The 140,875-nt window shown below is 35.4% G+C and overlaps 18 protein-coding genes and 1 long non-coding RNA gene across 25 annotated transcripts; 15 read left to right on the forward strand and 4 right to left on the reverse strand.

Annotated features, from left to right (window-relative positions):
* The first annotated feature begins 5,311 nt into the window (after positions 1-5,311).
* Positions 5,312-13,785, forward strand: LOC135141981 (probable cytochrome P450 6a23). Of its 6 annotated transcripts, none has more exons than XR_010282452.1 (6): positions 5,312-6,502; positions 6,548-6,799; positions 6,849-7,008; positions 9,462-11,467; positions 11,515-12,705; positions 13,474-13,785. XR_010282452.1 is itself a non-coding variant. In XM_064073611.1 (4 exons), the coding sequence occupies exons 1-4, from the start codon at positions 5,440-5,442 to the stop codon at positions 9,544-9,546; spliced, it is 1,560 nt and encodes a 519-aa protein (XP_063929681.1). In that variant the 5' UTR covers positions 5,312-5,439; the 3' UTR covers positions 9,547-13,785. The 6 variants fall into 6 exon arrangements, 1 of the variants encoding a protein (XP_063929681.1); XR_010282453.1 differs by having other exon boundaries at positions 13,505-13,785; XR_010282450.1 differs by having other exon boundaries at positions 9,462-10,229; positions 11,302-11,467; positions 11,515-13,785.
* LOC135141983 (farnesol dehydrogenase-like) lies at positions 7,013-8,121 on the reverse strand. Its single transcript, XM_064073612.1, has 4 exons — positions 7,952-8,121; positions 7,439-7,900; positions 7,200-7,355; positions 7,013-7,142 (listed from the first exon to the last, which is right to left on the reverse strand). The coding sequence occupies exons 1-4, from the start codon at positions 8,066-8,068 to the stop codon at positions 7,113-7,115; spliced, it is 765 nt and encodes a 254-aa protein (XP_063929682.1). The 5' UTR covers positions 8,069-8,121; the 3' UTR covers positions 7,013-7,112.
* Positions 13,786-23,912: 10,127 nt separating the features above from the next.
* LOC135142041 (uncharacterized) lies at positions 23,913-24,396 on the reverse strand. Its single transcript, XR_010282458.1, has 3 exons — positions 24,366-24,396; positions 24,111-24,266; positions 23,913-24,050 (listed from the first exon to the last, which is right to left on the reverse strand). It is a non-coding gene; the product is annotated as an uncharacterized LOC135142041 (long non-coding RNA).
* LOC135142145 (farnesol dehydrogenase-like) lies at positions 24,395-26,137 on the reverse strand. The gene is made up of 4 exons (XM_064073816.1): positions 26,019-26,137; positions 25,687-25,965; positions 24,463-24,500; positions 24,395-24,401 (listed from the first exon to the last, which is right to left on the reverse strand). The coding sequence occupies exons 1-4, from the start codon at positions 26,124-26,126 to the stop codon at positions 24,395-24,397; spliced, it is 432 nt and encodes a 143-aa protein (XP_063929886.1). The 5' UTR covers positions 26,127-26,137.
* A 1,490-nt stretch (positions 26,138-27,627) lies between these two features.
* On the forward strand, positions 27,628-28,720 carry LOC135142079 (farnesol dehydrogenase-like). The gene is made up of 4 exons (XM_064073739.1): positions 27,628-27,806; positions 27,857-28,315; positions 28,364-28,519; positions 28,567-28,720. The coding sequence occupies exons 1-4, from the start codon at positions 27,699-27,701 to the stop codon at positions 28,606-28,608; spliced, it is 765 nt and encodes a 254-aa protein (XP_063929809.1). The 5' UTR covers positions 27,628-27,698; the 3' UTR covers positions 28,609-28,720.
* Positions 28,721-55,597: 26,877 nt separating this feature from the next.
* Positions 55,598-58,577, forward strand: LOC135142146 (uncharacterized protein K02A2.6-like). The gene is made up of 5 exons (XM_064073817.1): positions 55,598-56,130; positions 56,214-56,389; positions 56,475-56,659; positions 58,250-58,378; positions 58,533-58,577. Exons 1-5 carry the CDS (start codon positions 55,598-55,600, stop codon positions 58,575-58,577), a joined length of 1,068 nt encoding a protein of 355 aa, XP_063929887.1.
* Positions 58,578-59,772: 1,195 nt separating this feature from the next.
* Positions 59,773-61,606, forward strand: LOC135141991 (farnesol dehydrogenase-like). Its single transcript, XM_064073621.1, has 4 exons — positions 59,773-60,693; positions 60,743-61,204; positions 61,253-61,408; positions 61,457-61,606. Exons 1-4 carry the CDS (start codon positions 60,586-60,588, stop codon positions 61,496-61,498), a joined length of 768 nt encoding a protein of 255 aa, XP_063929691.1. The 5' UTR covers positions 59,773-60,585; the 3' UTR covers positions 61,499-61,606.
* A 6,518-nt stretch (positions 61,607-68,124) lies between these two features.
* Positions 68,125-69,232, forward strand: LOC135142265 (farnesol dehydrogenase-like). Its single transcript, XM_064073949.1, has 4 exons — positions 68,125-68,285; positions 68,335-68,796; positions 68,845-69,000; positions 69,049-69,232. The coding sequence occupies exons 1-4, from the start codon at positions 68,178-68,180 to the stop codon at positions 69,088-69,090; spliced, it is 768 nt and encodes a 255-aa protein (XP_063930019.1). The 5' UTR covers positions 68,125-68,177; the 3' UTR covers positions 69,091-69,232.
* Positions 69,233-73,384: 4,152 nt separating this feature from the next.
* LOC135142147 (uncharacterized) lies at positions 73,385-74,327 on the reverse strand. Its single transcript, XM_064073818.1, has 3 exons — positions 74,187-74,327; positions 73,696-74,143; positions 73,385-73,497 (listed from the first exon to the last, which is right to left on the reverse strand). The coding sequence occupies exons 1-3, from the start codon at positions 74,325-74,327 to the stop codon at positions 73,385-73,387; spliced, it is 702 nt and encodes a 233-aa protein (XP_063929888.1).
* Positions 74,328-76,710: 2,383 nt separating this feature from the next.
* LOC135142266 (farnesol dehydrogenase-like) lies at positions 76,711-77,759 on the forward strand. The gene is made up of 4 exons (XM_064073950.1): positions 76,711-76,880; positions 76,931-77,392; positions 77,441-77,596; positions 77,644-77,759. Exons 1-4 carry the CDS (start codon positions 76,773-76,775, stop codon positions 77,683-77,685), a joined length of 768 nt encoding a protein of 255 aa, XP_063930020.1. The 5' UTR covers positions 76,711-76,772; the 3' UTR covers positions 77,686-77,759.
* A 518-nt stretch (positions 77,760-78,277) lies between these two features.
* Positions 78,278-79,260, forward strand: LOC135142335 (farnesol dehydrogenase-like). Its single transcript, XM_064074021.1, has 4 exons — positions 78,278-78,411; positions 78,463-78,924; positions 78,973-79,128; positions 79,176-79,260. The coding sequence occupies exons 1-4, from the start codon at positions 78,304-78,306 to the stop codon at positions 79,203-79,205; spliced, it is 756 nt and encodes a 251-aa protein (XP_063930091.1). The 5' UTR covers positions 78,278-78,303; the 3' UTR covers positions 79,206-79,260.
* A 2,968-nt stretch (positions 79,261-82,228) lies between these two features.
* LOC135142210 (farnesol dehydrogenase-like) lies at positions 82,229-83,353 on the forward strand. The gene is made up of 4 exons (XM_064073882.1): positions 82,229-82,434; positions 82,485-82,946; positions 82,996-83,151; positions 83,199-83,353. The coding sequence occupies exons 1-4, from the start codon at positions 82,327-82,329 to the stop codon at positions 83,226-83,228; spliced, it is 756 nt and encodes a 251-aa protein (XP_063929952.1). The 5' UTR covers positions 82,229-82,326; the 3' UTR covers positions 83,229-83,353.
* A 12,041-nt stretch (positions 83,354-95,394) lies between these two features.
* LOC135142003 (farnesol dehydrogenase-like) lies at positions 95,395-96,576 on the forward strand. The gene is made up of 4 exons (XM_064073632.1): positions 95,395-95,671; positions 95,722-96,183; positions 96,232-96,384; positions 96,432-96,576. The coding sequence occupies exons 1-4, from the start codon at positions 95,564-95,566 to the stop codon at positions 96,459-96,461; spliced, it is 753 nt and encodes a 250-aa protein (XP_063929702.1). The 5' UTR covers positions 95,395-95,563; the 3' UTR covers positions 96,462-96,576.
* A 215-nt stretch (positions 96,577-96,791) lies between these two features.
* On the forward strand, positions 96,792-97,987 carry LOC135142002 (farnesol dehydrogenase-like). Its single transcript, XM_064073631.1, has 4 exons — positions 96,792-97,044; positions 97,095-97,556; positions 97,609-97,764; positions 97,813-97,987. The coding sequence occupies exons 1-4, from the start codon at positions 96,820-96,822 to the stop codon at positions 97,852-97,854; spliced, it is 885 nt and encodes a 294-aa protein (XP_063929701.1). The 5' UTR covers positions 96,792-96,819; the 3' UTR covers positions 97,855-97,987.
* Positions 97,988-105,842: 7,855 nt separating this feature from the next.
* Positions 105,843-107,019, forward strand: LOC135142076 (farnesol dehydrogenase-like). Its single transcript, XM_064073736.1, has 4 exons — positions 105,843-106,085; positions 106,139-106,600; positions 106,649-106,804; positions 106,854-107,019. Exons 1-4 carry the CDS (start codon positions 105,978-105,980, stop codon positions 106,893-106,895), a joined length of 768 nt encoding a protein of 255 aa, XP_063929806.1. The 5' UTR covers positions 105,843-105,977; the 3' UTR covers positions 106,896-107,019.
* A 1,698-nt stretch (positions 107,020-108,717) lies between these two features.
* Positions 108,718-109,790, forward strand: LOC135142225 (farnesol dehydrogenase-like). The gene is made up of 4 exons (XM_064073901.1): positions 108,718-108,850; positions 108,904-109,365; positions 109,414-109,569; positions 109,621-109,790. Exons 1-4 carry the CDS (start codon positions 108,743-108,745, stop codon positions 109,660-109,662), a joined length of 768 nt encoding a protein of 255 aa, XP_063929971.1. The 5' UTR covers positions 108,718-108,742; the 3' UTR covers positions 109,663-109,790.
* Positions 109,791-112,999: 3,209 nt separating this feature from the next.
* Positions 113,000-114,132, forward strand: LOC135142310 (farnesol dehydrogenase-like). 2 transcript variants are annotated; one of them, XM_064073996.1, is made up of 4 exons: positions 113,000-113,197; positions 113,249-113,710; positions 113,759-113,914; positions 113,962-114,132. In XM_064073996.1, the coding sequence occupies exons 1-4, from the start codon at positions 113,090-113,092 to the stop codon at positions 114,013-114,015; spliced, it is 780 nt and encodes a 259-aa protein (XP_063930066.1). In that variant the 5' UTR covers positions 113,000-113,089; the 3' UTR covers positions 114,016-114,132. The 2 variants fall into 2 exon arrangements, with proteins under 2 accessions (XP_063930066.1, XP_063930067.1); XM_064073997.1 differs by having other exon boundaries at positions 113,000-113,113.
* An 8,839-nt stretch (positions 114,133-122,971) lies between these two features.
* Positions 122,972-123,947, forward strand: LOC135142077 (farnesol dehydrogenase-like). The gene is made up of 4 exons (XM_064073737.1): positions 122,972-123,099; positions 123,150-123,611; positions 123,660-123,815; positions 123,864-123,947. Exons 1-4 carry the CDS (start codon positions 122,992-122,994, stop codon positions 123,903-123,905), a joined length of 768 nt encoding a protein of 255 aa, XP_063929807.1. The 5' UTR covers positions 122,972-122,991; the 3' UTR covers positions 123,906-123,947.
* An 11,396-nt stretch (positions 123,948-135,343) lies between these two features.
* On the forward strand, positions 135,344-136,782 carry LOC135142287 (farnesol dehydrogenase-like). Its single transcript, XM_064073974.1, has 4 exons — positions 135,344-135,458; positions 135,509-135,970; positions 136,019-136,174; positions 136,222-136,782. Exons 1-4 carry the CDS (start codon positions 135,351-135,353, stop codon positions 136,261-136,263), a joined length of 768 nt encoding a protein of 255 aa, XP_063930044.1. The 5' UTR covers positions 135,344-135,350; the 3' UTR covers positions 136,264-136,782.
* The last annotated feature ends 4,093 nt before the right edge of the window (positions 136,783-140,875 follow it).

Consider the following 140,875-nt stretch of genomic DNA (forward strand, 5'->3'; position numbering starts at 1 on the left):
GCAGTTATTAGGTTTTCAAATTACTGCCCATTCACAATGGACATAAGACATAAGAACAAGCGCATAACATAATTTACGTTTTTGGTCTGTCTGGCTTATGCTTATCTACGTTCACAGTGGACAGAGTGAACTCTGTAAGAATTGTTAAACTGCGCAAACGCAGAACGGAATAACTCCCGGCCAAACATAGAAACGGCTAACCTCAAACTGAGTCAAAAAAAATATCTAACCTACAATTTCATACGATATTCGAACTTAACAACTCGCAGTACAGAACAGACTCGCAGTGTGAAGCTTTGATTATAATTTATATAATATAATCAAAGGTGTGAAGTGCCAAGTACCAACTGTCAAAGGGAATTCAATAGCAGCATTCAAAAGTCCCTAGATTTTAACATAATTTTGACATAATTCGTGCACAAAGTTGAACGTTCATAAGCATAAGAATTACGTTCGTCCACTGTGAACAGGGGTACACGTTTTCCATCGTTTCAACTTTACGTATTTATGTAAGCTTTATGTACTTGTTATGCCTTATGTCCATTGTGAATGGGCAGTTAGTGACCACATGACCTGGACCGGAGCTTAGGTTTTTGGGTGACAATATGCTAGAAAAATTACTCCTATCTAAAATTATTTATACAAAACTTCACAATTTTTGTATGTATGTATCTGTGAGGTGGTGAAAAATGACATTATTTTAAGAATTTCACAAAAATTGAATATATCGTTTTTGATACAGTAAAAAAAAATGGTTGAAGGTTATTTCGACAGAACTTTCCTGGTCGTTGAAGTATAGTCCGACAACTCCCGCTCCATTAAAAAATTATAAAATTGATGTTGCGACGTTAGTTTCGTGCAGTGGTTGGAAGTAATAAGTAATGAGTAATTGTAATGCACTACTTTTCAAAAAATGTAACGAGTAATTGTACCGAATTACTTTTTTTTGAGTAATTCAGTCACTTCTACAATTACCCAAATACTTACCCAAATACTCAAAAATATTGTTTTGTTTTTCTCTGCGAATCATTTACTTAACCTGCTGGGTTTATTATACCTAGTTCGTCCCCACAAACAGAAGATTAACCCAGTAGGGAGTTAAAATCTAAAAGGAGTTTAGCCATAATATACATAAGCTCTTCATCATTTTAAGGGTGAGCTAAAACATACTGCAGCATAAGGAAATTCATATAAAGATCTGCCCAAGTTTTTGCCAAAAGTATACGTCCGATTGTAATAAACTTAACACCGTTGAAATGTGCGTAAAAAACCCTACCCAGAGTACTTTCCGTTTTTTAAATTTTGTAGTAAAAAAAAAACTACAACGCATTCAAATTGTGGGGAATATGAGATTATCTGGTTTTCGCTATTTATGGATCAATTTTAAATTTTCAAAAAAGTACATTAGTAGAAATTGTATTAAAAAATCCATTGCGCTTTACAGAAATAAAATATCTTAATAAACAAAAGTAAACAGGGGCAGAATATTTAAAAATTGTGGTCAAACAAACTTTAGGCAATTTTTCTGGTCCACTCAAATCTATAAGAAGTAACCGATAGAGCCCCTCCTTTTAAACCCTTCATAGTCCGACCATAATATTTTATGAGGGTGTCCACCCTCTAAGGTTTTCTAAATTTTATCTGTAAGTCACAACTCCAAGAGGCAATTAAAGACATACTTTTAAGTTTACATTATCTTGTAGCCCCCTTCTAAGTACTTGGGAACATCCTTTTTGTTAAAGATTGGTGGACTAATATTTACGATACATTTACAAGCCAATAAGATATTTTGAAATCTCCCACCAATGCAAATTTTTGTTTAAAAGTTGTTACAGTTGGCATCGAACTTTTATTGGTAGCTAGAGTGGAATGAAATTAGGCGCAAAAAAATTGGCTCTTCAATTTTTTAGTAAAATATGTAACATGTTGCCCCACAACAGTTCCATCTAGCGCCGCAGTGGAAAGGATGTTTAGTGTTGGTGCAGTGTGTTTTTAAGACAAAACGTCATGCCTTAGATGACGGAAATTTTGAATATCAGTTATTATTGAATTTAAATTATGAATATAGTCTTCTTACATGAAGTAGTTATTTGTTTTATTTTATTTACTGCAACAAATGCGTTAGTAAAATAAATCATTCACTCCCTTTTTCATCCTAACACGTTTTTTCTTGACCCTTTGGAACCATACAACAAACATCTAAAATAGTGTCGATCAAAATTTTCAAAGTGCAAAAAGTAATTGTTAAAGTAATGCATTACTTTTTAAAAGTAATTGTTCCAATCACTGGTTTCGTGATAACCTCTATAAAGTAAAAACCAGTGGCGTAATTAACATTCCGCAGTCCCTGCATCGCAGATAATCAACAGGAAAAAATGTAGATATTCTCAATTTCTCAGTACATGCTTACTCTCCACTGCTTATGTAATTAGACGACTAAAAAGTTTAGATTACAAGCGTCAGCTGTTAAAAGAAAATTAAACTGATTTTTTTCACCTCAAAGCAGAAGAGAGGACTGATTAATAAATTAATCACATTCAGTTTTTTCCCAAAAACACTTATAAATTTGAAGAACATTTATCCTGCAAGACTATAATATGATGGACAAAGTTTTATTGACGATTAACATGCTTTCAATAAACTTAAGATATTTGCAAGATTTCACAGCATTCAGGTTTTACAATTTAATTTGTAAAATATTTTTACATAATTTTGAGTTTTTTTCAAAAATCTGGGTAAATCAAGGGTAAAAACACGGATTCATAAATGACACATGCAGGTGCATGTCATTTTATATAATTTTAAAACATTTATTCGGCAGAATTGTATGATATAGCATCATGATTTTCGGAGAGGTCGTAAATACGTAAATTTTGAGTAATCATTTATCTTCAGAGGATTCGGTTTTGCAATTTCAAAGTTAAATTGTAAAATACAATTTTTAATTTTTTCCCAAAAAATCTGGATCTCTAGCGTAAAAAGTCAACACGGATTCTTCAATTATACATGCAGGAGTATGTCTGTCTGCTGTCCCGATTTTTATTAGACAGATCATCTCCGAAAGTACTGGGCCGATTGTTGTCAAATTTTGTATTTACATTAGGAAGATCATGTGGATGGTAAAGCGTTAACCAAAATTTATCTAATCATCCCCACTAATTATGTGATGATATCACTTCCAAATTGTACATAGCAAATGGGTTTTAAATTGTATTAAATAACAAAATGGTTTATGAAGCCGTGCTGAGTTTTTACCCGAAACGTCCGTCAGAATTATAAAACAACATTTTGGAATTTAATTTTGAATTTGCAAAACCGAATGCTTTGAAATCTTGCAGCTGTTTTAAAGTTATGATAAGCATACTACATTTTTAATCAAAATACACTTGCTTATCCCCCCAAAAAATTCCTGACGTCGGCTCAAAATTTTTCCGAATAAATTCTATCTAAAATGTCCAAATATGATGAGTCTACATATACTTGTGATTTATCGTTTCATTCATATTTTTTGAATTTACTTATACAGGCTAACTCAAAAAAATCAATGAATGATCAACAGCATGGTAATTTTTTTATCAAAATGTATTTGCTCATCCCCCTAAAAAATGTATATCGTCACCTCAAAATATTGTTGAATAAATTCTGTCTTACATATGCAAAATATGATAAGTCTATACTTGTGATTTATCATTGCATGAATATTTTTTAGATTTGCTTATAAGGGGTGTCTCAAGAAAATTAATGACTGAGTCAATTTTCTTATTGATTAATTCGAGAATTGTAAAACTGAATACTGAACTGAATGAGACGTTTTAAATTTATTGTAAGTAATGATACATTGTTAATCAAAATATATCTGTTTATTTCTCTCAAAAAATTGATGATATCATCTCAAAATTTTGTCGAATAAATTCTACCTAAAATGTGCAAAATATGATGAGTTTTTACTTGTGATTTATCATTGTATTCATATATTTTAATTTTACTTAAAGAGGTGGGTCAAAAGAATTAATGAATGAGTCAACTTATTTTATTAATTGCATCAGGAACGGCTCACTCCATTTTCTCAGAAAATTTTGGTAATTCAATACTGTTTTTTTTTTTAGTATTACATTGCACCGATCCAAATTGATATATGTCTCGTTGTTTTTTCTTGCACTGGTAAATACGCTGTGACTACTTTTTTTTGTGCTGTGACTAGTATTATCCATGTTGATGATTTCATTAAAAATTTTTATTGCTCAAATTAAGAACCAGTCATCCCATTTTCTGGAAAATTTGAAAAACACGTCTTTATAATAATAATAATGTTAAAATAAGAATTATATTATACAATCAGAGCATTTTGTTCGATTGTGTTTTAAATAATAATTTTAGCCTTTGTTTTAAGAAAATAAACTCATTCAAATCAAACTAATTTCTATGTGACATTCTTTCGATGTATAAGCATATTATAAACACTTGAGCATCAGATTGCTATTACCTAGTGTTGGAGGACAAGTGTTGTTAGAGATGGATTATTTTAAGTTCAATATGGTGAGTCATCAGAATCTAACAACAGACTGTCAGTCAGTAGCGTAACATGCACAATTCAGAAAAGGGGTGATTTTTAAATTTATGTTTTTAAATCGCAAACAACACCTGGGAACATAAATTTAAGTGAACTGCTTAACACGCTAGCACGAGTGCGGATGAATCGATTAGGCACTAATCTAAACAGGTAAAAACTCATCCCAGGTAGAAAACTTCACAATGATTAGGATTTGCTTATCAAATTTTTATGCCAGCATTCGACAATTGTCAACAATAGTCTCTTACGGAATTTTACTTTTTAATACTAATAATAACAATATTCGTGCAAATTCCCTCTTAACTTATGGTGCCAAAATATACTAAATTTACGATAAGTGGGTACGAAGCACCTAAGGTGTTGTAATAGGTATGTTTGTTTGAAAGAACACAAAAAAGTGGCAACAACGCAAGGTGCCACAAAAGCATTGATTGTCTCAATTTACATACAGATGGGTGCCTTATTACTGTTGATTTTGATTGTGCCGCTTTTACATTATTTATCAAATCGGTATATACACCGGGCGTCACAATTACATTCATCCTACAGGGTGCCACTTAATACAAAACTTATGTATATATATATATATATATATATTTTTTTTTTTTTGATAAAATATTGTTTTGACAATGTGAAACACCACAAGATACTACTCTCCCCTACATTACAACCGAGACAGATCTGAAAATAAATAACTTTGACCTTGTCCACGCAATAGTAAACAGATGTTCATTCTTTACTCAAGCGCGATTTACGACAAGCATTAAAGCAGTTAAATTAATTACGATAATTCAGATAAAAGTACAGTTTCAAACATATCACATATTAAATTCTCCAGAAGGTTCCTGTGTGCTTATAAAGTGCTAAAAATGTTTTTTGCGGACTCACCTACCGGTGATTTCATCATCATAGTTATAACTCTATCAGTTATAATTGTCAGTGTATACAACTGGTTTTATCTACATTGGAACCGAAGAAATGTACCCTGCCTGCAAACAGATTTTTCTAGTTTGAACGAACACCTTGGCATCAAATTCAAACATGTCTATAATCTAATGAAACAAAACCAATGGAAACATGGAGGAGTTTTTATCCAAGTGACACCAATTTACGTTGTCAGGGATCTACATCTACTCAAAAACATCATGACTAAAGATTTCCAATACTTTCCACACCGTGGACTGTACTACAACGAAAAAGACGATCCTCTGAGTTGCCACATTTTCAACACCAGTGGCCCAAAATGGCGTCGTATGAGAACAAACCTCAGTCAGATCTTCACTCCCGGCAAACTAAAATCAATATTTCCGCTTCTTCTAAGCTGTAAAGAAATTCTGATCAAAAAGATTGAAACTGAAATAAACAGAAAAATACCCTTTGAAGCTAAAACAATTGCGGATAGTTTCATTGGTGATGTTATCGAGTCCTGCGTTTTTGGTCTAGACTGGCAAAATTTTTCCGAGCAATCACCCATACAACAATTCGGGAGAAAAATTTTCAGGCGATCACGTACCAGAAGAGTGAAGGGTTTCATAGTTGACAATTTTCCAAAACTTGGAAGAATTTTAAACATTGCTTTGATACCAAAAGACGCATCTACGTTCTTTCTGAAGATAGTTGAAGAGGCAATCGATTACAGGAAAAAGCAACACATTGTAAGACACGACTTTCTTCAAGTACTCACCGAACTGAGAAACGAAGATGGAAGCTATTTGAAAATTGAAGAAATAGCAGCTCAGTGTTTTATTTTCTTTCTGGCAGGGATGTCCACGTCACCGACTGCCATCAGTTTTGCTCTGTACGAGCTTGCGAAAAACGAAGATATACAAGAGAGTGTTCGAGAAGAGGTCGGAAAAGTTTTGGAGAAGTACCAAAACGTGATTACGTATGAGGCCATCCAAGAAATGAAATATTTAGAGCAAGTGTTAGATGGTGAGTTTGTCATGTCGAAGAGTTGAAGGTAAAAAGATATTTTAGAAACTTTAAGAAAGTACCCGCCGGCAGCATATTTAAATCGGAAGTGTGTAAAAGACTACAAAGTTTTTGGTACTGATGTGGTGATTGAGAAAGGTACTACAGTTGTGATTCCGGTTCTTGGTATTCACCATAATGAGGAATTTTATCCTGAGCCTGAGAAATTTGATCCTGAACGTTTTAATGACACAAATAAGGGTTTAAGAGAAAGTTATGCGTTTATTCCGTTTGGAGAAGGACCTAGAATTTGTATAGGTAAGAAAAAAAATTGTTGTTAAATGAGATCTATACGGTAAGGTTTTAGGTATGCGTTTTGGGCAGATACAATCAAAATTGGCATTAATTTCTTTGTTAAGAAATTTTAAGTTTACTATTAATAACAGAACACAAGAACCTTTGAAGATGAAAAAAAGTACTTTAGTACTGACTGCGGAAAGTGGAATTTGGTTGAATGCCAATAAATTGTAATTAACTTTACGGGTTTTTGTTTTATTCTATAAGCTTATCAATTGTCAATGTTTATAATGATGTTGGCTATATTTAACATCATTTTGAAATTTCTCTGTTCCTAAAACGGCCTTATCGTTAGTTCATGAACCTAGCATAAAAATAATTTATATTAATTAATAGTTAACACTCCACATTCTAAACTCACTTGAACATGTCCTGGCGTTGACAGAACGTAGACAACGCCATCAGCGATATCTTCAGCTTGCAAAATAGGTCGTTTATGAAATTCTTCTCTAACGTCTGATGGTAACTTTGTACCTAATGTGGTTAACTCTGTGGCTACCAGCCCAGGACTAATACTCTACAACAAGATACAGTCTATAGTCATATTTTTATAAGAATTATTATAATATAATGTATTTATTTAACACTACTTCCACTCACCGTAACTCTGATTTTAGTACCAAGACTGTTCAACTCCTGCCTCAACGTTTCAGTTAAAGCAGTAACAGCAAATTTAGAAGCCGGGTAGACATTGAACTGAGGAGAAAAAACTCGATGACCTGCCGCACTATTGATATGAATAATATGACCATCATCAATCTTGTGTTTCTTCATTGAACTTATTGCTTCTCTTGTAGCTATACACAAACCCAAAACATTCAGATCGAAAACTTTCCTCCAGTCTTCAGTGCTGGTATTTGTCAGTCCACCTCCAGTACCCGTTCCCGCATTGTTGATAAGAATGTGTACTGGTCCTAAATTATCGTCAACCCATTTGAAAGCACCCTGAATGTCTTCCTCTTTTCTTAAATCTGTTTTAATTGCGTAGAGTTTCCCTTTTTTGTTGCTGAGAGTCTTAGCATGCTCTTCGATTAATTCTGGGCGACGTGCAAGTCCAACAACCTGTGAAAAGTGCGTTTAAATTCAAAAAAGTCTTTCAGATTTATCACTTACAATTAGGCCGTTTTCAACAAGTTGGTCAGCGATGGCAGCACCGATTCCAGCACTAGCTCCGGTTACAATGGCTACTTTGCCTACCCATCTATGACATCTATCCATAGAAATTACCATTGTCGCAGTTTGTCTGTCATGTACTGACGAGATTTGTCGTTTTACTACTCAACGTTGATAACTGTGTTTTAAAAATGTATAGGTTATCAGGTTCTGTAAACTCGAGATAACAGCCTATATAGTATTTTGTGTAAACAAGAATTTTTCATTTAGAATTTGGAAGATCTGACGAATTTTTACTTCTCGAGCGTAAGCCAAGAAAGTATTGCAATCGAGTCCATCAACTGACTTTCTATTTTTACGTTTTCTCGACCACTGATGACCCCCTAAATTATAAAACAACATTTTCAAGAAGGCAAGGCCGTGTATGGTCAAGGCAGCACACTGTAATTTCTATATCTATACCTTGAAACCGAAATTGGATCATATATACATACAGGTTGTTATTGAAAGGTACGTACAACAAAATTGACAGTCCTTCGCGAAGTCTAAGAAGTCTGAAAAACTTATGTTGTGTTATCAAAATTATAAGGGGAAAATTAACCTTTATCCAACCTTTTTAGACGCTACTGAACGATAAATAAGTAAAATTAATTTAATTTAGTAAATCCTAGCAACTGTAACAATAAAACTTTTGTCAAGACTAAATGTTGCAATAGAAACGAGAGATGATTTTTTTGACCAGAGGCGTACAACGAATTTGGACATAAATTTTAATAATTTTTATCTCGAAAAGGAGAACACTTTTACTTGAACTTTTTTTAACTTTTAGCACCCATACTTCGAGACCAATTCCCGATTTTATTTTGTACGTACCTTTCAATAACACGCTGTATATATATTTAACTTAAACTTTTTACCAAATCTTTATCTCCATTTTTAACAACGCGGTTTTTTAATTTTTGGATGCCAGAAAAAGGTTTTATATGTAGCCTTTTGGTGAGACAATTCTTTTGTAATCAAATAGTATAAGAAAGGAGATGATTTGTCTTTAATAATCGCGACGTCATCAACAGTTTTATTTTGATTATGTAAAAATGAAATTTTACCAAATTTATGGCAAAAACATTGAGCTATGCCCCGACTCATTCTTACATCCTCGGCGACTCAGAGTGCCAGAGAATATGTATTTAGTAATAAAAAATGTCTTGACACTTTTCGCTAATTTTGACCGTTTGGTGAAAATGCTTGTTGTCAAACATCACTGCAGAATCGGAGTAATGCAACTGGTGTTGTATTTTGTGCTCACTGTGACAGTTTGACTACCGCTATTTAAGTGTCCAATAAATTTCAATGTGTCGTTAATAATAATTGCTCTTAACATGCAATGATGGAGTATTTAATATATGTATTTGAATTGCTATTTCTTGACTTAATTTGTTCCGACTGAAAATTAGCAATGTGTATGAGTTGTGAGTGAATTCCGCTCAAATGTAACTACATTATTTTTCAGGTATCTAAAGAATTGCTTTGCACATAAGAGGGTAATCAAATTTTTTGACAACAACGGCCCTGCACTTAGTTTGCATTTGTCCTAATTATATTATTTTGTATATTAGCCATACCTAATATTGGGATTAGATGGTTTCCTGGTGTATTTAAAATAAAAAGGGTGAAATTTTGACAAATGGAACCATATTTAAAGAAATAACATTTATACCAGCACCTTGGTCTAAACTTATGAGCGTTCGTTTGTTAATAACATCAACGCAAATACATAAGAGAGATTTGGATCTCCCATAATTGCCCATTTGGGGTGAAACGGTTCTACAAGTTGCAACGAAGCGAATTTTCGCGGACCGGAAACTGCGACAAGTACCGAGAACCAGGGGTAAATCCGCGATTGTCCCGCCAACGTGGCCAGAAAACGGGAATTCTTTTTCGAACCTTCACTTAGCTTGGAAGTGTTCTGCCCCGTGCTGTGGCGGTGGAAGCGGAAATGTCTTTTTGGAAGTGAAAACCGACCACCGCAGCGTAAATACCGTTTTCCGGTAATCGTTTATTAATGCATGCTTTTAGGCAACCAGATATACCCCTCCCTATCTGAAATATTATATTTCTAAATGTCAAAAATTTACTGAATCAATTCAAAATGGACAATTAATTGTATAGAAATGGATTCTTTAACGCCTCCTTCACTAAATTTACTTCCCGGATAAGGCAATGGGCTTTACCAAAAACCTATGATGAGTTTGTTGTATGGCGCGCCGGAAAGCAGGTGGTAAGTTGTATTTTTGCATCCTTCTCCGAAATTTCCCAAAAAGCAAGCTTGTGGCCAAAGTATTCTATGCTTCCGTCCACTTTAAGCATTCATCATGATTTGGAGATATCCAAATTTAATAAACCACGGTGGTAGAAGTAAGGTGTGGAAACCTCATTCATAACTTTCCTCAAAATCATTGGTAGAAAACACAAATCGCGTGGTTTGGACTATATGTCATTAGCTGTCCACACCACAGCGACGTCTAGAGAGATCAGTTGAAATTAAGTAATAGAAAACTGCATTAAATCTTTGACATTTATGCCAATGTCATTTATTACCCAATCCCAAATGTCGAATCATCCACCAATCACACGATTCACACCAAAGACCAACCACAAACCGTAGTGCTGTGATTTATTTTCCCTCCAACGAATCTGTCACTTAATTCATTCATAAATACACTGACAAGTTGAAATGTTAATACATAGATGGACATACTGTGCTGCATACTATTTCGTAGTAAATAAGCCTACTGGGATGCGTGTTTTATTCAATAAATTGGAGCGGCTTGTTTCCACACCTTACTTCTACCACCGTGTAATAAACTAATAGGAGTAATATTTACAGTAAACTCACTTGACATACACCTTGTAAAATTTTTATGACTTGAGCGGCTTAAGCCAAACCACCCTTATGAGTCAAACTGGCTATTGTAAGCTTTATGGTCCCGAACCGCAAGGATTATCCATTGTTGCCATAATGGAGCTGTGAAGTGAGTAAGTTATACAACAGCCAGTTTGACTTATAAGGGTGCTTTAGCTTAAGCCGCTTAAGTCATAAAAGTTTTAAAAGGTGTACATCAAATAAGTTTACTGTATTAAAAAACATGTTCACTTATGTGTTTGGTTGCATAACTCATATTTTGAATTTTCAGTAATTTAATAAAATTGCGATTACCGGAAAAGTATTGTAAACTAACTCGACTGTTAATTGGCGATTAATAATCTCAAATATTAACGCGCAAGGAACGAGCTCGCTAAAATATTTCGATTATTAATCGCCTTTATTAACAAACTTTTTGGTTAAATAGTGTAACGATTTTTAAATCTAAGCGCGCTCGGTGAGCAAGGTATCGGAAGAGTGGAGTCGGTTTTTACGGGCGGCGAGAAAAAGAGGAGGTGAAGAGCGTTTTTTGAGCGAATTGAAATGCGGTGAAAAGCGAGATTTTGGCAAAATAAGGAACCAATAACAGCTAGGTGAGTGCCTATTTGGCCTAGAATATTTAAATAACAGGAGGAACTAGGTTCTATGTACGGGTGGCGTCGATTCGTGATTGGTTGCCGTCTCCGTCTTCACTGTCCCATACCCATCGATTCGTGGTTGGTTGCCGTCTCCATCGTTGCTGTCCCATACTATGGTAACATCTCCTAGGGGAGCTTTGAACAAAAGAGGATCGCTCCGAAGTACTTCACCAGGAAAGAGCTTATGTAAATTTGCGGAAAGTAGCATGTAAGATCGTAAAATAAGTCTGTAGTCCGTTCGTCAATTCCCCTTCCTTGTTGGGTTAACTACCCAGCTGGCGCCGAAAGGACCCCCCAACAAAAAAGGCCGGAGAACGTCAAAATCGCCACAATAGCTATTTGGGTTTTCCTGCCTATTTGCAGACCATTTTTTTAATCGCCGCCGCCGTTGAGCACATTGCGTTTTCCGCCGCCGCGCTCCCCTCCCGGGTCGCCATACCAACCCGGCGCGATTTCCCGTTCTAGGGTCGCCGCCCCTAGCGCCAGGAGGAGCCCGTCTCGAAGGAAGTTGACGTCCAGGAGGGAATGACCGTGCCGGACATTTTGTTCCTTTTTTTCTTGTTTTGGTAAAACCGTATTTTTTTTTAAGATTAACGTAAGATTATTTTAGCCGTGTAGCTGGTGGCAAGGAATAAAATCCCGATTGTTGTTAGTAAAATTCCTCCGTTTTACTTCTTGTTTCCGCGGGCGCTCACCAGACCACTAGGAGAACTGTGACTCCGGCTTTAGAGCCATCCCGGTGCCCGAGTACCACCGCTCCTGACTGAAGGCGCCTCCCACCTGTTACTTTCTCAGCGGCTTGGCACACCACCCCCATACGATATCGGCGAAATTCCAGACCGTCACCGGGAGTTTCGTGGCACAATCGTCGCAGCCGATATGGAGATGGACCTGGAGGAGTTGGTCACGTCTCTCCCGACCGTCATCAATGAGATCGTAGACACCGTCGTCGTATCGACCTCTACCGCCTCCATATCGACGCCGACGTTTGGGTACGTGGTGGCGAAGTCGGCTGCAGCGATTTTGGTGACCTGGAACTTTTCGCTAACCAGGCCTGTCATCCCACGCCCGTAATTTCGCGTCCGGTGATGCCAGCGCCGTTCCCATGGCCAGCCTCCACCAGCGCTACGCCCCATTGTAACTTGTTCGTCCCGCCTCTGGTGAGGTCCTCAACAGCCGAATCGACGAGCCAAGTACGTAGATGTATATATATAGTACAGGAACCCGCCCCGTCTTTGACTGTCGCCCCAACCGACAGCTACGAGACCAATCGCGCCGTCTCCGATTCACGAATTTCAACCGCCACCGCCCAAGCGTCCGCCTCTCGTGCAGCCACTTGCACCGACACCACCCTACTTGAATCGGGACACGGTCCAGGCGTGCTATGTACGCCCACGGGACACCCGTTGGGAAGCCCTAGACCTGGAGCGCAACAACCGTGTCCTTTTTTTTGCCGACGAAAGAGGGGAATAATTTTTTTGCGCCATAACTTCAATCATCATCATCCAGATATCATTGCAAAAAAATAAGACTTTATTAACGCAAATTAAATTAACAAATTTTCTAACTGTTCTAATTCATACGATGGATTATCTGAGTTAAATGAGTTTTCTTAAATGCTTCAGTTTCTTTGGTTGCCGGAATCATCAGTTGGTATCTGAATTTTCAGTCGAACTATGGTCCTCGGATCTTTTAATAGGTGGCAATAGGGACTTAAAGACTTCGGCTTGTTCTTCACCATGAAACTTTAAAATACATTTTTCCTACATATAATCCTCTTGTAACTGTAAAGTAACCATCGCCTTCATCATGCTGCAACTTATTATTTCCTCGCATGGGACGATCAGATATCTCTTGCGATCACAGTGTAGTTCAACGTGAAATTCAATTTCAATTTTCACAAGGGTTACAGTCCCATTACGAGTATATATTTTGCAGAAATTTGCATTACTTAATCATAGATGCTTCAGGTGACGGTCCGGAATTTCACAGATATCGCATGAGGGTGGAAGCCTCAGTGCCCAGTCCTGGGCCGACTAATGCCGCTGAAAAGAAACACGTCTGGGCGGCCTAGGCTATGAGATCACCTTCACACCATATAATGAATGCATTTTTGAATAGAGCTTCTTTTTCTGAATTCATTGATATTTTGTATAGAATAATTTATAACTTTGTGTTAAGTTTAAAATATTTTATTATATTTTTCATTTCTTATTATCTAGATGTACCTCTGTAAATTGTGTAATTGTAATAACACTGTATCTACGTATGACTGTCGTCGTTTGAACTTCCTAGCCATGTCCTTTGTATACCTAATAAATAAATCAATCATAATTACGCTTTTGATTTTTAATTTATGTAAATAAAATATTTAAGCGAATTCTAACGGTTAACGGCTTCTAGATTCACCACCCGTAACGTTAAATTCTAGTGTGTGGCTCTAGACTTTGTAAGAAATAAAGTTGTTTGAATTTTTGACAGGGGGGCGCAGGGCTGATGTTCGCAGCCAGGGCTGATGTTCGCAGCCCGGGGCAGGGTATGTTTAAGGCGGTCCTGCATCGATTCTTGTATTTTACACTAGAGAAAATTACATATCGTACAAAAATCATCAGGAATATGAAGGAAGTCAAAAACAATACAACAAAGTTGATAGAAGCAAGAAGAAATGTAGGTCTTGTAATAAATCAGAAGAAGAGTTAATGTAATACAACAAGGAGATGTTAAATTTGAAGTCAGAAAAGGGGAAAATGGAATTTGCAGAATTAACTGAATTTATAAATGGAAAGAAAAGATAGAGGCAAAAATGCTAAAAGCTTTCAAATGCGTAGAGTTAGGGTGAATAAACCACTTAATAAGAGCAAAGGACCTGTCGGGAAATACCAGGTTAAGATTATACGCATTAAACATTCTTACTGCCCAAGGAGCTATACGGCTGTGAAACATGGACAATGAACAAGAAGACTAGAAGATGATTAGGAGAATAGTAATGGGAACAAACCGAAGAAGGCTATATCAGAAGAACAAACCACGAAATTTATGAGATATATCAAGAAAGCAAAATTGTTGATATGTAGAATACGATAAAAAAGATTTCAGTGAGTTGGTCATATCGAAAGGATGGTACTGGACACGGTTCTGATACCACTGTCTGGTAATGACCTTTCGTCAGCTAGCTTTTTGAAAGCAACCACAAAATGAATGTTCCCGAAATATCCTCTCAAACGGACAACCCCTTGAAAGTAACTACTTTTAAGTTTTTGAGAGAGTTATTCTCAAATGGACAGGTTAATGTTAATTATATGACGAACTTGAGAAAAAAAAGTGGTGTCACATATTTTTTTTATTTCATGTACCTAGACCTCGATGGTAATATTATTAGAGTAACAGTCAGTGGCAGATGAACTGTAATTGCCCTAATTACAAGCTTATAGGTACTACTTATGTCCGTTGATTTTATGGGTCTTCACCATCTTGAGGTATAGACCCTTTCCCAGGTTTGTCCTGATAAAAATTTAATAAACTTAATGTTAACAGACGAAAAGATGCGGTGTATGCTGCTCACAGTTTATCCTCAGAAGCTGACCAGATTGATCTGAGATATACTCCTCAAAAACATGAGTAAAACATTTGTTTATATGATCGTTACTTACTAAAATGTTATCGAGACAAGAAGTAATTCTAGTAGGTTGTTTAATTAAATAAGCCATGTTATAATATAACTGTTCAAGATATCCAGCAGGTATTTAAGGCTTCTGTCCTCGTCTTTTTCAAAGTGTATGTTAAAATCTCCCAGTACAATTCGAGATTTATTTCTTACCTGAGAATAATGGCTCAATATAAGATCAAGTGTCTCAAAAAAGATGTTCAAGTTAACATAGTCTACATGAGGTGGTCTAAATAGACCCAATACAATAAAATTGAAATCTGACAATTCAATAGCAATATGTAAACACAATCACCTTTAGTGTTAATCAGTGTCATGATAGCAATATTAAATAAAATTGTTGAACACTATAAAGGCGTCACGTTCACGAAAAACCTTGTAAAATGGTTCACTCAATGGCTGAATGGATGGATAAAGTAGCAGTAGCAACGGGTGCTAATGCTCGAATTGGTGCTTCAATAGTAGAGGCTCTGCTAGAAAAAGGAGTGATTGTAATTACAAACTACTTCAAACACTAGTTCCCATAACCAATTCTATTTCAGGTAGTAGCAATTGCTTGCCGAACCGAATTAATCGAAAAACGCGCCAAAAATTTAACAAAGAAGCAAAAACTCTACGCTATTAAAGCAGACTTAAGTGAAGAAGACGATTTTAAGTGTTCTGAAATGGCTTGAAGATAACGCAGGTCTTTTCCCATTCTTATTAACAATGCTGGAACCACCTCAATGGGTGGCCTTCTCGACACTTCGACCGAAAATATGAAGAAAGTCCTCGATTTGAATATTCTGGCACTGTCTATAATAACAAGAGGAATAGTGAAGATATGTCAATGCTGCTTATAATATTTTTAGCACTACGTTAAATACTCTATTTCAGGAACCTTTCCCATTTAACAAAGTATGGTCTACTTATAAAACTAAAGGTGACTTTACTCATGTACCACCGGTATTAAGTAGAGATGAGCGATACCGTGATTTTGCGATCACGGTGATCACGGCGACCGCTCCTTTTGAATCACGGTGATTTTAAACGGTGATTTTGTCATGGTGATCAAGGAACGGCGAACGACGAAAGTAGCGATTTAATATTAGGATCACGGCGCCGGCGTGAACCGCGACTTTTCACGGTTCTTTCTTGTCACCGTGACTTGGACGGTGATCACAGGAACGGTTTCAATATTCTCTCGCGGAGGAACGGTGATCGCAGGAACGGTGATCGTAGGAACGGTTTCAATATTTTTTCGCGGGGGAACGGTGAAACGGTGTGCCATGTGAACAGCAGAAAATTCCGATATATCGATGAATGAATAAACAGTAATTCTTGGGAACAAATAAATAACAACAAATCATATAGTAAATGTAAATTCATTGGCACATAAAAACATTATGCATAAAATGCATAATTAATTAAAGAAAAACTACCTCCAAATAACTAGATGTCGCCTCAGATTTTATAGCAAACTGTATGAAAAGAAAATAATAGCAAAATTTACCATTCACTGTTTCGTATTACCGGAATCAATTTTAAAAGGGAAAATCACGGTCGCCGTTACTTGCCGATACCAGTCACGGTTACCAACAGTGACAAACAGATCAAGGTGAAATAATCACCGGTAGTGAAATATCGCTCATCTCTAGTATTAAGAGACTTACGGGAGCAAGTCTCGGTTCTTGGTGAATTAGCTAAAAAATACGATGTGTTCAAGGGTATCTTTTCTCTTATAAATAGTAAATATCAAAATAAACTTAGTGGGGTAAAACAGGCTATCAATGGTGAACGTGTTAAAAAAGCCAACAACAAAAACAAAGAAATATGGCGCATAATAAAAAACTGTACAAATAAGTCTGACCGGGGTCCCTCTCAGTTACTGGATAACGGTGTAGCTCTAAGTTCGGCTGAAAGTGCATATATAAATTCCGTCGCCTGCGTTGACAGTTGCGCTGATAAAGCCTGCCGAATAGCCACCTTTGACAGATAATCCAGTAGTTACTTTCGACGCCATTTTCCTTCTGAGGGCGCTAGTTATCCTTGAATGACAGTTCAAATTTGAATTTGACACATTTGTTTGTATATGTAATTTTCGTAATTTTGAACTAATAAAATACGATTAAAAATGCATTGTTGTATACCATCCTGTTCAAACAGTGATTCAAATGTTACCTACCACTAGTTTCCAACGCAGAAGCAGAGGTTTTCTGCGTGGATAAAAAGTATCACTCTTGAGGAAAATTTGAAAGGTTTGCATCCTTTAACTATTAAAAAACAAATAAAATTCTTGATATAACGTAATAATGAACGTTAATTTCATTTAAGAAAACTTTGAACCTCCTTCGGAGAGGCCAAAAGTCTGTATTCTTCATTTTAATAAAAAAAATTTTTTCTACGATTCTGTGGGTAGATGCAGGCTAAAAAGCCATGCAGTTCCCCAGTTTCACAAAGGTGTAAGAGAGAGGTGTAAGAAGGTGTGTAACTGATTAACCGAAACCATTTTCATCAATCAATAATAATCAATGAAAAACTTCACCAACAATCCTAAACCTACACGGAACATCATAAACCAACAATTTCTTTTGTACATTCAAATTGGTCAACTGTCAACGAAGGATAACTAGCGCCCTCAGCAAAATGTGTCCAAATTTTGCATATCGTCCAATTTCGCTATTCGGCAGGCTTTATCAGCGCAACTGTCAACGCAGGCGACGATAAATTCAATAGCTACTTTGCTGACGCTGCAGCTAAAGCAGTGAGTTCGTTAACAGATACAATTGACTTTGACTTTATTTATAGTGTTATTCCTCTGCACTCTAATTCGTTCTTCTTTTATACAGTAACTGTTGTCGATATACATCATGCTATTGAAAAGTTAAAAAAGACCAACTCTGCAGGCGACGACGGCATCTCCAATAACTTTCTGAAAAGTATCGTTGACTATGTAGCTTTCCTACTTGTTCATATCATTAACTTGTCTTTTGAAAGGGGCGAATACCCTGAAGCCCTCAAGACAGCTCTAGTTTTACCATTATTTAAAAAAGGAGATCCTAACTTAGCAGAAAACTACAGACCTATTAGTTTATTATCAAGCATAGGGAAAGTATTTGAAATTATTGTAAATGATAAGATATTACGTTACTTCGAAAAACATAACCTGCTTAACCTACAGCACCATGGTTTTAGGAAAAATTTAGGTGTGGACACAGCCCTAAGTAAATTTATTGACACCATCCACTTGTCCATGGATAACAAATTGGTTACCCTAGGTCTATTCATTGACTACTCAAAGGCATTTGACACTATGTCGCATCAAATTTTACTCCAGAAACTGAAAAGGCTCGGTTTCCATGGCGTGGTCCTTCAATGGTTTACCTCTTACCTTTCCAATCGGACACACAAGGTATTATATGATAATTCATCTGTAGCTGACTCAAGAACGGTCAATATCGGTGTCCCGCAAGGGTCCATTTTGGGACCTACTCTTTTTATTTTATTCACGAATGATCTGGCACGATATATAGAAACAGGCTGTAAAGCACTGCAGGTGTACTATGCGGATGATGCTAATTACTTAATAACCGGGTCGGATTTCGTCACAGTTATTAGTACACTTCAAACTTTATATGAAAGAGTTCTTTTCTGGTCGGTAAAAAGTAAGCTAATTTTAAACAACGATAAAACTGCATGTGTTTGTTTGATAAGAGTAGCCATAGTACAATGTTGATCGATGATGCACTCAAATCTATTAATCATAATCTTCAAGCACAAGCCTCTACAAAATACTTGGTGTTTACATTGATTACAAACTTTCCTGGGCACCTCATATTGATATCATCTGTGGAAAGCTCTCTCATGTTTGCTATATGTTAAAAAATGCAGTAAAGAAATCTTAAAATCCTTCTACTTTGGTTGTTTTCAGAGTATCATTATGTATGAAGTAGAATACTGGTTTAGATCTTCAGAAGCCGAAACAGTCAGAGTATTTAAGCTTCAAAAATGGGCAATAAGATTTCTAGTTAATATAAGGAAACGAGACTCCTGCCGACATCATTTTAAAAATCAGAAAAATTTTGACGCTTCCTAGTCTGTAAAGTGTTGTGCTTTGCTTTTAAAAATAAAAGCCTTTTTACTACGTGTGGGGATCACCACTACTACGAAACACGTAACAGAGATCGTTTATTACCAAAGAAACACTTTACTGCATTGTATCAGAAAAATTTGCATTATAACACCTGTAAGTTCTTTAATGCATTGCCTCAGGTAATTAAGGATGTAAATAATGTGCACACCTATAAGAGAAATGTAAAGCAATTACTATTTGAAAAAAACTGCTACTGTTTATCTGACTACTTTTTGTAATGTGTGTAACTACACGTAAATCGTCTTTCTTTTTTCGTTATTCTGTATTGTATTGTCTTGACGCATATTAACATATATATCTGTTGTATGTTTTTTATTAAATATATATATATTTTCTTGTATGGTTATTGTTGGGTAGGTACATTTTATTGAAGGTACAACAGTTTCGATTTTTATATATATCGCTGATTTACGAAGATGCTGTTAACTAGTTTATTTAAAATGCAACTAATTACAAAATAATCCAAAAAGTGTTCCCTTATTTAAACTTAATGAAATGTTTAGCATGAAAACTAGCGAAAATAGTTTGACCGTACCCATAAACGATGTCTAATTACCAAACATTTTTTCACATTATTTGCAAATTTTTTCTGTTCTATTTACAGTATCTGTTAGACGTGAATTGCTCTTATCAGTTTATTAGATCATTTTTTTTACATTTATAACTTAATGTTAATCGGTATATCTCCAAGAAGTTACAGTTTTAACAACAATTCTTCTTTCAATTAGAAAAAAACCTCTTTTCAAACACCGATTGAAATATTGTATATCTGCGTTGCTACAAAAAATTCACCAATAAAAATGACAAATTTTCTGAAAAAAAAAAATGATATCGTGTAGATAGTAAAACGCTAATCAAAACTTGCCTACTAAATGTCATTTAAATTTCATAAAACACATACTTCTATGCTTGTGGTTTATAAATCCGCCTTTAATATTACATTAAATAAAAAAATAAAATAATTAAATTTAATGTTAGCAGGGTGAACGAAAGCCAAACTTTACAAACGATGGACCATAGGAAGTGTATTTATTTGAAAAGTAAATTGTATTTTTTGATTTTGCATGAATTGTGGCAAAAGCCTTAAAGTTTTTAGAGTTGTTTTTATTTTTAATTTCCATTTTTGGAATATAATTTACTTTTAATAGATATTATTATCGTTACAGGATAAATCCATGGACCGGTTAGGTATCAGTCAGCCGCGACTCTTGAATATGCGCACATAATGCAGATAATTGGTAGAATTATTGTCACTGTGCATTATTATATATAGGTAGTTAGTAGTTGTGTATTTATCGTGTTAGGTAATAATAAATTTCATTTGATTTATTGACGAAAAGCATGTCCTTTACAATATATTATACAAAGTCGAGTTGGATATATTGAAATTATCACAAAAAAAAAATCACTACACACTAAATTGCAAGTTGACAGAAAATTATTCACCGAACAACGCAATGCATAGTTGCTTGAATAAAAATCAACAGAGCAAAGGAACTGATCTGACTGTATACTGTGGGACATTTAAATAAACAGAGAAGGTCGCATTTTAAACATGGAACAAATTTTGACGAATTCACGAATTATGTGTTCGTATTTTAATAACAAATCGCTACAAAATATACAGTTCAATTTAAAAATACAAAGCTGACCACTGTCTGCAAAAAACTAAACGTCATTTTTTTAGTAGATCACCATATTTTATATCTTTACACGTAAAACTAATGTATATGTACTAGTACCTCTGAATGAATCATACGTTTGATGATTTGTAATTTTGAATGTAAAGCAGAATAAACTACATAAATATATAAGCGATAAAATAGATCAAAACCTTCTCGGTGGAATAAAAAAAAAATACAATATAGACTAAAGAACTGAGGAGTTTAACCAGGTTTCGATGAGTTGAAACTAGTCACTGATTAGTTATAATTTTTTTTTATAAAATACCGACGCTTCATGAGTAATGCCGAGCCACAGTAGAGATAACAATCAGTAGAGACAGCTCGTGTCGGCGCCTTTGTTCTTTCTGACCCGAATTTTAAGCCGTCATGGGTGGTCGTTCCCTAAACTATTCCTAGATGTCGCCACCCAATTTAAAAAGTATCACTTAATTTACAATTTCAAAAATTGATTCGTGTACGCAATTTATTGCAAACTGTGTAGTTTGCTCAAATCGTATAAGCGTGAATCGCAATAAGAAAAAAGAAAAGTCGATATTTAATTTATAAACACGATGATTTGTTACAGTTTTTATTTTATTACTTACACAATTTGACAATTCGCACATTCTTTCCCCGAATACTTGAGGTTTAATTATCATTGTAAAAATAATGTAATAAATTCATCTAAAAAGAAAGAGGTTTATTTAAGAAAAAATAAATAAAATAAAAATTAAATTACAAAAAGGAAAAAAGTTAATGCTGCCAAATTATTTTCTTTCTATTAATTTTTTCACCTTTGGCATTTGTAAATTTAAAGCTAGCATTTACAAATTTTAGTGCATAAAATAATCTCATCCTAGCATACAAAGCAAGCAAATAATCGTATGGAAAGTTTTGGCATGGATGAAGAAATGTAGCTTGCTTATATAAATTTAAAAATTTCAACAAAGTAGTTGTTTGTAAAATTATATTTTCAAAATTTTCACTAAAAATTTGCTCTAATTCACAAATGTAAAAAAAAGAAATTATCGTTTGGCATATATAATTTACCAAATAACTCGCAATTCTTCGTTTGGTAGGCTCTGAAATGTGAATATATGCTTCTGTTGTCTAAACTTTTATGTTTATTTGCATATTTTTCACATTCACTACAACTGTGTACTAATAAACATTCCGAATTAGGTAGCCACAGATATATCTAATTGCGTTTTGTTCAGCTGTGTGAAAGTGATAATCACAATCTTTTAAGGTGGTCTTCTGCATCGTGGTGACTGATTCTTCTTCATTAAAACGACGACCTACATTTAACTTTAAAATTTCTTCCATATCAGGCTCGCAGTTTTGATTACCTGTGTTCGTTTCATCAAAATAATCTTGTATGATTAATTTTCTAAAAGCCATTTGAAATTGATTAGATGTGGGGTTAATAGAATTTCCATTTTGTTTCCTAATCCATCCAAAACAGTTTTCTAGTGCGTCTGTCTTGGCAAAGGCGTCTTATTAATATATAGTCAAACCCATTTTACCTAAGAACTTAACCCGTAAGCGTAATATCATATAAAGTAAAATTTTTATTAAAAAAAAATTATTAAAAAAAAAATGCATATTTGTCGGCTCACATAAAGTGCAGGTAATTGGTATGGGTCGACGCAAGTAAGAATAATTGAGGAATTCATGAAACCGGAAGTCCATAGGGATTAAGCGAAAAAGAATATTTGACAAAATGTACGGCTTGAGTCATTTTTATCCACGCGCGACTGCTTATGGGTTAAGCAACGTTTCAAAATAAAACTCAAGATTGTGTAGGTCAAAAAATATATATTGTACATGATGAATAAAAAAATTGTTTATTGAGAGAAGGTCTGCTTATATAATTTTTTGTTACGTGTAGTTTGTTTCTTATTATTTTTAGGGATCTTGTATGAAAATTCATCGGACAAAGATTTTACCTTTTATTGTGAAAATTACATTTTTACACTATTTGTACAATTCTACCGGAAAAGCAGTCTTAAACAAGCAAAACCGGCAAAAATATTGTAACAAAACTGCCAAATTTCAAATATTTTAGACGTCAGTTGGGCGCCCTCATTCGGTCATAATGCGAACGACCACCCACGAAAACGGGTCACGAAAAACGGCGAGCTGTCTCTACTGATTGTTATCTCTACTGTGGCCGAGCCTTACAAACTTTAAATGCAACCAGTAAAACATGTTGCACTGCTACTAAGATATTTTTTGTGCAAAGGCGGACTAAGTTTTATACGTAGGTAATTTTTGTTGTTGTCAACATCAATGATGCCTCTGAAAATGTATTGTGTGTTGCATTTCCAATCCTGTAAGGTACAGTTTCAATCATAACACATGTGGCGAGCAAGTTGCCTGCGCTATAGGCAACCAACCGTACGCCTGCAAAGAACACCGCTAATTGGCTGGCGTACCACGCAGAAGCGAAAACGAGAAGCGAGACTAGAAAAGGCCTGATGGAAGCACAACTCGCTCTCTCCGCCATCGTCCACAGAAGCAGCAAGATCACAAGAACACCGCGCTCCTCGTCGCCGCAGAGTTCCAACACAACCACGTTGCTTAAATGTCATTCGTTGTAAATATGTGTACATAAATAAATCCATACCCAAAACATCCACACACATTAAATTCTCCAAAAGGTTCCTGCGGAAAAATTTTGAAGAAGTACCAAAACGTGATTACGTATGAGGCCATCCAAGAAATAAAATAGGTATGCGTTTTGGGGAAATGCAATCAAAATTGGTATTGGTACTAATTTCTATGATAAGAAATTTTAAATTTATTATTAATAACAGCACACAACGCCTTTAATGATGAAAAAAAGTACTTTGGTACAGACTGAGGAAAGTGGAATTTGGTTGAATGCAAATAAATTGTAATTATGTTTACCGGTTTATATTTTATTTTATAAGGTTACCAATTGTCAATATTTTCTATGGCGTTAGCTATTGATAAGAGAACGACTATCTATGCAGTTATACAATACCGAAGGTAAACTAACATAATGTTTGGAGGTTTTTGCTGCTAAAACGGTTTTATCGTTAGTTCGTGAACCTAGCAAAAAATAATTTGTATTAAGTAATTAATAGTTAAGCCCACAGACCCTAGACTCACTTGAACATGCCCTGGCGTTGACAAAACGTATACAACGCCGTCAGCAATATCTTCGCCTTTCATAATAGCTCGTTTATTAAATTCCTCTCTAACGTCTGATGGTAACTTTGTACCTAAAGTAGTTAGCTCTGTAGCTACCAATCCAGGACTGATACTCTACAATGAAATACAATCTAAAGTTATATTTTTATATGGATATTGCCAGTAGATACTTATTATAATGTAGTGTATTTATGTAACACTACTTCCACTCACCGTAACTCTGATTTTAGTACCAAGACCGTTCAACTCCTGCCTCAACGTTTCAGTCAAAGCAGTAACAGCAAATTTAGAAGCCGGATAGACATTAAACTGAGGAGTATAAACTCGATGACCACCCACACTGTTGATCTGAATAATATGACCGTCATCAATCATGTATTTCAGGGGCGGCTCATGACTTGAAAAGTTGATGAGGCAAAGCACAATACGCTCCAAAATATAAATAAATCAAGATTACTTAAATATTTTCTACTTAGTCAAATAAACAAATTTGTAAACTCATTTAACTGTCCACCAAGAACCAACGTGAAGGTGTAAGGAACTCTTGTAAGGAAAGGATGGGAATGACAGGACAAAAGGAAAGGGAAACGTGGTCAGAAAAAACTAATATAACTTAAAAAAAAAACAAAACTTTAAAGAAAACGTATCGAAAAAAATCAAATACAACATAAAATAAACCTATTTGATTTATAACAAAAAACAAAACGAAAAACATATAAAACATAAATACTCTGGATTTATTTTAATCTTTTTTATAGATCAATAATTAACGATTTACTCAAATAAGGAACCGGCCGTTTTAATTCCTTAACTACATACAATTTATCATCATACGTGAAAGTAGAAAAAACAGAACTGCTATTGTCATTTAACGTTAGAGAAAAATTCCGATTTACTATAATCTTAAATAACGATTACCGAAATCAAATTATGACAAGCACAAAGCACTAACGCGACACACACAAACGTAGGCACTCTTAAGACAAAATTCTGTTACCGAAATTTTGAATCAATTTATACACACACAGATTTGTGGCAAAACAATCAACGGCCTAATTTTGAATACTTCTGCAAATGCAGACTGCATTGGAATCGCACGATCTCCGCGCGCAAATATTGTTGTCCATCTCTTTTGCAAGCACGGAAATGAGGCTAGCCTCAATTTTGTCTTTTTTCAACTCATACTGCTTATGAGTGTATTGCAGGTTGCTTGCCTATTAACGATATGATTTCTATATCCGCTGTAGAGGCAAGCTCCGAGTTTGCCTCATTCGCGTCACAAAATACATGTTGTGTCGAGTGTTTCAGCGCGCTGTTTAATTAAGGGAGCAACGAGTACCTACTGAGATAAAAATAAGAATATAATTTTCCATATTTATTTTTAAAATTTTAGAAAAAAGACACAAATTATTGGCCGAAATGTGTCGTTAAAAATAGTAAAAATCCTAATAAGGCGTAAAATTCATTGGTGAGGCACTGCCTCACCTGCCTCATAGGACAAGCCGCCCCTGATGTATTTCTTCATTGAACTTACTGCTTCTCTTGTAGTTATACACAAACCCAAAACATTTAGATCGAAAACTTTCCTCCAGTCTTCAGTACTGGTATTTGTCAGTCCACCTTCAGTAGCCGTTCCAGCATTGTTGATAAGAACGTGTACTGGTCCTAAATTATCTTCAACCCATTTGAAAGCACACTGAATATCTTCCTCTTTTCTTAAATCTGTTTTAATTGCGTAGAGTTTCCCTTTTTTGTTGTTGAAAGTCTTAGCAGGTTCTTGGATTAATTCTGGGCAACGTGCTAGTCCAACAACCTGTGAAAAGTGTGTTTAAATTTAAAAAAGTCGTTTTGGATTTCATGATTTACAATTAGGCCGTTTTCAACAAGTTGGTCAGCGATGGCAGCACCGATTCCAGCACTAGCTCCGGTTACAATGGCTACTTTGCCTACCCATCTATCCATTGAATTTACCATTGTCGTAGGCTGCTCGTTATGTAGTGACCAGGTTGGTCTTTTTATTACTCAACGTTGACAAAACTGTTTTAAAGGTGTATAGATATAGGTGAGAGCTCGTCGATTAACCCCCACTACATGCACTTCATAGGCGTCCGTAAGACGGCAACGGAGACTACATAGCTATCGTTTCGGCCGCACGCCTCTGCTGACTAGTGGTGGGAGTAAAAAAACTTTAAACCGACTAACGTTGGTATCACGTTCTGTAAACTTGAGTAAACAGCTTAGTATTTTGAGTAAACAAGAATTTTTCTTTTAGAATTTGGAGGATCTGGCAATTTTTTAAAACAGTTGTTTGCTTTAAGTTTTTAGGGTTGTAAGTTGCAATAGTCAAACGAAACTAATGCGCTTATTAAGAGAACAGAGATAAACAAACAAAGAACGTGCAAAAATGATGATGTAAAAGTGTTTAAAAATACGAAGAGTGTTATTTCTGACGCAAACAAAAATTGAAGGTCTGATAAAAATAATGAAGAAGCCAAAGATAGAAATAAAGGATAAGAAGAGCAAATAGAGCGAATAACTGGATTATGTACAAGAAGTTATGTAAGAAAGCTAGATGATAATTATGGAAAAATAAAGTTATTATTTGAAAACGCAAGTAAGCATGGGATATTTGGTAAAGGAATATTGAGAAAAGAAAAAAAAGAACAAACTCATGGCTTCTTAAAGTCTAAAAAGATGTTTAATATAATATAAACGCTGCTTTGGAGTTTTGAAAAATCGAAAATAACAAATAAAAAAACATGAAAGAACAGATGGATATAAAAATAAAAATTATACAGAACAAGTATACGAGGACACTGGGGACAATCAAAGATAATTAAATTGAATAAAAAAATTATTTACCAAATTATATATAATTAACAACGGGAAACATAGGTAATAACCATTCTGATGGAACCAGCTTTAGCATAAAAAGTGGAATTTAAATCGGTTCATCCCCTTGAGAGCTACGGTGTCGCAATGAAACACACACAAACACAAAGGGGTCAAAACTACTACACCCCTATTTTTCTATCGGGGGTTAATAAACACATGTAACCACGAATTTTTGGGAAATGGATTTTGGATTGCGTTGCCAATTCTGTTGGGCTCGTTATTACTTCTGAGTAATCCTGTAGACATTTGTCGGACTTATGTTTTTGTGTACAGGTTTTTTTACAATCGCTGCCTAAAAATTCGTTCGTCAAGCAATTTAAAATTCATCGAGTCTCTCTCGGATATAATATAACTGTACAAGTTTAAACAAGTGTTATGCAACTTAATACTAAAAAAATATAATCACATTGAATTAATTGAGATTTATCTTAATCAAAATCCAAAATTTGCTTAAAATATTTGCAACACTTTAAATTATATAAGTTGATTTCATCATTTACAGTCAAATATGAATAGCAAAATTAAAAACCTTGCTGTATCACGATAAAAATTGTTTACAATGATATAATCGCGGGTTTCTATTTAAGCGGACACGTTGCACGTTTAAATTAGTTTCAACGAACAGCACTCACTGACAACATCGTATTAAAAATGGTTCTCTCCATGGACAGATGGGTGGGCAAAGTTGCCGTTGTTACTGGTGCTAGTTCTGGAATCGGAGCCGCTATTGCAGATGCTCTCGTAGAACAAGGCTTAATCGTAAGACCACCTTTCATCTCAACTAATAAATTCCTTAAACATTATTTTAGGTACTAGGTGTGGCTCGTCGCTCTGAACGTATAGAACAACGTGCCAAGCAACTCTCAGGCAAAAAAGGTAAACTCCATGCCATCAAAGCTGACTTAACCAAAGAGGAAGATATTCTGAAAATTTTTAAATGGTCGAAAGAAAATTTGGGACCCGTTCATATTCTTGTCAACAATGCCGGAAAAACGGCTTCAACAAACCTAACAGAAGGCAAAACTGAAGACTGGAAATCAGTTTTTGATCTAAACGTCATAGCACTGAGCATTGCCACACGAGAAGCAGTCAAAATCATGAAAGAGAACAAAATTAATGGCCACATCGTACACGTTAACAGCGTTTTGGGACATCAAGTGTTGTATCCAGGACTAAGCATGTACCCTCCGTCGAAATTTGCTGTCACCGCTCTGACTGAAAGTTTGAGACAAGAATTGAATCAGCAAGGTCTTAAAATAAAAATTACTGTAAGTTTCGTGATTGATATGATTTGTTGTTGATTTCGTCGTTTGCAGAGTGTTAGTCCTGGATTGGTTGAAAGCGAATTGAGTACTTTAAATCCGAATCTTACTCCCGAGAGAAGAGCTGCTATGGAACAGATGCCTATATTGAAAAGTGAGGATATTGCTGATGGTATTGTGTACGCACTCTCGACGCCGGAGCATGTTCAAGTAGGTTAAAAATTTTGTTGTTGTGTGCCTATTTCAGATTGTTTTAGATCCACGAACTTACTATTAAGCCTCTTGGTGAAAAGGTCTAAAAAAACTGGTCAATGAAATACAGACTGCAAGAAATGTTGGAGCTTTATATTTAATTCTAAAGAACGTGTTATGTAAACGGTTAAAAAATAAATTGTTTGTTGAAACCTAAAATCCAAAGCGATAATTAACAGCAGCTAACTCTGCTGCTACCTGCATCAAAGGAAGAGTTTTGATGATTAAAACGCTGATAGTCACAGTTGTAGTGGTAAATAACCGTAGTTTACTTTTTGTAAATTCCAGTAACAAAGAAGGCGACGAAGTCAAAAGAAATAACGGGAGAATTTGGTAACTTAGTGAAGTTTTCGTTTTGTATTGATTTGTAAATTAATCAAACTCTTATATTGGAAAGTGAAACGCCTGAAGTAGTGCCCCTGGATATTCAAGAAGGTGCTCAACGAGCGAGTAAAAATTATTACCCCCAAAATCGAGACTGTACAAAATCGCCTACAACAAAGTTTTAGACTGAGATGCAACATCAAAACGTTGCAAGCAAATTCATAAAAGACAATATTATTGTATTAGCATATTTTGAAAAAAGTCCCATATCTGGAAATCTTCCACTCTTTGGGCTCATTTTCCAGTGATAAAGTCATCTCTTCATATTAAACGAAACATAGGCATTGGAAAATGTTATAAGGTGTTTGCGTTTTTAAAACGTAAATCTGAAAGCTACGAGTACAGGCATTCTAACTAGGGACCAGATCGAAATATTCTTAAATACAGTCCCAGATGCACAGTTCTTAATGATGAAAGTGGCTGCAATTATAGAACTGTTTGGGGCATCTCGTCGTGAAGAACTTTACAAATTGAGTGTAGACAGTATTAAACATCTGGAAAATATGGTGTTAGTAGAAGTTCCAGACACTAAAACAAAAATTAAACGCATCTTCACCATAATTGGAAAATACATATAGGTACATCTGTTAAAACTTTTATGACTTAAGTAGCTTAAGCCAAATCACCCTTATAAGTCAAATTGGCTATTGTAAGCTTTATGGACCCGAACTGCAAGATTATTAATGTCCATTGTTTGCATAATATAGCTGTGAACTGAGTTAAGTAATACAATAGCCAGTTTGACTTATAAGAGTGGTTTGGCTTAAGCCGCTTAAGTCATAAATGTTTTAACAGGTGTATGTCAAATGAGGTTACTTTACAGAAAATACGTTTCTCTGAGACCTTCTAATGTCAGCCACCGTCAACTATTTTTCAGGTTTAGAAACAACAAATATCGATCTATTAGGTCATTATAATTTTGTTTCCAGGTATTCAAACAACAGATGCACTGTTCAGTCGATTGGTAAGGTACGAGACAACACAAAACTGAACGAAATTTATAAGTAAATTAATAAGTAATTTTGTTAACAGACTTATTGTGACAAATTCTTATCACGCTTAAAAGGGAAATAACTATCTAACTAAATGAAAACTAATTTAATACCCAATGTATTTTCTACCTGCTTCTATGAGATTGTAGACGCGTTGCTTCATAGAATTGACCAAATGGATAAAGTAATTGACGTCCAGATTCTCCCAAGCCGTCAAGATCCCATCTTTCAATTCATTAAAACTGTTGCGTACTGCTTCCTATCTTTATAAACCTCTCGTACAAGAGAATCCCATACATTCTTAATAGGGTTGAGATCCGGGCTTTCCGCAGGCCATGGTAGCAAAGCTATATTTTGTCGTTGAAACCACGTTTTCGATGAACTAGACACATGAATCGAAGCATCATCTTGCTGAAAAATCACTTTACTGTCTTGAAATAGGTTCAAATGTGGTTTGAGGTGCACTGCCAACACATCTTGGTAATCCAGAGAGTCCATTCGATTTGAAATAAATGCTAAGTTAGTACCTTAGATCATATAATAAATAGATACCAATACTCGAACTGAAAGGTGTGACTAGACATGAAGCTATCTGTTGTCGTTTTCTACGTCAAAGGGAGTAGTATAATGCTATCCTTGTGTGATCACCACATCTTCATCTTTGTTATATGCATTTCATCTGTATATGTCTATTTCACTTCCATCCTTGTACCGCACCAGCGCAACAAATCGCTTTTGACAGATGTTTCTTCTAACCTCTCATTCGTGTTCTTGTACGAAAAACAATTTTAGAATTTAGAACAAAGATGCTATTTTAAGTGATGTAATCATAAAGGATCACAATCCCTGCCCAATAATTTACTATTCCTTTCGTTATCTACTGTGAATTATGTTATTAGTTATTCGTTATCCTAAACATGTCGCAATCGCAACATGCTCGAGACATCGATCCAGGTGGAAATGTCGAAAAAGTGTGTAGAAAGTGCAAAGAAAAAGTCCAAGTTGTGTTTACTAAATGTGCAAAGTGTGACAAGTATTATCATAAAAGTTGTATGCAGCAACTCATAAATAGAGGTAAACAATTTACAACAATTACGGATAAAGTCATGTTATGCGAAGATCATTGCCGTGACATCAGTACAATTGAAGCAACTTTTCAAGATGCGATCCAAACACTTAAAATTGCAAATAACACCCTTAAGAAGGAAAATGACGACTTAAAAAAAAAACTAGAATTAACACAACTTCAATTGAAAAATGACCCACAAAACATTATCAGCCAGGTGAAAGCGGAATTCTCTGATTATTTCTTATCTATGAAAAAAGAAATCAATGATACTATAAATGGGAAGTTCATTGAACTTCAAAATTCGATGGTAATACCCGAAATTCAAGTCAACCAGGAGCAGAGTCTTCCTCCCAAAAAATCATACAGTGAAACAGTCAAACGTGAGAAAGACGTTGTTATATTAAGACCAAAAAAAACACAAGAGACATCAGCTACATTTGAAACACTGAAACAGAAAATCAAACCTGAACAAATTGAAGTTGGAATTACGAAAATTAAACCTTTAAAAGACGGCGGAATCGCCGTAACATGCAACAATCAAGAAGAGACTAGAAAACTAGAAGAGGTAGCAAAAGTTAACCTGGGTGATAATTTCCACATAAAAAAAATAGAATTGCGAAACCCCAAAATTAAAATTGTTGGACTCTTGATGTGGAAGACTTAAAAGAATGTCTCATTAAGCAAAACGCCGAACTTAAAGATATAACGGGTATTTTCAAACTCGTAACTTGCAAGAAAATGATCAAAAAATATTTAGCCATTATTGAAGTTGATCCAAACACTTTCTCCAAATTTATGGCCTTAAAAACAGTTTTTATACAATGGAGTGAGTGCGCCCTGTATGAACATGTTAACACTCTTAGATGTTTCAAATGTGGTGGCTTTAACCATATGGCTGAGAAATGTAAAGAAAATCATCCGAAATGTCTGAATTGTGGAAACGATGATCATTCTGAAAAAGAGTGTGAACAGGAACCCATATGTATAAACTGCGTGAAAGTCAACAAGAAATTAAATTTGCAGTTAAATATTGAACACTCTCGTTTTGATTGTAACTGTGAGGTATACAAAAGACAAGTGGAAATTAATAAAAATAAAATTAACTACATTGCATAGCAACCAACTGATAAAGAAGAAAACTTTAAGGTGCTTTTTCTAAACGTACAATGTTTGAGGAACAAAGTTAATATTATGGACGCATTGTTGCAAACTTATAAATTTGACGTTTTGTGCTTAAGTGAACACTGGCTCACCACCACTGAAACAGAATTTGTCTTCTTCGAAAAATTTATAACAGCAGCAGCTTATGCAAGAATGCAACATTCCCATGGAGGCGTTATCCAACTCGTTGATTACAATAAAAACTTCAGATCTTTAATTAATGTTACGAATTTATCAGTTGAAAAAGATTGTGAAATGGTAGGTACGTACTTCCTTGCATTTTATCTGTATATTGTTGTCATTTATAGATCACCTTCCGGAGACTTTAAAAATTTCATTGACAAAATAACACAAGTGTTTAACTGTTTAGACTTTAAAAATAGGAATATATTACTTGGTGGTGATTTTAATCTACATTTTGAGAAAAAGGATGATAAAACTGTTAAAGTTTTAACTGACTTAATGACAAGTTTCGGCATGAAACATTTAGTAAATTTTCCAACGAGAGGATTATCTCGCTTAGATAATGTTTACACTAATGTTACACCAGATTGTTGTAAAGTTATGCCGTTTAAGGATGATGTATCTGATCACACTGGTGTAGTGATATCGTTACAAAATATAATAGGTCTTAAAATATGCAAAGAAGACAAACAAGAAATTAAAATTGTAAAACCTATAACACAATATGGAAAATTTATCTTCTTCACTATACTTAGTAAAGCCGAGTGGGATTTCATAAATTCGGATATTGATATAGAAAATAAATTTACCATGTTTTTAAATACAATGTGCTACTACTTTGACTTAGCTTTTCCATCTAAAACAGTTGTTTCTTATAGACATAATTCTAATAATTGTAAATGGTTTACTAGTGACTTATATAAAATGAGAGGAACCTTAGAATTGATTAAAGATGCATATAAGTTACACGGTACTACAGAATTAAAAACACTCCTAGATTCGTATAAAAAGCGGTATAAATTATCTATTAAAAAAGCAAAAATCAACGCAGCAGAAAAATTTGTTTTTGATAACAAAAATAAGCCAAGAGCATTGTGGACCATTGTCAATAATCACAAAGCTAAGAAAAAACAAATTAATTGTAACATAACTCCTGATCAATTTAATCAACATTTTTCGACAATAGCACAATGTATTGTCAATAAGTTGCCTACTGCAAGTCGTGATCCAATATCTATTATGACAAACACCAGTATTATGCATAATTGTGTCTTTCTATTTAAAAAGGTATCCTGTGTCCAGGTAAGAGATGCTATAAATAGTTTACATAATAGCAACGCCAAAGATATATATGGTTTTTCTGTCCCATTAATAAAATATGTAAAAAATTTACTAATTTCTGAGATCACGAAATTGTGTAATTATTGTATAGAAGAAAATATCTTCCCTTCTTGTTTGAAAGTGGCCTTAGTTGTGCCTATACATAAAAAAGGAGACTCTGATGAATTAAACAATTACCGGCCTATTTCTCTTCTCCCTGTTTTGTCCAAGATATTAGAGAAACTACTGCTTAATCAAATTTTAGATTATTTACAAGCAAATGATGTCTTATCGCAGTGCCAATATGGATTTTCCAAAGGTCGCTCTACCATATCAGCAATTTTAGATTTTATTAATAATGTTTTTCAATCTTTTGAATCTAAAAAATTTTACTCCACATCTTTTTTGGACCTCAGCAAAGCGTTTGATTGTGTTTCCCATGACATTCTAATAAGAAAACTATTTTATTATAATTTTCATCCTAGTGCTACGAAGCTACTATTGTCTTATCTTAGTACCCGAAGTCAATGTGTTAAAATAGATGGAAAACTATCAAGCAAATTGAATGTTGAATATGGTGTGCCCCAAGGGTCTATATTGGGACCGGTACTTTTCTTACTATATATAAATGATCTACCAAACCTTCTTAATCAGACTGACATAATTTTGTATGCTGATGATACAACTATAAGTACATCAGATTTATCTTTAGATAACCTTACTACCAAGAAGAAGCAACTTAATACCTTAGCTGAAGAATGGTTTGTAATCAACAGATTGTCCTTAAATAAAGACAAAACTGTCCAGATGTTATTCACCTTAAAACATACTGTTTCAGACAATACCTATTCAACCTTTACAAAATTTCTTGGTTTACATATCGATTGTCAATTGAACTGGCACAAACATGGAGAACAAATCTCAAATAAAATTTCCAAAGGTATATATTTTCTAAGATTCATGTCTAACAGTCTCTCACAAACTTTTCTTAAAACAGTATATTTTGCTCTAATACATTCTCATCTTCAGTATGGTATCTTGGTTTGGGGTCACTCGTCCTCACTTCAAAGTGTGTTTAAACTACAACGAAGAGCTGTCAGAGTCATAGCTAACATTGGATATAGAGACGACTGCAGGCAGTATTTTAGGGAACTGAATATTATCACATTACCCTCTTTATTTATTTATAAATGTTTAGAATATATTGTCAGTAATCTTACATCCTTCCCGTTACTTAATGAAAGTCATCAATATTATACAAGAACGGAGATGGTTGCATATAATACATTAAGGTTGACTAAAACTAGAGATGGAACGCATTATTTAGCTATTAAATATTATAATATTATTCCCACATTAATTAAAAAACTTCCACCAAAAATCCTTTTACATAAAATAAAAAAATATCTCGTGAAAAAAACTTTCTACAATTGTGATGAATTTTTAAGAAATAATTTTAGTGATTTAGTTGCAGAAGCTGTGTAATATAATTTAATTTAATATTTAAGTAGATAATTTTATTTTATGTTTTATATATATATAACAAATTAATTCTTTATTTTATTATAAGAAAAATGTAACGATGAATGTAATTTTATTTTGACGTGTGTAAATACTTGTATTCTAACACAAAATATACTATCTATCTATCTATCTATCTATCTATGTATAAAATCAAGCTGTCAACATCTTTCGTACGAAGTTAGTTCAGACACACTTCCAAAAATTTAGGCGCGCAAAATTCAAATAGTGATCAGGCAAGGATAGCTTCATTGTAATCCCTCCATGCACGAGAGAGATGTGTGACAGGAGGATGTCGTCACAGGCTCTTCTAGGGAAAGAACACGGCGTGGTGGTATCTATTTATTATATGATCTAAGGTTAGTACCTATTTCCTAAGCTACTGAAGGCACCCCAGACCATAACACTGCCACCTCCTTGGACTCGTTTCGACAAGTATTTAGGTTCTTTCCGTAAATCGTGCCAATAATATCTAAAACCATCAGGACCATCAAGATTAAATTTCTTTTCATCTGAAAAAAACTGTCTGGAACCATTCGTCATTTTTCGTCTGCATTTCTCTGGCCCAATCACGACGTTTTTGAATATGTTCTTTTGTTAACATTGGTTGTTTCTTATATTTGGCATATTTAACATTTTTGTCATTAGCCTGTTCTTTTGTGAACAGGAAGTTCTAGAGTCGTCTTTATTCTTTGGGACGACATGTTATCCTTTGTAGCCAGAATCACAATGGATCTTTTGGCACGTGCAGTGAGTTTTTCTTCTCTTCCACAATTTTGTCGACCATTTTCACTGTATTTCTTCTTTACAAGCTTGGAGATTATGGTCCCATCTCTTCCAATCTTTCTTCCTATTTCCCCAGAAGTCAAACCTTGGTCATCGTATGCCTCAATCTGTCCTTTTTCACGTTCTCTTAGATCGTTTTCTTTGCCCATGACGAAAGACAATTATTGTTGCTCAGCGGATGTTTTACCTAAGTGACCACGTAGCGAACATCGGGTGGTTTCCATGGACAGGCAGTTTTACAAGCAAACTCTTTAGGTATACAATGAAATTGACGACAGGGCTATAAAACGAATTAACTTTAGGAGTCCATAAAATTCATATAATTCTAGACAAACTTTACGGTTAAATGTATTTATGTCCGACTGCTCTGTAAACGTTACTTTATTTTATAATTTAGCGGCCGTAATGTGGTACTTTATGGTACTAGTACAATAAAGACAACTTTTTGTCCACTGGTTTTTATTAAAGTTTTCATGAATACAATTAAACTTACTAATAAAAACAATCTAGGCATGATTGCAATGTATAATATTTACAACATAACTACTACCAAAATACTAATACCCTGTACCACTTGATACAATCTGAATTTAAAATGGCGAACACATGGAACACGGGTAGTTATGCCACTGTAGAGCGCGCTTGGTCAGCTAATGGTTTTAATGTTTCTTTCATACAATACAGGCTGATTCAGCGTACATGACGAATTTGACTTGTCCCAATAGGCACTTCAAAATACATTTTTCTTCTGTTCCTTGATTTATAGTAGAATTTAAAAAATATCATGAATCCAAGTTCGTCAATTTTGAGCAGTGTCAAAAAATGTTGTAGTGGCGACCAGAAATATCCTGAACGCAGACATCCAACAGATACAATTTTCAGAAGACTTAAATTACGAAGCGTTTGGCCTGTGAATAAAGGGAAAAGCGTTTTAATCGCTACACACTTGGACAACGAGATTTGCGTTTTGGAGACTGTTTGTTTTTCATATTAGACAATGGGCGACTGCGAGAGAAATTGACGTACCTAAGTCTAGTTCCATCCGTTGCAGGTAGTTCATGAACTACGAGAGAGAGATTTTTTATGAAGATTAGCATTTTGCAATACTGTTCGGGGACAGCTGCTAAATCTCAGATTTATCAGGAATATTTTATTTCGTCATGAGTCTAAATTTTCCAACAATGGGACTGTAAACAAATACAATTACCTTACGCACAAGAAAATCCATGATGGATTCGTGAAACTCATTTTCAGAGAATTATTTCCATCAACTTTTATTTGAAACATCATATTGTTTTGACGTTTTTAAAACCACAGACTTCGCGGATTTGTGATATTTTTGGGATTCTAGTATCAATCAAGGAATCAATGTATTTCGGGTTGCCGCTAAACACAAATTAAATTCCTCATTTAGGCCGAATCACCCTGTATGTTAATGTGTCGTCGACTAAATTGTTATTAAAAGTGCTTACCTTACAGAAAGTCATTTTTTTCAAATAACCATCCTTTATCGTTTTTTCGTCCTTAATTACCAACAAAGGTAACATAATAATATAAGTGATGGTGGTTTCGATTATTACAATATCTCCCTAACGATATTACGCTTATGACATAAAAAGATCTCATGCCAGGTATAGTTTTCGATCATTTACTGACTTTAGGCAACGAGTTAATTACTTCAACGACTTATAAATCAATACGAAATGCCATTATTATTTTATCGGTTATTCATGTTGTTCTGATACTATTTCAAATTTCTACTTAATTATCTACAGTAGCATAAATTTCAATGTGAAGATATTTATTAAACCTATTGCTTTCCATTGGTCGTAAAAACTTACATTATCTGCTCTTTTCTGGCAATAATTTGGTAAAGATACTTAAAAATTCTTCATGAAGTATCCTTATCCTTGCCCAAGACTCGCAAGAAAAGAGTGTTTTTCAAAACACTTTGACTACACTTTTTATCCTTGTATTTAAATCGTTAACATAAATCCGTATTTGTATTTACCAATATTACTTAGTTATTAGCTTATGCTATAACCACCTGTAGATAATTAAGTAGAAAGTAAGGAGTATTAGAACAACATGAATAACCGATAAAATAATCATGGCATTTCGTATTGATTTATAAATCGTTAAAATAATTAACTCGTTGCCTAAAATCAGTAAATAATGGAAATCTATACCGGGCATAAGGTTTTCTGTCATAAGAAGATGTTGTAACGACTGAAACTACCATCGCTTCTATTGTTATGTTACCTTTGTTGGTAACTAAGGACGAAAAACCGATAAAGTAAATCAGGTCATTTACGAAAAATGATTCTCTGTAAGGTAAGCACTTTTAATAATATTTTAATCGATGGCACATTAGTCTATTGTATGAAAGACCTGAGCTGACCTGACCTGACCTGACCTGACCTGACCTGACCTCACCAAGCTTACTCTAATACGCTTTTTCTTTCAGTGTTGTAAGATTCAAATGTTACGAAGAAGAAAAAGACAATTTGCATTCTTGAAATTGTAACATCGATCTTTAATGTTCAATGTTCAAACGAAAAGGAAGTGAAGAACTCCGAAGAATTTTTTTTATGCGTAAATAAAGAGGGGGGGGGTGATGTGAATCTTCATCTACCAATGGCGAGGCTGCTTTCTCGACCACGTAGTCAGAGTTGGAAAAAATATCTTCACATTTAACCCATCAAACAAATTGTGTCCCCCCATTTCAAAAAGTCACGAGCGGCCACTGGTTACTACTACGATATTAATACATATAACCGTAATTTTGTTACTTTAAGTACCTAATTGAACACCGTGCTCTTAACGACAAATTACATTTATTCGCAGTGTTATTAACTTATTTGATCCTCCTTCTATTGACAAGTGTTAATAAAAGAATGCTACATTCAGGAAAAAAATCTATAAGTGAAAACGAACATATTCAAATTTTCGGCACTAAACGACGGAAATCCGATCCTTTAAAGCTGTCTTTATGGATATCCATTTAAATATCTTGAATATTTGCGGAAAGTAAACATTTTTCACATTACATTAACCACTAGAAACCGTGAGAAAATGTGGCTTCCTTAAAGAGTCACAAATTCTAGACTCTCATAAGATGTGGATTAATGTCCGTTACTGAAGAAAATGGCGAAAGTGTCGATTTCAAACTTTAACGTTCGGAAAATAGACAATATTGAGTTTTATATGTATTTAAAACAACTACGTTAAATGAAATGCTAGTCTTATTAAAGAATTCTGTCGAATTTAGAATGTCTTAGAAAACAGTACCAAACTACAAAAATAATCTGGCCGTTTTTCATTCAAGCGAAGGCCCAGTGGATATTCATGTCCCTAGTAGCCAAGTAATTTGTTATAGTAACCAGTGACGAAGAATCAACTGTTGATTCTCACAGCTATTATGTAGTCAGTACCGAAGGCGAAATAACACGACTTTCAACCATCAATTTATTGGGAAGAAAAACATTTAAAATTTACAAACTTGAAAAGATTTAGTATGTTGTCAGTACATGGCTAATAGTCTTTCTTATAAAATTATAACAATATAATTTCTTAAATTTTGTGGCTCAAACAAAAAACTGCCAAAACTTTGGAGATTCTTATCGAAGACTATATAAAAGTGTCACAACTGAATAAGACGATCTAAAAAACTACCAAAAACTATGATAATTACTCCTAAAATATTTTTATATTTAATACTTACTTTAATAAAGATAGAATAACCAAGAGGTCCAACACCGTACAAACTCACAGTTAAAGGTTCAATGCAATTGATCATAACAATTAACAAACTTCGTCTATTTCTACTGTTCCACGCATACCACGAACATCCAAAAATACTTTTAAAGATACCAGTCGTCTAAAACCGTCGTCCATTAAAACAGAAAAATTTCAAAAGTAATTTAAACCATGTCTTGTAATTCCTGTCCCCAGATGAAACTTAAAAAGGTTATGTAAAGATTCCAAATTATAGTGCAGATCATGGTAAGCATATCCAAATAAGCCTCTGGTTTCTGAAAAAGTTCCATTATAAGATATATTACCCATATTTTAACAAACTTTGAAAGAAGTGAAAAAGACTACAATATTACAAATCATGTACAGGAATCCTGACAGTTGCGCCCAATTTACTAATTCGTCGCCCACGTCCCTCAAAAATCTGTAAAATAGTTTAACAACACATCAAAACTACACTCTAATATACACACTTTAACAGACAAACATGCTGCTTGACGAAAGATCGAAGCTTCAAACTTATCATGTCTTGATCGTCGGTACTAAGAATTTTTGGTTCTCGAATTTTTGGTAAGCTAGAAAGCTGCAACTTTAAAATAGAAAACTGAATTTTAACTTTGAAAATGAATAAATGCAAGAGAAGAACAATGAAGAAATAACAGAAAAACACCCATGGACTTGTGCCGTAGACCGCAACTAGTGAACACCTTGTCCAGAAAGGAGAAAGATATTCTTCTATCAACGTAAGCACAAAGAAGACGTCGTTTCGATAATACGTTATATTAATAAGTATATACAGAAACGCCGCCAGTGACAAAAATACAGCCAGAAAGAGATGTAGCGTAAGTGTTCTGAAAGATGATAAAAATTTTTGTCTGCTAGTTTTGGGCACTGGCATCGATATTTTTTTTAAAGATTGAAAATATTTTTGTATGTTTACTTCCAATTTTACAACAGCAACCAGAACCATTCCCACCTAAAATCAATTAATAAGTCACAACTACTTAATCCACTTGAAACAATACCAACTTACTGTAGCCGAAATGCAAACTGAAGGAAATATAACTACAAGAAAACTGGTACCACGAGAAATTATTACGTACACTTCAAAAAATATCAAAGAAAATTGCACAAGCAACGTGATAAAAATTGCCTTTCGCATTAGTTTATGATTCGCCACACTAATTAATTTTTCGTCTAAGGTTAGCAAATAGTCGAAGATTATGGCCTCCATCACGAGTAATCACTGGGGTAAGAATGAATGCCAGTAGCGCAGTTTCGTTACTAGCACTACGCTAATACGTCTGCGTCGTGGGTTATTACCTTATTACGAAGAAAAATCAAATAAATGGTTGTTTCGTTCAACGATGTTAGCTAATGCTGTAAATACACCCATTTGACGCAAGATACTAAGAAAAATTGACAACCACTGATTTTTTTTTTAAATAGGTTGCCCGTTTCCATCTATCTGTCTGCCGCCTGTTATGTGGCTTTGTTGATTTTTATTAGACAAATAATCTCCGGAACTACTGAGCCGATTGCTGTTAAGTTTTATAAGAACGTTAGGAATATTATGAAGATACGTCTACTTTAAATAGGAACCGTTTTATAAAATATAAAAAAGGTCGAGATTGTTGACGAAGTTTTATGACTTTTTTGTGGGAGAACATTCCATCCAGTAGTTAATAAAATAGCAAAATAGCATTTGAATACTAGTACGTATACTTCAGAAATGTTTAAATAATTTCTTTCAGATGCACACACAACATCAAGAGCTTATAAATTGGGCACAGCTGTGTACCTAGTTTTTTATATTATGTTTTTTTTTTACTTCTTTCAAAATGTGTTATTGCAATAGTACTTCACTTTATACAACAACATGTTTAAGAAACCAGATGGTGTTTGCGAAATATTTTTAACTTTTAATACATAACCTAAAATTCATTAGCACGAACAATAAACGCGTTGTCGATATAACTTTTCAAATATTAAATTCTAGGCTAGTTTCTTCTCGATCACATGGTTGCTGGCTTTTGTACAATTCATTTCAAAGATAGTCACGGATTTTTGAAGATTTGTCTTGGCAGATTACCGTCAATTTGAAAGTTTGAGTTGAAAATAGAAGCATCAAAGACAAACTTTCAGAAATCCATGGCTGCCTTCGATCTTATTTTTATTGCTCTCTGGTTAGTTAATGCAGCATCAGTTGCGTAACAGTTTTGGGGTTATTACCTTATCAGGGTTTTGTTATTTCAGTTTCACTGTGTCATACTAACATTGCAGGTATATTTTATAATTATAATGCGTAACTACAGTATCAAATTTCTTGTGAATGTGTGAATTTTGTTACATTAAAGTGTACTTATATTTATTACTATATTATGCATGTACTTATATTATTATTATTATTATTAATATTATTATTATTAAGTAGTAAGTTGACCAACAGGTCAAAGCCCAATTACAGGTCAACTATAATACGCCTTAACATGAAGAAAGGAAGAAATACTGCAGCTACAATTACTGGAGTTCTTAGATAAGAGTTCAGCATGCCAAGGCGACATCAAAACTGAATTAAATATGTAAATAAAATAGTAAAAAAAAAATAAATAAAAAAAATAAGGAACTAATACTAGACAAAGTTATCTAAAGATATCAAAGACATTCGGATCTAAGTTATACTGGTGACACATTTCATAAACTGGAGAGTGTTTTTCGATATTTAGACGAGGAGTTGGAAGATAAAAGCACTCGAGATGACATTCTAGGTACCAAGATGAATATCTTACCAAGAAGATCAGTGCAATCAACGTGAAAATTTATCACATTACGAAGAAATTTTAACGAGGCGATACACCGTCTAGTACTTAAGGCTTCTACTTTAAATCGTTCTAACAAGACAGAGTGAGGAATACCTCTGACTGGATAAACACCATCCTCCTTAAATGCTGTGTATTTTAAAAAACGTCGTTGTATGTTTTCCAGATGGTTAATACGATTTTGTGTGAAAGGAGCCCAAACAATACATGCATACTCGAGCTTTGAGCGAACGTAAGCAAAGTACAGCAGTCGCAAGCTATCAACCTGTGTAAAATCTCTACCACACCTTATAATAAAACCAAGTCACCTGAAAGCACTATTACATATATGTTCCACATCATTAGCAAAACTGAGCTTACAATCAAAAATGACACCTAGATCTTTAAATGTATCCACTCTAGCAAGACTCATGTTGTTTAATTTATAGTCGAATTGAATTTGTGTGCACTTATTGGTAATGGTCATTATGTGACATTTCTTATAGTTCACTGGGAGTAAGTTAGACAAACTAAATTCATGAAACCTATTTAAATCATTTTGCAACAAGATGCAGTCCTCTATGGTTGAGACGTCTTTATAAATCTTAAGATCGTCAGCATATATTAAAACGTTAGATTTTATGTTCTTAACAATGTCGTTAATGTAAACAATAAACAGAAGAGGGCCCAGCACGGAGCCCTGAGGCACCCCCGAGGGAACAGGTCTTTTTATCGACTCGTGTCCATAATATGTAACGCACTGTAACCTATTAGATAGATATGATTCAATTAAATTAACTAATGAAACAGAGAGACCAATATTACTTAATTTTGCCAATAAAATTACATGATTTAATTTATCAAATGCCTTAGAATAATCAGTGTATACTACATCTACCTGGAGCTTGGAATCAAGCGAGTCAGCTGCGAATTGAGTAAATGTGCATAAATTTGTAACCGTGGATCGACCGTTGACAAACCCATGTTGATATTCACTAATTACATTTCTGAAATTAAAAAGAAGATGCTTGTGTAATATTATTTCAAAAACTTTAGAAAAATTACAAATTAATGATATGGGCCTGTAATTTTCAATTACATTTCTTTCGCCAGTTTTAAAAATTGGAGATACTATTGATAGTTTCCATATTTCAGGAAATTTACAGGTAGAATTAAATTAAAAAGAATTGTTAGAGGTGGAGTTAGTATACAGGCACAATCTGTCAGAATAAAGCCTGGAATATTGTCATGCCCTGAACACATATTAGGTTTGATCTTTTTCAAAGCGTTTAGAACATCTGATTCCGAGATAGTGTTTAGATTTATTATTGGGTTTAACATTTGATAATCAGCAAAATCGTCAGCGTTATTCACGGTGCAATTATTATAATTACTGGAAAAATATTCTGCAAATGCATTGACAATATCATCAGGTTTGTTAAGAAGTTTATTTGAGTAGCTCAGCTGAGAGTATAGATATATAACTCAGCACCACCTAAGTAGCGATTTTTGGATTATTTATAGAAAACGGCTGGTGATTAAGGCTTCCTTTACTCGTTATTGTTTTCAGAGATTGGGGCTGGTTTTTTAATACTGATGATCGATTCGTTCTGTTTAAGCTACGTGGGTACAAGAAAATAACCAGTCTGATTAAAAATCGAATACAACTTTTATTAGGTACATACCGCATATTACATATATGTATTAATGCATGAGAGTATTTAATCGATATTGAATTTATTTTTCTACATAGGGCATGTTTTATGAAAACTTACAAAAATCATCCATGTAGATAACAAACCTGTAGTTGGAGACAACTTTTATCATAAACAGTGTCAGCACCATGATACAAGAAGACGTGGTATGATATTTCACATTTTATGTGAGGTTAATGTGGATTTCATGACCGCCAACTTTAAATTCTGGCTTGTTACATGTTCATATTATCACTTTCAACGAATGATACCGAATTTTCTTTTTTACACATTAATATTTTATTTCTATCATTTCTTACAACGCTTATAACTTAGATAATACATGTTTTGACTTAAACTACTCATTTACAAATTAAAACTATGTCGTTGTATTCTATTACTTAATTAACTAGCTATTTTATTGACTAACTAGTTACTTACTTGAAAAATATTATTATCCATACGGAGTGTGCACTTGTGCAGGTCTTTCTCGAAAAGAAGTTGAATGTATTCGTAGCACTTCAAAAGTAATCCATTTTTATTGTGCAAAATGTGACATCCTTTCTTCAATTAATATCTTAAAAGATGAAATCGATAATTTAAAAAGCGAACTGGATCATCTGAAAAGTAAGCAAAACAATGTGGTTGAACCTGACCCAAAAAGGGCTGTCTTATGAAGAAATTATCGAGGAAATCGACAAAAGAAATCACCGCTCAAATAATTTAATTTTGTTTAACATGCCGGAATCCAATGCAACTTCTTCTGAACAACGTAAGAATGATGATGTATTAAGATGCTTAAATACCATTCTACCCGACACCAATAAGGGTAATTCTCCAGTACTCTCGTGTGTAAGGTTGGGTACATACAACAACGCAAAAGTTCGTCCAGTGAAAATTATGTTTACGTCACCACAAAAAGCTTTGGAAAGCATTAAGGCTTATAGGCGAGTAGGTAACCTGTATTTGGATCGTGATCTAAGACCTCGTCAGCAAAATATGTCCTATTTGGTTCGCTTTGAATTCAAAACTCGCAAGGAAAAGGGTGAAAATGATATCGTGTTAAAATATAGAAGGGGGGTTCCTGAAATAGTAAAGAAGGAAACAAAAAATGCATAAATATCCAACATACTCAGACTGTGCACTTATTTAATTTAGAACTATACTGTTACAATGTGAGAGGATTAAACACTAGAGTGAACACTTTTTATCCAAATGTTATTGCTAATGATTTTGACGTAATTGCCTTAACCGAGACCTGGCTAAATGAAGATGTTCTTATCAGTGAATATTTTAGTCCTAACCATAATGTACATAGATTCAATAAGTTAGGAAGAGGTCATGGTATATTACTTGCTTATAAGTCTAAGTTCATGTCTAAGCAACTACCGATTTCATCTCCAGTAGCACAAGTTGACCTCATTGGCATTTCCTTGTGCCTTAATAATTATACTAGGGTAAACATTTAATTTATACATTCCATCGGAGTCACCATGTGCTCTGTATGAAACAATTTTTGAGTATCTTGAAAATCAGTGTTCTTTGTCTATGGGTTCCATAATATATAGTGGGTGACTTCAACATACCACAGTATTACCATGGGATGGTAAAGAATAATAACACATTACAACTAACTGGGCAGTGTACTTGCTTACGAGATTTTGTGAATATTGTGGTGACTGAATTTAAATCAAAATGTTTGCGCTGAAATTAATTAACAACGGCACGAAATCACACTTGAATAATTTGACTTTGAAAAAAATTCAATCACAAAAAAAAATTGTTAAACATATGCAACCTGGTGCAGGGAAACGCTTGCTTGGTAGTCGGACAATTAATAGCGCTTAGGGGTTAATTTTGCATGATTATTGAGTTAGATGTCGGCTTGGTATCGCTAGGGGATTCTAGTTAGAGGGTTGGTAGAGACAAACTGCTTGGCGGAGTGTCAGTCTGAATGTGGTTGTGTGAGTGTAAACAAGTGGGCGGAAAAATGCAGTCTTCTGTTCAAAGCGAAACACGTGCTGTAAATTTGTTTTATTGTTTGAAAATTCACCGATCAAGTTAGTTTTTCTTAATCGTCAGCTAGTGCAAACACAATTTAACATTCAGGATTATTTAAATAAACCACGTGCTAGAAGATTTCAGGAAATTCACTTGGTCAGGAAAACACTTTGTTGTTTAATTACGAATAAGTTTCTGGGTGCATATGCGTAAGTGTTACATTATAACACTTCTTAATTCTTCACACAAGATTGCTAAAGTTTATTTACGGCAGTTAAACAAGTTCATTATACCGCGAACTGGCGAGGGTTATGATAATTTCTTCCCTTAGGTGGTTATCATCGTTATCATGATTAATTCATCGAGGCATGCTTTCACAACGCTACAGATTGATTAATTCATCGAGGCAAGCCCTCACAACGCTACAGACTGATTAATTCATCGAGGGTTTTTCCTCGCAACGCTAGAGATTAATAACATCACCGAGACGCTTTTTCCTCGCAACGATTTTAAAATTTACATCACCGAGACGCTTTTTCCCTCGGAGCGATGATTAGATATTTTTGTGTTTGTTTATTATGTGTTTTGTTGGGGTAACCAGTTCGCGGTATTTTAAACTCCCAAAGTAAATTGTTTTTTTTGAAGTAACCAATCACTTAAATGATGATATAATTTGACATAATGGAAACTCTTTGTTTGAACCGTTGATAAAGTGTGGCAAATATTACTCTCATGTAAATTTTGTTAACTTTGCTGCAAATTTTCACCTCATTCAATATTTCTCAATCTCACAGTTTTAACTTCAGTAATTTTATTTGTTGTATAATTTTAATTGAACGTAAATTTCATGTTCTACAGTTTTAATCTCACATAATATTTCTATTTGTACAAGTTCATTTCACACCAGATCTTTTGTTTCATAAATCCTTGCTGAGTTTGTTTTGTAAATACTTTGTTGATGAATGTTTCTATCATATAAATTATTTGATGTCCAATTTTAATCTCACATAAGAATTATTTGTTGTTCAAAATTTCACAAGATTGTATGGCGAATTTAAATGTTGTTTATTGCTCGTTGAAACTTTAACACTTATTCAGTTGTTGTTAATATTAGAATTATAAGAGATTGAATATGTATTTAAAAATGGAATTGAGGTTAAATAACACAGAAAACGTGGCATAAGCGAAGTTCGGTTCCTAGTCGAGTTGGCGAGATTTATCGTGTCACCTGTACAAGTCCACAGGTTTAGATAGATTCAGCGGCGGCCGCCGACGTTGTAAAGTTCTCGGCTTCTGTCCATGCCGAGATCCACTTGCGGGTTTGGCGACCGTGATGGCCTAGTTTCGCACACCATGATCGTAATAGGGGTGCGTGTGTGTAGGCTTTGCGATAGATAGAATCACCGTCATCGGGGGAGAACAGCTTCAGACCGGTAGCCCCAAACCCCGCTTGTGCTAGCACGCCCCAGGGGTACTTTTGTTGTGCTCCTGTTAACTGTCGTAACCTTAAAATCTGCTGCCACACGCCCGTAATAACTTGTGTATTTGCATCCAGTTACTTAATTCAGATTTTGCTTTGTTTTTATTAAATTTGTGATATTCAAATACTTGCATTGATTCCAAACAGATGTATAGAATTTTGTGTTTGTTCGTTTTTCATATGTGTATATCTGCCAATTCGCGAGTGTCTTTTTTTCATATATCTTAAGGTGTTTGAAATGTAATATGTCCGTGAATAAAACAAGGGGGTTTTTGCGCTGAGGAGTAAATCTTCGGAGCTCTTTCCTCCTGCGAGGGAGTGCCGTGGTAGCCCCTCCAGAACAATTTTGTCTATTATTTCTTGTGCTCTCGAATTACACGCAGTGTATGCACTTGTATGAAAGAACGTCTTCCCGCCACTTAAAAAAAACAACACACACAACGTAGGTTCCCATTTCTCAGACGATCACAGCCAAGGCCAAATTTTGAATTTTTGAATTTTTCGCGGGCCTTTCAAACTTTTTCAAGGTCAATTTAAAGGGGGGAAGTTTGGGTTATCACAATATAAATAATCTCAAGCCAAATAATTTCATAATTAATGGTATCTCTAGAATTTTAGATCTGATACTGACGTCTAATGATATATCCAGCACGGTCATCCATAGTAAAAATACACTTGTACCCGAAGATCCACACTACCCTTCTCTGTGTGGATTCGTTGAAATTACATTATCTTCTTCCAGAGAATCAAAATTTACCACATCTGATGTAATTTTGAAGTATAATTTTCGAAATGGAAACTATGTTGAATTATTATAAGCAGCATTGTGTGCAAAAGATTGGACTCTCCTGTTAGATCTTTGGCCTACTGGACAGATTTATCCCTAAATGATTTTTGAACCCATCTTAGCCAATGTTTTATACAGTCACGTATCATGTATGATTAATGGGAGGCAACATGTTTTTATTCGTAGAAAATCTACAACCACCAATCTATGTGAATACTTACAGTTTATATCCAATGCGTTAGATCGTAGACTGCACGTTGATGTGGTTTATACAGAAATAACAAAGGCGTATGGTGTGGTGAATCATAATATTCTAATTAATAAACTTGCTGCTTTTGGTCTATGTAATAGATTAATCAGTCTGTTTAATAAATCTTTGGGGTTTGTCATGAGAACTTCAAAATTTTTCAACAACATTGACGTAATTAAATCCCTCTTCTTTGCATATGTTCTTTCGAAATTAGAGTATGCCTCACTAATATGGTATCCCATATATACAGGGTGACTGGGGTATATTGTGCCAGATTTTAAAGGGTTACAATATGCATTATTTTGATTCTAAAAGCCTAATAACATTTTGGTCTAAAACGTATGGTTAAGTCAGAATTTTATGTGTCTCCACCGTTTGAGAACCACTGTACTATGTAATATTAAATTTTACTAAGTAGAAAAAATTAAATACTACTGTTAGTAATTTTATTTATTTTTAAACACCTTATTAAAGCAAATGCTCAAAATGAGCTCCATTCATTCTTACACGAGCATTGGCACGACGAATCCATTGCTCCTGCACTCGTTGGAGCATTTCCGGGTCCCCGCGAATGATATTGGTGGCTTCATGGATTCGTTGTCTGAGGTGATCTTCTGTTCTGATCTCTTCTGTATAAACCAACGACTTCATGTGGCCCCAAAAGAAAAAATCTAGTGGATTCAAATCAGGAGATCTGGCAGGCCAATGCTGAGCCCCGCCTCGCCCGATCCATCTTTCAGGGAATTGAACATTTAAAAACTGTCGTACCAGACGGCTAAAATGAGGTGGCGCCCCATCATGTAGAAACCACATACTTTCCCGGATATGTAGCGGCACTTTTTCCAACAATTCCTGTAAATTTCTTCTTAAAAATCGCCAATAAATGGCACCCGTTAACCGCGGGGGTAGTTCAAAAGGTCCTATAAGATAATTGTTTACAATACCGGCCCATAGATTAATTGAAAACTCCTGCTGAAAACGGGTTTGTCTTATGGCATGCGGATTTTCATCTGCCCAAACGTGAACGTTGTGATAATTAAAAATTCCCCGACGCGTAAATCCTGCCTCGTCTGATGCCAAAATAATACGAGGAAAGTTTGGATTTTCTTCTACCTTTCGTAGAAACCAACTACAAAATGCAAAACGGGGTTGATAATCAGCTGGAGATAGAGCTTGTACACGCTGAACATGGTATGGATATAATAACTGTTCTCGTAGTGTTCTCCAAATGGTCCATTGAGACACATTAAATCGTTTGGCAAGGCATCTTGTACTAATTCCAGGATCATCATGTACAACATCCAACACCTCTTCTTCAATGTTGACAATTCGCTGAGGGTGTTGTGGGCCTCGTTCGACTCTTCTAGGTAACAAGGAACCCGTTTCTTGGAGTCGCTGGTGCAAGTCTTGAAACATTCTTCTTGAGGGTAACCGTCGGTGAGGGAAACGAGTGCCATACAAACGCGCTGCCACACGGGCTACTCCGCGTGCCTCTCCATAAATTAAATGAATGTCCGCTAATTCTCTAAGTGAATACCCATTGACATCCATCTTAAATTTATTAAAACATGTTCACAGATACTTTGACAAATTGTCAAACAGAAGTATTATTTTATTATTGAATTTATTGTCATGGTTTCTAATAAAACAACTGTAAAAATTTCAATATATCAGGTGAATTCCAGCGGTTTTCAACCGGGGGGCTATGAAATTTGTGTATTCTATAACTCTTTTGGAATAAGTCTGAGCAGTAAATGTTATTAAGGTTTTTTACTCAAAATAATGCAAACTATCACCCCTTAAAATCTGTCACAATAAACCCCAGTCAGGCTGTATGTGTCAGCACATGCTTCTTGATAAAGTGCACAGGAAATTTTTGAAATTCCTTTCCTTCAAAATTGATGGTAATTATACGGCCAGAGGTATTGAGATGGAAAGTCTTCTCCAACGACACAAGATGTCCTCTTTGATGATTCGAAGGGATCTACATGCGGCTAACTTCTTGTGTAAGCTTATTCACAACAAAATTGATTGCCCATATTTATTATCACAGATTAGATTTAATGTCCCTCGGCCAGCATCGAGATATGTTAACACCTTTCATATCTCCACTGCTCGAACTAATATCCTTCGTCGTTCGCCAATTACTACAATGTGTCGATGTGCAGATAGATATGTAGCTGATATATTTTATTCAAATTAGTTTATACTTGCAATTATGTTTTTGTTATTGTTATAATTTTTGTATTGGTTATTCATGTAAGTACGCATTCACTTAGGGATACTTTTTGTTTTCCTAATTTTGTTAATATTACACCAATTAATTCGTAGTTATATATGATCGTTTTCCGGGTTGGGACCGTGGCAATTAAGTTTTTGGGCTCGACGTTTTGCACACTTTCGTAAGTGGCATCTTCAGAAGCAGGGTTGAGAAATTAGGAAGAAGCCAAAAGAGCACGGTAACTCAGTATGTCAAGCATACCAGAGGCGAAACTCTTCTGGCGCAAGCACTCAATTGACACCGTTCCAAGCTGAAAAACCATCATATAAGAATTATAATAATAATATTAATATTCAGAACATTCTGTTCCACTGTGGCTTAAGTAATAATTTTAGTCCTCTGTTTTCAGGCGACAAACTCATTCAAATCAAATAAGTTTCTACGTGACATTCTTTCGATGTATAAACAAAAACACTTGACGCTAAAGCTTATTATTGCTGAGAAACCATTTTTCCCGCCTGAAAGCGGAACTCGAAATATCTAGAAAGGAGCGCGTGGTTCTCTAAATAAAACCCACCTCCGGGGACCGGCAACCGACTTCAGTCAATGAGAGAATCCGAGTCTAGTTAAATCCATTCCAGTCGATAAATGAGTACGAGTTAATTTGAATCGGAATTATTCTGTACACAATCGATATATAGTTAGTCGTGTAAATTAGTATAGCTGAGAAATAAATTGTTGAGTTTTATTCACGCCGATTTTAAATATCCGAAAATAGTAACAATCGTAAGTAAATTCTTATTTTCGCACTCTTCTGTTAAAAAGTTGAAAATAATTTCTAGATAACTTTCCCTTATTTAATAAATGTGCGCTCTAACAAACTAAAAAATTATTAATGATTATTGCCGCCTGTATTTACCGAAAATATAGCACAGAATTGGTTTTTAATAACGGTGATTATTTTCTACTAGCTACGTGGCTTGAACGTTAAGAAATAAAAACATAATCAGTTGTCATTATTCTTAATAATGCATGATAGGACAAGTAAAATTTCCAGCGATTACGAATAAAGTCTAAAAAATGTGTTCGTTCTGCGTCAGATATAAAAATCGATAGAATTAAGTGTTGCTCAATATGAAAGTAATTAGTAGGTACAGACAAAGTCTTTGACATTAACCTGCCGTTACTTTACTGGGAAAGTATTGCTTCCAACTGAATCTGAAATAACGAAGCGTGTTGCCGATTTCTAAAATCTGAAGACACATTTACATTTGAAAAATTCTCGAAGATCCATGGTGTTCTGTTTATATAACTGTTTATCTTTTTATATATCTTGTTATTTCTGTGGTGGATACTTTCTTCCTGAGTGCGTTTAGTCGGTCTTTAAAAATACCCTAAGCCCGTTTGAGTTGAACCAGGTGTTTTTACCACAGTATAATCTAATAATAATTTCGTTTGTACGTAAACGGTGATTAGAAGAATTATATTATGATACTTTCATTAGGAGTCGGTAATGAAAACGCCAATACTTTGATCGGTTTCTTTGGAGAAGTTATATTTTAGTATTAACGTAGTAGCATTAAGTTATTTAGGACTTTTCATTTGTTATCAATCAAATGCGTGTGTTGCACGTTGCCAATCAAAGCGGAACGGACTTTAGACGAGGACTATTTCAGAAAAGTTATATTATTATTAATAAGAATCTTAGCTGAAGAATATTTCACGCATGGAACATGGATGGGCAAATTTCCTGATAGGTACATATTTTTGGGCCACTGCTCCATGGGTAACATTTTGTTTTTTCAGCATTTATTTTGTGTTTTAATTGGTTCTTGAATTGTGATAACAAACATGTAATTTCGAATTTTAAGTGAAATACTTGCAGCAATGTCAGAAAGAGAAGAATTAAGGTTATATTTATTATTACGGCACTAAATAATAAATATTATCCATTCACGATCTGTATACATATAGTAAAGTAGGCTTGGATATTTTTTCTTTAAGTTGGATAAACTGATTTGATGATTTAGTTTTTTGTCTGTCAGTAGTCTGATTGACATTTGCTTTGAGCTGGATTGCCACTTTTCTACTTCATTTATGAGATCAGAATTATTAGACGCAATTTTTTAGTCGAGCAAACAAATGGTTTAATTTTGTCAGAATAGACAATTTGTCATTGTGACAGATTCACAGATCATTGCGACATTATTTGAAAAGAAAATGCCTAAAATAGTTCTACTACAACAAAAAATTGCAATAGAAAGATGTTTTTTGCAGTTTCTAAAAGACAGGCCCGATCTTTCTTTCGAAGGAAGTAACTATGAGGGTCTCGAACATATTTTCTGTAATGTAAAAATACACTGCAATTTTTTTTTTTTTGTCATAGGTGGGAACATCAACTGAAGCGAAAATTTTATCAACACGGGACCAAAATTTAAACACATCACTATCTGGCAAGCGAAAGCCAACGGATTTACTTACAAATTATATGTTTCGGAAAGACCTGCAAAGACAAATTTGGCAACTTGATGAAAAAAAAAACAATATTTCACTGTGAATACTCTTTTGACACATTCTAGGCAACAGTTGGAATTTAAAGGGGGGCGAACCACATTATACAAAAGTCAATGGGTTATAAACACAGGGAAGTAAATGATCGCATAATTCTATGTGAACAAAAACATGCCGTTGCAGCCAAAATTACTTTCTTGAGAACATATTTACAGTGTCTAAATTCTTGTGAAAATTTGACTTTCGTGTATTTGGATGAAACATGGATCTATCAAAATGGTTCGTCCATTCGTCGATCGGAGCACGATACTGATCTAAAAAGCAATTCCCACCAAAATTAAAAGTAAAGGATCAAGGTTTAATATTCTCCATGCGGGTTGTTCAACGGGGTTCTTGGATGGTTGTTACAATTTTTTAAATTCAAAAAATAGCGATAGAGACTATCATAAAACGATGGACGATTACGACTTTAAAAATTTTCTTTCTTGATAACAAAATGATTTTTGCTATTCACATGCCTATCTTCAACCCTACGACCTTCGACCTATATCACCTCTGTCCCACCCCTCAGAAAAACTCCACTATAATACCTCAAAAACCGTACTTGATGCTCAGCACTCACAATCATTAGTATATGAAAAGTAAATGCGAGGCCCTAGAAGATATCTACATTTGCGACGTCGAATCAGTCCCTAATGGAGAAGATTGCGTAATATCTTTAATATAACGTGTTAACGCCAGTGGTTGCCCATCAACCCCCGTAGTCATCGGTTCGAGTATCTACGAGCAAATCAGCGATAACCATGCCTTAATCATTCCCGGAAAAGAGCCCGTGTAAATAAAGAAGTATTGCGCCAACACAGGATTTGCAGCTTGGGTATCCAGGCTTAGTCAAGATTCCCCATCGATGTCAAAGCAGCAACGGAAAATTCAGATTTATCGGCGAAGAAGACACGCTGAAAGGCGAGCCGTTCGTCCTACCAGATGTCAATGCTAACATCATTCCAATGAACATGAACCACCTGCAGTTAGAAACAGTCAACCTGGACGAAATCACCAAAATTCAAAAAGATGTCTCCAGTTTGAACACACCTGTTGTCTTCGAGCATCACATACCTATAACTTTATATGTTACAGCCTTTACCTCCATTCTTGTTATCGTTTCCATAACGATAATATTGGCCTTTTGGTACAGACGACAACATGAAGGAAGATCACCCCAGGAAAATAGTCCTTCGGTCCTACTTTCCGACTTAAGGAGGGAGGAGTTATGTTAGCAAGCAACCCAAAGTCCATGAGATAGTCGAGTCCACATGAACTCTGTAATCTTAGCAATACAAGTAGTCCAACTGTATAACAAATAATCCAACTGTATATAATAGTTATTTACGTGGCAAGCTTAGTAAATTAGCCTTTACGGGCGAGCCGGAATGTTTGCAGGGCGAGCGACGTAGGAGCGAGTCCTGTAATCCGGTGAGCCCCAGTAAAGGCTAGTTGCAAGCGAGCCGCGTACAACGTTTTACTTCCTCTTGCTGAAAATCCTGAAAATGAACAACTTTGGCATCTCTAGAAATTTTACTTGAAGTTACAGTCATAGAAATTATAGTCATTTTTCATAGTTTGCTCCGGTAACTATGGAAAATTGAATTGTTTGAAAATAACGGGACTGTCAATTTGTAAATTCGATTAATAATTTAAATAGTTTAATTTTGTTTGTGAGCTCTGTTAATTGTGGAATTCGATGAAGATGAAGAGTTTGAAGGTGATTTTAACGTTAGTATTAGCACAGCATTAGTGAGATTAAGAAAAAGGCCGACGCAGCGAATGTGTGTTTGATTCCGGTGCTGTCATGACAACGTTTTACAGGCACGGTGCCTGTAAAGCTGCCACGGTAACGCTTTACAGGCAGGGTGCTTGTAAAGGCTAATTTACCGAGTTAGTTCAGACGACAGTAAACGAGCTTTAACAAGACAAGAGGAAGTAAACCAAATTTTAAATGTAATATTATTTAATAATAAACTTGTTACGCTATAAGTTGGTACTTCTGAATAAATTTATTTGAGACAATAAATAATCCACAAATGTGTAATGTATTAATTAAGGCGTAGATTAAGTGTACAGTAGGTTAAGTAGGAAGTAGGTTAATAATAAGATGTTATGGAATGCGACTGCGCATAGCGTAGGTACTGATGTTTCTTGCAAGGACTCGTCCTCTTCGAGACAGACACTCGAATAGGTAAGACATGAATTTGTGAGTGGCTTAATAAACAAAAATCAATACGTGCTCGTTTTATTAATACTTATCACTGGCGACGAGATAACCTGCGAACAAGGATGTCTGATGTGGGGCTACAGAGTAATTGTGCCCAGGAAGCTGCAGCGCCACCTGTTAGAGGAACTACACAGCAGTCACCTGGGTATTGTCAAAATGAAATCAATAGTCAGAGCTTATTTTTGGTGGCCGAATTTGGACAAGGACATTGAGAACATAGCTCGTAGCTGCATTCCATGCAATAAAGTCGCAAGGGAACCTCAGAAAGCGATCCCAATTCCGTGGAATAGACCAACGCGTCCGTGGCAAAGAGTGCACATCGATTTCTTTGGACCAATTAATAACAGCCACTACCTCATTATGTTGGATGCTTATAGTAAATGGCCTGAAATTTTTAAAATGAACTCAATCACGTCCGCTGCAACAATTAGCAAAATCAGGGAAACATGTGCAAGATGGGGGGGAATTCCAGAGACTTTGGTATCAGACAACGGTACACAGCTTACATCAGAGGAGTTTTCAGTTTTCTTAAAAAGAAATGGAATAAGGCACGTTACCGGACCGCCGTACAACCAGAGACAAATGGAGCAGCAGAAAATGCAGTAAGGAGTTTTAAGAAAGGCTTCAAAGCAGCGCTTTTAGACCAAAGAAACCGACACGTTTCGACAAACACTCTTGTCAGCAGGTATTTATTCTGGTATAGAAATTCTACGCACTGTCAAACGAATGAAGCGCCAGCGAAATTGATGCTGGGTAGACATCTCCACACGACGCTCAACTTAATGAGACCTGACACAAACCGAGACACAGAAAGGCAATTTAACCATAAAGGTCGAGATTCTCCAACGTTTGAGAAGGGAAGTATAGTTTGGATTCACCAAAACTTGGCAGGAAGCAAAGGTCATCGACATACTGGGACCACGAAACTACACGTGCGAGTTACCAGATGGACAAAAATGGAGGAGACACGTTGACCAAATGAGAAAAAGAATTGTACAGCCAGCGAATACAAACCAAGAAGTACCACAAAGGAAGATGCCTGGGGAACCAACAATGCCATCAGCCACACCGCCACCACTAGAACAAACACCATCTCTCGAACCGCAACCCAACCCTATTCCAGTTATTCCGGTACGCGATAGGCCAAAGCGTTCTTGTAACATCCCAGCACGTTACAGAGATTAGGAATTAATATTAGGCGCATTCAGGTTTTTTTAAATGTATTAATCTTAAATGGGGGGATATGTAATGTATTAATTAAGGCGTAGATTAAGTGTACAGTAGGTTAAGTAGGAAGTAGGTAATAATAAGATGTTATGGAATGCGACTGATGTTTCTTGCAAGGACTCGTCCTCTTCGAGACAGACAGTCGAATAGGTAAGACATGAATTTGTGAGTGGCTTAATAAACAAAAATCAACACGTGCTCGTTTTATTAATACTTATCAAAATGGAATATTATTGTAGCATCAAGGTTCAGTTAAATACAGCTATCTCACTGGTCAAATTTATATACGCCGATTTGTTGAAACTATAACGATCGAAGACACTTTCAAAAGTACATGATTCTCTATGATTGTGTTTTTAGTGTGTCGGTAGTTAACTCAGCACCAGTTGAGTAGCCGTTTTTGGAATACTATTATTGATTAGAGTTTTCCTTATTCTTAAATGTTTTCATTCATTGTGGTTGGTTCTTAATATTGATGATGGTCAATTTGTTCAATTCAATTTACGTATCTACAAGAAAATATCATTTTTTTTTATATTTATTATCGATCACAGGTTTTAATCTTTTATTAAGTACCTAGTAGAATTCAATCGATGTCAATTTTATTTCCATACACTGCGCATATTTCATGGAACCACGATATTAGTACGAAACTTGTATTTGAAGGTACACATTTCTCTGGCCCCAGGTCAAAACGATTTGTTACGTACCTCTTTAAACATAAATCGTTAGTTTTGAAAACAATGTTTTTGCGAAACTTACTAACGATCAACGAAAAAGTTATCAGTTTCTTTTATCACAAACTAAATAAAAGGATCATGGTTCTGCTGCTTCAGTTTCACAGTGTCATGCTAACACTGCAGGTATATTTTATTGCGCGCAATTACAGCATCAAATTTCTTGTGCACATGTTTTCATCACTTTGTTTATCGATTGATGTAATTAAAACGATAAAGTGCTAAACCAAAAATAATGAGGTTAATTCCAGTCACTCTTCATTCTTACCGCTTTAATAAAATTAGAAGCATATGTTCGCAAATATGAAGGTTTTTGAAAGGACATCGCACTGCTAGTTGCAAGTTATAGATACTTTCCTATAAAAATATATTTGTATATTAAAGATTTTGGAAACCTATAATTTACAAACTTAACAAATCCTACTTATTCGTTCTAATCAGTATGTTGTTATTCTTTCCTCAATATAATTTTGCCGAGCCTCTATATCTTTCCTAAGAATTTTGTTGTGATTTTTTGCTGTGGTCATTTTAAGATATGCTATTGCTTGTTAATTAAATAACTAAAGCACTTATCAAAGATTATTTTAAACCATGAAATTAATTCAACCTTGCTGGCAGAAAGTCGACACTCGGTTCACCTAATTTTAGAAGAAAAACATTTAATAACACATAGGGGAGAACAATTTTTATTAATTCATGGTAATGTCAGTGATACAATCGCATTTTCATCTAAATCAAATCTAGATTTTGTATGTAGTGCAAATTACGTAAGAGGTATATGGACGGTAGTTTCCAGTTCTGTGCAAAGTTCTTTTATCAATTTTTACAATTCATGCCTATAAAAATGGTCAGTACGTTCATTAATGCATTGGTTGCTGCTAAAACGGTAGAAACATATATGTCAGGTTATTACAACTTTTTCAAGAAAAATTACAAGAACTTCAATTAGCTTAACCAAGTAACGTTGTCACTGATTTCCAAGTGGCAATTTATACTGCAGTCACCACAATGTCGGCCAGTACTAAGGTTATAGATTATAGGTTTCACAAATTTCAAGATATTCGAGTCTGCAGGTGCAAAAGTAAATTGAAAAATGTTGCTATACGATTTTGGTTTTTTTTTCCAAAAATCTGGATGGCTTAGGTAAAAACTCAACACGTATTAATAAACTACACTATGGACAATTTTGAGATGACGTCTTCACAGTGTTGATGGGGATGATTAGATAGAGTTTAGTTAGCGCTTTACCATCTACATGATATTCGTAATGCACATATAAAATTTGACAATAATCGATCCAGTAGTTCCGGATATTATTTGTCTAACAAAAACTCACACGGACAGCCAACAGATAAACAGATGGAAACCGGAGACCTATTTTTTTGTACTCTGGAGGTCACGACTTATCGAGAAAATAGGAAAGTAGCCAGTCGCCCGACGGACTTGATTACAATACTTCCTTAGCTTACGGGAATTATAAGGAAAGGGCCATATTGCATTGCTCATAAAAAGGCTATTTTACAATCTGATTTTTTTTCGAAAATTTGGATGCTGAAGGGAAAAGCTCAAAACGCATTCATACACCACAAGTGTAGGAGCATACTACTGTATAACATTTAAATAATTTTAGTGCAGTAATTTTTGATGTCATCAAAATGATGGTGGGGATGATTAATCAAATTTTGGTTGACGTTTTATCTTCAACTTGATATTCCTAATATACAACGCTTTTTTAAAAAATACTAAATTCGATCCTTCGTGCTATTAAAAAAATAAAAAAAGCCATAACATTTGAATAATGTTTCGGACGATAGGGTTCAAATACTTGTGTACTAAATTTCAATGAGTTCTGATAAACTGTTCTGGAAATATTTAGCTGTATCCATACTTTCTAGCAACCTTGAATGTAAAAACTTGACAATCTGTCCATTCGTTTCGGAGATTATCTATTTAATAAAAATCGACACAGACGACAGACAGACAGACAGACAGACAGACGATACATGATATACCTACAGACGAAGACGTACTCTAGGGGTCACGAAACGTCTAGAAAACATTAAAGCAACCTTGTTTTCTTAGCCCACGCTCGGGAATAAAAAGAGGAGCACAATTAGAAGAAGCTCAGCTAGATGTCTACCCTTTGACTGTGAAAAACATACTAATGCAGAAAAGTAAGCTGCTTTCATTTAAAAATTACGCTGCGTAATCTTTTGCCACTCTATATTAAATAAACTGCAGCGTCATGCTGATCATCACTCTATCAGTCGACCACAAACATTCTCCGTGTAAACACGTTACTAGTTTCATATTCATTCATAAATTTATGTATAACGGTGTTACGTTTTTAAAAAATGTTCGAAGGCTTGAAGTACAGTATGAGTGTTTACTTAAAAAATGAAGCTCTTAAGTTGGACGAAGTTCTAGGAAACATAAAAATTATGGTTAATCGATTGAACAGTAGTAAACTCTGTATTCACGCGAAACACTGATTCAATCGTTTTTTATGAATTTTGTGAAGGGGTGGATCCGGTACCAGTGCAGCCATGTTTTAATTGTGCCCTGGTAACGAACTGGTTCTTAGAGGAAAATCTCGGAACGTTTAGTTATTGTTTATGTAAAAGACAGATTTTGATGTCCAGTGTTAGTCGTTACTTCAGTGGATCAATTCTTTCTGAAAATGTATTGAAAACTCAACAAGGGCCAAAGGTTTTTTTTACAAACGCTGCCTAAAAACACAAGTCACGAAATTTAAACTTGTGTACACTCGACGAGACTACCTCGCGATTTAAGATGACCGTGCAAGTTTATTCGTGTGTTATGTAAGCTAAATAAAAAAAAATATATTATATTGAATTTATTTAGAGTTATCTTAACCAAAATTCAAAATTTGTTTCATATATTTGCAGCATTTTAACTTCTATAAGGCAATTTCGACATTTCCACTCAAACATGAATAGGAAAATAAAAACCTGTTGTATCACGATAAAAATTATTTACAATGAGATAATCGCGGGTTCCTATTTAAGGCGGTCCGTTGCACGTTTAAATTAGTTTCAACGAGTAGCACACACCGAAAACATCGCATTAAAAATGGTTCTTTCTATGGAGAGATGGGTGGGCAAAGTTGCCATTGTTACTGGTGCTAGTTCCGGAATCGGTGCCGCTGTTGCAGATGCTCTTGTCGAAAAAGGCTTAATCGTAAGACCATTTGTTACCTCGTTTAATAAATTCCTTAAACATAATTTAGGTACTCGGTGTGGCTCGCCGCTCTGAACGAATAGAACAACGTGCCAAACAACTCTCAGGCAAGAAAGGAAAACTCCATGCCATCAAAGCTGACTTAACCAAAGAGGAAGATATTGTGAAAGTTTTTAAATGGTCTAAAGAAAATTTGGGACCCGTTCATATTCTAGTCAATAATGCCGGAAAAACGGCTTCTGCAAACCTCACAGAAGGCAAAACTGAAGACTGGAAATCAGTTTTTGATCTAAATGTCATAGCACTGAGCATAGCCACACGAGAAGCAGTCAAAATCATGAAAGAGAACAAAATCAACGGCCACATCGTACACGTGAATAGCGTTTTGGGACATCAAGTGTTGAATTTTCCAGGTCTAAACGTATACCCTGCATCGAAATTTGCTGTAACCGCTCTGACTGAAACTTTGAGACAAGAATTAAATCACCAAGGTCTTAAAATTAAAATTACTGTAAGTTCCGTCATATGAATAATTTATTACTGATTTTGTCTTTTGCAGAGTGTTAGTCCTGGTCTGGTTGAAAGCGAAATGAGCACTTTAAATCCAAAACTAACTCCTGAGAGAAAAGCTATAATGGAACACATGCCTATATTGAAAAGCGAAGATATTGCTGATGCTATTGTGTACACCCTGTCTACGCCGGAGCATGTTCAAGTATGTTAAAAAATTGTGTTTGTTGTGTAGCTATTCAGTTTATTCTAGGTCCATGAGCTTACTATTAAGCCTGCTGGTGAAAAGGCCTAAGAAAAATTGTCTATCGAAATCCAGGTTGCAAGAAATGTTTGAGCTTTATATTCAAGTGAAAGCAAAGCTGAATGTAAATTGATTAAAAAATAAAATGCAAAACCTCTATAGTGTGCTTATTTATTGATACGTGTTGATAAAATGGAGCACGTGTCAATGTTTTGTATTATGTCAACAAAACGTCTTACCCAGTCAACAATTCTATATCGAGAGGGAGTTCCTACTACAGATCCCGTTATCCAGAGATATGTAACATATCTCTGCCGTTATCACAATTTCTAGCATGCGCGCAGTGACATTTCAGAAACACCTAGTCTACTGCGAATTTAATCTACTGTATAGTTTGGGAAATAAAAATATACGCTATAAAATTTTATTGCCAATAACGGGACTGACAATAGTACAATTGCAAGAAATATTTACAACTCAAAGTTGTTGCAAAGTAGTCACCAGATGTTAGAAAGTAGAACAATTCAGATCCGGACTGGAGCCATCTTTACTAACCCCCGAAATTTTATGTATAAAATGAAAACAACCATCTATGCGGGGTTAAGGTTTACATATGTAAGTACCTACGTTATACCAGTAAAATATCCAACGTTTTTATTTCTAATGATACAAACAGGTATGTACAAACAAAATATACAAAATAATAAATAAATGCAGACATATACAGGATTATGATAAAGTAATGCACAAAATTCATAGAAAGCCCAGTATCTGGTTTTGAAAAAAATGCAAAACCAAGTCAAGCTTTCTATTTTACTCTCCATTTTTTGGCATACGTTAAAAACTTTTACGTGAAATTTGTAAACGTTATGACGTCATCAATGATTTTTTTAAATAGGAGGGTATAATTTTGATTGCATTGTTTGATAAAGCTTATTTATCTGCATATGAAAATGTCGTTTGATCTAGGGGTTGCATAACAAAAAAATTGAGAAAATTAACAACCAATACAATAAAGTTTATTTTAATGATGAATACAGGGTGTTATTGAAAGGTACGTACAACAAAATTGCCAGTTATTCGCGACGTCTGAAAAACTTATTTTGTGTTATCAAAATTATAAGGGGAAAATTAACCCTTATCCAACCTTTTTAGACGCTACTGAAGGATAAATAGGTAAAATTAATTTATTTTAGTAACTCCTAGCAACTGTAACAATAAAACCATGGCCGACTAGTATAAAGATTATGGCCTGTCCAAAGGAATGCCAAAGGTACCATACGTGCTGCCATCTATTAATAATTCAAAAACGACAAAAGAATTATTAACACCTTTTGAAAGGCACAAAGGCATTCATACCGAAACAAACCACCATTACACGTTTTGAAGTCCCATAATGTCAAGTCAAATTAAAATTTTGCTAAATTATTAAGTGTAATTATTAATAGATGGCAACACGTATCGTACCTCTTGGACAGGCCATAATCTTTATACTAGTCGGCCATGAATAAAACTTTTGTCAAGAGTAAATGTTGCTATAGAAACGAAAGATGATCTTTTTATCAGAGGCGTACAACGAATTTGGACATCAATTTTAATAATTTTTATCTCTAAAAGGAGAACACTTTTACCTGAACTTTTTTTAACGTACGTACCTTTCAATAACACGCTGTATTAAATAAACAGGACAATACGTTGAAATAAAAATTTATGATATAGAAATTGTTCAAACTGTTCCCTGTTCCTATCTGACACAAACTCAAACGACGGTAGATCTGACTGACGGAATTTTCAATACTATGGGGATTACGAGTCATTTCATCCCGAATTCATGTTTTCAAGTCGTCTAAATTATCAGGTCTGTTCATGTAAACACGAACTTTTGAATGTCCCCACAAAAAATCAAGAGATGTCAAATTCGGAGATCTAGGTGGCCATTCTATCGATTCACGTCTTCCAATCCACCTTCTATCAAATTGATTATGTAAACAACTCTTACATTTACGCCGTAAAGTGGTGGTCCTCCATACTGTTGGAACCAAATCCTGCGATCTAAATTTTGTCATTATCTGGATCAGGAAACGTAGCAATTATATATATCTGGAAGCACTGTGATTCTAAGATGATCTAAATATCGATCTGCTGTTAAATTTCCGTTAAAACAGTACGGGTCAATGAATCTTCTGTTTATTATTCCCATCCAAACATTAATTTTTTGGGGATATTTGGTCTGTGCCACTTGAACCCAGTGAAGTTGTTCTCGAGCCCAGTAACGACAACTGTGTCGATTTACGGTACCATTGAATTAAAATATTGGTTCATCCGAAAATATGACATTTTTAAATAATTGGAATTGTCGTCACAATGTCTCATGAAGCTTTTACAAAATTCCAATCGTCTGTCAGGATCATCTTCTGATCTTCTTATCAAATAATCCGATCAAAATTAAAGCGTCTCATTTAAAAAATCATTTATGACGTCATAACTTTTACAAATTTGTCGTAAAATTTCTTTGATATATGTCAAAAGATAGAGGATAAAATGAAAGGCTTGAAGCGTTTTTACATTTTTTTCAAAAACAAATGCTGGGCTTTTTATGAATTTTGTGTATTACTTTATAATAAGCCTGTATAATATACAATAGTATACATAAACAAATGTCAGTCTTACTCCAATTCAGATGAAATCTCATTATTTACTGAAATAATAATTTCTTATGGTGAAATTTTGATTCGATTATTAAACTGACTTGTTTCCGTATTACATTTAGCACATCTGCGGAACTGTTTATAAAATCACACGCTTTAACAACTTCTAAATGTTGTTATTTTGATTTAACGTTCGAAAGTCAATTTTTTGTTTCCAAAAATTTGCACCTATTTATCATCACAAAATTTTGAGGAAAAACTCATTTGAAGTACACACACAGCATGCTTCTAATTTTCGAAGAATCTGTAGTTGTTCGTTAGTACTTTAAGGCCAAGGGAAGTTTTGTCTAAATACTTTTAGATCAATTATTTTACGTGAAGTGAACGACTATCTATGCAATTATAGTAATAATTTACGATATAAATCTGAAAAGATATACTTTGCATTACGAATAACATATATCAGAGCGAGGCGATCGAACGAAGCCGATATTAAAATGAATAGGTGCTGCTGTAAAAAAGGTTCCCGGTTCTAGGACGTAACAGATTTTATTTCATACTGTGACCAATTTTATTAACGCAAAATTTTGGAATTAAATATTTTGACAATTCTTACCTATCTGAAAAATTTAAGTCTTGCCATTTCTTGTGGCTCTAATAGCAAATGTTGAGCAATGTATTTCTGTAAATAATAGGAGCACATTATTATGTAGTCATAGCAACACTTCACAGGATTCGTGCGTTATTTGCGTTTTCCCCGCCTGGAAGAGTTCACGTAAATAATCAAAATTTGGCACAGTGTGAAATAAAAAATTGAAGTTAAGTAGATTTATTTCAATTAGTTGCCTGGAATTTACAAACATTATTAGTCTTTTTGTCAAAAACTACAATTCAAAAATTAACATAATTTTTGGAATTTCCTTGCTGCTAAAACGATGTTATCGTAAGTTCATGAACCTAGCGTAAAAATAAATTATATTATATAATAAATAGTTAAGATCACAGATACTAAACTTGATCATGTCTTAGCAGTGACAAAACGTATATGTATAAAATGCCATCAGCAATGTCTTTGTTTTCAAAATAGGTCGTTTTTGTAATTCCTGTCTAGTAACTTAGGAAAACTTTTTACCCAATGTCGTTAAGTCTGTAGCTAGTCTAGTCCAGGTCTAATACTATAGAACAAAATAAAATCCACTTATAAAATATTACTCAAATTCATATGTGTACTGTCAGTACCTATAATACAGTGTTCATACAGGGTGGTTTTAAATTGCAAAAAAACTTTTTTAATAGTAATTGGTCATGGTTTATTGATTATGTGCGGGCAAGGTTTAGAAACTCCTTGGAAGCCTGATGTTTGTACTGTACATTTTCTGTTTTATCTTTAATCTAGCAACAATAGAATTTGTATAATAAATTGATACCAGTAATGGACACAAGTCGTCACTCTTTTATTGCTAGAGATTTGAAGTCATAATTTCCCAATGGAGTTTTCAATGTCTAAATAGGGATTCAATTTTTCTTAAAGATTTACTAAGTCTACAAAGTTTTATTCAACTTTTTAGAATACTTAAATTCACCAGATTTTTTTCTTTACATGTAGTTCAAAAGCACCCTATATAGATATGTAAGATAATGGTAAAAATCTGGGTTTGTGATAAATGTGTTTGGGTTGTAGTTGGAACGTCCTGTATTAGTAGCATCACACTTCCTTGCAAAAAAAATAGATGTGATGAAAATAATGAAAGAACTGAGCATAAAGGAATAATTGGTAAAGGAAAATTAGTCTTTACCTTTACCAAGAAAAAATAATAAAAAACAGCTTAGAAGATAATTTGGTGTTTAAAAACATAAAGCCATTCACAAACTTGCTAAAGTTGAAGAAAGCAAGAAGAAGAAATCTATTATCGATTATTCTCTAACAAAGTAAAGATGGATCTGAAAGGAAAAAAAAGCATAGTTGGCCATGGATTTCAAAAATTCCGCTTTGCTGAAATTATGCCCCATTAGGACAGTTCTCACTTGTCGTTAATATCATTTGTAACCTGTCATTTAAAGGTATCGCTTTTATTGTTTTAACGTTTTTCAAGTGTGAATTACAGTTATTCTCGTTGATACAAGCTGAAAACAACAAAACAGTCGTTGTTTTGTGAAAATGGTTTATTCTGTTGAACAAGACACCATCATTCTTATGTCTTATTATCGCTATAGGACCTTCGTAAATGGAGAGTGAGTGTATTCTGTAACCGCTTGTAGTAAGCAAGAATATGTAGCCAAATACCCTAACTTGCAAATTTAAGAAACATCGTTAGAATAGAGTTATAACCAACAGGTTTGTTCGAACTACCAGTGTTAACAAAGGGAGATCTCCTGGAACACCTTCAGTATCTGAGGAAGTTTTTAATGATTTGAGACGACTCGAGCAGAATCCGAACATCAGTAGTCAGAAGTTCCTGAAGCAACATGAAATTGAACAATAGATTCAAAGCATTGACGGATGGATATTACAGAAAATTTTTGAAATCAAAAAGAGACTGAACATGTGTCTTGAACAAAATAATGAACATTTTGAACATTTACTGTGATATTTAACCATAATAAATTTGTGAAGTGTGGCAAAGTGAGCAGTTCGACCCTCCGACCACCGTAAGTACTTTTCGGGTCGACTGCCTGTGTTACTACCGGTTTTCGAATAGCCGCCCGCGAGCGAGAAACCGTGTCACCGTCACCGGTTTTTTTTTGTCACCGTCAAAAGTCGAAACCGTCGTGCACACGTCGTTAGCGTCACCGCGCTCCCCTCCCGGGTCGCCGAGCCGTCTTCGCGCGATTTCCAGGTTCAAGGTCGCCGCCCCCAGAGCCAGGAGGAGCCCGTCCTGAGGGAAGTCGCCGCCCAAGAAGAACGACCGTGTCGGGCATTTAATTCTTTTTGCTTGTTTAAACTTGTAGTTAATTAAGACTTAGCAGTAAGACAATTATTTTAGACCGTGTAGCTGGTGGCAGGGAATAAACTCTATTTATTGTAAAATATCTCTTGCTGTTTTATTTTCTTTATTCTCGTGTTTTCCCAAAGGCTCCTGAATTCCGTGTCTCCGGATTTAGAGCACCCCGGCGCTCCGTCCCCCGGAGAGGGAGCTGGCGCCCGAGCGACCGCCGCTCCTGACCGAAGGCGCCACCCCCGGCGGCGTGAGGGTCGCCGCATAAGCTTGGTCGACCAGACGTGTTTCTGACATCAGGGATACTAGTCGACCCAAAGCTTGGCACCCAAGTACCCCGCTACCATACGTTATCGGCGAGATTCCGGACCGTCACCGGACCGTCCGTCCCATCCGGAATTTCGTCGCAGTACAAAACAAATCGACAAAAATGTTTTCCTTGCGATTTACAGATTTTTGTAAACTGATGAAGACATTGCTGATAACTGCGTTCCTAAATTTAGTTCAAAATTATTGAAATTTTGACATTTAAACATACGTGATGAAAAATTTTGCATTACATAGAGAAAATTGGGGACACGTCATATTTAAAATTTGAGTACTTGAAAACCCCGTAAGAATCACAGTAACGACTGGCCTTAATTAAATAAATCTTTATTGTAAAGTTTAAAAATGCTGATTTTGTCAAAATGATAATGGTTAGGATAAATATGTAAATAGCTACATCTATAAATCTTTTGACATGTATTCCAGGTTGCGTTTCTCTCACGTTCGCCCTGCCTAAACACACGTATAGCATGAAATTTAAAATTATGCACACTCACCCAGTTTACTTTACGATACAATATGGCTGCACAAGTTTATGCATTATTTATGTAAATCAAATATAAAATAAAAACTAATTAGACTGACTTATTTGAGATTTATCACAATCTATTTAAAATATTTGCAACATTTTAACTTCTACAAGTTAACTTCAACAATTAAGGTCAAACATGAATAGGAAAATAAAAATCTGCTGCATCACCATAAAGATTTTGTACGATTAGATAATAATCGCTGGCCTATATTTAAGAGCGTCCTTTACACGTTTGATTAGTTTCAACAAAAAATACGCACCTACAACATCGTACTAAGTAAGTAAAAATGGTTCTTTCTATGGATAGATGGGCGGGCAAACTGGCCATAGTAACTGGCGCTAGTTCTGGAATCGGTGCCGCTGTTGCAGATGCTCTCGTCGAAAAAGGGTTAATCGTAAGACCACTTTTACCTCATTTAATAAATCTCGGCAACATCATTTTAGGTACTCGGTGTAGCCCGTCGCTCTGAACGTATAGAACAACGTGCCAAGCAACTCTCAGGTAAAAAAGGAAAACTCCATGCCATCAAAGCTGACTTGACCAAAGAGGAAGACATCCTGAAAGTTTTTAAATGGTCTAAAGACAATTTGGGACCGGTTCATATTCTAGTCAACAATGCCGGAAGAGTTGCTCATACAAACCTAACAGAAGGCAAAACTGAAGACTGGAAATCAGTTTTTGATTTAAACGTCTTAGGGTTGTGCATTGCTACACGAGAAGCTGTCAAAATCATGAAAGAAAACAAAATCAACGGCCATATCGTACACGTTAACAGCATTGTGGGACACCAAGTGGTGAACTATCCAGGTCTGAACGTTTACCCTGCGTCGAAATTTGCTGTAACCGCTCTGACTGAAACTTTGAGACAAGAATTAAACCACCAAGGTCTTAAAATCAAAATTACTGTAAGTTTCGTAAGTCGGGTGATTTGTTGTTGATTTTGTCTTTTGCAGAGTGTTAGTCCTGGTGCAGTTGAAAGCGAAATGAGTACTTTAAATCCGAATCTAACTCCGGAGAGAAAAGCTGCTCTGGAGAAGATGCCTATACTGAAATGTGAAGATATCGCTGATGGTATTGTGTACGCCCTGTCCACGCCGGAACATGTTCAAGTATGTTATAGAATGTGTTTGTTGTGCAGCTGTTTCAGTTTGTTTTAGGTCCATGAGCTTACTATTAAGCCTGTTGGTGAAAAGGTCTAAGAAAAATTGTTCTTCGAAACAGACCGACTTCAAGAAATGTTTGAACTTTAGGTATATTCAAACCAAAAGGACGTGTTTGTAAAATGATTAAAAAAATGGTCGAAGGTTTTTTCGACAGAACAAATACAGCTTCAATAAATTATATATTTTTTTTCTTTATGAGGACCCTTATAAGCTAAAATTAATAGATGTACGATTTGTTAAAATACAGGTAAAGAAGCATCCTATCGTATGCGTGTTTCTAGTGAATTTTTCCACACATTTTTTTTATGACGTCATCATCATTTTAGTAAGGACACGTACAGTCATGCGCACATAAATCCTGTACAAATGTCAATCTGAATTTGTATCCATGCTATTAATTTTGTATTGACTTTGACACTGCGTAAAAGTGAGGTTGTACGGGATTTATGTAAACATGACTGTATATCAATTTGAATTCGTGGAGGAGTACGTCATTTTATGAAATTTAAATAACATTTACTATTGTAAATTTTGAAGATAAGTAGGTAGGGATGATTAGCCAAAATTTGGTTAGCGTTATCTGCACGATATTTCTAATATACTTACATACAAAATTTGACAACAACTACCAGAGTGGTAGTTTTAGAGATTATCGATCTAATAAAAATCGATACAAATGCGACCAGATGGCAGACAACAGACGTCAGACGCCAGACAGACGGGAACGAGAGACCTATTTTTTCGTACTCTAGGGGTCTTGATAAGTCGAGAAAACATGGAAGTAGATAGTCGCCCGACGCACTCGATTACACTCAGGAAGTAACAATGGAAAGTCAGTGAAAAATTTTACAATTGTAAAATCTGAGGCAGAATAGGAAGTGATACATTTTAAGATAGGGAAACAATTAACACGCATGACATGGCATTATAAGTTATATATGTATTTAAAAGAGAAAGAAAATTAAAAGAAGAGGCAGAAGAAAATAGTCAAGAAAGGGAGATTTAGCTTACGCTCAGGAAGTAAAAAGTGGGGTGGATTAATATAGAATTAGAACCACTGTGACTGACGATTGTAACTTTGGCAATGGTACTGTTGATCTTGCTCTTGGTCATAATCTACTGTCTTCTAGTGCAAAGAATGACAACGAAAAATTTGTCGTCAACCGTCAGTCGTCGAAATGTTGACACAGGTCATTTGTTGAATAGTTTAAAGAATATCAGGCATAAAACTTGTTCATGTACCTAGTTTTGCCGATGTTGACATAATTAATGAAGCATTGAAGAGAGAAGAGTAGATAAGTCGCTGTGACACGGGGTTCTCGTTTTTGCTAAGTTTGGTCGGGTTGTTCTTGGCTTATATTTTTGAATTCAGTGCCATTTTGTGTGTTTTTGACCAATCATTTCAGTGGTATAAGTGACTCTTTCAACAATTTAGTTATTTTCGAGTAATTGAACTAAATAGTTTATTCGGCGTTTTTTTCTGGTGCTTGCTTCGTTTTTGTGTGCGCGATACACAGAAGTGTGCGGTGTGCACGCGTATTGTGTGAGTACTCCTACTATTTTGATAATTAATAATTATACACATTACTGCGATACAATAAATAAATAAATAAATAAATAAATAAATAAATAAATAAATAAATAAATAAATAAATAAATAAATAAATAAATAAATAAATAAATAAATAAATAAATAAATAAATAAATAAATAAATAAATAAATAAATAAATAAATAAATAAATAAATAAATAAATAAACAACACTACACATAAATAAATGTTTATTATCCAACAGACCGTGGCCCAATTATAGGATAATATGTACCTGACCGAATATAATTCTAAATAAAATACTATTTGACATTACAGTGGTAGTTATAGATAATTTCACATATAAATGAATAAACGATAACTCATAAATTACATAAATTAAAAAAAGAAATCTAAAGAAAAAAAGAAATATTCAAAAGCATAATTTACTATTGGAAATTAGCCATCGACTTTAAACAAATGATACTTCTGATGCATCTTTGGCTATCGTAGAATATATCGCAGCTTTTCCCGTATTTGTTGAAGGTTGAACACATCAGATATATAGGTGATTTCTTCAATAATTTTGTTCTGGCTGTAGGCAAATAGAACGTATCTGTACTTCTGAGCTGAAGTTGTGGCACGCGAAATTTTATAACTTCCAATATTTCTGGTGTATCGATATAACCATTGACGACCTTATATAGGAATGATACAGCAAGGATATTTCTTCTTATCTCTAGAGCTGGAATACTGAATCTTTCAAGTAGCCGGTTCTCTGGAAATTTGCGTGGAGGGTATATATTGTCGCTTTTAAAGGCTAGATACTTCAGGAGCCGTCTCTGTATCTTCTCCAACGACATCTTGTGGCATTGATCTATAGGTGACCACACAGTAGAGCAATAATCGAGTAGAGATCTTGCGTAGCAAAAATACAATTTCTTAACGCATTCAGTATTAAACGATTTTGAATTACGTATAATAAATCCCGTAATTTTGGACGCCTTACCTGCAATGTATCTGTAGTGTTCAGCAAACTGTAATTTTACATCAAAAATTACACCCAGGTCTTTAATAACGACATCTCTCTTAATGCTTACATTACTTAAGAAATAATACACATGTGAAAAACCTGAATACATTTTTATAAATCGGTTTCTTTTGTCAGTAACTGATAAAACCTCGAAACGAGTATTTCAAATGCAGGCCTTCTCAACGAAATCCCTAAATTACGTGAGGATCTAAATCACAAAATTGATCAGGCTGAAACTAGTATATTGTCCAAAGGAAGTCAGCAGTTATTAAGAGAAAACGAGTAAGTACTTAAAAAATAAAATTAAGTATCTAGAAAAAGCAAACAAAAAAAAAAACAATATTAACATCTTTGGATTGGAAGTAACAAATGAACGCTTACCCTCACCGGAACCAGCCTCCTTTGTATGTGAGAAAATAAAGGAGTTTCTACACATCCAAATTGGCATTTCTGACATAAATAATGTCTACTTAATAGGAAAAAACCAAACCAAAAGACCGGTAATTATTGAATTTATCTCAGGTATTAAAAAATATGAAGTACTCCAAGCTCGCAAAAATTTGAAAGGCTCGAGGATTTATATAAATAACGATTTAATCACGGATGAAATTAAGGCATACAAAATTTTAAGAGCCCATCTTAGTTTGGCTAAACAAAGAAACTGAATGCTGATATTAAAGGAAACAAGTTATATGTTAATGATGATATATACACTGCAAATGATTTAGAAGATCTGAACGACGAGCAATTTTTGTAAAGTCAAAAAGTACTCCGCCAACACCGACACCAGTCGTAGAACGGTAAATATTGATGAAGTATTTGCGACCAAAAATAATTTAAATATTGAAAACAATGTCACTAACTTTTCACCTAATATAGTTACAGTTCCCACAAGCCTGATTAAGACAGATTCAAAACAAATTCAAAAAAGATACTACGTACTAATTCAAATAAACGATCAAAAATGTAGTAACATTCAAAGTTATTGGTAACGTTTTAAATTTATTAGGCATTTCACTTTGATTATGATTTACATTTTAAGTCGATGTCGATGTGGATGTGTTAGAATCTGGCGAAAGGTGGTGCAAAGGAGCCGAGGGGCTCAGAAACGTGGCGCGAGATTTTTGACTTCTGGCATTGCAGACAATTGCGGACCCACAGCCTACAATCGGACTTGATCGACGGCCATACGTAACGCTGGGTTACGAGTTTGACTGTCGCGTTTGCTCCGGGGTGTGAGAGTCGATGCACGGTGTTGAAGGCTGCTTTTCGGAATGGTTTGGTTATGAATGGGCGTGCTGTCTTCGTGCTGACATCACAAAAAACTGTAGCGTTAGTATCGGGAATGTGAATTAATCGAAGTTGCAGTGCGGAGTTGTTTTCTCGATAACTCTGCAATTCTTCGTCATCTTGTTGTGAGCTGCGAGAGCTTCGTAGTTGAGTATGAATTTAAGCTCGTCAATTCGGGAAAGAGCGTCAGCGACAATGTTGTCTTCTCCGGAAATGTGACGGATGTCAGTGGTAAATATCTTCTTCGGCGACCGGTATCTGGTTAAATGCGCGCACCAGGTCGATGGTAGAAAAAATTGTTTTTCCAGACAGCGACTGCGAAAAATCCTGGATGTGTTTTACCGGGTAGCGATCTGCGATTGTTCTGGCGTTGAGTGTACGGTAATCTCCGCACGGCCTCCACTCGTCGCCATGTTTTGGGACCATATGTAGGGGTGACGACCATGGACTCTGCGATGGGCGGGCGATACCCATGAGTTAGAATTCTTTCTTGGCGGCGCGAAGCTTGTTGGGTGCAAGTCGCCGTGGTTTTTGGGCGAGCGGCGGTCCAGGAGTGGTTGCGATGTGGTGTTTTGTAGCGTGGTTAGCGACTTGAGCCGTACCGTTAGGTCGCGTTATTGCCGGGAACCGTTGCAGGAGTTGGTGGTATGATGATGATCCGGCGATTTTATTTTTTTTTTATTTTTTTTTTATTTTATTTGATTACGTTCCCCAACAGGCCGGAGGCCCAATTACAGGGGAACGGGGGACATACACAACACCCAGAGCCGGGCGGAAATCGAACCCACGACCCAGGGTGTAGCGGGCAAGCACGAAGCTACCTAACCCACCCGGGTCCTCCTTGATTGTGTGGGACTCACACTTGACCACCTCTCCACGGGAGGTGAGATGAGTGACTTGGTCCAAGAGCCGGTGATTTCTGATGTCCACCAGGAGTCCGTAATGGGCGAGGAAGTCGGCATCAATAATGGGCTTGGAAAGATCCGCTACAACGAATCTCCAGGTGAATTGTCTTCGTAGCCCCAAGTCCAGCGAAAGCGTGGTCGTCCCGTATGTAGCGATGGTTGTGCTATTTGCCGCGGAAAGTTCGTAGTTGGACTTTGCTCGCGGTTTTGGCAGTTTTGTGTGTGGGAAGACGCACAAGTCAGCTCCGGTGTCGATGAGGAACCGAACTTTTGTTTGACGGTCGGCGATGAATAATCGGCTGGAGGTTTGCGGGCTTGCATCGTTGGTCGCCTGTCGTTTCCCGTATCTGAGTTAAACCTGCAAGGTTTTTCACATTTTCTGGCATTTTGTCCGAAGCGCCAGAATCCATTTTTATGACGGCGAGGTTTGCAAGTGCCTTTTTGAACATGGATTCCAGCTGGTCCATTCTTGTAGTCGAGCCTGGGTTAGTCGAATCGTCGTTTTGCGGTGTCATGGTTATACGGTGCACACGTAGAATTAAACGGGGCAGGCGGAGGGCGAATTATGTTGGAACACCGAAAACGCGGACACTGTGTGCACACTGATCACTCACCATTTGGAAACAACTCACGTCGCGGTCACCAATTGTGGGGTGATCAGGTGATTGAAACAGCACTTACGTTTTGGCGTATTTATTTTGATGTTGTCGGTACGGCGGTTGAAGGAAGAGTCTTGGAGTTTGTGAAATTGAAATGAAAAGAAAGGTCGGTAGAAAACGGTGGAAACAGTTGTGTTTAAAGGGTTCTTGGAAGGTGCTATACAATTTTGTGGGACTTGACAGAGCCCACATTCGTAATCGTTTTATTGCAGGTTGCGGTCTAAAGTACTAAATACCCCTCATAATATTAATTATTTTATTATGAATGGTACATTCAAGTTAAATACCTATTAAGTAATGAACATGGAATATATACTTGTCCAAAAGGTATAAGGTTATATGACCAAAAGTAGTTGACCCCAAATAAATACCCCCTTTTTGTGGTTCGCACTAAGCTTACCGGTTGGCAATAAATCGTCTAAACATTTCTTGCTCACATTTAACAGGGCCGGCTTTCAAAGCGAGTGGTTATTTCGGAACCCTCAGCGGCTGCAGGTAGTAAAGAAATAGTGGAATTGTGGATTTTCATATTTAGTGAAAGCCTCCCTGAACGAAGCCATAACAGCCAGTCGAGCTACAGTGGACACGTTATTTACGACCCTAAAACCTTATCTATTGTAAACAACTTAACTTGGACACAATGGGATGATTTTATGATGGCCATATAACCTTATACCTTTTTAAATAAATAAATAAATAAATAAATAATAATTGGTCTACTATAGTTGGTCATGGTGTAACTGCCCCTTGCGACGAAATTCCGGTGTACGTACAAGGATGGTCCTGAATTTCGCCGATAACGCGTGGGGGCGGCATGCCTCGGTGCCAAGCGTTGGGCCGACTAGTGCCGCTGAAATAGAAACACGTCTGGCCGACCTAGACTTATGCCAACACCATCATGCCACCGGGGGTGGTACCTTCGGTCGGGAGCGGTGGTCGCTCGGTCACCAGCTTCTTCTCCGGGGGAGGAAACACCGGGGTTGCTCTAAAGGCAGGGACACGGATCTCCAGGTGGTCTGGGGAGCGCCCGCCAAAACAACTGGACGGCGCCTTCCTTCAGGACGGGTTTCTCCTGGACCTGGGGGCGGTGACCGTAGAACGGAAAACTGCGCTGGGACGGTATGGTGAACCTGGAGGGGAGCGCGGTGGCGAAAGACGACGCGTGCTCCACAGTTTCGGCTTTTGACGGCAAAGAAAAAAGGGTGACGTCGGTACGGTTTTTCGCTCAGGATAACGTCATCAACATTATTTCAAAGACACATCTTGGGTTGGCGCAGTGTAATATAAACAATAACAGTATTGTGTTTCCTAATTTTCGGAAATATGGAATGAGTCGTTCTTGATTTGATCAATAATATAAATTCATTAATTCATTATTTTTTGAACCACCTGTATTAGCACATCTGAAAAATATTAATGTAATAATAAATCACAAGTAAAAGCTTATCATATTTTGCACATTTTGAAATTTGAGATGACGTCATCAATTTTTTGGGAGGAGATAAACTAATTAATTATTCTTAACGATTTACTATGGTTACGGTATCCTTTAAATGTTTACAACATTTCAGAGCATTCGGTTTTGCAGTTTCAAAGTTAAACTGCAAAATACTGTTACGTAATTTTGATTTTTTTTCCAAAAATTTGGATGTCTATGGAGAAAATTAGACACGGATTCCCACACCACAAATGTAGAAATAACAGACGGACGGACAGACAGACAGACAGGCGAAAACGAGAGACCTATTTTTTTCTACCGTGATCACGACCTTTTCTCGATGCGGATGAAAGCAACCATCCGCTCGATGAAACCGAGCTTACGCTCGAGAAGAAAAAAAATAATAGGGAAAAAAATTCCTACCTTGGTCTAAAAATTTATAGATATTAAAACTTAGCTTACTTAAGTAACAAAAATTTTATTAGAGACCGGCAATTACCAAAGCATGCAAACAATTAAAAAATTATAAAATATGCAAAATACGTAACATTTAGCATAATATATTTCTGTCTTTAATATCAGCTATTTTGCCATTGTTGAATGTAATTGTCAATTAAAATTTACAAATACAATAACGCGATATCAGATTTAAAAATATTCCACAATTGTATGCAGGTACTTCATAACTAAAACCTCAAAATATGAGTAGCTAAAATCTGCTGTATCATGATCATGATACAAATTATATACATTTAGATAATTGATAACTGCCAATCTATACTTCACGAACTATATTTCGCTTACATTTTTTTTAGCTACCTCAATTGTAACACGTAGCACATACTAACACCATCCTATTAAAAATGGTCGTTTCGATGGATAGATGGGTGGGCAAATTAGCCATCGTAACTGGTGCTAGTTCTGGAATTGGTGCCGCTATTGCAGATGCCCTCGTGGAAAAAGGCTTAATCGTAAGATCATCTATTATCTCATTTAATAAATTTTTTAAATATGGTTGTAGGTATTAGGCGTAGCTCGCCGCTCTGAACGTATAGAAGAACGTGCCAAACAACTGTCAATCAAGAAAGGAAAACTCCATGCTATCAAAGCTGACCTGACAAAAGAGGAAGATATTTTGAAAGTTTTTAAATGGGCTAAAGACAATTTGGGTCCCGTCCACATTTTGATCAACAATGCCGGAAAAGGAGCTCAATTAAACTTAACAGAAGGCAAAACTGAAGACTGGAAATCAGTTTTCGATTTAAACGTCATAGCACTGAGCATCGCCACAAGAGAAGCAGTCAAAATTATGAAAGAAAACAAAATCAATGGGCACATCGTACACGTGAACAGCGTATTGGGACACAAAGTGATTAATTATCCAAACCTAAACGTTTATCCCGCATCGAAATTTGCTGTCACTGCTCTTACTGAAACTTTAAGGCAAGAATTAAACCACCAAGGACTTAAAATCAAAATTACTGTAAGTTCTTCGAATTGTATGATCTGTTGTTGAGTTTGCCTTTTGCAGAGTGTTAGTCCTGGTCTGGTAGAAAGCGAAATGAGTACTTTAAATCCGAATCTAACAGCAGAGAGAAAAGCTGCTATAGAGAAGATGCCTATTTTGAAAAGTGAAGATATTGCTGACGGTGTTGTATATGCCTTGTCTACGCCAGAACATGTTCAAGTATGTTAAAATGATTGTCTTTAGTATGATTGTTTTCGATTTTTTAGGTACATGAGTTAACTATTAAACCTGTTGGTGAAACATTTTAATCAGAAGAAGGTATTTGTAAGAATCGCTATTGAAAGTTGATATCTGAGTTATCTGAATAAAGAAATTATTTCTATTATTTTTATTACATCCTCCGCTCATTGACTAATACCCAAATAAATTCATTTCTCCTGCAACCCAATCCCCTATTATTCCAAATAAAGTAACTGCTCCATCTTACAAAATCCGTTGATTAAATTATTTCCTTTATCTAGTTTTATTCACAAAAATGAATGTTATTTTATAACTTATAATCTTACACTTCTTTATTGAATGCAACAAGGTTAAAGGTAAAATCGTCCTCAAAGTTGAGTTCTAGTTCCAAAGTGATGGCCGTTTATTGACTTAGAATATTTGTTAGAAATATGCGAATAAATTAGTCTTTATTATATGTTTTTTTCTGTTATGATCGAATCGCATTCTCTAGTCATATTTTTTTTTATAAAAATATTTATCAGCACTTCTACAATAAAATGTTAAAGTATGAGTACCTAAAAGCTGCTGTATCATGCTAAAAATTATATAAACGTAGATAACCGTCAATCTGAATCTATTTAAGCAGATTTCATGACATATCCTTAGTTTCAACGAGTAACACGAACCGATAACACTGCATTAAAATGGTTCTTTCCATGGACAGATGGGTGGGCAAAGTTGCCATAGTAACTGGTGCTAGTTCTGGAATCGGTGCCGCTATTGCAGATGCCCTCGTGGAACAAGGCTTAATCGTAAACTCATTTATCACCTATTTTTAATAAATTTCTTGAACATAATTTTAGGTACTAGGGGTCGCTCGCCGTTCTGAACGTATAGAAGAACGTGCCAAGCAACTTTCAGACAAAAAAGGAAAACTTCATGCCATCAAAGCTGACTTGACCAAAGAGGAAGATATTTTAACAGTCTTTAAATGGGCCAAAGACAATTTAGGACCCGTTCATATTTTAATCAACAATGCTGGAACCGCAGCTTATACGAACTTAACAGACGGCAAAACTGAAGACTGGAAAACCGTTTTTGATTTAAACGTCTTAGCGTTGAGCATTGCTACAAGAGAAGCAGTCAAAATCATGAAAGAGAACAAAATCAATGGCCAGATTGTACACGTTAACAGTGTTCTGGGACACCAAGTGCTAAGTTTTCCAGGTCTAAGTGTTTACCCTGCGTCGAAATTCGCTGTTACCGCTCTAACTGAAACTTTACGGCAAGAATTAAACCACCAAGGACTTAAAATTAAAATTACTGTGAGTTTTGTCGATTGTGTGATTTGTTGATAATTTAGTCGTTTGTAGAGTGTTAGCCCTGGTTTGGTTGAAAGCGAACTGACTACTTTGAATACGAAGCAGAGTCCAGAGAGGAAAGCTGCTATCGAAAAGATGTCTATTCTGAAAAGTGAAGATATTGCTAATGGTGTTGTATATGTCTTATCTACGCCAGAACATGTTCAGGTATGTTAAATTTTTTGTCGATTGTATAGCTATATTTTGTGTTCTAGATTCATGAGCTTACCATCAGACCTTTGTGATAAATTTTCCTATAAAAATGGTTTTGGTAAATACAGTTGCGAATTTACCGCAAGAAATTTATTTTATGTTCCAACTAGATTGTTTATAGAATGAGTTAAAAATAAACGCAAAATCAAAATTTTTGTTTATTTTCTTTTAATACGGCCTTTTTCTCTTTTAGTTTATGTCGTAATGTCAACGGCTTGAGCAAACATATTTAAGGGAATAAGTGTTTTATTACTAATGATGAAATAGGTATTATTAATATGAGAAACCTAGTTCACCATTAAAAACTACTTCAAATTACCTAAACAGAGTGTCTATGACCACCACGACAGTAAGATATATTATTATAGATTACAAAATGGAAAAAAAACCGAAAATAACATATCCAAACTACTAGCTTAACAATAGAGGATCATATAAGATTAATATGAGAGTAACTATATAGTCAGTATCGTTCTCCCAGGTATAATACTAAAGTCAATCATGTTCAAGAGATGGAAAAACAAAAACAAACTAATCACAAGACCAAGTTTGATTAATAAGAAATGATAAATAAAGTAATAAATCTTCAACTTCCATTAACACATTAAAAAAAACAAAAAACTAAAACCTCAACTGTAGAAATTAGGCGTTTTAAAAGAATATGGCAGCAAAGCATAACACAGACAAAATTAATAGATAAGCCAACCCGAGAACTTAGAACCCACCACCGAAAAATACAAATTTATTACTCTTTCCAGCGAACCACAAGATCCTTATACAGCCGTAGCAATTCCTCATATAAATATAAATATGATTTATTTGCCCAACAGAAATAATTCCATTTACAGGACAAATCAATTAGGTACACCTCTTAATCTGTAACACATCACAATAAAGAAAAATATAAATTCTTTGAATACATCCCAAAGCTACACTTCGCAAATGTAATTACCCAATAAAATTATATTAACCTAATTTTAACTCAAATATTAAACGTTTCATCCTGCGTAAACTACAACAAAAAATATCAATTCTATCTCTACTCTCTAACATATTTAAATAAAAATTCATAACATACAAAGGCGCTTTCCTTCCAATATTAGTGCGCGGACATCTGTTGTAAAGAGTTACTGCATATCCTGGGCACATAAAAATGTAATTTTTCCAATAGCTCACTACAGTCTATAACATTGTTTAACAATTTGTGTAAAAATAAGAGTGCACTACAAATACGCCTGCAATGTAGAGTACTAAAATTGAATTTAGCTAGTAGAGTGGCGTGAGGATAATTCCTTTCCGGCCATCTTCTTTCCTCTTTGTAGTATAGATGTTTAAGAAACCTACGCTGCGTATTTTCGAGTATTAAAATTTGCCTGTTATAATAAGGAAACCAGCACAGTGCACAATATTCCAGCTTAGATCTAACTAATGCGTTGTAAAGTGTAATCAGTGCCACAGTATTAAAGTCCTTGCAATTCCTAAGTATAAATCCAATGGTTTTACTCGCTGTAGAAGCGATAGTGTGCACATGTTCATTGAAATTAAGTTTAGAGTCATAGAGCACCCCAAGGTCATAAATCGTAGAAGATCTGTGAACAGCATTACCATCAATGTTATAATTGTGGAGCAAGATTTCATCACATAACCCATAACTAACAACTATGCATTTTTTCCTATTTAATGGCAAACAATTCGATTTACACCAGTCGATTAGGTGATTTACATCAACTTGTAACTTAACACAATCACCAGGATTAGCTATTTTACGAAACAACTTTATGTCATCAGCGAAAATTAAAATTTGAGAATGTTCTATGACCTCCACTACATCATTTATATATATCAAGAACAACAAAGGTCCAAGGATGGACCCTTGTGGAACACCTGAAGTGGCAATATAACAATTCGATTTAAAACCATTGTAGACTACAAAATTTTTCCGAGAAAATAAATAAGAACCAATAAAGCTAACCAATGAGGCAGAGAAGCCGACATGTGATAATTTATGAAGTAACAATGCATGATTAACTTTATCGAAAGCTTTCGACAAATCATTATATACTACATCGAGTTGGCCTCTGTTATCTAGAGCATCAGCTATTGATTGAGTCATGGAAGTAAGATTTGTTAATGTAGATCGATTTGAAGTAAATCCGTGTTGGTAAACAGAGATCTGCCTCTTTATGTTAAAATAGACTTGGTTATATATAACTCATATAAAAAAAGCTACCGAAGAATGGGCAAAAATAAAGGCTGAAAAGGCACAGCCCTTCACCAAATTTCTGCGAAATGTACAGGCTTTTTATAAATGATTCTAAGAGCGTGGATTTAAAAAATCCAGCTTATAAGCAAGAATATCCGGCTAGCACTGTCAACAAAAGGAAATCTCCTGAAAGACCTTCAGTATCTGAGGAAGTTGTTGATGATTTAAGACGACTCGAGCAGAATCCGCAACAATCTTTGACAAGATAGTTTTAGCAGTCAGGAGTTCTTGTGAAAAAATAAAATTGAACAGTGGGTCCAAAGCATTGACGAGAGGATGTTAGAGAATATTTTTGAAATTAAAAAAATGGTCGAAGGCTATATCGACAGAACTTCCGACGCCCTTGAAGCATAATCCGGCAAATCCAGTCCCTTAAAAAAATTATAAAATTTGATTTTACGATTTTCATTTGAAAATTACCGCTGTAAAGTGAAAGCGAACTGCATAAATAACGCCAACGCAGCCTCTGCGCAAAGCACTTTTAATGGGATAAAATGTCCTTCAGCACTAGGTAAGAGCAAACCGAAGCTCAAGTGTTTATTTATGTTTATGCATCGAAAGAATGTCATGTAGAAATTTGTTATTTAGAGTATATGCTATTAGAACCACAATAGCAATATTACGGGAATTGTTTGATGTGATGGCTGAAGTTAGACGTGAGACCATAAAAGAATAATTATGAAATATTTTTCCAGTGTTGTCATTTCTTATCGATATTTTAACACTTAAAAGTACAGCGTTATCAGATATAAACATAGGTGGCTAAAACTTGCTGTATCATAATAAAAAACACACACACGTAGATAATTTCCAATTTATATTTAAGTACCTTTTGTAACAGTTAAGTTTAGTTTCAACGTGTAGCACATACCAACAGAATCCTATCGAAAATGGTACTTTCCATGGACAGATGGGTGGGCAAAGTTGCCATAGTTACTGGTGCTAGTTCTGGAATCGGTGCCGCGGTAGCAGATGCTCTCGTCGAAAAAGGCTTAATCGTAAACCCACATTTTATCTCATTTAATAAAACTCTTAAATATCATTTTAGGTACTAGGGGTCGCTCGCCGTTCTGAATGTATAGAAGAACGTGCCAAACAACTCTCAGACAAGAAAGGAAAACTCCACGCCATCAAAGCTGACCTAACCAAAGAGGAAGATATTTTAACAGTCTTTAAATGGGCCAAAGAAAATTTGGGACCCGTTCATATTCTAATCAACAACGCCGGAATAGTAGCTTATACAAACTTAACAGAAGGCAAAACTGAAGACTGGAAAACAGTTTTTGATTTAAACGTCTTGGGACTGAGCATTGCCACAAGAGAAGCTGTCAAAATTATGAAAGAGAACAAAATCAATGGCCACATCGTACACGTCAATAGCATTTTGGGGCATCAAGTGCACAATTATCCCGGTCTAAGCGTTTACCCAGCGTCGAAGTTTGCTGTTACCGCTCTAACTGAAACTTTGAGACAAGAATTCAATCATCAAGGACTTAAAATTAAAATTACTGTAATTTTTTCCTTTGTGTGTGTTTGTTGTTGATTTTTTTGTCTTGCAGAGTGTTAGTCCTGGTCTGGTTGAAACTGAAGGGACCACTTTAAATCCTAGTCTGACTCCGGAGAGGAAAGTTTTTATGCAAAAGTTGCCAATTCTGAAAGGTGAAGATATTGCTAATGGTATTGTTTATGCCTTATCTACACCAGAGCATGTCCAAGTAAGTTAAAGTTGTTGTCTATTTTATAGCTATGCCGTTTGTTTTAGATACATGAGCTTACCATTAGACCGCTTTGATAAGTTTTGATAACAACGAAGTTTTTTTCAAGTACAGAGTTATTGACTTACTGCACAACATATTTGACTTTAATTTTGAAAACAAAACAGTGTATTGTATAAAAATAAACACAAAAATAAATGTCTTTCATCTTTAACTTTTTCTCCTAAAAAATCTGTAATTGTGACTTGAACAATAAATTAATTTATTATTATTATGAACGAACTACTTAATTCAGAAATGTAAACTCGTAAAGAAAATGTTAAGGTATCTGCATCTGCTGCATCTTTCAAATGTTGCACCAAAGTCTTTTGGCAGTAGGCTGGTGTTAAAAAACAGTAACGTCAACGATTTTTGTAAATAACTGCCCTAATTGTTTCTTTCGGATTGTAGTAGATCTTTGTATTAGTTACATCTTGGAAGAAAGAAGCATTTCTTTGGAAAAATCCGTTTACAGTTCGAAAAACAAAAATTCGACTTATTTTTCGAAATTTTGCACTCAACCAATGACAAAACAACCGTAAAATTTCACATTACCGTCCACCAATCGTATACCAGATACCAGCAGGTGTGTAAATATTTTGTATTGTTCATTGAATTGCTCATTTTTATTCGAATTCGGTTCCTAAGATGGTTCAAATAGTTTAATCTGTTAATGTAGATCTTACTAGACTTTAAATACCTTCACAAAATTAAAAATGGGCTTTTAGCGAAAGAGTAGAAAGTAGTAGAAATTTATATCAAAAAGAACATGACAAACTTAAGCACTAGATAGACAATAACTGAGTGGATAGTAAATGCGATAATAATTTAGTTCATGCATAATAACACCCTTCATTTTCGTCACTTTGATAACGGATAAAGTTTTGCCTAACGTTGCAAGTGGATAAAATTCGAGATAACTTTCACAGCAAACTTTTTTAAAACCAGAATCCTCCAGTTTATTGTTTATTGTCATATCAACCATTAAACGACATTAAAAAGTGACAGAATTTAGTAGCTGAAACAAAATGTAGTTGAAATGGAAGATTTCATTCAGATTAGAACTTCTAATAACAAGGAAAAAATTGAAATCAAGGTTAAAGCAACTGTTCCGAAAAACACCATAAATACAAAAGTATCAATTTGGAGGCAATTTACTAGCTTCTGCAGGGAAAGAAATTATAAGCTCCACCATGCCATTTCCATTGAAAGATTAGCAGAAATATTATGTGATTGGGCATTTAACATGAAAAACCAACGGAAGTGAATACAAGGAATACGTTGTGAAGACGATTTGGAATACCACGGCTAAAATGCTCTAGGAAAAATATATACTTCAATGAGTTTGATATTGTCTTTGAACCTTTCACAGATGCACAATTCAAGAAAGCAAGGGATGCTAGATACGCCAAGCGAAGGATATTGCAAGCTCAACCTGAGAAAAGGTAAGTCCAGCAGCGTTGACAAAATCAGAAGTTCTTGAAAAAAAGTTTTCAAAAAAATAACCCAGGGAGGAGCCAGGAAATTAAGTCACCGCAAATGGCTAACCCCACATACCAAAGACGAAGGTGTGTGTCCTGTGCGACAATTGGGAAAAACTTAACTCCAAACTCTGGTATAAAAATGCACACATTGGTCAAAATGAAATCTTTAAATGGACAAAAGATTCACCTGCAAAAAAAAAACAGAGTTGTTGCTGTGACTGAATTATGCATAAGTGGAGTCAGCGAAAATCAGCTAATAAAGGTGACTGGTGGCTCAAATTTAAGCTCTATTAAACTCTACTTGCATTTCATTTCTATAATTCTAATTAATAAATCTAAACTATCATGCCAAGCAATAAACTAATACCGAAATAAAAGAACTGAACTCACAACTTAAATTTAGCTTTTCTTTACCAACGAAAGAAGAAATCCAGTCCTTCGTATTCATCATTCATTTTAACGTCACAAGAAATGATAATGGTCGAGGGTTCAATTAGCACCCTACCTTTGGGTGTTTGTGTACGTTCCGTTTCCTGTAATTGCGCCTCGGCCTGTCAGAAACTAAAAATAATAAAAATAATAAAATAAAACAAAAAATAATTCTCAATTCTAATATGGTAAACCATTGAAGTCCTTTTATCAATAATTATATTATTCACAATATAAATTCTTGTTCTATTGTTAAACCTCTTTCAAAAAAAATACCCAAAATCATTTAACGTCTTCAGACCAATTGGTTTAATCACAATCGTGTCAAAAACAGTTAAAAAAATAATGACAAAATCACAGTATAGATATCAATTGATATCTATACTGTGACAATATCTTACCATGTATGCAACCCGGCTTCCATAAAGGATATAGAAAAACAGAGGCACTTGGATTATTCGAACGATTTTGATTGCGTAAATCATGAACTTCTGGAAGCAAAACTTAAGTACCTGAGATTTGACAGTATTGTATTAAATTGTTTTCAGCCTTATTTAAATACTGTACTGCAAAACGTGTTTTACAAGAATAGAATTTTATATTCTAGTTTTTTTAAAGCAGGTGTACTTCAAGGAGTAATGTTGGGTCCGTTACTACATCTTTTGTACATATTTCGTTTTAGCTACCCAACCAAGTAAAATATGCTTATTTTTTTTCCTTTGCTAATCATACTCAGTTGTATACTTTTAATAACAGTTCCACAGCCGACGCTATTATTTTTATTAGTCATGACTAATGTTGTAAACTCTATATATAAGTACTCAAATGAGCTCAACCTAAAGTTAAACAAACTACTTACTATACAGGGTACTGCATACAAGTTTGGAGACAAAGAATTAACATGGGAAATTGGTTTTTGTTTTATAATATCTTCTCAGATCATTTTAAAGCTGTTACTAAGTGATGTATCTGTGGAGGTAAAGAAGAACTATGGGCCAGTATTTTGTTCAAATCGTTGCATCGTACTCATTCACGGTAAGAAGACTTTAAAATCTGTTGTCGCGACACGTTCCTTCTCAGTTCGACAATCGCATCTTTGGATTAGCCATGCAAAATCGTAATGTCAAAGTGAATTTATAAATTACTCCACGATTCTTACTCAGATCAAATCGAATTATTTTATTCAGTGTGATGATAGGACAAATTAAACGGAATAAATGCACAAACTGATCGAATATTGGTACTGGGAACAGTCCACAAATCCCTACAGGAAACTCTTGGTCGTAGTGCGCCATCACACGAGCCACGTCCGAATACACCCAGGTCATATTCAAGAAACCCGAGATGAAGCCCTTCGAGCAGCTCGTCTTCCTCAACACGTCCATCCGCAGCATCGTGGACACATCCGGAACACCCACTCAAGCTAGGACATTTACTCGCTCTGCCTCACTCAGAAATTACTGAACAATTCGGATTTAATTATTTTATCCAGTGTAATAATGATTATTGTAGGACAAATTACACAGAATAATGCACAAATCGTACAAGATGTTTTATGGGGTTATGTTGCTAGTGCTGCTCAATTTTAGTGAGTTTTATTGCTAAAATTTCATTAAAATGCTGTTCTACTCCGATTAGCTGAAAAAGCGAAGGCATGGAATTGACCAATTTGTGCATTTATTCTGTTTAATTTTTCCTACAATAATAATCATCACATTGGAAAAAATAATTCAATTTGACTTGTTTAGTGATATTTGAGTGAGAATCCAGGAATAATTTCTAAATTCACTTTGACATTTTGATTTCCCAACGCCAATTCAAAAAGGACATCGTCGAACTGAAATAGAACATTTCGCGACAAATCGCATCAAACGCTAATTACAAAACACGATTGTAAAGTCTTTTAAGGGTGAATGGGCCCAATGCAACGATTTGAATATAATACTGGGTGACAGCCCTCCTTCACCTTCACAAATGCATCGCTAAATACCAGCTTTTCCTCCCAACCGGGAGTAAAATGGTACTTTATTCCCCCGTTTTAGGTAATACACAGGTACTTTATTTCCTAAACAATTTAAGTGAAATACCAAATTTTATTCTTTTATTTATTAACATTAACATTTACATGAACAGTAACCAAGAATTCATTATTTCTATTGCCAACGACTGCTGGTCCTGCTAGCTGTTGCTTCGTCTCTGCTGGTTGAAGCTTCATTTTCACTATTTTCATTATTGGCAATTAGCGTTTTACGTTGAGTTGAAGATCCTATGTAGCCTTCAGCAACAATTCCAGATTTCCAACCCCCTAGACGCTTTATAGTTGTTAAATCAGCATCACTGTCTGCTAACAGAGTGGCTGATGTTCTTCTCATACAGTGCCCAGTATATAATTTAGCATCAGCAAGCTTCAAATAGCTTGCAATAATCGATGGTACTTGCCTAAAGCATTTTTTCCAACTGGTTGAGTTGAACATTTTCCGTTTTTATATAAAAAAAAGCGTGTAAAAGGTGTATACTTCCGATACAACTCAATTAATTTCAGCAATGATTTGTGCTTAGGATTTACAATATGAAAAGACCGATCAATCCTGATTTTCGTACCTTTGACGTTAACAATTATAACAGCTCCTTTATCTCGAATATCATTTACTGATTACATATTATGAACTGCTAATTTTATAACAAGAAATCGGTTACATTGGGCATTAAGTACAATTCATCCGCAGCTTCTTTTATGGACAGCATAAAAGCCTGCTAAGAATTTTTGATTTCTTTGCTCTATAGCCTTCCGCATTTCTTTTCAGAAAACTTAAGTTTGACAATTTACTGATGTCCAAAAATGAACCAGTAACACATCTTCAGAAGAAACATTACTACCATTGTCCCCATTCGCACCATTTTAATCACTTCAATGCCACCTTACCTTCGCGAAAAGTTTTCTTATAAAATTTATGCAAGTAATATACTATGGACAAAACGTCTTTTTTTACAGAGGCTGCTAGGTACTATCACATTAAAGAAATTGGTTCATTGGAAAAACGTCTTACAGGGCTTCTGTGATTTACCATGGTCCATAAGAGGACACTCTCTAAATAAACTGAGGTCAATATAAAAATTGGTCTAAAGAGTTTAGACAGTACTTCCCTCGTTGTCGGAAACGTGACGACTGCATGCCTATTATGTTTTTTTTTTGCAAAAAATATGAATGGAATGATAAATTACAAGTACAGAGTCATCATATTTTGTATATTCTAGATAGGATTTATTCGGCAAATTTTTGAGCTGATGTCATCAGTTTTTGGAGAAGATAACCAAATATATTTTGACTAAAAATTTATTATGCTCTTTATAACCTTAAAACATCTGCAAGATTTCAAAACATTCGGTTCTGTAGTTCCTGATTAAATCAATAAAATACATTTACGAATTCATTAATTTTTTTGGTTCACCCTGTATATGCAAACCCAAAAAATATGAATGGAGTGATAAATCACAAGAAGAGACTCTTCATATTTTGTACATTTTAGATAGGATTTATTCAGCAAAATTTTGTGGTGACGTCATAAATTTTTTAGGGGGGATGAGTAAATACATTTTGACCAAAAACTTACCATGCTTATGATAACTTTCAAATATTTTCAAGATTTCAAAGCATTCGGTTCTGTAGTTCCTGATTAAATCAATAAAATACATTTACGCATTGATTAATTTTTTTGAGTTACCCTGTATATACAAATCGAAAAAATTTGAATGGAATGATAAATCACAATTAGAGACTCGCCATATTTTGTACATTTTAGATAGGATTTATTCAGCAAAATTGTGTGGTGATGTCATAAATTTATTAGGGGGGATGAGTAAATACATTTTGATCAAAAATTTACCATTCTTATGATAATTTTAAAACATCTTCAAGATTTCAAAGCATTCGGTTTTGTAATTCCTGAGTAAATCAGTAAAATAAATTTACGCATTCATTAATTTTTTTGAGTCACCCTGTATATGCAAATCCAAAAATTATCAATGGACTGATAAATCACAAGTACAGACTCATCATATTTTGTACAGTTTAGATAGGAGTTATTCGGCAAACTTTCGGGCTGACGTCATCAATTTTTTGGAGGGGGCAAGCAAATATATTTTGACTAAACACTTATTATGCTTTTTATAACCTTAAAACATCTGCAAGATTTCAAAGCATTCGGTTTTGTAGTTCCTGAGTAAATCAGTAAAATATATTTACGCATTTTTTTTATTTTTTTGAGTCACCCTGTATATGCAAATTCAAAAAATATGAATGGAGTGATACATCACAAGTACAGACTCATCATATTTTCTCCATTTAAGATAGGATTTATTCATCAAACTTTTGAGCTGACGTCATAAAGTTTTTGGAGGGGATAACCAAATATATTTTGACAAAAGATTTATGATGCTCTTTATAGCCTTAAAACATCTGCAACATTTCAAAACATTCGGGTTAGCAGATTCAAAATAAAATTGCAAAATGTTGTTTTATAATTTTGATTTTTTTTCCAAAAATCTCGACGTTGCGGGGAAAAACTCAAGTCGGAGTCGTAAACTGCATATATAGGACTATGTTAATTTATACAATTTAAAACCGATTTGCTATGTACAATTTTGAAGTGACGTCATCGCATTAGTGGTGGGGATGATTAGACAAATTTTGGTTAGCGTTTTACCATCTACATGATATTCCTAATATAACTACAAAATTTCACAACAATCGGTCCAGTACTTTCGGAGATTATCTGTTTAATAAAAATCCGGGACGGCAGACAGACGGACCGACGGACAGACGGACAGACGGACAGACGGACAGACGGACAGGCGGACAGACGGACAGACAGACGGAAACGGGAGACCTATTTCTTCGTCTTCTAGGGGTCATGAAAGATCGAGAAAATGTAAAAGTAGAGAGTCGGCCGACGGACTCGATTGCAATACTTCCTTTGCTTGCGCTCGGGAAGTAAAAATCATAAAAGTTTCGCGTTTCGTCCTTGGCTATTGCTACAACTTCGCTACAATTGAATATATCTAATAACCTGCAGTAACATCCAAATGATGTTCTAAAGTCACCTGCCGAATTCCACAGTACAGAAATAAAATTTCGCGGGCTCAAAATAACAGTAAAAAAGTTCAGCACCACAATTAATGGGTTGACTGTTTTACCAATTAACAGCACGAATTGTGGTGCAGTAATTATTTTCAACAAAAATATATATATATATATATATATATATACGTATCCAACCGTCGTTACCAAACCCAACATATTAAACAGACGTTACGAAGCCCGGCTGTTTTTCCGAGTATAATATAATAAATTTAATGGTTTTTGCAATAACAAACTTAAAAAAAAGTAGAGGGGTAAAATTATTCCTTGAAAAAAGTTAACACCATATTCATCCAACGTTACCAGACCCACTATGTCCAACCGCTTTCTCAGTCCCATTTCAGTATACGTAACACAGTAAACCGACGTTATCAATCCCGACATTGTTGCCACATTAAATTTATGGAAAATCGCTTCACATTGTATTGATCTATAAAATTTCTTGTGTATCTTGAAAGTTGGATTTACAACCAGTGGATATGCAAAAGTGTCACAAAAGAAAATAAGGAAAACCAAAAATATATCTTATCTACCTGTCTTTTTGACGCCATGAGTGCCATTAATGATAACTCATTAATAAAATAAACGCCAAGGCGATTTTTTTATTAACAGATATGCAAGTCTGATAGACATTAGTAACATTTTCTTTTTACTAGTTGTACATGTCTATCGAGTTAGTTCAACCAAAATTTGGATACCTATTCCCACCTAAAATTTTAAGAAAATTTATAAAATAACATAATTTTAGACTTGCGATTTATTAATGTAATTTTTATTTGACCTTAGGCTTACGGATTTGTAAAAAAAATGTTAGCTCAAAAATTTTCTAGTTTATTTCATAAAGTTTTTAACATAAATCACAAATTAAGATTTTTTAATATTAACATGCTAAAAAAATCGAAATTTTTACCACAAAATGGTACAATATGTGTTAGAAACTTTAAGATTGATTTAGAGATCTAAAATTGCATATTCTTTAAGAGTAACTTTAATATTTCAAATTATTAATTAAAAAATTTTAGAACGCTAAACTAGTAATAAAAAGACCCTCTTCAAAATAGTTACAATGCTCCATAGCAATTATTTAATCAATACTTGTTAATAAGGGCGATTAATAATCGCCTATTAACAAACGAGTTGGTTGCAATACTTCTCTGGTGATTGCAATTTCATACACGAAACTGCTAAAAATCAGTTCCAAATTTCATGATATTTATAACATTTAAATAAAAAATTTCACATCAAGTGCGCGGGGGTATATCTGATTGCTGTATTAACCCATTAATATATAAATCGTTTATTAATAGCCGTAATTAATGAATGATTTCGAGACAGAATCACCAAAAAATGTTTTAAGCAGCTTTAGAAGCACAACAAAATGCTCTATAATTTTCTGCTTGTCTCTGTCTATATTGTTAAATAGAAAAAAATAATTTCATGAATTATCGGTAATCTTAGTGTCAAAACTCAATGCATAAAACGTTTGCAAATTTACAGGCCCTCGAAGGATCTCGATCCCTTAATAATACTTAGCGTGGCAAACGCTACAATGAAATTAGTGCATGTGAAGTCCATGTGTCATTTTAGTTTTCGTGTACATATTTTGTCTGAACCATATGAATTCTGCAAAATAATCCTTATGCTTGCTAAGACACATTTTAAGACTTTCATCTTTCTCTAGATTGTCTGTTTCCCATCTAAGTATACCGGGTGTCCCACGTAACAATAACTCAGGTATTTTTGGACGGATTGTTATGAAATTTGAAATGTAGGTATTTTGATAGATGTGGATTAATATGAACCGGTGAGAATAATGATTATCTTGAAAAAGTAAATTTTCCATGCCTTAATTTAATTTTGAAATAATTAAGTTTAATTAATTTGCATCACTTGATTAAACATGAAAAATAAATACCGTATGCAAAATTTCATCTCCGAAATACGTCTGGTAGCCAAACCGATAAATTATTGCGAAAATAATTCCAAAAATTATTAAAGGATAGGTTGCTATGGAACAAAAAACTGCTATCCTCGCATTTTGGACACCCTTGCGGGAATTTGATACCTGTTTGCCAAGCCTTATTTTTTTAATTTTAAGAAAATACTAATTTTCAGTCATTAATTTTTTTGAGACAGCTGTATAACCAAATCTAAAAAATATTAATGCAGTGATAAATCACAAGTATAAAGTCATCATATTTTGTATATTTAAGATAGGATTTATTTAGCAAAATTTTGAGGTGATGTCATCAATTGTTTTTTAGGGTGGATGAGCAAATACATTCTGATCAAAGATTTACCATGTTTATGATAATCTTAAAGATCTCCATGATTTTAAAACATTCGGTTTTGCAGTTCCTGATTAAATTAATAAAATAAATCACGCATTCAATAATTTTTTTGTGTCATCCTGTTTATGCAAATTCAAAAAATGTGAATAAAATTTATACCGCAAAATTTTGATGTTTCATAATTTTGATTTTTTTCCAAAATTCTGCACTTTTCGGATAAAACTCAATACGGAGTCATAAACTACATGTGTAGGACTATGTTATTTCATACAATTTAAAACCCATTTACTATGTGCAATTTTAAAGTGACGTCATCACATTGTTGGTGAGGACGATTAGACAAATTTTGGTTAGCGTTTTAGCATCTACATGATATTCCTAATATATTGGTAAATACAAAATTTGACAACAATCGCCCCGAACTTTCGGAGATTATCTGCCTAATAAAAATCCGGGGCTGCAGACAGACGGACAGACGGAAATGGGAGACCTATTTCTTCGTCCTGTAGGGCTAATGAAAGGTCGAAAAAACGTAGAAGTAGAGAGTCGGCCGATGGACTTGATTACAATACTTCTTTTACTTACGCTCAGTAAGTAAAAAATTAACTAAATGCGAAATTCTAACGAACAGAAATAAATAAAACTAAATGTTGCTTTAAAAAGATTGTTGTCGAAATCTACCAATAGATGTACAAATTAGATGTAGCTAAAAGAATGATCTCTGTCAATTAATATTAAGTGAGAATCAATTAATTTAGAATATAATCAAGTTCCTATCTTCAAATAAAAATTAAGTAAAATATGGATACGTAGATCATTATAGCGAATTTGAAAATAAGAGAGGATTAAAAAAATCTACACTTGCAGAAGTATACAATTTTGCACTTTTCAAATTACATTCAGTTAAACGCTTTGGTGACCTGACCTGACCACGTTCATTATAACTGTAAATGCTCATTTACAATGGGCATAAAGCATAAGGATGTCATAAGCATTAATGCATAAGAATTTATGTTTAGTGCTCTATTATGCTTCTATTCGTTTACAATGAGCATAATGCTTATGACATCCTTATGCTTTATGCCTATTGTGAATGAGCACTTATGCTCATTGTGAACGAATACAACCATAGAGCACTAAACATAAATCCATATGCATTAATGCTTATGACATCCTTATGCTTTATGCCCATTGTGAATGAGCACTAAGGCATAATTATGCAAAATTTTGAGGAGTCGTTTTCTAATTTCTGAAATTAATTGTCAAATGTTGTATAATTTTTATAATTTTTCAAAAAATTTACATATATCGTCTACTAAATATAAATACAACGATCTGATTTAAAAAAAATAATTTTTAACTTTCATTTGTTTTTATCTACGACATACAACTTTTGTTTTTTAAATTACACCAAACACCCTGAATATTTTTTTAAGATTCATGTAGAGATTTTTTCTAAATTTATTGATGTATCATAGTGTACATAATACGTTAATATTTTCAAACATTAATAATTTAATACATCATATTTGCAATAAAATGTCTTGAGTTAATAATGTTTTCGTATAGAAGTTTAATTTTCAAATTTAAAACTCCTATACATTAATAAGTGTTATAAACCGTGTTAAACTTGCTATGTAACAAAAATTTTGGTACATTTTTCAGTTACAGTTACCTTGCTATAAAAATTAAATTAATTTTTACCACAGCTTTTTAACAAAATGCGAAACATGGTACATCAATGTATTCAGAAAAAAAAATTTACAAGATTTAAAAAAAATATCTAGGATGTCATTTAAAAAACAAAAGTTGAATGTCATAGGCAAAAAAAAGAAAATTAAAAATCAGTTTTACAATTAAGATCGCAATACATTTAAAATGATTTAATTTGATCTATTCAAAAAAATAAGATAGCTACGGTCCCGGGCTATTTTTTTTTTTTCGAACATATGGTATATTTCAACTAAAAAACCTTATTTTTATTATTTTTATTAAACATAAGGCTGAATTATGTATTTAGTTAATAAGCATTTTACCCCCGTCTCCACGATAATCCTAAACTGTATCTTGAATTTCAAAATAATCTGTATAGTATATAATTTTGGAAATTGTCTCTAACAAGAACGGCGGACAAATGGCAATGAAAGACATAATTTTTCATATTCTAGGTCTAATAAGAGTTATGTAACATCGAGAAAACATGAAACTAGCCATTCCTCAAACGATTCATTGTAAAAATTCTTTATTAATTCAAATAACATATTTTTACTTAATGCAAGCAGTCAGATACAAGTAGAATAAGAAAAGTACTCATGATTTTCTTAAATACTGAACTGATCTGCTAGAATGCAGTGTTGCAGATTTACGGATCTGGTAACGTTGGTCCGATGTGGACGATTTTATGCAGGCAGATATTATATACAGCTAAGCGACACGACGCCCTCTGCAGAAAAGGGGAATGAACTATTTCTGTATAAAATTTGACGTTCAACAGTTTTACCAGACCCACTTTTTTATTTCAATTTTTAATTGTACTGGGCCCAAGAAGGCGATATACATGGTTAAACGTTATCAGACCCGAACCCGGGTCTGGTAACGTCTCAAAAGGTCTGGTAACGTTTACTAGATATAGCGAGTCGGGACTGTGTAAGCGGTATAACAACTATATATATATATATATATATATATATATATATATATTAAAGGGCACACTGCGAACGATTACTTATCTTCCGCCGGATTAAGAGTTATCTGTTTGATCAATATCCATTATTAAATATTGGATAGTGAACAAATAAGTGATGATCCGACGCTTTATTACGAAGTACTTTGCTAGTGTCGATATTTATTACCGATTTTTCAACACTTAAAAATAACGAGTTATCAGATATGAACTACATACGTAGCTAAAACTTGCTGTATCAAAAAATCACAAACACAACTAGATAACTTCCAGTTTATAGTTAGGTAGATTTTCAAACAGTTCAGTTTAGTTTCAAGGTGTAGCACATACCAACACCTTCCTATTACAAATGGTTCTTTCCATGGACAGATGGGTGGGCAAAGTTGCCATAGTTACTGGTGCTAGTGCTGGAATCGGCGCCGCTATTGCAGAGGCCCTCGTCGAAAAAGGCTTAATCGTAAAACCACATTTTATCTCCATTAATAAATCTCTTAAATCCTATTATAGGTACTAGGTGTGGCTCGTCGTTCTGAACGTATAGAAGAACGTGCCAAACAACTCTCAGACAAGAAAGGAAAACTTCATGCCATCAAAGCTGACCTGACCAAAGAAGAAGATATTTTAACAGTCTTCAAATGGGCTACCGAAAATTTGGGACCTGTTCATGTTCTAATCAACAACGCCGGAATAGTGGCTTTCACAAACTTGACAGAAGGCAAAACTGAAGACTGGAAATCAGTTTTTGATCTAAACGTTATCGCATTGAGCATTGCCACAAGAGAAGCAGTCAAAATTATGAAAGAGAACAAAATCAATGGCCACATCGTACACGTGAATAGCATTTTGGGACACAAAGTGTTCAATTATCCAGGACTAAGCGTTTACCCTGCGTCGAAGTTTGCTGTTACCGCTCTCACCGAAACTTTGAGACAAGAATTAAACCACCAAGGACTTAAAATTAAAATCACTGTAGGTTTGTTGTTTTTGTGTGTTTGTTGTTGATTTTGTCTTTTGCAGAGTGTTAGTCCTAGTATGGTTGAAAGTGAAGGGGATAAAAATTCGAATCTAAATTCAGAAAGGAAAGCTTTAAGGGAAAATTCGGCACGTCTGAAAGGTGGAGATATTGCTAATGGTGTTGTGTATGCATTATCTACACCAGAACATGTTCAGGTATGTTAAAGTTGTTGTTTATTATATAGTTATTTCGTTTGTTCTAGATCCATGAGCTTACTATCGGTCCACTCTGATAAGTTTTGATAACAGCAAATTTTTTACTTACTGCGACACGTATTTGAGTATAATATTGAAAACAAAGCACTGTGTGTATAAAATGAGATAAAAATAAACCCATAAATAAATGTTGTTTCATCTTTAAGTTCTTTTTAGGAAAATTTTAGAATTCGTTTTATATTTTAAACATTTGATGATCCTCTAATTTCTAAGTATTATTATTAAAGATGCGCTTTGTTTGAGTGTCAGTGGTCCAATAAAGTGTTAATTACAATTCTAAATAAATACTAAATGTTTTGTCATTTTAGTAAATTTCAACATTTAAAAATAACGAGTTATCTGATATAAAAATAGGTAGCTAAATCTTGCTGCGTCATGATAAAATACACATACTACATACACTTAGATAATTGCCAATTTTTATATAAGTACATTTCGCGACTGTTCCGTTTAGATCGAATCTGTATCACATACCGACAACATCATATAAAAATGGTTCTTTCCATGGATAGATGGGTGGGCAAAGTTGCCATAGTGACTGGTGCTAGTTCTGGAATCGGTGCAGCTATTGCAGATGCTCTGGTCGAAAAAGGCTTAATCGTAAACCCATTTATCATCTCACTTAATAAATTTCTTAAATATGATTTTAGGTACTAGGGGTAGCTCGCCGTTCTGAACGTGTAGAAGAACGTGCTAAACAACTCTCAGGCAAGAAAGGAAAACTCCATGCCATCAAAGCTGACTTTGCCAAAGAGGAAGATATTTTAACAGTCTTCAAATGGGCTAAAGACAATTTAGGACCAGTTCATATTTTGATCAACAATGCGGGAAAAGGTTCTAATTCGAACTTGACAGAAGGCAAAACTGAAGAATGGAAATCAATTTTTGATCTAAACGTCTTGGGACTGTGCATTGCCACACGAGAAGCTGTGAAAGTCATGAAAGAAAACAAAATTAATGGCCATATTATACACGTGAACAGCGTTTTGGGACACAAAATTATTAGTGCCCCAAATTTAAATGTTTATCCTGCGTCGAAATTTGCTGTTACCGCTCTCACTGAAACTTTGCGACAAGAATTAAATCACCAAGGTCTTAAAATCAAAATTACCGTGAGTAGGTATTGTGATTTTTGTGATTTATGGTTGACTTTGTCTTTTGAAGAGTGTTAGTCCTGGTATGGTTGAAAGCGAAATGACGACTTTAAATCCGAATCTAACCCCAGATAGACAAGCTATGTTTGAAAAGATGCCGAGTTTGAAAAGTGAAGATATTGCTGATGGAGTCGTGTATGCCTTATCTACGCCAGAACATGTTCAAGTATGTTAAAACGTTTATGTCTTGTGTTGCTATTTCTGCTTTTTCTAGGTTCATGAGCTTACCATTAAACCCGTTGGTGAAGGCTTTTGATGCGAAGAAATATTTCTAAGAACCAGTGACTAAACGGTAGACTTATTGTAATAAATAGTTCACTTTTAAATTTTTAAACCAAAACAGCAATGTATATAAGACAATTTAACAATAAATACCGAAGTATGTGTAATGTGTTTATTTGTGAATTATGTTGAACTTTATTCCTTTACGTGTACATAAACTGTATACATTTAAAGGTGGTTAAGCAACAAGGTATCTACCATGAAATAGAAACAGTATAGAATGTAAACCTCTGAATAAATCAGTCATGTTTTCCTGATAAAAATTGCACGGTCACCTCTTCGCCACAATCCGTATGTTTCTCATTCGGATCCTCAGAGATGTTTCTTTGTAGTCTTATCTCCGCTTTATCAGTTTGAGTGGAACTCTTATGACACCGAAAGATTAGAATACGTATTGATTTTGTAGTTTTCATGAATTCTTGAAGCTAATCTTACGCTTGGTATTTATTTTTTTTTTTTGATAACTCCTGTAAGTCAAAACAAAAATAGTCTTGGATTGCTAAATTACAGGTAAGGGCCCATACTAAACGTAATTTCAAATGATTTTCTCATAATAAAATTTTATGATGAGAGCAATTCATTCTTTTGCATTTTCTCGACCTATTATGACCCCTAGAGGACGAACAAATAGGTCTCCCGGTTCCGTCTGTCGGTCCGTCTGTCCGTCTGTCTACCGTCCCGGATTTTTGTTAGACAGATAAACTCTGACGAATTTATGCCTCTCGAGAGGAGAGCTCAAGTTGCGAAAATAGCGGAAAAAATCATGGCTATGCTTGCAGAAATGGGAGCAAGATTGGGAAAAATGGACGAGAAAATGGATGCAAGAGGCGAACAAATGAACGCGAAAATGGACGAGAAAATGGACACAAGAAACAAAGAAATGGAGGAGAAAATGGACGCAAGAATGGAAAGAATGGGCGCAAGCATGGAAGAAATGAACCAAAGAATGAATGCAACAATAGAAGAGCTGAACATAAGAATGGACGCAAGAATGGAAAAGATGGACAAAAAAAATAGATAAGCAAAAAGATAACATAATCACCAGTGTAAGTGAAAAATTTCAAAAGGAAGTGGAAGCAAACAAGATTGAAATAGAAGAAATCAGAGAAGAGATGAAGGACGTAAAAACAAACCTGGAAAATGTGGAAAATATTGTCGGACGAAATATGATGGCAATGGAGTATCAGTTGAAGAGTGAGTTAGGAAAATCAGTGCATGAAGGTGTGGAAGATCGAATGAAAACTATAGAGGATCGAATGAAGAAATTTGAAAAGACAATAAAAAATGCAGCAATATCTGGTTCATATAATGTGGTGTCGACCCCCAGAATAGTTCAACCACCCACCTATGATGGTCAGACACATTGGTCATCGTACAAACAGCAGTTTGATGCTGCAGCGACGGCGAATCTTTGGGAAAAAAACAGAAAGCTACAGCCTTGGTAATAGCCTTGCGAGGCGCAGCTCTAGAGATACTTCAAGCTCTATCTGAAGAAGATAGAAACAGATATAGTCGCCTAACTGCTGCTCTGGAACTTCGATTTGGGGATGAACATCTGAGACAGGTTTTTGCAGCTCAAGTAAAGACAAGAACCCAGAAAGTTGGACAGTCCCTGCAAGAACTTGAAGCAGATGTCAAGAGACTGGTACGTCTTGCATACACCAACGCACCATCAACTTTTCAGGAGATGCTTACGATAGAAATCTTCATAAGTGGCATTCGCGACGGTAAAGTTAAGAAGGTCCTACAATTGTCAAGGTACCAGACATCATCGGAGGCCTTGATTCGTGCGCTGAAAGTGGAGGCGGCGTACAACTCTTCAAGAACCTGACACAAGGTCAGAGTGGCAGAATTAGAGACGGAAGAAAACGATAAGTTAGAAAAGCTGTTGGAAAAGTTCTCACAGCAAATAATAAATGGCCTGGCCTAAGGACGAGAGAATGGTGCCCCACCTAAGAAAAGCATGGAGTGTTACAGATGTGGGCGCCAGGGACATCTCAAACGCGATTGTCGTGCCCGATCACCAGCTCCAAGGAGAAGCTCACAACACAGACCTCACCAAAATCTACAGGATAACTAAAAACAGCCAGTATTTTGGGGGATGTGCTGGCTGGTAGGAATAAGGCCCCCAGAGAAGTGAAAATAAGCAGTTTCACCAAAAGCAGTTGTCCAACTATACCGGGCAAGATTAATGGAGCTCTTGCAGCAATCACGATCGATACTGGCGCTGAGGTATCAATTATACGGCGAGGACTCGTTAGAGCTAAATACCTAGCGACTTCATCCGAGACGATTAGATTCAAAACAGTTACTGGAGAATCGGCGCCAATCACGCACCAGACAGAAGTAGAAATCCACATTGGTCAGCTGAAGATAAGACATCGCGCTCTCGTGGCTGGGAATGGATTTGATTAGCCGCCATGGATTGACGGTTGATCCAGTGGAGAAAGTCCTACGTCTTGGCAATGAGAGTTTATCCTGAATCAACGCAGTATTGAATCCAAGCTTGTAAGATTGATCGCGTGCCAGAATGTTAAAGTCAAAGCGAATGCAGAGACGATTGTCCCAATTAAAGCAGAAATCGAACCCGGATTTGCTCTCCGCATTATTCAACCGCCATACATCCCCAAGAAGAATCTCATGATTGCTAGTGCCTTAATCAATACCGAAAATGACATACCTGTACATGTTTTTCCCAAACCCAGGAACATCAAGAGTGGGGAGGTTCTTGCCGTTTGTGAACCAGTCACGAAGATAGTTCATCATAACGGAAAACTTCTTGACAACACTGATGAAGAAAGAAAAAGCAACTTAGAAATTCCTGCCCTAGAGCTTGGTCATCTAGCCGATCATCAACGGAACGTAGCAAGAGAGTTTCTGCAGAAACACAGTTGAATGTTTGCATCTGGGGAGTCCTCTGGGCGCACAAACTTAGTGCGACATCGGATAAACACTGGAGACGCACAATCGATCCGTCAAGCTCCGCGAAGACTACCTTTGGCAAAACAAGAAGAGGCAGAGAAACTTCTACGGAAAATGCTTGATGACGGCGTTATAGAGGAATCAGATAGTCCGTGGTCTTCGCCTGGAGTTCTAGTCACTAAAAAAGATGGATCGACGAGATTCTGGGTAGACTACAGAAAATTAAACGATGTAACCAAGAAGGACAGTTACCCGCTTCCACGAATTGATGACACGCTCACAACACTATCAGGATCGGCCTGGTTTTCCACGTTAGACCTAAAAAGCGGCTACTAAGTTGGCATCCATCCAGAAGATAAGGAAAAGACCGCTTTTTCTGCCGGTAGTGGCTTGTATCAATTTACCGTAATGCCTTTTGGACTATGTAACGCTCCGGCTACTTTTGAAAGACTGATGGAGATGGTATTATGAGGGTTAACATGGAACACATGTTTGGTTTATTTAGACGACATCATGGTAATGAGAAAAACATTTGAGGAGCACTTGACCAACTTAGAAGAAGTATTTAGCCGAATGAAGGAGCCAAATTTGAAGTTGAATCCGAAGAAGTGATGAAAGCGATTCGTGATTGGCCAAGGCCCCGAGATAAACACAAAGTCTGAAGTTTCTTGGGATTGTGCACGTACTACAGAAGGTTTGTCAACGGGTTTGCTGACATTGCTGCTCCTCTGCACCGGCTGACGGATTTGAACTCTCAGTTCATTTGGACTGCTGAATGTGACGCAGTTTAAGAGATTGAAGAACGCACTATGCTCTAGTCCCATTCTGTCCTATCCTCGATTATCTGGAATGTTCATCTTGGACACGGACGCGAGCAACATCGGAATAGGTGCTGTATTGTCACAGGTGCAGGACAACGAAGAAAAAGTCATCGAGTACTTCGGCAGCGTACTTTCGAAACCCGAGAAGAACTACGGTGCTACGAGGAAGGAGTTGCTGGCGATTGTCAGGGCTGTCCAACATTTCCATAAGTGTCTCTACAAACGCGAATTCCTTATTAGAACCGATCACGCAGCCTTTACATGGCTCCTTCAGATGAAGAATCCCAAAGGACAAGTGGTTAGATGGCTTGAACGACTCCAACAGTATCACTTCAAAATTCAACACAGGCCTGGTAAGCTTCACAATAATGCGGATTCCTTGTCGAGAAGACCGTGTAAGAATTGTAAACACTGCGAGAAGATCGAACAAGCGTGAAACGTCGTTCAACTGTGGGAGGACAGCAGTTGTGGAAGATGAAGAATGGACTACCGCCAAATTAAGAAAGGACCAAGAGGAGGACGTGGATATTGGGCCGTTGCTCAAATGGAAAGAAGATGGGATAGAACGACCAGCTTGGTCGGAGATACCAGATGAGTCATCCTCTTTCAAGGCGTTATGGGCTCAGTGGGATTCCCTGCGTGTTGAGAATGGATTGCTTAAGCGAGCTTGGGAGAGTCCGGATGGGAAACATACCACCATGCAGTTGGTTGTTCCGGCCATTAGAACCAAGGAAGTACTTCGAGAAATGCACAACGGTGGTTCTGGTGCTCATTTTGGAATCAACAAGACGCTTGCTAAAGTTAGGGAGAGATTTTACTGGGTCCATTGTCGAGAAGATGTTGAGAGCTGGTGCAAGAGATGTACGACCTGTGCGGCGGTCAAGGGACCTAGGACTAGAGCGAGAGGGCCTATGCAACAATATAATGTCGGTTCGCCTTTCGAAAGAATCGCAGTGGACATAGCAGGTCCTTTCCCGGTGACCGAGGACGGGAATAAGTACATAATGGTCGTCAGCGATTACTTCAGCAAGTGGCCCGAAGCTTATGCCATACGGAACCAAGAAGCCACGACGGTTGCATCAACGCTTATTGACAACTGGATCAGCAGGTTTGGGGTTCCAGTTGAACTCCATTCGGACCAAGGAAGAAACTTCAAGTCAAACCTATTCCAAAGGGTTACCGAAGTACTAGGGATACGGAAGACATGGATTACCCCGTTGCACCCGCAGTCGGATGGAATGGTAGAACGGTTCAATCGTACCATGGAAGAACATCTTGCGAAAGTAGTGGCCGAGCATCAGAAAGACTGGGATCGACATCTCCCACTGTTCCTACTGGCTTATCGATCAGCTGTCCATGACACGACAGGTCCGACACCGGCGCGGATAGTTTTTGGGAGAGAACTTCGTCTGCCTTGTGACATCTTGTTCGGCTCTCCGAGTGAAGAACCAAAGGAGGTCATAGATTACGTCGATGACTTAAAGGAGAAGCTCCTGAGCGTTCACGAAACGGTGCGCCGCAAGATCCAGGTGGCGAGTGACAGAATGAAAACACGCTACGACCTTAAGGGTAACTCAGTACGATTCCAGGCAGGGGATTTGATATGGCTTTATAATCCCCGAAGAAGGAAGGGTCGTTGCCCGAAATTATCACCAGACTGGGAAGGTCCATATACTGTTGTGACGAGAATCAACGACGTCGTTTACAGAATTCGACGAGGGCCGAAGACGAAAATGAATATCATCCATTTAGACCGTCTCATGGAGTACAACAGAGACACAGTCGGACGTTTCTGATCGGGACGATCAGAACTAAGGAGGGGGCAATGTTATGAAATAAGCCCATACGCCGCCCCGGTACGACGCCAATGCGTCTTCTAGCATCTACGCGTTACTTCTCGTATGTAGTCTGTCAATTCATTATTGATCAAATTATGAATGAGTCACCCCATTTTCTGGAAAATGTGAGAATACGCTCGTCTTTATAAGAATAAAATAATGATAAGGTAAGAATTATAATAATAACATTCAGAATATTTTGTCAATGCAGGCGTATGAATAATTTTAGTCATCTGTTTTGGAGCGATAAACTCATTCAAATCAAACAAATGTCTACGTGACATTCTTCCTATGTAATGTATATCCGTTGATATGGCGCATTCAACAGCCTGCGGGACGTCGAACATCACGCACAAATACGTTTTGCTATGACGTCGTTGTTTATAAATAAAGCTGGGCGGTCGAAATTTATTCATCCTATCTACCCGTCTGAAGTGCGGCCGGTGCATCCTTGCCTTACTCGCTTCTCGCTTTCCAATTATGCATCATTTTTCATAATTTACAGAAATAGTTTTATTTTCAGCGAGACCTATACTTGAAAATTATTAAAAATATTATTGTTATTATGTCGTTGATATGGATTTTAAAATCATCAACTGACGTTCAGTTAACGTCAGTTTTCTCATACAGTGACAACGTTCCTGTTGTATACAATAAAATTTTACTTTGGTTTAAGCCAGTTAACTTCACAGCGGTTCATACCCACCATAAATTGTAATTTGAAAACCGGACAAGTGTAAGACCAGTAACCGAGCGGTTCTTAGCTACCCTTCTTCTGGTTGAACAATAGCGGCGCACGCCAAGGCTATCGGACACTCAGTGAGTGAACAGCTTAGCCAATCCCTCGTAATGACATTCTAAAATTTTATTGTATACAACAGAAACGTTTCTACTACAATCTTCTTCGCGATGCGTAACATCGGTTGCGAGCCACTTTTTTTAGTATTACACTACATCTATCCAAACTGATATACGTGTCCTTGGAAAAATGTTGATGACATCATCGCAAATTTTTTTTTAATTCTCCGCTACAAAAATGTAATGAGAAAATAAAACATAATAGGCATGCCGTCGCCACGTTTCCGACAGCGAGGGAAGTACTGTCTAAACTCTTTAGACCAATTTTTTCAAATTCAAAAGAGAGGGAATATGTGCGTTGAACAAAATTGGGAACATTTTCAACATTTACTGCAATGTTTAACAACAATAAATTTGTTTCTTTTTATTATAATGAATTACTTTTATTTTTTAAGATATGAAGAATTTAGTCAACTAGTTATACAAATGCGTGCGGCATTTGTCGTGAGTCCTTGGGCATTTCGTGAAGTCCATATAAAGTGATAAGCGGCACACTTCCATGACCTACTTCCCAAACGGATGAAACGATTTCAACTTTTTTTTAACTGAAGGCATTTCAGCCATTGCAAAATCATCATCTTAATCAATTTCAGGCTTTTAAAGGTTCACTTTTTGTGTTCGGGGTCTACAAGTAGTACTAACATTTAGATAGCTGTTACGGAAAATACTATGCAATTTTGTGCAGGCATTATAACTTAATGTCCTGTTGCAACATTCAAACAACGTACCGGAACCACTTGCCACATTTTGTAGTACAGAAATGATAAAAAAAATTATACAAATACTTTAACATTAAAAAAATCAGCTCTAAAATAGTAACAGAAAAGGCAGTTTGTTGAAGTTTATTCCGTTATCTTTAAAATGATTCAACAGTGTGTGGGAATTATTCAGCGCGTTGATAGAAGATCCACGCAAATGCTCATCACTTTTTTATTTTCGCGACTAGTCTCTCCTTTCCGTCTGTCAGTCTGTCTATTGTGTGTATCCATTTTTATTAGACACGTAATCGCGGAAATTGCTGGACCCTATTCTGTATTACCTATGTTTATGACGTCATAACAAATGACCTAAAATTTTCAAAAAACGTCAATGACAGGAAATTTTAGTTTGGAAGAGCAACCATCTTGAGTTCATATGTTTGTGTCTTTCGGGTTTTTCCAACTCGCACATTGCTCAAGAAATTTTGTTTCAAGTCTTATCTCATGTTTATCATTTTCAATGGAATTTTTCTTGCACTTAAAGATTTGAATCAACGTTTTGCTTTTGTGTTTTATGAATTCTTCAGTGTACCGTTTGACACTGTGGCTAATTTTCACCCCTATTCCGCTTTCTGGTTGTTTTTACTGTTTCTACGTGGATCAAAGTGGAATCTAATGATTTTTAGAAGAAACTTAAGTCCAATATTTCTTTCTCTGTGTTTATATTCACTGTGGACATTTTTAATACTTAAAGATAACGAGTTATCTCATTGCAACATATTACACAATGTTATATAATAATTCATTTATAAAACTCCAAAACACCAATACCTAACAGCTGCTGTATCATGGCAAAGATAACTTTTAAGTATATATAATCACTGATATATATTTAAACACATCTTGTAGTGGATTAATTTAGTTTCAACGAATAGTACGATCGACAACTTTGTATTGAAGATGGTTCTTTCCATGGATAGATGGGTGGGCAAAGTTGCCATAGTAACTGGTGCAAGTTCTGGAATCGGTGCCGCTATTGCAGATGCTCTTGTCGAACAAGGCTTAATCGTAAATATATTTTTATCTCATTAAATAAATACAAATCTTAAATATCATTTTAGGTTCTAGGAGTAGCCCGTCGTTCCGAACGTGTGGAAGAACGTGCCAAACAACTTTCCGGCAAGAAAGGAAAACTCCACGCCATCAAAGCTGACTTAACCAAAGAGGAAGATATTTTGAAAGTCTTTAAATGGACTAAAGACAACTTAGGACCCGTTCACATTCTAATCAATAATGCCGGAAAAGGAACTTATACACTCTTAACAGACGGAAAAACTGAAGACTGGAAATCAGTTTTTGATCTAAACGTCTTAGGACTGTGCATTGCCACTCGAGAAGCTATCAAAGTCATGAAAGAGAATAAAATCAATGGCCACATCATACACGTGAACAGCATTCTGGGTCATCAAGTGCTAGCTATACCAAATTCAAACGTCTATCCTGCGTCGAAATTTGCTGTTACCGCTCTCACTGAAACTTTACGGCAAGAATTAAACCACCAGGGACTCAAAATCAAAGTCACTGTAAGTTTTCTAATTGGTATGATTTGTTGTTGACTCTGTATTTTGCAGAGTGTTAGTCCTGGTCTGGTTATTAGCGAAATGAGTACCTTAAATCCGAATCTACCTCAAGACAGGAAATCTGCTCTGGAGAATATGCCTAGTTTGAAAGGTGAAGATATTGCTGATGGTGTTGTGTATGCTCTATCGACTCCAGAACATGTTCAGGTACGTTAAAATATTTATCTTTTGAGTAGCTATTTTCGATTTTTTGTAGATCCATGAGCTTACTATTAAACCTGTTGGTGAAGACGTTTGATAAGATGAAGAGTATTTAAGAAGTTTAACGAAACCATTTACTAATTTTATGAAGTGTAGTGTTCTATGTTTGAAATAAGACAGGAATTTATATAAAATGAAGTAATAATAAATGCCAGAACTTATGTATGTGTTTTCTTTCGAACTAAGTACGTTGAAGTTTAATTATGTACGTATCGTATACGCTCGGTGCTCACAACTAAGATTGATCCTTGAACCACCCCATATTGCATCTTCTCGTTTTTTTAAAACCTCTCTATTCAAACATATTACCTGATATAAATGACATAGGTAACTTTGTATTAATCGTATAACCATGCTATTAATCTAACATTTACCATTTTTTTTTATAAAAATTTCGGAGAAGGCACAATCTAAGACCTTGATCGATTGATGAATATAAATTGACTGAAAAGAATTTTTCGAATTAGTTTCTCATTCGTAGGGTACGATAAACTTTTTTTTGTTTTAGTAAGATTTGTTTTGCCACCTCTGTTTTGCTGCAGCTACTTATTCAGGCTTAATTATTTTAATTGTGATGATATGCCTAAAGGACAGGATGGTTTCCCTTAAGTTGTTATCTAGATTTAGTGACATCTCATTTGGGAATTTTAAGAACAAATAGTAGTACCTCTGACTTAATTTAAATATTGCGAAGGCATAAAACGAAAACCCAATAAGTTACGAAAATCGGGTTTCCGTTCGATTGATCCGTTCTGAAAGTTATTATCAGTTACAAAAACCTCATCGTGGTTTCGAAGAGGGAGAGGGTATTTTGTACTTATTTTATATTATCCATTATCATTTATGTGTTCTACAACTTAAATTTTGAATATTTATTCTCGGATAGTCCTCTCACAGCCAAGTGTGCAGCAGAACCATGTTATTATGATTTCGATTATACTACCTACTTAATATGTACTTGATGTGTTTTTAGTAAGTATAAAGGATAACGGGATTCGCGATGTATTCTTCATTTTGGTCTATTTAATTTAAAATGCTGTAAATTGTTTGAGGCGAAAAAGTCTTGAATAGCCGGCTCGTTAGCCAGATTTAACGATCCTTGATTTTTTTGTTGTATTACTATTTAAAATATACTGTTTACGTAATAGATTAAACAATTTGGACGATCTCAAGAACCAAATTCGAATAAAAATGAGAAAATTTGAGGTTGCCACAAAAAAAAAAACGTTACGTTACGATGCAAAAGCAACTGGTCACAAAACATAAATTGTTAAGTCAAAAAGTGTTATTGTAAAAAATAAAATTTTCGTGTTCGGGGATTTTACACTAAAGAAAGAACCCAGTTAATAGAAATATAAAATTTACGTAGAATTTTACCAATACTGTATAAAACAGTATTTGTTACCGCATCACCGGTGCAACGTAACACTATGTTTACTAGTCCAACATAATTATTCTGCCCTTGTCCAAAAAAAAATGGATGCGAAAACATTCCTGCAGATACAAAAACTTGTTGTGTCACCTGGCAAATCACGTAGTTGTCAAACAAAACTTAGTTATTATAAATATACTAGACAAAATAATACTCCCTATTAAAATTCAGAAAGTTAACGACACCTCCGAGCAAACATGAGGAAAATCTTAATCGGCTACCAGATAATTCGCCAGTATTCATCCATATTGTTTCAATTTTCAGATTTAAGAATAACGAAATATTAGATTTAAACCTGTATTTCACTAGTAAAATATGAGTTGCTAAAATCTGCTGCATCATGGCAAAAAATTCATGCGATTAGATAATAACGGATTTATAATATAAAGGACGTAGCATCGGATATTAGCTTAGTTTCAACGAGCAAAACACTTCAGCATCGTCACATAAAAATGGTTCTTTCGATGGATAGATGGGTGGGCAAAGTTGCCATAGTAACTGGTGCTAGTGCTGGAATCGGTGCCGCTATTGCAGATGCTCTCGTGGAAAAAGGCTTAATCGTAAAACCATTTTTATTTCATTTAAAAAATATCTTACGTAATTATTATTTTAGGTGCTCGGCGTAGCTCGTCGCTCTGAACGTATAGAAGAACGTGCCAAACAACTCTCAGGTAAGAAAGGAAAACTCCATGCCATCAAAGCCGACTTGACCAAAGAGGAAGATATTTTGAATGTCTTCAAATGGGCAAAAGATAAATTAGGACCCGTTCACATCCTAATCAACAATGCCGGACGAGGACTTTACGGACCCTTAACAGAAGGCAAAACTGAAGACTGGAAATCAGTTTTTGATCTCAACGTCTTAGGGTTGTGCATTGCCACAAGAGAAGCTGTCAAAATCATGAAAGAGAACAAAATCAATGGCCACATCATACACGTGAACAGCGTTTTGGGTCACCACGTGTTGAATCTTCCAAATCTAAACCTTTACCCTGCGTCGAAATTTGCTGTTACAGCGCTCACTGAAACGCTAAGACAAGAATTAAACCATCAAGGACTTAAAATCAAAATTACTGTAAGTTTTGTAATTTTTATGAATACTTGTTGATTTTCTCGTTCGCAGAGTGTTAGCCCTGGTCTGGTTGAAAGCGAAATGAGTACTTTAAATCCGAGTATACCTGAAGAAAGGAAAGCTGTTCTCGCTAAGATGCCTATTTTGAAAAGTGAAGATATTGCTGATGGGGTTGTGTATGCGTTATCTACGCCGGAACATGTTCAAGTAAGTATGTTAGAATGTTTGTCGTTTGTGTAGCTGTTGTCTTTTTTCTAGATCCACGAACTTACCATTAGGCCTCTTGGTGAAAACGTTTAATAGGATTTTCAAGAACCGTTTATGTAGACTTATTTCGGGACGTAGTTTTTTGTATTTAAGTTAAAGCAATGAGTTATGTAAATAATATGATCCAGTAATAAATACGAACCTGTTGATTATATACACAAGTGGTGGAGTTTGATTGGAATTTGTCTGATTTTTAAAATCTTAATGTCTGGCAATACTTATATTATGAAAATATTTTAGCCCTGGTGTAGCTGAAACCAGAATGAGTAAACAAAATTTCACTCCCATTCCCAAAAAGCTGATTATGTCAAGGTGTCGGACGTTTAAATAGAAACATTTGCTTCATATATGGTAGAATAAATTCTACTCAGAAGTTCACCTTTAAGGCATCAACTTTCAATGAAATACCTCAGATAATTTCGAAATTAAAAAATCTACTATAACAAAAATTGTTTACACTTTCAACTATTTATTGTAAACATTGAAAAACGTATGTTAAACAGTTAAAAAACACATTTTAAGAAAACCGTGCTTCACCCCTTCATCTGTCGTACAGTTGCCTGATACAGTTGGTCTCAAAGATATCGAAACAATATCCTAACTACTTTTGTTCAAGGTTTACAGGATGATGAACTCCAACACGGATTTTTTCAACATGATGGTGCCACGGCACATACAACAGTAGATGATTTGAATTTTTTACGTGAATTCTTTGATGATAGAGTGACACATTTACATTCAATTCCTGAGTACCCCCAAGTCCACCAGATTTAACCTCTCTGGGTTACTCCTTGGTCGGTCATCAAAAAATACTATTTTTAAAACTACCATTCACACCATAGAAGAACTGAAACACAGAATTACCTAGGAGTGTCCTCGCATTACTCTTGCAACACTACACAAGTTATTTGATAACATGAAAAGACCTATCAATTTATGTATACAGGAGAATGTTATGTAGTTATTTTCTTCGACCTAGTCTTTCTAGTTTTCACCTAGCAAGAGTTTATAAATTGATTATGTCAGTATGCACTCAACATTACACATGCGTTTCTATAATTGCATATTCTGAAAAGTATCCGAAATCGAGAGACATACGTTCAAAATCGCACAGCATTCTTTGATCCAAATAATTAGTGAACACACGGTACTTAGTTCAATACTAAACACCATTGTAAAGAATGGATCACATGGTTTACTTCGAATCGACTCCCATCATCCGCCACTTTTGACACTTATTAATTTACCCTATTTAATACACTCCATTGCTCCATTGTCAAGTTGGCATTACATTTTTAAAGATGTTGACTATAATGCATTAAGTGACTACTTTTCTTCGCTATATTGGAAATCTCTGCAAGACTATAATGACATAAACGTTTCAACTGACTCTTTTTATTTCCGCTATGGACGTGTTCCGAAATTTAGACCACATATTCATCACTTCCAATCTAGTGTAAGCCTAACACTATCAAACTTATTAATGAAAAACGTAAAATTCTCGCTCTCTTTTGAAAAATATCAATTGAAAGGCAATTTATTTATGATAAACATATTCGTAGGTGTTCTAAAACGGTCGTCAAAAAGGATTTCACAAACTCTTTAACGTAGAGTCGCGGCTATAGAAAACTGGACCATGGGATTTGGCAGACACTGTACCTGGTGTACCTGGTGGGGGGGAAATAAAAAACCGATTTTTGTAAACAACTTTCCGGTGTATTATTTTGTTTGTTTTCGCGGACGCTCACGAAACGTTCTGGAGATCCGTGTCTCCGGCTTAAGAGCAACCCCGGTGCTCCCTCTCCGAAAAAGGAGCTGGCACCCGAGCACACCGCTCCCGAACTTAGGCGCCACCCCCGGTTACGTAAAGGTGACCACATCCCTTAGGCCGGTCAGGCGTGTTCGTTTTAGAGCACTAGTCGGCCCAGGACGCGGCGCCGAGGTACGTCACCCCCAAATGCTATATGGGCGACATTGCGGATAAATTAAATCCATTGTTAGTGCTATTTTTAAAAGTTGAACAAAAAATTTACTTTTTTCACAAATAAATATGTATTTTTATTTTAGACCAATATGTATTATGGCATTAATGCAAACATTATAGTGTAGTAGTTTTGCTGTTTTAACAAATCACTTAGTTGTGAAGCTGTAGTCATAAGATCAGAGAATTATCATAATTTAAAAGCACAGAGGTACTATGACGCGTGGAACACGAGCGATATGACACTCGGCATCTTAATTGGCAGATATGTTGTCAGTGTTCACATTTACGGCCGACATTTTAAGGCTTAAAATTTTCCATGGTTAAACATAAATTTCATTTATTTATTTCAGTAATAAAACATTAGAACAACATGATGTATGTCGCTGTATTGTGTAAAAATTACATACATTTAGATAATCGTCGGTATCTACAATACGAACGAACAAAAAACATCGTCTGGTCAGTCCTGGAATTCATTTTTTAATAACTGTAGTGGATATTTGATATTTGTATTGTCAGTGTAACAGAAAAATGCTAGAAACAGAGCTTTGAATTTTTTATTCAAAATTATTGAGAAAGAATTGTCTTAATGTCTAATGAATGGAAGAATTTCGCGAACAATTTTCCAATTTAGCTATCCCTTCTAAAAATTCGCGGTTGAAGATTCAACGATGCCTTGATAGAATTTCTTGAAACAGGAGCAGTTGTGTGCAGAAACTCAAACCTGTAAATGATTCAAGACGCGTTTATTATTGTCAGTGGTTTCAAAATCGCATCAACGAAGACAATGGTTGAACAGCTCCCACATTCTCCCCAGAAAAAAAGAAATGAGCACTAAGCGAAACACAAACTCGCCGTCCTCGGGCGTTAGGTATGTCCTGTTTTCATAAAGTCATCCAGTTTAGGATATAGTAGTTCAATAACAATTTTATTCATATAAAAATTGCTACCAAAATTTTATGTATCACTCGATTCATAGGACTTTTGTGATGTAAACAACTATCTAAATTATTTTCACAGCCGTCTAGACGACGTTTTTTTTTGAATATGTGGTATTTAAATACGTTTCAGAACAGTAACCTAGGTTCCAACAGCCACAATTACCGCCTTTGTCGTCCCTGCAATTCGATAACTTTTAGTAGGTACTTGCGATAATCATTTTAAATACAAAGAAACCAAGACGCATTAATCACGAATGATATATTACTTACTACTGTGTTAATAACCATATATTTTTCCGGGTTTATAAGTATTACTGACACTGTAACATAAAAATAAAGAGTTATCACATATCACATTTAAATTTATGTTGGACTTTTCTGTGGTTAATTATACCAATAGTAAAACTTGAAAACAACAGTAAATCTAAGACTTGGGTATAGCGATAAGAATACGAAACTCACCAACGCATATTTGCGTACATTTTGTGACGGTTGAATAGCGCGAATAGCACACACCAACACAATAATTTTAAAAATGGTACTTTCCATGGATAGATGGGTAGGCAAAGTTGCCATAGTCACGGGTGCTAGTTCTGGAATCGGTGCTGCTATTGCAAATGCGCTAGTCGAAAAAGGCTTAACTGTTCAATCATCAATTACTCCATTTAATGAGTGTCTCAAATATCATTTGTAGGTACTCGGCATAGCTCGCCGCTCTGAACGTATAGAAGAAAGTGCTAAATTACTTTCAAACAAACAAGGAAAACTTCATGCCATCAAAGCTGATTTAACCAAAGAAGAGGATATTTTAAAAGCTTTTAAATGGGCTAAAGATAATTTGGAACCCGTTCATATTTTAATCAATAATGCCGGAAGAGGAGCCAAGGCAAACTTAACAGAAGGCGAAACTAGACAATGGAAAAAAGTTTTTGATCTAAACGTTCTTGGGTTAAGCATGGCCACAAGAGAAGCAGTCAAAGTTATGAAAGAGAACCAAATCAACGGCCACATCATACACATGAATAGCGTTGCAGGTCACCAAGTGCTTAATTTTAGAGGTCCAAGCGTTTACTGTGCGTCGAAATTTGCTGTTACTGCTCTTACTGAAACTTTAAGACAAGAATTAAACCAGCAAGGACTTAAAATCAAAGTTACTGTAAGTTTTTTGATTGGTGTGATTTGGTGTTGAATTTGTCTTTTGAAGAGTGTTAGTCCTGGTATGGTTGAAAGTGAAATGACTAATTTACATCCGAATCTAACCCCGGAAATGAAAGCTGTTTATGAAAAGATGCCTTTTCTAAAAAGTGAAGATATTGCTGATGCCGTTGTGTATGCCTTATCTACACCAGAACATGTTCAAGTATGTTAAAATGTTTGTATTTTTATGGCTAAGTGCATTTGTTCTAGATCCCTGAGCTTACTATTAAACCTGTTGGGGAAAAGATTAATGACTGCGTTTAAGAACTGCTAAGGAAAGAGTCGGCTTATTTCCCAACACAGTTGTGTTTTATCTTTATATTTATATTTAAATGAAAACAATAATTTATATAAAATAATGTGGTAATAAATACCAATATCTAGGTGTGCAAATTTTAGAATTATATTAACTTTATTCCTCCATATTCGTAAGCTTTAAACATTTATAATCTATCGATACTATTAAAGAATTCACTTACTTACGATGTTTGCAATTTCATTTTCTTTTCATCAATTTAAATATAACTCTTTTAACTTTCACTTTTCTTTTATTAATTGTGGGGCCTTACGACTGTTATAACAATTCTTAAATCGGTGAGTTATTTATAAGGAATATCTTAGTTTTAGTCCTGCTATGTCTGAAACAGGATTGAGTAATTTAAATTTGAAGCTAACTCTGGGAAAAGCTGCAATGTAGAAGACGCTATCTATAAAAACTGAAGCTGTTCTTACTAGAGTCAAGACGAAATTCGTCTTTCAAATTTCTTATGGACAGGAGTGCCGATCTGTGTGTGTTTTCGCATTCCCACTTCCAATAAAAAATTTGTAACGACGTCATAAAACATGGATAACACTAGTCACAGCACAAAAGAAAAATAGTCACAGCGTATTACCAGTGCAAGAAAAAACAAGGACATGTATATCAAATTGAATTGGTTGAGTGTAATACTAAAAATAACAGTTTTGTATTCCCAAAATTTTCTGAGAAAATGTAGTCCATTCTTTACGTCATACTCATATAATGGTCAAATATGTTAAAGTTTTTGTCCGCCCTTTAGCTAACATGGTTTCTTCTACGTAAAGTAGAGTTATTGACTATCTGTAAGAAATGTTTGACTTTTCAGTTAAAATCAAATCAGCATATTATGTATATAAAACGAAATAAAAATTAGCAACAAAATTGAATTTTAATTTTCTCTTAGAAATGTTTGTTTATTATTGTTATTCTTACTGAACAAAAAATTAAATCATTAACAAACAAATTTTTATATTTTTTATTTTAGATCAATAATGTAATAACCCAAACTTCCCGCCTTTAAATTGACCTTGAAAACGTTTGAAAGGCCCCTCATAAAATTAAAAAATTCAAAGTTTGGCCTTGGCTGTGATCGTCTAACAAATGGGAACCTACGTTGTGTGTGATTTCTTTTTTGAAAAGTGGTGGGAAGACGTTCTTTCATACAAATGCATACACTGCGTGTGAGTCGAGAGCGCTACAAATAATAGACAAAAATTAGGGAGGGGTCAAAATGGCACCCTTCCTTAGGAGGAAAAGAAACGAGGAGCGGAAGTGACTCAGCGTGCCCTTCTGGCGGTCCCGCAGGGCCAAGTCGTCATCGGTCTTCACTCCCAAAAATCCCCTAGGACTATATTCACAGATATATTACATTTCGAACACCTTAAGATATATGAACAAAAAAAACACTAGCGAATTGACAGACATACACATATGAAAAACGAACAAACGCAAATTTCTATACATCTGTTTGGAAACAATGAAAATATTTGAATATCACAAATTTAATAAACCAAGCAAAATCTGAAATAAAGTAACTGGATGCAAATATACAAGTTATTAGGGACATGTGGCGTCAGATTTTAAAGTTACAGCAGTTAACAGGAGCACAACAAAAGTACCCCTGGGGCGTGCTAGCACAAGCGGAGTTTGGGGCTACCGGTCTGGAGCTGTTCTCCCCCCACGATAGTGATTCTATCTATCGCAAAGCCTACCCGCAAGCACCCCCATTACGATCATGCTGTGCGAAACTAGTCCATTATGGTCGCCAACGGTATCCAAACCTGTGGACTTGTACAGGTGACACGATAGATCCGGCCAGCTCGACTAGGAACCGAACTTCGCTTCTGCCACGTTTTCTGTGTCATTTAACTTCAATTCCATTTTTAAATATTCAATCAACTCTGATATTAACAACAACTGAACAAGTGTTAAAGTTTCAACGAGCAATAAACAACATTTAAATTCGCCATACAATCTTGAGAAACTTTGAACAACAAATAATTCTTATGTGAGATTAAAATTGGACATCAAATAATTTATATGATAGAAACATCATCAACAAAGTATTTACAAAGCAAACTTAACAAGGATTTATGAAACAAAAGATCTGGTGTGAAATGAACATGTACAAATATAAATATTATGCTAGGTTAAAACTGTAGAGAATGAAATTTACGTTCAATTAAAATTATACAACAAAGGAAAATTACTGAGGTTAAAATTGTGAGTTTAAAATATTATATGAGGTGAAAATTTGCGAAGTTAACAAAATTTACATGAGATAATATTTGCCACACTTTTTCAATGATTCAAACAAAGAGTTTACAATAACATGATCTAAGTGATTGGTTACTTAAAAAAATAATTTACTTTGAGAGTTTAAAATACCGCGAACTGGTTACCCCCAACAAAACACTTAATAAACAAACACAAAAATATCCAATCATCACTCCGAGGGAAAAAGCGTCTCGGTGATGTACATTTTAAAATTGTTGCCAGGAAAAAGCGTCTCGGTGATGTAAATTTTAAATCGTTGCGAGGAATTGCCTCGATGATGTATATTTTAGCGGTGGAAGGAATAAGCCTCGTTGATGTTATTTATCTCTAGCGTTGCGAGGACGAATCTCGATGAAGTAATCAATCTGTAGCGTTGCGAGGCCATGCCTCGATGAATTAATCAATCTGTAGCGTTGCGAGGAATTGCCTCGATGATGTAGTCACGATAACGAAGATAATAACGTTGATAACCGCCTAAGGGAAGAAAACATTTTAAACCCCTCCCGCCAGTTAGCAGTATAATGAACTTGTTTAAATGCCGTAAATGAACTATTAGCAATCTTGTGTGAAGAATTTAGAAGTGTTATAATGTAACACTTACGTATATGCATCCAGAAACTTATTCGTAATTAAACAACAAGGTATTTTCCTGACTAAGTGAATTTCATGAAATCTTCTAGCACGTGGTTTATTTAAATAATCCTGATTGTTAAATTGTGTTTGCACTAGCTGACATTAAGAAAAACTAACTTGATTGGTGAATTTTCAAACAATATAACAAATTTACAGCACGTGTTTCGCGTTGAACGGAAGTCGGCAATTTTTCGATTAAAAGGCCCCAAGGATTAACCGCGCGGGTTGGGGACACCTGAGTGACGTTGGCTACGATTGATTGTCGTTAAACAAAGGCTTCCTCCCATTTTATCAACTACCAAACCAACTAATTTAAACCTAGCTGTTACCACGTGTTTACACTCACAAAGACACGTTCAGACTGACGCTACGCCATGCCACCCTTTGTCTAACCACCAACCCTCCAACTAAAAACCCCTAGCGCTAACTCGTCCGACTACCAAGCAAACGTTTCCGTGCACCAGGTTGCCTATGTTTAACGATTTTTTTTGATGATTTTTTTTCAAATTCAAATTGTTCTAGTGTGAATTCGCGCCGCTGTTAAATAACTTCAGCGCGAAAACTTTGATTTAAATTCGGTCACCACAATAAGTATTATAAAAAAATTCAACAGAAACACTAGTGATAAACACGACCAAACCCATTTCTCGGTTTTTCTGTCTTAACAGATCATTTAGTTGTCAAGGGGTATTTATAACCAGTCTTCGGCATAGCAGAACTGATAATCATTACCGTTCGATCGCCAGTACTATTACAGTCGTAGCCTACAACTTCGAGAATTTTTAATAAGAATTACTACTTTTTCTAGGTTTTCCTCAGTAGTGAGTGAGCCCAGAATTACTGTTGGACACCACAATTTTCGTGATGATCTTGATCAAATAAACCCTGAACTGTATCAAACGCCACTGGGAATGAGAGTGCACACTCGGTCAGACGTCGCGCCGTCGTATTAAATATTTGTCTGATTGTTTCTCCATCACTTCGGCTATGCCTAACTCTGGTTATAACACTCATATATAACTTATTATTTAAAAACATAAGGGTACTACGACGCGTGCAACACGAGCGATATGACGCTCGATATTTTAATTACCAAATAAGTATGTTTGTATGTCGGCCTTGTTTACAGTTAGACTCGACGTTTTAACGATTCTCCATCAAAAAATCACATTTTCTTTATTTATTTCACTCATAAAACTTTATAACAACATGCCGTCTACCGCTATATTTAGTGAAAATTGCATATATTTATGTAATCGCCAACATATACCATACGATCGTAAAAAACGTCGTCTGGTCAGTCATGGATATCATTTTTTGATAAACTGTAGCAGTACAGTTGTTTTTTATTAAAATTACCTGTTAGTTTGATATTTGTATCATCAGTGAACACAGAAAAAAAGCTTGAGTTTTGCACTTTAAAATGGTCTATCATAATCATAATATCACATAATTCTAATGAATTATGTTGTGCGGTTAATTATTGCAAGTGGTTTCAAAACCTCATGAATGTTGACATTCTTGTCAAAACCTTCCTTACCAGCGACGAATGGATCTATGACTACATAAACAGACCATGCGAATTTAGTTTGAGAAAAATCCCATGCATTGGTTAAACAACTCTTTGTATTCCCCACAAATCAGCGTATTTGTCACGTTCCAAACCCAATTTTCCAGGAACCCCAAATTTCAAACTCCGAAATAAAATTCAAACTAGATTTATTATTTTAAACTGGTACTTAACATTGCTCCGTGATCTGCTGGTTGCGAAGATAGCCATCCACTAATTTCGGGTTCTCGTTGGAGCCAGGAAACCATCTCCTGCCAGAACAGCAATTTTCCCCACTTGTCTCAGTTCAATCACATTTCCGTTCTAGCAGGATAATGCGCTCCCGCCTCTAATTAGCACCTTCGTATGATTCGAGAAGAAGAGAGACACAATTTTACAACTAAGAATTATGAACATTTGTCTTCGTCACAGTATCAAGTGCAGTTTCGTGAAGGCAATTATAGGTCCAATATTTTTCAACAAGGTAGTGAACGCTGAAGGTACTAAAACAGTTTGTTGCGATCCTTCATTGACCAGTTACTTAATGATGAATTGAGTTACGGATATTTTCAGCAAGATAATGCCACTGCCCACAAAATTCATGAAACAATGGAACTATTGCATGCATTTTGTTAAAATTTGTTCGAGGATCTCTAGATCTGACGGCTGTCGATTAATTTGTTTTTCCTTATCTGGAGAATACCATTTTTATAAATCGCCGCATACAATAAAACGATCTTACAGAGGCGATTCAGAATATAGATACGTAAATAAATCGTTCCTATAGAATTATTATTAAACGCTTTCAGTAACATTGCCTTAATGATAAGCATGTTGTTTATCATTAAATAATGCATTAGTGGTTGTGCTATGTGTTAATGCATTGATTAAATACATACGTATGTATTTAATCAATTGTTAATGGCAAATTAATTTCATACATAACCTCACAAATAACGAACAACTAACTGTGACAGCAGATTTTGTCGACACAATACTTTTCTGATACGTTTCTAACAGCCAAGAACTAAAAAAACTGCCGGTCTATGTCGGTAAAAACCTATAGATTTTCTATGTTTGTCAATAGTATTTTGGGTTGCCTGAATATCCGGAGTCATTTAAAAAAGTTGAGTTTTAGTTATAACAATTGAAATCAATATTGGAAATATTGACTCTCAGCTACTAGACACATACTTAATCTTCATTTCATGTTTTCAAAGACTTGGATAAGAACCGCAAAATATTATAATACTCCCTTGAGGAATTTAACATCGTTTGTGATGTATGAGCTGGAGCGCCGTCGTGTTGAAAAAAGCCGTTCTGTAGTTCCTCAGAATCGAGTTGGTCAATGAATTCCTGCAGCATATTCCGGTATTCCGCAGCTGTAATTGGTTCTTCAAAGAAAATGAGTCCATAAAAACATTTTCTTGAAACAGCACCCCATATACCAAATTTTCTGCATTACACATTCTCATGTTTTGTAAATTCATGTACCTTGATAAGTAATACAATCACTATTACTAAGCAAGGTTATATTGTCCATCGTTCGATTAAACCAGTTGTAATTCGTGACTCTCTTCTCATAATCTGGTGGTTAGAGTTCTTGAAACATTTGCAGATTGTAAGGAAAAAATCCCAAATCTTTTTTAAGAATTTTCTGGCAAATCCTGCATGGTAAGTCGACAAAATTCTTCTTTTATGAAAGTAGAAAATGCGTCGTTAACTTTTGTTATAAAATTTATTTCTTCTTTACCTCTTTGTCTACATTCCACTCTGTACCACTATAAATGCCACTTTTTGTCCAATAAAAAAGCGGGTGGGTGGGCGGGGCTAATTATGTTCTTCTGTCGAGTGGGAGTGGAAAGTGCATAAATCAGTCTTATCTTATCAAATACTAGCCCCGCCCACCCACCCCCTATTTACTTAAAGGGTATGTTATTTGCCAAAATTATTTTAGCAAGTACTGCCCCCCACCCTCCCTATATTTTTTTGGGAGTATGTCATTTGCCAAAATCAGTCTTATTTTAGCAAGTACTAGCCCGACCCTCCCCTCTCTTCTAATTTTAACAACTAATTTTATTTCTCTTGAGTTCATTAAATTCAGATCGGACAAAAATCAATCACTGAAAAGGAGGCAGGGTAAGTGGGCGGGGCTAATTACGTTCTTCTCTCGAGTGGGAGTAGAAACTAATAATAATAGAATCTAGGATGTAAAAAAGCAAAAAAAAAACTGTAAAAATTGCTATATTTCAAATTTCAATTAGCGATTTTGGAAAAACGGTAGGAATTTCTGAAGAAACAAAGCCGAAAATTACTTCTGGATATTGAAATCTACAAGAAAATGTCTTCAACTAATTTTCGAAAATAGTTGAAAAACGATCGAAAATCTTAAAAGTGTCAAAATCATTCTTATTTTATCAAATACCAGCCCCGCCCACCCACCCTCTATTTTCTTGGGTATATGTCATTTGCCGAAATCAGTCTTATCTTAGGAACTACTAGCCCCGCCCACCTTCCCCTCTCTTCATTCTAATAACTAATTTTATTTCTGTTGAGTATAAGATCATTGATTTCAAGCAGATTGGATAAAATGAATAACTGAAAAGGAGGTAGGGTGTGTGGGCGGGGCTAATGATGTTCTTCTGTCAAGTGGGACTGCAAACTAATAATAGAATCTAGGATGTGCTAGATTTCAATTGGCGATTTTGGAAAAACGGTAGGAATTTCTGAGAAACAAAACCGAAAATGACTTCTAGTATATCGAAATCTACAAGAAAAGTTATTCAACTAATTTTCGAAAATGAAAAATGGTCGAAAATGTCAAAAGTGCCAAAGTCAGTCTTATCTTAGCAAATACTAGTCCCGACCACCCACCCGCCCTCTCGTTTCTTAGAGGGTATGTTATTTACAAAAATTAGTCTTATTTAAGCAAGTACTAGCCCCGCCCACCCACCCTTTCGTTTCTTAGAGGGTATGTCATTTACCAAACTCAGTCTTATCTTATCAAATACCGGCCCCGCCCACCCACCCTCTATTTTCTTGGGGGGTATGTCATCTGCCAAAATCAGTTTTGTCTTAGCAAGTACTAACCCCACCCACCCCCTCTTCTTATTCTAACAACTAATTCCATTTCTGTTGAGTATAAGATCATTTATTTTATTCAGATAGGATAAAATCAATCACTGAAAAGGAGGCAGGGTGGGTGGGCGGGGCTAATTATATTATTTTGTCGAGTAGGAGTGGAAACTAATAATAGAATCTAGGATGTGAAAAAAAATAGCCAATCGTAACTTTTTTTTCTGAAATACTATTTGTTCTAAAATTTATTTCTTGTTTTACCTCTTCGTCTACATTCCACTCTGTACCACTGTAAATGCCACTTTTTGTCCAATAAAAAACTGGGTGGGTGGGCGGGGCTAATTATGTTCTTCTGTCGAGTGACAGTGGAAAGTGCCTAAATCAGTCTTATCTTAAGTACTAGCCCCGCCCACCCATCCTTTCGTTTCTTAGAGGGTATGTCATTTACCAAACTCAGTCTTATCTTATCAAATACTGTCTTGAAAAAGACAGATTTTTGATAAAAACTGAGAAAACTGATACAATTATCAAAAAGACACATACAGACAGCCAAAACGTCAAAGAAGAAGTGAGGCGCTCACAAGTTAGGTTATATTTAACTAATTTATTAAGCACCTGGTATTATCGCTGAGTGAGTTATCTCCTGCATGTTTTTGCAATAAAGCAGTTTTATGTTAGAACATTAAATTTAAGGTAACTAATAAATAAATAAATAAATAAAGCAAACAATGTGTGTAATGTAAAAAATCCTGTAAAGAAGAAAAAAAATCATCACAAGAACTCGCGGTTCTCGGGCGCCTGTTACCATTAGGTCATCCGGTTTTGTTTACACTCTTTCATTTCCATGATTGTGTAGCGTCAAAAGCAATATAATTCAATAACAATTTTACTCATGTAAAAATTGACACAAAAATCTTTTGTATCACTCGATACACACTTTTATGATACAAATAACTATATTTAAATTACTTGCATATCGACCTAATTTTGTGATTATATGGTATTTAAATATGGTTGAGGACATTACCCTAGTTTATACTAGCCACAATTACTGCTTCTGTCGTCCTCGCAAGTCGATAATATTAAGTACTGCAATCATTTTAAATACAAAAAAACCAAGTCGCGTGAATTACAAATGATATATTACTTACTGTTTAGGGTTTATAATTTTATAAGTATTACCGACAGTGTAACATATAAAAAAAAAAAGTTATCACATTTAAATTTATGTCAAACTTTCTGTAGTTAACTTTTAAAATTTCAAAACAACAAAGGTAAAACTAAACTAGTGTATAGTGATAAGAATTTTGCAAAGTGTGGCACTCGCCAACATATATTTGCGTACGTTTCGTGATATTGAATTTAGTTTCATAGTGTAGCACACACAAACACAGTCGTTTTGAAAATGGTACTTTCCATGGATAGATGGGTGGGCAAAGTTGCCATAGTCACGGGCGCTAGTTCTGGAATCGGTGCCGCTATTGCATATGCTCTCGTCGAGAAAGGCTTAACGGTTAAATCATCTACTATCCTACTTAATAAGTGTCTTAAATATCACTGTAGGTACTCGGCATAGCTCGCGGCGCCGAACGTATAGAAGAACGTGCCAAACAACTTTCCGACAAAAAAGGAAAACTTCATGCCATCAAAGCTGACTTTTCCAAAGAAGAAGACATTTTGAAAACTTTTAAATGGGCTAAGGATAATTTGGAACCAGTTCATATTTTGGTCAATAATGCCGGAAGAGGAGCCAAGGCAAACTTAACAGAAGGCGAAACTAGACAGTGGAAAAAAGTTTTTAACCTGAACGTTCTTGGATTAAGCATTGCCACACGAGAAGCAGTAAAAGTTATGAAAGAGAACAAAATCAACGGCCACATCATACACATGAATAGTATTGCGGGTCACCAAGTGCTCAATTTTGAAGTTCCAAGCGTTTATTCTGCGTCGAAATTTGCTGTTACTGCTCTTACCGAAACTTTAAGACAAGAATTAAACCAGCAAGGACTTAAAATTAAAGTTACTGTAAGTTTTTTGATTGGTGTGATTTGGTGTTGAATTTGTCTTTTGAAGAGTGTTAGTCCTGGTTTGGTTGAAAGTGAAATGACGAATTTACATCCGAATCTAACCCCGGAAATGAAAGCTGTTTATGAAAAGATGCCTATTCTACAAAGTGAAGATATTGCTGATGGCGTTGTGTATGCCTTATCTACACCAGAACATGTTCAAGTATGTTAAAATGTTTGTTTATTTTATAGCTATTTGCATTTTTTCTAGGTCCATGAGCTTACTATTAAACCTATTGGGGAAAAAGTTTAATGACTGTCTTTAAGAACCGCTAATGAAAGAGTTGATTTATTTCGAAACGTACTTGTGTTCTATCTATATTAATGTTTAAATAAAACCAGTAAGTTATGTAAAACGATGTAATAATACTTAAATATACATTGGTGTGAGTCGGCGTGTTCGTGCTCCATAATTATCCTCTTATTTTGTGCATAAAAATTGCTTATTTAATGTAACATTTATAACGTACTTATTCAGTATCTTACAGTGATTGCGATAGTTGTACTGGTTTTGTGCGAAATTTAGTTGGTTTTGATTAATCGATAATTGTTGTTTCAAATGTGTTTTTGTGTAAGTCTGCTATTAATTAGTGGCGTGCTCTTGAATTTTCTATATAGGTTGTTATACTACAGCAAATAATATTCTTCCTACATTGTGACTCAACTTATATTCCAGTAGTGACCACTGGGGTCACTGCGCTTACTTTGATTTTGCTGCACCTAATTTTATTTTATTTATGCACCATAATGTCTTATAATTGCTGCCACTGCTTTCGGGAAATTAATGGGAAAAGCTTTGCAAAGTGTGCTAATTATTGTAGACTGCATCTACATTTTGCCTGTCTGGATATATCGGAGGATGAAGCAAATTTGTTCCTGCAGCTGAAATCCAACAATGTTAAAATTCTATGCAACCACTGCAATGCTGAATTAGCATCTTTAAATAAAATAATGAATACCATGGAATCCATCAAATCCTCCTTGGAAACACGGTTAGCCGACATCGTTAAACTGATCCATACCTCTGGTGCTTCGCCTACAAGCAAAGAAGAAATAATTTCTGAATCGGTGGAGCGATCATTTCGTTCGTATAACATTATCCTAAAGAATGTTCCGGAAAATAGTGGCCGTGCAGATGTTGATATGGCTAATAACATACTAGAAGTTATTGATAATTCAGTGACGGTTGCACCAGGTAATGTTTTCAGATTAGGAAAATTTAAAAAGGGTAGACCACGTTTATTGAAACTTCGACTCAAAACTGTAGAAATGCCTAGACGTGTGATGAAAAAACGTAATATGCTAAAAGGTAATGAGAATTTCAAGAATGTCATAGTTGGTACTGATAAAACCCCGCAGCAACTTAGGTATCTGAAAGATCTAAATTCGAAACTAGAACTCCGCAGAAATGAAGGTGCTAGCCATTTAACAATTAAATATGTTAATAACGTTCCCCAAATTGTTGATGTTCCTGCATCTTCAGGTAATTTAAACTAAGCATGCCCAACAGTATTCATCAGATTTCATTTTATTATCAAAATGTGCGAAGTTTAAGGGGTCCAAAGTAAATGTTTTTTATTCTAATGTAACTGACTCCGAGTTTCATGTAATTTGCATTACGGAATCTTGGCTCGATCCATCAATAAATAATAACGAATTCGCTCCTTCAAATTTCAAGTATTTCGTGCGGATAGAGATTTTCATAACTCTGGGCGGCGAAGAGGAGGTGGTGTCTTCTTGGCAATCAGTAATAGATTTACTACGAAGAGTTTAGATCTTTCTGTATTTTCTAATTTTTCTTTAATTGACATTGTTGGTTGTAAACTATATTTTGAACACAACATTTTTGTTGTGTATATGCCCCCGGATTTGTCAACCCATGATTTTGAAGAATTTATGGAAGCTTTTGAGAATTTTACAGTTGATCTCCCTCATATTATGGTATTTGGTGATTTTAATGTTGGTGATTTTATGCGTAATGGTCGTGATCCGAAATCTGCTATTGTTCATAATTTGGTGTCTCTGTTAAATTTCATTCAGTTTAACTGCATTGTTAACTGCGATAATCGTTTTCTAGATTTGATATTTTGCACTTTCAATACCTGTTCTGTTACACGTGATAGTGAGCCACTTTTACCTGAAGATAGGTATCACCCTGCTTTAAATGTCAGTCTTACCGTTAAAAATCTCTCATATGTCAATTTTCCATTATGCACTCAACGAAAGTGTACAATTTTAAGAGGGCTAACTTTCCAATGCTCTATAATGACATCCTTAACATAGATTGGAATTTTTTGTTGGTAGTAAATGATGTTAACCGAGCATGTGATTTATTTTATGCAAAATTGTACTCTGTGTTTGATAAGCACATTCCATTGCTAAAGTATAAAAAATTCTCCTTCTCGTGCTGGTATTCCAAGGAGCTTAGAGATCTAATCAGAACAAAACAAAAAGTTCATAGACAATGGAAACGCAATTTTACCCCGGAATTATATTATCAGTTTTCAAATGTAAGGAGGAGAGAGATTTTCAGCTTTATATTAAGAAACCTCAGCAATCTTTGATTAATGATCCGAGGAGTTTTTGGTCCTTTGTTAAACAAAATAAAGGTCGTTCTTCTTTACCTAATAGTGTTCACTTTGATGATAACTGTTTCGATCACCCACAAGACATAGTTAATGTATTTGCCCGTCAGTTTTGTTCGTCTTTTAGCTCCTCAGTTTCGAATATATTACCTAATGTTAGATCTGGCCCCAACCCGTGCAATGTGTGTATGAATGTTACAATAAGTGATGAAGTAGTCCTGAAGGCTATTACACAACTTAAAAATAATTGCGTGTCGGGGGAAGATCAGGTTCCCAGTTTTTTTATTAGGGATTGTGCTAGACCACTGGTTAAGCCATTGTGTCATATTTTTAATTTATGCATGAATAATTCTTGCTTCCCTGATTTATGGAAAATTACTAAAGTTATACCTATTTTTAAATCGGGTGATCACTCAAATATTGGTAACTATCGTCCTATTTCCATTGTGTCAAACTTTTCTACAGTTTTGGAAAGAGTTATATATAACCAAGTCTATTTTAACATAAAGAGACAGATCTCTGTTTACCAACACGGATTTACTTCAAATCGATCTAATTAACAAATCTTATAATAATAATAATAATAATAATAATTTAATGTCCAACGGGCAGAAGCCCTAAAAAGAAAAAATAGTAGTAGTAGTAGTAATACAGTAGCGAGTAGACGTTCAAAAACACAGAATTAAACCTGATACACTTTAACTAAAACATATTTTTTTACACTGCGTGCAGAATTCATTTAAACTCATCCCGAAAATGTCTAAATACAGTCTGTACTTATTATATCGTCGAAGCATATAAGGTACAGGTGAATGAAAATGCTGATTCGAATTAACAAAATCAATGTGAAATATCATCGGATTTCTAACATTAGCTTCAGAAACTAATATGCAAATTTGAGATAATAACTCACTATCTTGTATCACATTATGTAAGATTTTATATAAGAACATAAGAGAATAATAATCTCTACGCCTACAAAGTGAGACTACATTCAATTCCCTAAGTAATACATCCTGTGAATAATTTTGTACTGGATAAAATCCATGCTTTTTAAAATAGACATATTTACAAAGCTTACGTTGTACTCGTTCTATAGTCGTTATATGTATATTATAGTAGGGATTCCAAATAACCGAACAATACTCTAATAGAGATCTTACAAAGGAATAATACAATAACATAATGCATTCCGTATTACGAAATTCCTTAGTATTTCTAACAATAAATCCCAATGTCTTAGTTGCCTTTGCAGTAATATATATAATTAATATGCAGTATAAATGACAATCTGGGATCTACTACTATACCTAAATCTTTAAATTCATAACATCTACTGAGTGGCAACTCCTTAATTTTATAATCAAAAGTAATGTTATAGTATTTACGACTAAAAGTCATAATACGGCATTTATCCTTATTAACAGACAACGAGTTTCTAGAGCACCAATTTAACATGTTATCGAGGTTCTGCTGTAACATAATACAGTCGTTTACACATCTTATTACTTTAACCAATTTAACATCATCGGCATACAAGAAAACGCGACAATCAGGACTTATGAAATTAACTATGTCATTTATATATATAATAAATAATAGAGGTCCTAAATTCGAACCCTGTACTACTCCAGAATTACATTCATAAACAAAAGATTTATGTCCACAGTATTCAACATATTGTTTTTGACCTAAAAGTATAGACTTGAACAACATAACTAAATTATCACACAGACCAACCGAGCTTAATTTACGCAACATGGTGTTATGATTAACCATGGCCGACTAGTATAAAGATTATGGCCTGTCCAAGAGGTACGATACGTGTTGCCATCTATTAATAATTACACTTAATAATTTAGCAAAATTTTAATTTGACTTGACATTATGGGACTTCAAAACGTGTAATGGTGGTTTGTTTCGGTATGAATGCCTTTGTGCCTTTCAAAAGGTGTTAATAATTCTTTTGTCGTTTTTGAATTATTAATAGATGGCAGCACGTAATGTACCTTTGACATTCCTTTGGACAGGCCATAATCTTTATACTAGTCGGCCATGGATTAACTTTATCAAAAGCTTTTGACAGATCTGTGTAAATAACGTCAACTTGCTGTCTAATATCTAACGAGCTCGAAACAAACTGCGTGAATTCACAGAGATTTGTACATGTTGCTCTACCTTTTACAAATCCATGTTGAGTATGGGAGATCTGATGCTCAACATGATTATACACCACATTACACAAAATGGTCTCAAATAATTTGGCAAAATTTGGAATAACAGCTACCGCTCTGTAGTTCTTAATATCTGATTTAGATCCTGATTTGAAAACTGGACAAACCTTTGCTATTTTCCAGAGATCAGGAAATTTCGATGACTTAATTATTAAATTGAATAAATGACACAAGGGACTTAAAATACATGAAATACAATCACGGACGAAAAACGCTGGTATATTATCAGTACCCATAGTAAAATTAGATTTCAATGTACGACTAGCATTACTAATATCACGCTCACTAATGTTAAAATTATGTAAAACTGGTGCATTAAAATCACAGCCAAGAAAACTATCACAGTTGTAAGAACAGGAACTTTCATCACAGCAGTTATTATCACAACTCGATGAGACAAAAACTTCTTCACTTTTGAAAACACTGGAAAAATGTTTTGCAAACCCATTAACAACAGACTGTGGAGTGGACAATACACAGTCTTCCACTTTCATTATACCCGGAATCCTTGATGTATTCTTTTTTGCATTGATATACGACCAAAATTTACAAGGATCAGATCTGACTTCAATTTCCGAGGAACTAATGAACTTTGCGAACTCCTGCTTGATTAGAATTTTAATTTCATACTCCAGTTTTTTAGTTTTTTCTTTCTGAGACAAAAGGCCCGATTTTTTAAACCTTCTCCAATGACGTTCTTTATTTTTTAATAACTTAATGATGTTAAGAGTAAACCAGGGTGGATATTTCTTGTTAGTTTTCCTATATTTAGGAACATAAGTATCGAAAAGCTGTAAGATGACATTATTAAATCTTACTTGCATGACTCAATCAATGGCTGATGCTCTAGATAACAGGGGCCAACTCCATGTAGTATATAATGATTTGTCGAAAGCTTTCGATAAAGTTAATCATGCATTGTTACTTGATAAATTATCACATGTCGGCTTCTCTGACTCATTGGTTAGCTTTATTGGCTCTTATTTGTTTTCTCGGAAAAATGTTGTACTCTACAATGGTTTTAAATCGAATTGTTATATTACCACTTCAGGTGTTCCACAAGGGTCCATCCTTGGAACTTTGTTGTTCTTGATATATATAAATGATGTAGTGGAGGTCATAGAACATTCTCAAATTTTAATTTTCGCTGATGACATAAAGTTGTTTCGTAAAATAGCTAATCCTGGTGACTGTGTTAAGTTATAAGTTGATGTAAATCACCTAATCGACTGGTGTAAATTGAATTGTTTGCCATTAAATAGAGAAAAATGCATAGTTGTTAGTTATGGGTTATGTGATGAAATCTTGCTCCATAATTATAAAATTGATAGTAATGCTGTTCAGAGATCTTCTACGATTTATGACCTTGGGGTGCTCTATGACTCTAAACTTAATTTCAATGAACATGTGCACACTATCCCACTATCACTTCTACAGCGAGTAAAACCATTGGATTTATACTTAGGAATTGCAAGGAATTTAATACTGTGGCACTGATTACACTTTACAACGCATTAGTTAGATCTAGGCTGGAATATTGTGCACTGTGCTGGTTTCCTTATTATAACAGGCAAATTTTAATACTGGAAAATACGCAGCGTAGGTTTCTTAAACATCTATACTGCAAAGAGGAAAGAAGATGGCCGGAAAGGAATTATCCTCACCCCATTCTACTAGCTAAATTCAATTTTAGTACTCTACATTGCAGGCGTATTTGTAGTGCACTCTTATTTTTACACAAATTGTTAAACAATGTTATAGACTGTAGTGAGCTATTGGAAAAATTACATTTTTATGTGCCCAGGATTAATTCTAGATATGCAGTAACTCTTTACAACAGATGTCCGCGTACTAATATTGGAAGGAAAGCGCCTTTATATGTTATAAATTTTTATTTAAATATGTTAGAGAGTAGAGATAGAATTGATAATTTTTGTTGTAATTTACGCAGGATGAAACGTTTAATTGTTTGAGTTAAAATTAGACGCTCTCTAGATGGTGCCACCAATCCATCTATAAATTAGTTTACTTACGATATTTACAGTTTTATTTTCTTTTTAGCAGTTTGAATGTAACTCTTTTGACTATCTCATTTTTCTTTGATTAGTCATTGGTTCTTCCTGGAGTCAAAGCGACACTGGTTTTTCGTGAAGTTATTACGGTTGAAAGCGACTTGTTTCGTGTTAGCATGCGAGTAAGAGATTAGTATTGATTGGGATTTTTTGCGGTTGGGGGAGATTCTCCAGTTGTTGGCCCATTCTTCGAAGCAGTGGAGTAGTTTCTAGACGATGGTGATGGCTCGGCTGGGGGAGCGGTGTTAGGTCCAAAAGACAGTGTCGTCCGCGAACGTCCTGCTCTTGGTCCTTGTGGTGTCAGAAAAGAGAAAATCGGTGCAGTAAATCAAACACACAATAGGTGAAAGCGCCGATCCTTGAGGGATTCCGGCTTCTATGTTGTCTATTGTGGATTTGGGGATGACAATTTTTACTTTGCAGGGTCTGTTGGATAGGAGTGAGTAGGTGAATTTCATGAAAGCGGGATGCAGTCTTTAACGTTCGTGTGTCTTGTAGAGTTTGCCGGAAATTCTAGGAGGAGGTTAATGGTGGAGCGTTGAGGTCTGGAACCAAATTGTTGGTCGGACAGTAGATTATGGGTTTCCAGAAATGGTGCCAAACGGGAGGCTAAATTTATTTCAAGAAGAGTTCCCATGATGGAGATTGGGAGATTGGGCGATAATATGTGCGGTTGTGCTGGTCTTCGTCAGGTTTAGGAATCATTATGGTTGAGGCAGATTTCCATGCTTTCGGAAAGTAGAAGGAAGATAGAAGTTGTTTAAGATTGTTGTGAGGGCATGTAATGCAGGTTCCGAGAGGTATTTTAGTAGAATGGATTTTATTTCGTCAGGGCCAGGGGCTTTCGAATTTTTCAAACGTTTGATGAAGGATAGGCCTTCGTCTGAAGATGTTTGGTTGGATAGGTCGTCGTCAGGTTATAGCAGAAGTCTTGCACTTCTTGGAAAATTTTTTCGAAGAAATTTTGGTTGAAATTGGGGTTTTGTGGGATTGAGTGGATTGCCTGAAGTGTTTCCGCGAAGAGGTTTGCTTGGTCTTGGAGGGATGTTAGGAATGTTAGGTTTCCGACAGGGCCAGGATTTGAATTTTGTCGGTTTCGATGAAATGTTTTAATGGGTGGAATTTTCGATTAATCCCGTCGATATTAACGGTGGATATATTGAGAAAAGGGGACGGATTTGCGCTTGCCTGCACAGGATTAGGCACGGGGTCAGGGGAGCAGATTCGTCGAAGATGGGGGATTATTCATCGAACGTGAAGTGGAGGCTCCCGCCGGAGGGATTAATTCAGGTGTAGCCTGAAGATGGCTATCAGCTGTCTTGGGTGGACGATACTGGAATCGATTGGGTTGATTCGTTGGTGGGGTCTGTTGGGTAAGCGAATTCCTCTGGAGGATCTATGATTAGGACGGGGAAGCTTGGGGTGTCGTCGGAGATGGCAAATTCGTGCTATTTGGGACATTTTCGGGACCATGCCGGATGGTTGCATCACCAAAAGGGGCATTTTGGGTCGGCTTGGGGGCATTTGTTGGGGGCGTGTTGGTCGGGGCATGTAGACCAAATGGGGCAGTTCGGGTAATTTGAAGCTTCGTGGCCTCGTTCGAAGCATGTCGAACATTGGATTGGAGTTGGGGGCGATGCATGCGAGATTTCGGCGGTCGAAGAGGGTGATCCCCCAGGTTAAGAGAATGTCGATGATGGACATGTTCGGGGAGGTGACACGGACTAAGGATGTGAATTTGTCCGTTTTTCTGGATTTGATTTTCCAGATCTGGTGGAAGGTCAGGTTGAGATTGTCTAGTTCCTCACGGATGTCGTTTTCGGATATGTCGGAATCGATGGATTTGATTACTATCGAAAGTAAGGTGGGTTTTTTGGTTGATGGCAAGTAGGGCATTTTGGGAGGGTTAATGGGGTCGATTTCTATTTCGATTTTAGCTTTTTGGAAAAGTTATCCGGGGGGGTTCAGACACTATGAAGAGTGCTGTCCGGTTGAAATTAACCTTGAGCACTTGGAGTCTTTTGACTTGGAGGTGGGAGACGAGGATCGTGTAGAAGGTTTTCTGGTTGGCTACTTTTTGGGGAATATTTTTTATGTGGAATTTGTATTTGGGGTGTTGGGAAGAGGCGAAAGATGATATGGAGTTTGACTGTGTCATGGTTGTGTTTGTTTTTGAGCTAGATGAAGAAGAGTTTAAGGGTGAAGCGGATGAAGCATGCGGGCTAATTGGACTTGACTCACCTGCAAATTTTTGTTTTGTTGGAGGTTCGTTGAGGCCTGCAGGAGGGATGACCTCTGGGCGGGAGCTTTGGGCTTTTGCTGCGCTGGAAACGGTCTGAGTGCACGAACGCGTCTGACGAGGAACGACAGATATACTGTCCTGTATTGGTCAGCTGAGAATAAGACATCCGGTTTTCCTGGCTAGCATGGAAGGTGACTTCATTTAGGGAATGGATTTGTATTAAAGCGAAACCTGCAAGATTGATCATTTATCAGAACTGCACACTGCGACGAGGTTGAGCAACGCAAAACAGCAGGAAGAACGCAATCGTAGAAGATGATGAATGGACTACAGCTCGGTTTAGAAAAGACCAGGAGAAAGACGTGGATATTGGGCAGCCCCTCAGATGCAAAAGAGATGGGATAAAACCACCTGGCATGTGGAGAACGGATTGCTTAACCAAGCCTGGGAAAGTACGGATGGAAAGCATGTCACTATGCAGTTGGTGGTTCCGGCCATTAGAACCAAGAGTACTTCAACAAATGCACAACGGAAGTTCTAGTGTTCATTCTAGAACGTCAGCTCATCTTTTGGAAGAACTGCAGAAGATATAGCGAATTTCCTCTCAGTGATCGAAGAAAGGAACAAGTACAGGAAGAATATCAAAAGCTACCACGATGGCTTACAGGAGAAACTGCCGAGCGTTCACGAAATGCTGCACCACAAGAATAGAGTGGTGAGTGGTAGAATGAAGACATGTTACGATATTAGGGACAACTCAGTAAGGTTCTAGGCAAGAGATTTGGTATGGCTTTATAACCCCTGAGGAAGGAATGGTCGTTCCCCGAAGTTGTCACCAGACTGGAAATGTCCATATACTGTCGTGACGAGGATCAACGATGTTGTATACAGGATTCGACAAGGACCGAAGACGAAAATGAAGATTGTTCATTTAGGTTGCCTCATGAAGTACAATAGTGACACCATTGATGCTCAGTGTTAGGCAATAGACTCATCGCTGCCCCGGTACGACGTCTAGTACGTACGACGATGATGGATGACTCATGGCCTGGGAGCGGAAATCACGATGGGTATTCCAGAAAGGCCTCGATCGCTGAACATCTAGAAGAAAGTATGGGTTTAAACGGAGGCCACCGTCGGTAACGAATTAGTCTCAGCCAACAAGTGAAGTCCAGACAATGGAAGAATTTGAGTTACTAGGAAAATCGTTGCGTTTTACCCACGCCGATCAACGCAACAGAATCTTCTGATGACTCCTTGGTTAATTTAGAATACTTTAGCCCCATCGGGAAATCTGACCACCTTACTATGAGTGTTGACTTGTTGTGTTTCATACACTCCTCGCAGGAGATTGTATCATTAAAGACTAAAGCCACAGATTATGAAGCATAGCGCATGATAAAAGCACAAATCGTCTATATAAGTAGGTATATTCCAACTAAATTATCTGGTCCAGTTGGAGCTTTATATTTTATATCAAACTCGCATAAAAACGTAGTCTGACAAATGCCTCTATTACTTTTGAATTTAAGCCCTAACATTTGGATAATACATGTTTAACATACTTATTATTTTGTTTCGATAATTGCTATTGGACACTCAACATATTTTCTTAATCAATGTTGCTTTTTTATAACCATGAAACTTGAAAAGGTCCCAAATGGCATGATCAATGTCAAATTTATCTTGTTACCTGTTAATACGTTTCCAAAAGATGATGTCTCCGTTGTTAACAAACTTATTGTTATGAAATTTGTAATATAATATGTCCACATCTTTCACTATATAACACAGGGGCAGAGTCAAAAAATAATTTTCTACACATCATCTTTTTTTTTTTAATTTGGTGAAATTTTTATCACGTATCTTTAAAAATCAAAATCTCAATTATTCGTGGAAATTTTGTAACGCGGTTTTCACTACTGCTTTCAGTTTGCAAAACTTTATAAAATTTATTCAGAACATTGTCGATTTTTATTGGCGGGAATGAGATGTGAGAGATGGGGTAGAATAGAAGGTTTTTCGACGCAAGCTCTTTTCACTGAATCGTCAGTATCTTTAAATTTCTTTTAAAAAGAAAGTAATTAACTAGTTTTTATTTTTTATTTATGCAAATGTTTGTATGACCTTAGTGCAGACATTATAGTTGAAGGTCTGGCTGCAACCTTCAAATTTTATTTAGCAATAAGGACTAAGAACATTCAACAGAAACAATGGTGATAAAAAAGACCAAACACAGAAACGGCTTTAGATGTTCTGAAAAAAAAAACTTAGTCGTCAACAAAATTTGTTACACCATACAACAATAATTATTATTTTGAAACAGAGAGGTACCCTGACGCATGTAGCATAAACGATATGTTAATTACCCAATATTTTGTCAGTGTTTATATTTTATGGCTAACAATTAAACCTTGAAATGAAACATTTATTTTTTTTATGTCCCTAACAAACCTTCCTGTATATCACTAACTTATATAAAACTGACATACACGTAGATAACTGTGTATATATATTTGAGTACATTTCGAGGTAAGTTAACTTAGTTTCCACGAGTGGTAATAAATGGTTCTTTCGATGGATAGATGGGTGGCCAAAGTTGCCATAGTAACTGGTGCTAGTTCTGGAATTGGTGCCGCCGTTGCTGATGCTCTCGTTGAAAAAGGCTTAATCGTTAAATCATCTTTTCTCTCGTTTAATAAACGCTCTAGATATTATTTTAGGTGCTAGGTGTAGCTCGTCGTTCTGAACGTATAGAAGAACGTGCTAAACAACTTTCAAGTAAGAAAGGAAAACTCTATGCCATCAAAGCTGACTTTTCCAAAGAAGAAGACATTTTGAAAGTCTTTAAATGGTCTAAAGATAATTTAGGGCCCGTTCATATTTTGATCAACAACGCCGGAAGAGGAGGTAATACAAACTTAACAGAAGGCGAAACCGAACATTGGAAAAATGTTTTTGATCTAAACGTTCTTGGACTGAGCATTGCCACAAGAGAAGCAGTCAAACTTATGAAAGAGAATAAAATTAATGGGCATATAATACACGTGAACAGCGTTTTTGGACACAAAGTGACTCATTTTGCAAATTTAAATGTTTATCCTGCTTCGAAATTTGCAGTTACTGCTCTTACTGAAACTTTAAGACAAGAATTAAACCATGAAGGACTGAAAATCAAAGTTACCGTAAGTTTTCTGATTGGTATGATTTGTTGTTGACTTTGTGAGTTGAAGAGTGTTAGTCCTGGTATAGTCGAAACCGAAATGACAACTTTAAATCCGGATATAACTCCGGAAGAGAAAGCTTTTTTCGAGGAGATGGCTAGTCTAAAAAGTGAAGATATTGCTGACGGTATTGTGTATGCTCTTTCAACACCAGAACATGTTCAAGTAAGTTAAAATGTTTGCTCTTGCGAAGCTATATGCTTGTGTTTCAGGTTCACGAGCTGACCATTAAGCCTGTTGGTGAAAAATTTTGACCAACGAAACTGTAAGAACCGTTAATGAAACGGTGGAATTATTTATATAAGTATATATTTAAACCAAAATAATAAGCTCTATTTGTTAAACATTTTATAACTATCTTCCAACTTATCTTGTTTTCATCATTTTGTGTGGAAGTTTTTTTACTATTAAAAATTTGAATAGATTTCCTTCATGGCGAATGTGGAAGGTGATGATCCTAAGAAAGAATGCCCAGTGTATTGCATCTAAACGCATTTCGCCACAAAAAAAAATTAACACGAACACAATGTAGGGTTCCATTTTGATCGACCATCATAGTTCAAGGCATACTGTAACTTACAAATAAATGTTGAATTTTACCGCTAAAAAATTCAACAGAGGCACTAGTGATAAAAACGACCAAAGTTAATTCCTAGTTCTGCTATCTTAAAAAATTACTTCGTTATCAATCATACAACAATTATTTAAAAGCAGGATGCGTGCAACACGAGCGATAGCACACTACTTGACAATTTAATTAACGGAATGATATGTCAGCCGTGTAGGTATACATTACCGCCGATATCTGAACATTTATTTTAACATAATGTGTTTCCATAATTAAACATGTTTCATTTATTTATTTCGCTAAATAAAACCTTATAATAACAACATGCTGTATACCACTGTATTGTATAAAAATTACACCTACTTACTTATTTAGAAAATCGCCAATATACATGGTGTTTACTCAACAGGCAAAAATTGGAGGTCACAATTCCTGGTTTTGTTGTCCTTACAATAGATAAAGAAACCATTACTCGTTAATTGCGATCACTTACTATTTTAATTGCCATATATTTCCGGTAATTACCGACCTTTTAACATTCAAAAATACAAAGTTTAGCATTTAAATATACTCGTACGTCACATTTTTCTGTAATTAAATGCCCATTAAAAACAATCATCAAAACAACAATATGATAACCCAAACTTCCCGCCTTTAAATTGACCTTGAAAAAGTTTGAAAGGCCCGCGAAAAATTCAAAAATTCAAAGTTTGGCCTTAGCTGTGATCGTCTAACAAAATGGGAACCTACGTTGTGTTTTTTTTTTAAGTCCGGGAAAACGTTCTTTCATACAAGTGCATATACTGCGTGTGAGTCGAGAGCGCAAGAAATAATAGACAAAATTGTTTTGGAGGGGCTACCACGGCACCCCCTTGCAGGAGGTAAGAGGCTGCGAAGATTTACCCCTCAGCGCAAAAACCCCCTATCGTATATTCCCGGACATATTACATTTCAAACACCTTAAGAGATATGAAGGAAAAGACATTCGCGAATTGACAGACATACACATATGAAAAACGAAGAAACGCAAAATCCTATACATCTGTTTGAAATCAATGTAAATATATATCTGAATATCACAAATTTAATAAAACAACAAAGCAAAATCTGAATTAAAGTAACTGGATGCTAATACACAAGTTATTACGGGCGTGTGGCGTCAGATTTTAAAGTTGCGGCAGTTAACAGGAGCACAACAAAAGAACCCCTGGGCATTCCAGCATAAGCGGAGTTTGGGGCTACCCGGTTCGGGCTGGTCTCCCCCGTGACGGTAATTCTATCTATCGCAAGCCTACCGCACAGCACATCTGCATCACGAACAAACTGCACTAACCAGGCCGTTTCGGCCGAAACCTAGAGGTGAAGTCAAGCCGATATCACCCCACCGTCCAGACCGTTCCCACTTAATCTATTCAAAGCCTGCAACCCTTGTGCAGATGGCGCGATAAATCCCGATAGCCACCGCCAGGAGCCGCTCCCTGCGCTTCTGCCACGTGTTTCGGTATTATTTAACCCCAGTTCCATCCTTTTCTTTTAAGTGTTCAATTTCTTTTAACTCTGCTATTAATAACAACGGAACAAGTTAGTGTTAAAGTTTCAAAACAGCAATAAACAACATTTAAATTCGCCATATATTCTTGTGAAATTTTAAACAACAAATAATTCTTATGTGAGATTAAAAATAGGACATCAAATAATTTATATGATAGAAACATTCATCAACAAAGTATTTACAAAACAAAACTTAGCAAGGATTTATGAAACAAAAGATCTGGTGTGAAATAAACTTGTACAAATAGAAACATTATGTGAAGTTAAAACTGTGAGATTGAGAAATATTGTATGAGGTGAAAATTTGCAGAGTTAACAATATTTACATGAGATTCATAATTGCCACACTTTTTCAACCTTGGTGATTGGTTACTTCAAAAAAACAATTTACTTTGAGAGTTTAAAATACCCCGAATTGGTTACCCCAACAAAACACGTATTAAACAAACACAAAAATATTCAGTCATCGTTGCGAGGAAAAAAGCGTCTCGGTGATGTAAATTTTAAATCTTTGCGAGGAATTGCCTCGATGATGTATATTTTAGCGGTGGGAGGAATAAGCCTCGTTGATGTTATTAATCTCTAGCGTTGCGAGGACGAACCTCAATGAAGTAATCAATCTGTAGCGTTGTGAGGATAGGTCTCGATGAAGTAATCAATCTTTAAAGTGGTGAGGGCATGCCTCAATGATGTTATCAATCTATGGCGCTGCGAGGACAAGCTCCAGTGATGTGATCATGATAACGATGATAAACACCTAAGAGAAGAATTTATTTTACCTCCGCCAGTTCGCAGTATAATAAACTTGTTTAACTGCCGTAAATGTACTATTAGCAATCTCGTGTGAAGAATTTAGAAGTGTTATAATGTAACACTTACGTATATGCATCCAGAAACTTATTCGTAATTAAACAGCAAGGTGTTTTCCTGACTAAGTGAATTTCATGAAATCTTCTAGCAAGTGGTTTATTTAAATAATCCTGATTGTTAAATTGTTTTAGCACAAGCTGACGATTAAGAAAAACTAACTTGATTGGTGAATTTCCAAATAATAAAACAAATTTACAGCACGTGTTTCGCGTTGAACGGATGTCCGCAATTTTTCGATTAAAAGGCCGCAAGGATTAACCGCGCGGGTTGGAGACAACAGAGTAACGTCGGTTACGATTGATTGTCGTTAAACAAAGGCTTCCATCTTATTAACTACCCAACCAACTAATTTAAACCTAGCTCTTTACCACGTCATTACACTCACAAAGACACATTCAGACTGACGCTCCGCCATGCAGTTTTCTGTCTAACCACCAACCCTCTAACTAAAATCCCCTAGCGCTATAACTAAAACACGCAGAACAACCTTGGTGCATGGGGCACTACATGCAGTAAACCCAACGTGCATATTTGGTTGCCTATGTTTAACAAGTTCTTTTTGTGAGTGAATTTTTTTTCTTTCAAATTCAAATTATTCCAATGTGATTTGGTGCCGCTGTTAATTAATTTCAGCGCGAAAATTTTTATTTAAATTCGGTCACCACAAAAACAAAGCTAAAATTTGTTCTATATGTATACCGGGCATTTTTTTTAAAACTGAACATAGGCCTATGTTCAGTTTTAAAACGACGCTGTCAATGCAGGAACATTGTTGGTTGCATAACCACGAGAAATCGTTTGAGTAAAGCAGAGCTTTTTCACCGAAACTACAGCGTGTTATGCACATGTTCAACAATAAACAAAACCATAAATACGACAAAAATTTTATAAAACAAAAACTAAATTTTATAACAAATATTCGAAATGACCGCCTCCCTGTTCCAAGCAATAACCAAGTCTGTGATGGAATCCTTGCACTGATTTCGTACGAAATTTGGATTCAACTCTTGGCAAGCTCTGACTATTCGTTCCTGTAACTCCTGAATTGTTTGAATTTCTACGTGATCATAAATTGTATTATGTAGGTGTCCCCAGAGAAAAAAATCATTTGGCGAAAGATCTGGTGATCGTGCACGCCAAGCTACAGGACCAAATCTGCCTATCCAACGTTCACCAAATACATCATTTAAATAATTCGTAACTATTCTATACGAATGTGCTGGTGCACCATCCATCTGGAACCAAATATTCTCAATATTTAGTGGTTCAATTTCAGGAATAATATGTTCCTTAAAAGTCAAAGAAATTTATTTGCATTTAAATTGCCATCAATAAAAAATGGTCCAATGAGCCTATTGTTTATTAAGCCAGCCCACACATTTAGTCTTTCTTGTACTTGATGGCGAATTAAATTTTGCACATGAGGATTTGTGCGGGCCCAGTATCTGTAATAACAACATTTTGGCATAAATAGCATTGAATAATAAAATTGTAGAAAATCTGACCGATAATTTTGTGAATTAACTTCGCCATTCCTACTAAATGATGCCTCGTCTGTAAACAATGTTTTCTAAAAGTTGTTCATTAGTGTTCAGTGAGTTAAACATCAATTCACAAAAATCCGTCCTCCTAATTTTATCCTCTTCAGTGAGGTATTGATGATTCCTAAATTTATATGGTTTAAATCGACATTCCTTCAAAACTTTTCGAATTGATAATCTGGAAATACCGAAGTAGTTACTCATTTGCGTTACGGTGGATATTGGTTCCTCTTCAGCGTAGCATAATACGTTTAATTTCATCTCTTCGGTTAAAATGTGACATCTCCTATTTCTTTGATGATGGCTATTGACGACACATCCTCTTGCATTAAAATT

The sequence above is a fragment of the Zophobas morio genome, unplaced genomic scaffold (genome assembly GCF_036711695.1).
Source record: "Zophobas morio isolate AGI-343-1 ecotype UQ-CSIRO unplaced genomic scaffold, CSIRO_AGI_Zmor_V1 ptg000046l, whole genome shotgun sequence".
Lineage (NCBI taxonomy): Eukaryota > Metazoa > Arthropoda > Insecta > Coleoptera > Tenebrionidae > Zophobas > Zophobas morio.

Bases quoted from the DNA above. Each gene is read 5' to 3' on its own strand.
- LOC135141981 (XM_064073611.1), top strand. From the start codon at position 5,440: ATGTTTTTTGCGGACTCACCTACCGGTGATTTCATCATCATAGTTATA. The intron at 6,800-6,848 runs GTAAGAAAAAAA...GTAAGGTTTTAG, and splicing joins AGGACCTAGAATTTGTATAG to GTATGCGTTTTGGGCAGATA. The intron at 7,009-9,461 runs GTAATTAACTTT...ATTATTTTTCAG, and splicing joins TGGTTGAATGCCAATAAATT to GTATCTAAAGAATTGCTTTG.
- LOC135141983 (XM_064073612.1), bottom strand. From the start codon at position 8,068: ATGGTAATTTCTATGGATAGATGTCATAGATGGGTAGGCAAAGTAGCC. The intron at 7,901-7,951 runs GTAAGTGATAAA...CACTTTTCACAG, and splicing joins TTGTTGAAAACGGCCTAATT to GTTGTTGGACTTGCACGTCG. The intron at 7,143-7,199 runs GTGAGTTTAGAA...TTTTTATGCTAG, and splicing joins CAACGCCAGGACATGTTCAA to GTTCATGAACTAACGATAAG.
- LOC135142145 (XM_064073816.1), bottom strand. From the start codon at position 26,126: ATGGTAAATTCAATGGATAGATGGGTAGGCAAAGTAGCCATTGTAACC. The intron at 25,966-26,018 runs GTAAATCATGAA...CACTTTTCACAG, and splicing joins TTGTTGAAAACGGCCTAATT to GTTGTTGGACTAGCACGTTG. The intron at 24,501-25,686 runs GTAAGTTCAATG...CATATTATTCAG, and splicing joins GTATAACTACAAGAGAAGCA to ATCAACAGTGTGGGTGGTCA.
- LOC135142079 (XM_064073739.1), top strand. From the start codon at position 27,699: ATGGTTCTCTCCATGGACAGATGGGTGGGCAAAGTTGCCGTTGTTACT. The intron at 28,316-28,363 runs GTAAGTTTCGTG...CGTCGTTTGCAG, and splicing joins GTCTTAAAATAAAAATTACT to AGTGTTAGTCCTGGATTGGT. The intron at 28,520-28,566 runs GTAGGTTAAAAA...AGATTGTTTTAG, and splicing joins CGACGCCGGAGCATGTTCAA to ATCCACGAACTTACTATTAA.
- LOC135142146 (XM_064073817.1), top strand. From the start codon at position 55,598: ATGTGGGGCTACAGAGTAATTGTGCCCAGGAAGCTGCAGCGCCACCTG. The intron at 56,390-56,474 runs GTATAGTTTGGA...GCGAGTTACCAG, and splicing joins TCCAACGTTTGAGAAGGGAA to ATGGACAAAAATGGAGGAGA. The intron at 56,660-58,249 runs GTACGCGATAGG...TTTTGTATGTAG, and splicing joins ACCCTATTCCAGTTATTCCG to TGCAAATTACGTAAGAGGTA.
- LOC135141991 (XM_064073621.1), top strand. From the start codon at position 60,586: ATGGTTCTTTCTATGGAGAGATGGGTGGGCAAAGTTGCCATTGTTACT. The intron at 60,694-60,742 runs GTAAGACCATTT...AACATAATTTAG, and splicing joins TTGTCGAAAAAGGCTTAATC to GTACTCGGTGTGGCTCGCCG. The intron at 61,205-61,252 runs GTAAGTTCCGTC...TGTCTTTTGCAG, and splicing joins GTCTTAAAATTAAAATTACT to AGTGTTAGTCCTGGTCTGGT.
- LOC135142265 (XM_064073949.1), top strand. From the start codon at position 68,178: ATGGTTCTTTCTATGGATAGATGGGCGGGCAAACTGGCCATAGTAACT. The intron at 68,797-68,844 runs GTAAGTTTCGTA...TGTCTTTTGCAG, and splicing joins GTCTTAAAATCAAAATTACT to AGTGTTAGTCCTGGTGCAGT. The intron at 69,001-69,048 runs GTATGTTATAGA...AGTTTGTTTTAG, and splicing joins CCACGCCGGAACATGTTCAA to GTCCATGAGCTTACTATTAA.
- LOC135142147 (XM_064073818.1), bottom strand. From the start codon at position 74,327: ATGACACCGCAAAACGACGATTCGACTAACCCAGGCTCGACTACAAGA. The intron at 74,144-74,186 runs GTGAAAAACCTT...GGGAAACGACAG, and splicing joins CGGACAAAATGCCAGAAAAT to GCGACCAACGATGCAAGCCC. The intron at 73,498-73,695 runs GTGGGTTCGATT...GTACGGCTCAAG, and splicing joins TGCCCGCTACACCCTGGGTC to TCGCTAACCACGCTACAAAA.
- LOC135142266 (XM_064073950.1), top strand. From the start codon at position 76,773: ATGGTCGTTTCGATGGATAGATGGGTGGGCAAATTAGCCATCGTAACT. The intron at 77,393-77,440 runs GTAAGTTCTTCG...TGCCTTTTGCAG, and splicing joins GACTTAAAATCAAAATTACT to AGTGTTAGTCCTGGTCTGGT. The intron at 77,597-77,643 runs GTATGTTAAAAT...TCGATTTTTTAG, and splicing joins CTACGCCAGAACATGTTCAA to GTACATGAGTTAACTATTAA.
- LOC135142335 (XM_064074021.1), top strand. From the start codon at position 78,304: ATGGTTCTTTCCATGGACAGATGGGTGGGCAAAGTTGCCATAGTAACT. The intron at 78,925-78,972 runs GTGAGTTTTGTC...AGTCGTTTGTAG, and splicing joins GACTTAAAATTAAAATTACT to AGTGTTAGCCCTGGTTTGGT. The intron at 79,129-79,175 runs GTATGTTAAATT...TTTGTGTTCTAG, and splicing joins CTACGCCAGAACATGTTCAG to ATTCATGAGCTTACCATCAG.
- LOC135142210 (XM_064073882.1), top strand. From the start codon at position 82,327: ATGGTACTTTCCATGGACAGATGGGTGGGCAAAGTTGCCATAGTTACT. The intron at 82,435-82,484 runs GTAAACCCACAT...ATATCATTTTAG, and splicing joins TCGTCGAAAAAGGCTTAATC to GTACTAGGGGTCGCTCGCCG. The intron at 83,152-83,198 runs GTAAGTTAAAGT...CGTTTGTTTTAG, and splicing joins CTACACCAGAGCATGTCCAA to ATACATGAGCTTACCATTAG.
- LOC135142003 (XM_064073632.1), top strand. From the start codon at position 95,564: ATGGTTCTTTCCATGGACAGATGGGTGGGCAAAGTTGCCATAGTTACT. The intron at 96,184-96,231 runs GTAGGTTTGTTG...TGTCTTTTGCAG, and splicing joins GACTTAAAATTAAAATCACT to AGTGTTAGTCCTAGTATGGT. The intron at 96,385-96,431 runs GTATGTTAAAGT...CGTTTGTTCTAG, and splicing joins CTACACCAGAACATGTTCAG to ATCCATGAGCTTACTATCGG.
- LOC135142002 (XM_064073631.1), top strand. From the start codon at position 96,820: ATGATAAAATACACATACTACATACACTTAGATAATTGCCAATTTTTA. The intron at 97,557-97,608 runs GTGAGTAGGTAT...TGTCTTTTGAAG, and splicing joins GTCTTAAAATCAAAATTACC to AGTGTTAGTCCTGGTATGGT. The intron at 97,765-97,812 runs GTATGTTAAAAC...TGCTTTTTCTAG, and splicing joins CTACGCCAGAACATGTTCAA to GTTCATGAGCTTACCATTAA.
- LOC135142076 (XM_064073736.1), top strand. From the start codon at position 105,978: ATGGTTCTTTCCATGGATAGATGGGTGGGCAAAGTTGCCATAGTAACT. The intron at 106,086-106,138 runs GTAAATATATTT...ATATCATTTTAG, and splicing joins TTGTCGAACAAGGCTTAATC to GTTCTAGGAGTAGCCCGTCG. The intron at 106,601-106,648 runs GTAAGTTTTCTA...TGTATTTTGCAG, and splicing joins GACTCAAAATCAAAGTCACT to AGTGTTAGTCCTGGTCTGGT.
- LOC135142225 (XM_064073901.1), top strand. From the start codon at position 108,743: ATGGTTCTTTCGATGGATAGATGGGTGGGCAAAGTTGCCATAGTAACT. The intron at 108,851-108,903 runs GTAAAACCATTT...TTATTATTTTAG, and splicing joins TCGTGGAAAAAGGCTTAATC to GTGCTCGGCGTAGCTCGTCG. The intron at 109,366-109,413 runs GTAAGTTTTGTA...TCTCGTTCGCAG, and splicing joins GACTTAAAATCAAAATTACT to AGTGTTAGCCCTGGTCTGGT.
- LOC135142310 (XM_064073996.1), top strand. From the start codon at position 113,090: ATGGTACTTTCCATGGATAGATGGGTAGGCAAAGTTGCCATAGTCACG. The intron at 113,711-113,758 runs GTAAGTTTTTTG...TGTCTTTTGAAG, and splicing joins GACTTAAAATCAAAGTTACT to AGTGTTAGTCCTGGTATGGT. The intron at 113,915-113,961 runs GTATGTTAAAAT...CATTTGTTCTAG, and splicing joins CTACACCAGAACATGTTCAA to ATCCCTGAGCTTACTATTAA.
- LOC135142077 (XM_064073737.1), top strand. From the start codon at position 122,992: ATGGTACTTTCCATGGATAGATGGGTGGGCAAAGTTGCCATAGTCACG. The intron at 123,100-123,149 runs GTTAAATCATCT...ATATCACTGTAG, and splicing joins TCGTCGAGAAAGGCTTAACG to GTACTCGGCATAGCTCGCGG. The intron at 123,612-123,659 runs GTAAGTTTTTTG...TGTCTTTTGAAG, and splicing joins GACTTAAAATTAAAGTTACT to AGTGTTAGTCCTGGTTTGGT.
- LOC135142287 (XM_064073974.1), top strand. From the start codon at position 135,351: ATGGTTCTTTCGATGGATAGATGGGTGGCCAAAGTTGCCATAGTAACT. The intron at 135,459-135,508 runs GTTAAATCATCT...ATATTATTTTAG, and splicing joins TCGTTGAAAAAGGCTTAATC to GTGCTAGGTGTAGCTCGTCG. The intron at 136,175-136,221 runs GTAAGTTAAAAT...CTTGTGTTTCAG, and splicing joins CAACACCAGAACATGTTCAA to GTTCACGAGCTGACCATTAA.